The 118,603-nt window shown below is 38.9% G+C and overlaps 6 protein-coding genes and 1 long non-coding RNA gene across 7 annotated transcripts; all 7 read left to right on the top strand.

Annotated features, from left to right (window-relative positions):
* The first annotated feature begins 429 nt into the window (after nucleotides 1–429).
* LOC141599190 (anthocyanidin 3-O-glucosyltransferase 2-like) lies at nucleotides 430–2,139 on the top strand. The gene has a single exon (XM_074419130.1). The coding sequence runs from the start codon at nucleotides 532–534 to the stop codon at nucleotides 1,951–1,953; it is 1,422 nt and encodes a 473-aa protein (XP_074275231.1). The 5' UTR covers nucleotides 430–531; the 3' UTR covers nucleotides 1,954–2,139.
* Nucleotides 2,140–7,762: 5,623 nt separating this feature from the next.
* On the top strand, nucleotides 7,763–16,093 carry LOC141599189 (anthocyanidin 3-O-glucosyltransferase 2-like). The gene is made up of 2 exons (XM_074419129.1): nucleotides 7,763–8,902; nucleotides 15,340–16,093. Exons 1-2 carry the CDS (start codon nucleotides 8,065–8,067, stop codon nucleotides 15,948–15,950), a joined length of 1,449 nt encoding a protein of 482 aa, XP_074275230.1. The 5' UTR covers nucleotides 7,763–8,064; the 3' UTR covers nucleotides 15,951–16,093.
* Nucleotides 16,094–21,441: 5,348 nt separating this feature from the next.
* LOC141599188 (anthocyanidin 3-O-glucosyltransferase 2-like) lies at nucleotides 21,442–23,498 on the top strand. The gene has a single exon (XM_074419128.1). The coding sequence runs from the start codon at nucleotides 21,837–21,839 to the stop codon at nucleotides 23,277–23,279; it is 1,443 nt and encodes a 480-aa protein (XP_074275229.1). The 5' UTR covers nucleotides 21,442–21,836; the 3' UTR covers nucleotides 23,280–23,498.
* A 2,215-nt stretch (nucleotides 23,499–25,713) lies between these two features.
* On the top strand, nucleotides 25,714–27,234 carry LOC141602445 (anthocyanidin 3-O-glucosyltransferase 2-like). Its single transcript, XM_074422727.1, has one exon. It carries the CDS (start codon nucleotides 25,757–25,759, stop codon nucleotides 27,212–27,214), a length of 1,458 nt encoding a protein of 485 aa, XP_074278828.1. The 5' UTR covers nucleotides 25,714–25,756; the 3' UTR covers nucleotides 27,215–27,234.
* A 21,582-nt stretch (nucleotides 27,235–48,816) lies between these two features.
* Nucleotides 48,817–51,311, top strand: LOC141599187 (putative UDP-glucose flavonoid 3-O-glucosyltransferase 3). The gene has a single exon (XM_074419127.1). The coding sequence runs from the start codon at nucleotides 48,996–48,998 to the stop codon at nucleotides 50,448–50,450; it is 1,455 nt and encodes a 484-aa protein (XP_074275228.1). The 5' UTR covers nucleotides 48,817–48,995; the 3' UTR covers nucleotides 50,451–51,311.
* Nucleotides 51,312–63,458: 12,147 nt separating this feature from the next.
* On the top strand, nucleotides 63,459–65,008 carry LOC141602444 (uncharacterized). Its single transcript, XR_012524447.1, has 3 exons — nucleotides 63,459–63,611; nucleotides 64,571–64,656; nucleotides 64,739–65,008. It is a non-coding gene; the product is annotated as an uncharacterized LOC141602444 (long non-coding RNA).
* Nucleotides 65,009–101,345: 36,337 nt separating this feature from the next.
* On the top strand, nucleotides 101,346–103,091 carry LOC141599186 (anthocyanidin 3-O-glucosyltransferase 2-like). Its single transcript, XM_074419125.1, has one exon. It carries the CDS (start codon nucleotides 101,464–101,466, stop codon nucleotides 102,910–102,912), a length of 1,449 nt encoding a protein of 482 aa, XP_074275226.1. The 5' UTR covers nucleotides 101,346–101,463; the 3' UTR covers nucleotides 102,913–103,091.
* Nucleotides 103,092–118,603: the final 15,512 nt, after the last annotated feature.

The following is a 118,603-nucleotide window of genomic DNA, read 5'->3' as shown; positions in this document are numbered from 1 at the left end:
CGGGTAACACCCAATTTGGGCGCCACCCTCTCACATGGGGTAAATGAAAACCTCTTCAATTAAGAATGGTTGTGAGAGGGTGACACCAAATTTGGGCGTCACTATCCTAAAAAATATTGTTTCATTCCAGCAAGTCTCGTCATAGATGGGGAATATCCGTCTATAATAAGAGACGGGTCGAATCCATCTCCCAAAGAGGCAAGTGAGAAGCCAAATGGTAACTCACTTGGTTTTCTACTTGCCCTCCCACTTGCCTTTTTGTGAGAGGGATCCGACCCGTCTCTTATTATAGATGGATATACAAGTCTATAATGAGAATTTGTGATTTCATTGTTAGTTGGGGCAATCACCCCTGCTAAGTGCTAACCCCACGTGACTCAGAGTCTCAGACAATAAAGAGTTGGGGACATCTACCCTCTGTTTATACCCACGCAACTAACTTATTAATACCATCTTGCATCACACATTCACTGATTCACACACTATATAATCAGCAAATTATTAACCTTACTAATCCCAGCAAATAAAACCATGAGCAACACAGCGGAATTAATATTCGCTCCAAAACCGGATATGGGTCACATGTTATCAACCGTCCAACTCGCAAAACTCATCCTCCAAACAAACCAAATCATATCCATTTCCATCTATATTCTCAATCTCCCTCACACCAATGGCGGTAACGTTAACTCCTATGTCGAATCCCAGTTACGCGACAACCCGTACCCGACTCGTTTAACCTTCATAACCTTCCCACCCCTACCCAACCCGCCAGACCCGTCTTCCAACAATTTCCCAACGGTTCTCGAGCTTCATAAGCCAATTGTGAAGAAGGCGGTCGAGGATCGGGTTAGGGACGGGTTTTCTAAACCGGCCGGGTTTGTCCTAGACATGTTCTGCTCTTCTATGGTGGATGTTGCTAATGAATTAGATGTGCCTTCCTATGTTTTCTTTACTTCAGGGGCTAACTTACTAAACCTTAAATTATATATTCAGTCATTGGCTGATGACCATGGGGTTGACGTTGCGACCGAGTTTAGTGACCCGGGGTTTAGGGCGGTTGTGCCCGGGTTCAAGAACCCGGTCACTAGCAAGGTTATTCCATCGGTGATGCAAGTTAAGAATCATTTTTCTGAGATGCTTTTGGAAGTCACGAGGAGGATAAGAAAAATGAAGGGTATTTTGGTAAATACATATGTTGAGCTAGAGTCATTGCCTATTCAAGCTTTGTTGAATTGTGACGATCACAAAATTCCACCTGTTTATCCTGTGGGTCCCATTGTGGAGTTAGACAGTAAGGGTAATGTTGAATCGGTGATAGAGTGGCTTGATCAACAACCCGAGTCATCTGTTGTGTTTCTCTGCTTCGGAAGTATGGGAATCTTTGATGAGGAACAAGTTAAGGAGATAGCCAACGGTCTTGAACATTCAGGACATCGATTTCTATGGTCCTTACGAAAGCCACGGCCAAGCGACGGTGATGCCTTCTTAGAGGCCCTTCCTGAGGGATTCATTGATCGGACGAGTGATAGAGGTAAAATTATAGGGTGGGCACCACAAGTCACGATATTGGCCCACCCTACTATAGGTGGATTTGTGTCTCATTGTGGGTGGAACTCGATATTAGAGAGTTTATGGTTTGGGGTCCCAATGGCTACGTGGCCAATGTATGCTGAACAACAGTTGAACGCGTTTGAGTTAGTGAAAGAGTTGGAATTGGCAGTGGAAATAAGGATTGATTATAAAATGGATGTTCATACTCGAAAGGGAAATTCTTTAGTTACGGCAGTTGAAATCGAAAATGCAGTTAAGAATTTGATGAGTATGGATGAAACGATGAGGGAAAGGGTTAAGAAGAAGAGTGATGAAGGTAAAAAAGCATTAGAAGAAGGAGGATCGTCTTATAATTCGTTGGGATGTTTTATTGAAGATGTCTTGTGCAACATTGCTTAAACTATGGTACTATTGTTAAAGAGAAGTGCAATTGTTGTATCCATTACTTATGGAAAACTAGCATTAACCCTATTTTGTTCGCTCTAATCATTTAAAAAATAATTGAAATTGATAACTACAATAATAGTAGCAATTTATCATGCTTTTACATTTTATTTGAGCCGATTTTGTGTGCTCTAATCGATACATTGCTTATTGGATAGTTTGATAATTATTTAGTAATTTCTTTTTGAGGGGGATTATTATTTAGTAATTGCGTTATAATGGTTGAGAATAACAATCATTTTTCGGTAATTTAGTGCGCCTTATTATTTTATTTGAAGGTGCTAGCTAGGTCGTTACGGAATTACGCAAAATAATGTGGAATCGTTAGATAGAAACAAACACAAATTCAATCGCGCCAATTTTAGTATTTAAGCCTAAGGAGATGAGAACATAAGTTACAATCACAAATTGTCAATAAGAAGGTCTCATATTATAGGATCAGTCCAATTAATAAAAAAACCAAGACAAATGTAACTCAATCAAACTTGCAAATAACCGACATTTGAGTCTTCCATCTCCACCTCAAAATATTTAAGTCTTATTTCATAGGAAAATGAGATAGCCACATCCGGTGTTCTCAATTTGGGTAACATCAATGGCATAATTGTAATTAAACAATCGATGTCAACATAAGTGTATGATTATCTTTCACTCTTTCATACACTTTAGTTCCGCATATAACACTTCTCTTCCATTTTAATTTTATCTAACAGATTACAAATCAAATTGCTTAGTCAAAGTGTTGAAGTATGATGTAAGGATATCAATTTGACATTTTAATAGTGTTATGAGCGAAGTAATTTTATCTAACAAGTTACAAATCTAACCGATACTCATTCTTCAATTCGTGCTCCAATTTCCAATGTTTTCAACCCCTTAAGTAATTTTTCGTTTTACATCAAATATATTATCTTGTAATCACAACACTCATTGTGTAAATTTTTTTTAAATGATTTGTGTATACTTTCTTTTCTCATTAATTAGGAAATCTAATAGTTCTTACGAAGTATAATAGTATCATTTTTATTATAATTTGTGATTAATCAAGAGGAAACATCTATATTTGGAATTGTAAATGTAAATCTCTATTTTATTGCGTGATTCCATAAAACGTGTAGTTTGTTTTGCCCATTTTCTACTACTAATCATAATTACTATCGTACACCAAAAAAAAAAAAAAAAAAAAAAAAAAAAATCATAATTACTAGAGTTTCCTTCTAAAATTTTTGCTGCTTATAATAACATCTTACTTTTCTCTCAAGTCTAATCTTATATGTATCACCGATTATATTATAAGAACATAAAAGGTGACATTTTAAAAACATGTATCCTATTTTTGCAATTTATCGAAATAGTTGCTAAAATTGTTCACATAAAATTTCACCAATAACAAAAGATATATAATTATATTTAATTTCTTCGCTATAATGCGTATTGTATCTAAAATTTTTATTTTCATAAATCAAATGTCCTTAATTAGTCCGTGCATTGCACGGATACAAAAACTAGTCTCATTAAAAAGTCACTCCCTTAATCTCAAGTATTTATTTACCTTTTTTTAGTCAAAGATAAATAATGATTGAAATTATAGTAAACACAATTTTCATTATCACAAATTCTAGAATAAGACGGTCTCATACAATGAGACGATCCTTTTCAATAAAATTCATTCATTTATTCGGTTATTGTTATAAAAAAACACAACAATTTTTACAAATTGTACCGTATAACAATATAAAACCGTCTCACACGATAAATACCGTTTGATTATTAGTTGGGGCAATCAGTCAATCACCCCTATAACCCCACGTGACTCATTTTCCCCTCTGTTTATACCCACGCAACTAACTTACCAACACCATCCTGCATCACAATTCACACGTTCTTATAATTCCTTGGGATGTTTTATTGAAGATGTCTTGAGCAACATTGCTTAAACTAAGGTACTATTGTTATAGAGAAGCGCAATTGTTATGTCCTCCTCTTTTGAGGGCAAGGAAAACGTTCTTTTGAAGGTTACAAATATTTTCCTACGGAATTATGCTAAATAATGTGGAATTGTTAGATGGAGCAAACTCAATTTCAGTCGAGCCAATTTTAGTATTTAAGCCCACTGAGATGAGAACATAATTTACAATTTTACACTTGGGCTATTATTCTCATTTAGAGGACGCCATGTTTGGTTTTCATCGTCACTTTCACGTGCCATTATAGGGCATTTTACTCCTTTGGGTTTTGGCGAGTAGGAGGTAGGGCTTGGCAAAATCCGATTATTCGAACCAATTCGATATTGTTCCGAATTTGTTCGAAATTTTGGATATCCGATTTGATAAAATTAAGTTTGGATTAAGTATTCGATTTAATTTTTTGTTTGCCTAGATTGGATGTGGATATTTGGTTTATAACATTTGGATATTTGATCCTATCCGAAAATATATTTCTCTATATTTATTAATTAATTAGTCTTGTATTTAATTATTATTTTTTTTCATTTATGAGCGTATTTTAGATGGTGATTTTCGATTTTTCGTAGTATGATCTCTCTTTTGTTTTGAAAATGTTCCATTTTTACATATTCTTGAACACAAATTCTTGTTTAATTAAGACGGATTCGTCCGTCTTAAATAGACCTGTCAAACGGGTTAAACAGGAGGGTTACGGCTTCGGTCATTTCAGGTTCGGGTAAAATACGGGTCGGGCATATTTCAGGTTTGAAAAATACGGGTTTCGGGTCGGGTTTAGGGTCAGAACGGGTCAGATTAACGCCTTTTTAAAAAATTACATTTTCTTTAATTCTACTTATAAACACATAATTAGTCTTAAATTTTTATTATTATCTAGTTTAATATATGATATTAATAAAATTAAACATTTTTTGCTTAATATTTTCAATATCAAACCGTTATACGAACAGATCGATACCGGTTTCGGGTCGGGTTCGAGTAAAAAAACGGGTCGATCAACATCTTTTTATGTCATCTTTTAAAACTTCTTTTATATCGTAATTTCACCCATTTATACGTTTTTCTCCTCTTGCACGTCTTATTCAACTTAATTAACACCATTCTCGCCATCACCACCTCGTCATCATCATCATTACCCTCGCTAAGTACGACAGTGAGACTCAAATAAGATGACAATGATGACGTGACACGTGATTCGAGGTGATGAGGTGGCAGTGCTGACATGGAGTGTGGTTCCACGTAATACGATGCAAGTGACGGTGTGGCACACACTTCGAAGTGATGACGTGACATGTGATCGAGGTGATGACGTGGCAGTGCCGACATGGAATGTGGTTCGATGTAACATGGTGAAAATAATGGCGTGACACACACTTCAAGGTGATGACGTGATCGACATGTCGTCTGAAATGATCATGACATGGCAGTGCTGACGTAGAATATGAATCGACGTAATATGGTGAAAGTGACGGCGTGGCACACACTTTGATGTGATGACGTGACATATGGTTTGAGGTGATAATGTGGCATTCCGTATATATACATATCTTTCCTTAATATTTTATAAGTCAATACCTATTTTACATTATCAATTTTAAGGAAGATATATTGCCTTGACCCAATGGTCAACCCATTACGGGTCGGGTTTCGACCCGCTATTTACAAGTCAAAATGGGTCCAGGTTGAAAAAACCGGGTTATTTGCGGGATATTTACGGGTCGGGGTACGGTCGGTTTTCGGGTCGGGTCAGGTTTTGACAGGTCTAGTCTTAAACCTTAATTTAGGGCAAATACATACTAAATCACATAACAAGTTGCCTAGAAAATACAAAAAAAAATTGTCCTTTCAACACCTTATAGCAATATTTAGATCTATTTTAGAAATGAAAAGAACTTCGATTTTAAGTAAGACTTCCTCATTTTTGAATCTTTGACCACTTTTTTAAGAATCTTTCACAGCTTTTTTATGACGAAACTTATATTCTTCAAACTTAATCATCGTATGACGAAGCTTATATTTTTCAAACTTATATTGTTCAAACTTAATCATTCAATAATTAAATTAAGAATATGAATGTCCGCATCCGATTCGATTATTATTGGATATTGAAATCCGAAATATTTAGATCGAACATGGAAAAAAAATATATGGAAAAAAAAAGACACTATTACTAGTGAGAGAAGGGGGGCATCATTCTAATTGGAACAAAGTGCAGTAGATAGAGCCATAGAGGTGGCCAAATGAACAGGTTGGCCAGACTAGGCCCACCTATCGACCAGCCAGGTCCGCCCCCATACACAGGCCGGGTTCGGGCTCTTTATTTCCAGCCCAACCCGCCATTTTAGTAAAAAATATACATAGGCCCGCCAGCATGGCCCACCCATGGGCCGGGTCCAGTTAACGCCATCCTCAGCCCGACCTAGCCCTCCTATACCCATGGGCCGGTTTAGGGCCTAGCCTGGCGAGCCCGACCCGCCCCAGGTCAGCCCCAACCCGACCCGAGTACACCATTAGCAGTAGATAGGCATATCATTAGGGAGGGGTGAGTGTAGAGGAAGGATATCTCGTATTCGCATTCACGAACTAAAATACATACTCACAAAGTCACAAGTCACACCCGCCTCAAACTCCTATGGATAGAACTTTTTAAACTCCCACCTGTCCCGAGGGTACCATTGACCCACCCCACCAAATTATCTTTCTTCTCAAAAAATTAATATAAAATTATATTTCTCGAATCTAAAACATATTCCGTACAACTGATATAAATACATCTTCACAAAAAAAACGTCTAATAATTTTAACATTCAATTAACTACTACATCATCTTTTCGAACAATGAGATGATAGGAAAAATCACTTCCCAATCTGAGTTACACATTTTCAATCAATCTCGCCTTTAGAATTTAAATAATAAGGTGTATCTTTACTAACAAAAATATGCTTAAAAAATAGGCCAATTATAACAACACAAATTCTCACTTAGACGAATATTATCCATCTAAAGCTGTAGACGGATAATGTTCCACTCACAAAATGAGAGTGGATAGTGCAAGTGGGTGGGAAATGGATACCCTCACTTGTCTCCCACTTACATTTTATAAGAGGGACACTATCCATCTATAGCTTTAGACGGATAGTGTTCGTCTAAAGTGAGACGGATTGTTATAACAAAGAGTCAAAAAAAAAAAAAAAAAATATGGCAACTCTATTAGCACCACATGATTGTACGATACGTAGTTCTTTGTCATCTGCGTTTGTCTACAATGTTAGCATGGACTAGCACTAAGCCAACAGCCTCACAAGTCACAAACTTACCTACATTGAACTCCTTATCATCCACCTCATCCTTTTTAATGGTGTATCCGCATCATCTATCTTACTCCGTATTTCCTTTTCTTGTGTTTGTCTATTCCTTGCTACGGAGTAAGCAATATCTAGTCTGATTAAAATATATTTTACAAATAATAAAAGTAGATACTAATGAAAGACTTATTATTGATTAAAAAAACCTTTTTATACAGAATAGCATTGAATAAATTATTGAAAGGTACGCAGTGGTAGTGTCAGAATTTCACAAAGGCAAGAAATGCTAAGGATGAACTACTAATACAATAGAGTAAACTAAGAAAAAATCGAAAATTTTAACTAAAAGTTCCAATTTCTCATTATTAGTTAGGCATAGCCAGAAAGACATAATAATTTCTCATTATTAAAAATCTTTCCATGTGTTTTTGGCTTTTTACTTTTCACTAAAGGTTTTCGAACTTTATATACCCACACAACTAACACCATCTTGTAGTGGTCTGGATTCTCTCCATTACTCTCTTCTCTCTATTACCTTTTATTACCCCTCAATGATCTGGATTTTATTACGAAACGATCCAACGGTCAAGTATTTTGATGAGGTGAAAAAGAGAGTAATAATTTTGTAATGATGTATTAGGAGTAATGAACCATCCATTTCTTTTGAGGTAATGGAGAGAATCCTTGCTCATCTTGCAGCACACAGCCACATTCACATCCACACACTATATAGAACACATCTTTTCATATCATTTGCAGAATAATCAGCAAATTAACCTTAAATCTCATCAAAACCATGAGCAACACAGCGGAGTTAGTGTTCGTTCCGGTACCGAGTATGGGTCACATGCTATCAACCCTCCAACTCGCAAAACTCATCCTCCAAACAAACCAAACCATATCCATTTCCATCTATATTGTCAAACTCCCTAACGCTACTGCCAGCGTTGACACCTATGTTGAGTCCCAGTCACGTGACAACCCGTACCCGACTCGTTTGACCTTTGTCACCTTCCCACCCCTGCCCAACCCGCCTGACAAGTCTGCCACTAGTTTCTCTACGGTTCTTGATCTTTATAAACCAATTGTGAAGAAGGCGATTGAGGACCGGATTAGGGACGGGTTTCCCAAACCGGTCGGGTTTGTCCTAGACATGTTTTGCACTACCATGTTGGATGTTGCTAATGAGTTGGGTATTCCTTCTTATGTTTTCTTTACTTCAGGGGCTAACTTCCTGAACCTCAACCTGCATGCACAGTCATTGATTGATGACCACGGAGTTGACGTTGTGACCGAGTTTAGTGACCCGGGTTTTACAGTTGTTGTGCCCGGGTTCAAGAACCCGGTCCCTAGCAAGGTTATTCCCTCGTCGATGCAACTCAAAAGCCCATTTTGTGAGCTGATTTTTGAATTCACGAGGAGGTTTCGAAAAATGAAGGGTATTTTGGTAAACACATACGCAGAGCTAGAATCATTGCCTATCCAAGCTTTGCTTAATAGTGACATCCACAAAATTCCACCTGTTTATCCTGTGGGTCCCCTTGTGGAGTTAGACAGCAAGGGTAATGCTGAGTCAGTGATAGAGTGGCTTGATTGTCAACCTGAGTCGTCTGTCGTGTTCCTCTGCTTCGGAAGTGATACGTGCATTTTATATAGTCTTTTTAGCCTATTTTATGCGCGTATTTCTATGCTTTTATCGTGGTTTTATGCTACGAAATGCCCCGAATATGCTACTTTGGTGTATTTTGTCCTTTTTGTAGGAATAATCGCGGAAGTAGCGAAACCATGCTCTATTCCGTCCATTTTGCATGCATTTGGAGGAAGAGATAATTTGGAGCGGGAAATATTGCTATCTTGGGATGCGTGAAGGTGTTTCGGGAGCTAAAAGGACAAGTCAAAGTTAAATTAACGAGAATTGTAGCTGCTGAAGTTATTTATCACTCGATCGAGGACATTCTTAGTCGATCGAGTGGTTTTAGGATGAATAAACAGTCGATCGAGCAGTTATATGGTCGATCGACCAGTTCTCTATATGCCCTTACTCGATCGAGAACTATTCTAGGTCGATCGAGCTGTTCCTAAGTGAAGTTCACTCGATCGAGTGATTTAAGTGGTCGATCGAGTGGATATTACTGACGGGCTGGGCTTTTTAGTTATATTCCGTCATTAGGTTTAACTTTACTCCTAATTTCTTATAAATAGGAGTAAAGGTTGTCATTTGTAATCATCCAGTAATCCAATAATTCTGGGATCACGTTACTTTCCCTATCATTGCTACTGTTACTTTTGCTCTCATTTTCCGGATCCTTAATTTCAGTAATTTCTTCCCTCTTTTCTCTCTTTTCTCTCTTTTTATTTTAATGTTTATTATTCCCTCTCCCTATTTATTTATTGTACTTATTTATTCCATGTCTAGCTAAATCCCCCTGGTATGTTAGGATTAGGGAAGCCGTGGTAGCGATGCCTTAACTGTATTAAATAGATTAGTCTTGCGATAGGAATTGTATTGGGCAATTTAATTGTTATCCGGTCGAATGAATGCATGCAGGAGACCATAAATTTAGTTAACCCCGACCTAGATCGAAAGATTGGAAGGGAAGGCTTGCTTAATTACAATAGGGTATTGCAGTGAGGGCGAAAGTTAAGCTGTTTACACTCTAGGGCGGTTTAAGGACCGAAAGGTGACGACCATAGCTCTTCCTATCAATAGTCTAATCGCCTTAATATTCCTGATATAATAGATCCGATAGCTGCCACGGTGGACCGACTCTTAGCATACTACCCTTCTCTTTTTGTTAATTTCTCTTTTTTATTTCTCTTGCTTAGTCTTTAGTTTAGTTAACACAAACCTTTCAACCCCCAATTGTGACATCGACGGATAGAATAGACAAATAGATAGTACACCGCCTCCCCCGTGGAGATCGACCTCTACTTACCGACTTCATTAGTAGTACTTAGGTATTTTATTTTTGGTACGAAACGACAAAGATCAAATTTTGGCGCCGTTGCCAGGGAGGCAATCTATTTATTTATTTGTTTAATTTTATCTGTTTTTAGCCTCAGGGGATTTTTCCTTTGAGGCCGTTTTAATCTTTTGTTTAGTCTTTGTTTTGATAGGCCTTACAGGTACTACCTAGACAGTTCTAGGTGAAAGACAATCAAAGGGAAGGCTTGAGTACCTTTGACCCATCACCGATGTCCCATTATATGGAGCGGCCCGGTGATCTACTTCGGAGATGTGGTCCCGCCGAGCACAATGCAAAAACGTAGTTGTGCCGCCACATCCACCCTATCAATGGCCGCCGCAACAAGATCCTCCCGATATACAAGAAGAAGAGATTGCGAGCTGAAATCCTTATCGCAGACACTTGCATCTCTCTTGCAAGATCGTGACCGAGATAGGCAAGATCATGATAGACGCACTTCTTCGCAACTTGAAAAGCTCGAAACTGACATTGCTCAGTTAGCAGCTGAGATACAAGAAGAAGAGGTTGCAGAACTGAGGTCTTTAATGGAGATTCTTGCATCTCAAATACAGAATTATGATCGAGCGAGGCAAGAGAGTGATAGACGTGCGGATGCTCAAATCATTGAGCTGGAGTCTAAAATTGCTCAGTTAATAGCTGAGTCGGGTAATTGGCAACCAGAAGAGGTATACCTTGCTGAGAACGGTTTTTCCCATGAAAAAACCGTGTTGCCCAATGCTGAGGATGACTTTTATGACTCGGACGACGAGTTTCTATCACACTTCATTGCCCCACACGAGGATTTCAGCGCTGTACAGGAGGAATCACTCGATCGAGTGACAATTATTGGTCGATCGAGTGATTTTCCAGAAGAACTTGCTCGATCGAGTGATATCACTGCTCGATCGAGTGAAATTCAGGAGGAAGTTGGTCGATCGAGTTCGCCCGGTCGATCGAGTGAATTGCGGGAAGAAATTGGTCGATCGAGTAATAATTCGCTCGATCGATCGAAATGGCCATTGGGAGCTTTGGTTCGTCATTTTGGTTTGATATGGATGACGATTCTGACAATGATGAAGGTTACGGTGAACCTCCCCTATTCAAAGCCGAGTCGGATACACTTGAAGCTGCGATCTACGGGATGGATTCCACTGAGGAGGTTGATGAAGAAGCTGAGACGGTAATTACTCCTAGCACGGAAGAGGTAATGAATTCTTTTATCTATGATTCCGACATTAAGAGTGATCAACCTGAGGTAGTAAACGGTAATTTCATTATTATTTGTAAATTACCTCGTCTTATTCATGCTTCCTTTTTCAAAGCTATACCCCCTCATATGTGGTCGATTAATTTAAAGAATTTTCACCGTCCTCATCATTTCAAAATCGTTAATCCGAATCGGGAACCTTATATATCGACAGTTGCTCCCGCTCCCTTTATTATGTGGATAAATTTAGGAGCTCACATAGGAAATTTGTTAGACTTAAATGCTTACATGTTTTTATTTCCTATTTCGTATTCCACTTTGGTGCTACTTATGTCTTTGTTGTGTAGCACATGCGCAGCTATTTGACAAAGTTGTTGCTTTGCGCGCTTTGAGCTGTTTTGATTGTGATTAATTAGAGAGGCTCAAGAAAAAAGAAGGTCGAGCCGACTGATCAAGCTAGCGCTACCCGGGAGGCAACCCGGCGATTTTATTTTTGTTTTTATTTCATTTCATTGTAATAAATGGTTTTTGAACCATAGACTTTATCGATTGCTTGTCTAGTTAGTTTACGGGCTGTTTTTCATTGTGTTTTGCAGGTACACGCCGAGATCCACTCGATCGAGTAGTTTCTCTACTCGATCGAGTACCTTTTGATGAATCCGATCGATCGAGTGAAGATGTTACTCGATCGACCGCTGCAGAATCGAAACCACTCGATCGACCCTGCAGAAGGAAACTACTTGATCGATCGGTGCACCATTCGATCGAGCGACTTTGAATGCCCATTTCACTCGATCGACTACTTTGTTCAACAGACATCGAGTGTTTTTGACTTGGATTAGCTTCCTGAGACGGTTTTCCGGGCCTTTAGCAACCTCCCATTTCATGGTCGGTTTGGGGAGGTCCCCTTATTCGCGTTATCTTGTAAGTTTTTCCGCATTTACTCTTTTTCTCCTTCAGTTTGCATTTCCTTTCCATGTTTTGGTACAATGGGGGCATTGTACGGTTTGGTTTGGGGAGGTGATGCATCCATATCTGTGTCTGCATACTGTTTTTATTTGCATTTCTGTATCACGTTTAATTTTCTGTTTGCATTGTTGTTTATTTCATAAAAAATTAAAAAAATTCAATAAAAATTTGAAAAATTGTTGAAAATTTCAAAAATTTCACGTTTATTTTAGCATATAGGTTGAGTCGGAACGGTAGATTTCCATGATGATATTGCTCTATAACTGTCTTTTTGCTTAAGCCTTGCATTAAACTGATTGCCTTTTAGCTTTGTCCTATTGCATAATCTACGAGTTAATGTTAAAATTTAGCTGAACATATAGACTTGACCTGAAATTTTGGCAACCTACTTATAATTTCTAAGATTTAGAGCCTTATAAACTGGTGTCATTTGTGACCGGTTTCATGTAGGATTGTGAGTAGTTACTCCTTGCATAACATGTATCATCAATTTGCACGTATATGAAATTCAATTGCTTTTTGCCGTCATACATTCGGGTTAGTGGTTGGTGTCACATGCAGGGAGGTGCTTACATTTCCCTTTTCTTTCATTTTTACCCATTTAACTCCACATTAGCCAAATTTGCCAGTTGACCCTTTAGCTACATCCAAATTTAGCCTGCCTTGTCAAGCTAGTCTAGATTGTTGTTTTGCGGTATATATTTCATTGTATCAAGTTTGGCTTGTATCTATTGTTTTGGAGTTGGTATTTATGAAGAAAAGGAGTTGAAAAACGTGAAAAACGTGAAAAAAAGAGGAAAAAAAAAGAATCGGAAAAAAAAAAAGAGAATTCAGAAAAGAAAAGAAGAAACCAAGAAAAATGAAAAAAAAAGGAAGAAAAAGAAGAAACCGAAAAAAAATTGAGAAAATTCGAAAAAAAAAGAAATGTTGTTTGGTTGACGGTTTCTGCTCCTATGTTCTATCTTACATCATTTGAGGAGTATTTCTGGTTCGGTTTGGTGAGTTTTATGCCAAGTGAAGGGCATGTGCTTATTCCATAATTGAGTTGGAAATGGATGCTTTCATATGGTTTTGTTTAGGTACTAGCTTGATCACCTATACCTCCACATTCCCATAAATGTTTTGCCTTTTCTTACCCATTGCCTCACTTTACCATATTTTTGTAAGCCCTCGGCTGTGACAGGACCTCGTTTGGTTGGAATGTGTGTACGGTAGTTAGAATTGTCTATCATATTAGTTGCATGCATGTTTATGTAGGTCGTAGTTTAGGTGAGCGACTATCTTTCTTTCTCTCTTATACATATATATGCTTACCCTTTGCTTCATGAGAGAAAGAGTGACCCGTGAGAGTCCATCATTAAAGGTCTTGCAAGGTCGACGGTTCAGCTTTATTTATAAACATCTTACAACTCGTTTGCATTTGACTGTTTAGCTATAAGTTTTAGTTTGCTTGCATTAAATTGGCTTAAGCGGGCATTTGTAGCTAGCTCTGAGTTATCATTTCCGTTCCATTAGCATATAGTTTTGAGTTTACTCGAGGACGAGTAAAGGTTTGGTTTGGGGAGATTTGATACGTGCATTTTATATAGTCTTTTTAGCCTATTTTATGCGCGTATTTCTATGCTTTTATCGTGGTTTTATGCTACGAAATGCCCCGAATATGCTACTTTGGTGTATTTTGTCCTTTTTGTAGGAATAATCGCGGAAGTAGCGAAACCATGCTCTATTCCGTCCATTTTGCATGCATTTGGAGGAAGAGATAATTTGGAGCGGGAAATATTGCTATCTTGGGATGCGTGAAGGTGTTTCGGGAGCTAAAAGGACAAGTCAAAGTTAAATTAACGAGAATTGTAGCTGCTGAAGTTATTTATCACTCGATCGAGGACATTCTTAGTCGATCGAGTGGTTTTAGGATGAATAAACAATGATCGATCGAAAGCGATTATATGGTCGATCGACCGATTCTCTATATGCCCTTACTCGATCGAGAACTATTCTAGGTCGATCGAGTGTTCTAAGTGAAGTTCACTCGATCGAGTGATTTAAGTGGTCGATCGAGTGGATATTACCGACGGTGGGCTTTTTAGTTATATTCCGTCATTAGGTTTAACTTTACTCCTAATTTCTTATAAATAGGAGTAAAGGTTGTCATTTGTAATCATCCAAGAATCCAATAATTCGGGATCACGTTACTTTCCCTATCATTGCTACTCATTACTTTTGCTCTCATTTTCCGGATCCTTAATTTCAGTAATTTCTTCCCTCTTTTCTCTCTTTTCTCTCTTTTTATTTTAATGTTTATTATTCCCTCTCCCTATTTATTTATTGTACTTATTTATTCCATGTCTAGCTAAATCCCCCTGGTATGTTAGGATTAGGGAAGCCGTGGTAGCGATGCCTTAACTGTATTAAATAGATTAGTCTTGCGATAGGAATTGTATTGGGCAATTTAATTGTTATCCGGTCGAATGAATGCATGCAGGAGACCATAAATTTAGTTAACCCCGACCTAGATCGAAAGATTGGAAGGGAAGGCTTGCTTAATTACAATAGGGTATTGCAGTGAGGGCGAAAGTTAAGCTGTTTACACTCTAGGGCGGTTTAAGGACCGAAAGGTGACGACCATAGCTCTTCCTATCAATAGTCTAATCGCCTTAATATTCCTGATATAATAGATCCGATAGCTGCCACGGTGGACCGACTCTTAGCATACTACCCTTCTCTTTTTGTTAATTTCTCTTTTTTATTTCTCTTGCTTAGTCTTTAGTTTAGTTAACACAAACCTTTCAACCCCCAATTGTGACATCAGACGGATAGAATAGACAAATAGATAGTACACCGCCTCCCTGTGGAGATCGACCCTACTTACCGCTGACTTCTGTTAGTAGTACTTAGGTATTTTATTTTTGGTACGAAACGACAGTATCAGGAAGTATGGGAATCTTTGATGAGGAACAAGTTAAGGAGATAGCAAACGGTCTAGAGAAATCGGGGCATCGATTTCTATGGTCCTTACGAAAGCCACCACCTCCGGAAGGAAGTACAGAGGCGCCAAGTAACAATAATGACGTCTTCTTAGAGGCCCTTCCGGAAGGGTTCATTGATCGAACCAGTCATATAGGAAAAATCATAGGGTGGGCACCACAAGTCGCGATATTAGCCCACCCTGCTATAGGTGGATTTGTGTCTCATTGTGGATGGAACTCGACATTAGAGTGTTTATGGTTTGGGGTCCCTATGGCTACATGGCCGTTGTATGCTGAACAACAATTGAATGCATTCGAGTTAGTGAAGGAGTTGGAATTGGCCGTGGAAATAAGGATTGATTATAAAATGGATGTTTATACTCGCAAGGGAAATTTCTTAGTTACGGCTGCAGAAATCGAAAATGGAGTTAAAAATTTGATGAGTATGGATGATGAGATGAGGGAAAAAGTTAAGAAGAAGAGTGATGAAGGTAAAAAAGCATTACAAGGCGGCGGATCGTCTTATAATTCGTTGGGGTGTTTTATTGAAGATGTCTTAAGCAACATTGCTTAAACTATGGATGGTTAAACGGAAGTGCAATTGTTAAATCCATGTTAGTGCATTATTTCTTCAGTTCTTCCCTAAAGCTTTTGATTGTGGAAAATATTCGAGTACCGGCATTTTATTTAGATCATGTTATTTTCGTGTTTTGTGTCTCATCGGTTTGAACAACGAGTTAAGCTTTTAATCAATCTAGAGCTGATCATGGACAAGGCCTGACCTTTGAAAACAAGCCATTAATACGGGTGCACGGGGTCGACCGTAGTTTATGGGCCTAAGTAATTAGCCCAAGTGCGGTGTTTTTGGGCTTAATAATTTTTTTAACTAAGATTCTAAGAACAATCAGTTTATCAATACAATGACGAGCTAAAAACGGGCCTGAAGCTCGGCTATACATGGCCCTAAAATGTACATCAGGCCATTAACAGGCCGTACCATGGGCTTTTTTGGGCCATATCACAAGCCCAAACCCAGAAAAAATCGGGTCGCGATGAACTTGGTTGTCGAGTGTTTAGTTATTTGATCGGCTAAACCAATCATAATCCATTATCTTATTGAACAAAATCAATTCATTAACACTCTCCCATCCAACTGCATAGAGAGGTTCAACTCAAACCCTACCTAATTTGTGTACTAAAAAATCAAGAAAAATTACCTACTCGTACATAACTTGAACTAAATTTAAAATTGGATCACCTAAATGAAATCAATCCAACATTCCAACTAATAATGAGTGAACAAATAAAACTATGTCCGGTGATATTGAACTTCAGTACCACCCTTTCAAATGGAGATCTCAAACCCCCAGAAAAAAGGGCAGAAGAAATGTACAACTGTACAAGTGTGTAAAGTATTGGATGTAGGTAATATTTGCATTGATAAAATATATGGTTACAATATGGGAGTATTTATTCAAATGAGACGACTTGATGAACAAGCTAATAAACCTAGAAATACCATAATTACAAAGATACGGTAAATAAGAAAGATATACAAAAGATTACGTAATATCTTTAACAACCTCTCGCAAGATGGACGAGCTGAAAGCGAGACCAATCTTGGAGAGCAGAAAACGATGCCGATAACGTAGTAAGGGCTTGGTAAGAATATCAGCTAATTGATCATCACCGGAAATGTGTTGTACGCGAAGAGTGCCTTGGTGAACACGCTCACGAACAAAATGAAAAGCTAAGGCTACATGTTTCATTCTCGAGTGAAAAACCGGATTCGCAGCATAATGGGTGGCACTCAAGTTGTCACAATAAATGACAGGAGTACCTGTAGGAAGCATACGGAGCTCCTTAAGGAGAGATTGCAGCCATGTGAGTTCGGAGGTTGTTTCAGCGACCGCCCGAAACTCCGCTTCAGTTGAAGATAGGCCAAAGCGCGTTGCTTCTTGGAGGACCAGGAAACGGCATTTCGACCAAGATACGTAATGTAACCTGAGGTGGAAGTGTAGACATCCTTGTCACCTCCCCAATCAGCATCACAAAAAGCATGTAAACATGGAGGAGAGGACCGAAACAATTGTAAGCCAACATTGCAAGTGCCATTTAAATAACGCAGTACTCGTTTAAGGGCCGACCAATGAAGATCAGATGGGTCTTACATGAACTGAGACAATCTGTTTACACTAAAAGCAATGTCGGGACGTGTAAAGGACAGGTATTGGAGGGAGCCAATAATGGCACGATACTCGGTGGAATCGCCAGACTTGGAGCCACCAGATCGTGTAAGGGAGGGTGACGGCACCATGGGAGTGGGATAAGGCTTAGCATCCACCATTTTAAATTTTTCAAGTATATTGTATATGTATTTCGACTGAGTAAGCAATAACCCGGAGGCATTGGGAGTCACCTCGACACCCAAAAAATAGGATAAGTTACCCAAATCTTTAAGTGAGAACTTACTGGACAACGATTGGATGAAGGCATTCACATGAGTAACATCCGAACCAGTTACGACAATGTCATCAACATAGACTAAAAGAAATATGGTATGGGATGTGGAATGAAAATAAAACAGTGAGGGGTCAAACAGAGAGCCACGAAAACCCGAGGTTAGGAGAAAATTTTTGAGAGTAGTGTACCATGCTCTAGGAGCTTGCTTTAGACCATAAATAGCTTTTGTTAACTTACAAACATAGGTGGGTGTGTCGGGATGAAGAAAACCCGGTGGTTGCGTCATATATACGACATCAGTGAGATTGCCTTGAAGAAAGGCATTGTTTATATCGAGTTGGCGAAGGCACCAACCATTAGTGAGAGCGATCGATAAAAGAAGACGTACCGTGGTAGGCTTAACAACCGGACTGAATGTGTCCGAATAGTCAATGCCAGGTCATTGTAGAAATCCTTTGGCTACAAGACGAGCCTTGTATTTGTCAATGCTGTTATCTGCTTTGTATTTGATGCGGAATATCCACTTACATCCAATCACATTCATGGTGGGTTGATGGGGGACAAGAGTCCAAGTTTGGTTACGAATAAGAGCATCGTATTCCAGCTGCATAGCTTCACGCCAGAGCGGGTCAATTAAGGCTTGTTTCACGGTTTTGGGAAGACGAGAGGGAGATGAGATGGTGGCTAGTTTGGCGTATTTGGGATTGGGTTTGGTGATGTTGTGGGAGAGGCGGGTACCATGACCATGACTTGGGGTGGCGGGGGTGGTGGTGGAGGTGGGGGTGGAGGTGGTGAGGTACTGAGTGTGGAAGGAGTGGAGTTGTTGTTGTTGTTGTTGTTGGGGGCAGCCGTGGAGGGAGTAGGGGATGGGGTAGCTGGTTGGTCAGAGTTGGACGAGGAGGAAGCAGGCTGTGGTGAGGAGGGAGGGGCCTGATCAGGGGTGGGGGTTTGAGTGGTTGTCGGGTTGGGAAGGAGAGTGACCATCCAGTCCGTGATAGCGTGTGGACGGGGTAATGGGGGAGTGGAGGTGAGACGTGGGAAAGAAAAGGAAGTTTCCACAAACTTGACATGACGCGATACATAAACTTTGGATGTAATGGGATCAAAGCAGTAGTACGCACTTTGCGTGGGTGAGTAATCGACAAAGATACATGGCGTGGAACGAGGTTCAAGCTTGTGATGTGTGTATGGACGGAGCCAGGGGTAACAAAGACAACCAAAACAACGAAGTTTGGTGTAGTTGGGTGCAAACCCGAATAGACAGGAAATGGGAGAGGAGTGTTTTAATGTCGGCGTTGGTAAACGATTTATGAGGTACGTGGCAGTGGCAAACGCGTGAGGCCAATACGCAATGGGCATAGAGGCGTGCGTGAGTAAGGCTAAACCAGTTTCCACAATATGTCGGTGCCGACGTTCGGAGTAACCATTGAGCTCCGGGTGTATGTGGTGGTGTTGTGAGATGACCAATGCCATGAGTAGCTAAAGTGTGTGACATCTTGACATACTCACCACCATTATCATAATATAGTTGAAGTATGGGACGATTGAAATATTTTTCAACCAAGGTGCGGAAGCGAATGAATATGTTAGTTGAATCGGATTTGAGTTTCATCGGGTAAAACCAAATAAATTTCGTAAAATGATCGACAAAGATGATATAGTATTTGAATCCGTCATGGGACAATATAGGCAGGACCAAACATCCGAGAATATTAAATCTAAAGGAGCAGTAGAACGAATTGTATTTTGATGAAAGGCTAGCTTATGACTCTTGTGAATGTCACACGAGTTACACTTATTATTAAATGAAGACGGAATATTTAAATTAAAACGAGTGCGTAAAAACTTCAAAATTGGGATAGACGGGTGGCCCAGCTTGTGATGCCAATCCGGTGTGGAGGAGACTTGACAGACGTGAAGAGTAGGAGCAGAAAGATGGCATTCGTAGACGCCGTCTTTAAGATGTCCGTGAAGAAGAGTGCGGCTCGAGATTTTGTCCTTTATGAAACAAGAAACGGAGGTGAATTCACAAATTGTGTTATTGTCATGACAAAGTTTTGATATGGAAATAATGTTGCGAGAAAGACGAGGCACACACAAAACATCATTGAATTTTAAAGGGGAAGACTCGGATGAAGGAAAAACGAACGAACCTATGTGAGTGACGGGTAAGGAAGAGCCATCAGCAATAACAATTTCATCACCACCATCGTAGGGTGAATGAAGAGCAAGAGTATCAAGGTCCTTTGTGAGATGATGAGACACACCACTGTCGAGAAGATAGCCTGAGGCCGTGGAGGAACCAATGGCGGTGTGAGCCTGTGGTGAGGGGCGTGGTTGTCTGTTTAAGGTGCGAGATGGAAAAATCGCATTGGGATAATCCCGCTTAAATGGGAAGCAAAAAAACAGAACGTGCCCTTTTGCACCACAGTACTGACAGGAGCCTTTGAAAGGAGGGTCTTGTTTGGGGTGATTGGCATTGGACAGGGGTTGAGCGGCTGGTGTTGGAGACCGATGATATTGAGTGTGGGAGCGAGAGGAGGACGTAGCATGTACCGAGGCAGGGAAGGGAGATGGGGTGTTGTTGTGACTGGTAGTGAGTTCAAAGTTAAGGAGTTTTTCGTCGAGTGACTCAAAAGATATGGGTTCGTCACGAGCCTGAACGGCATCAATGATAGAGTGATAAATTGAATAATCGAGACCTCGAATAATTTTAGCAACAAGGTCTTCATGGTCCATGGGTTTTCCGAGAACGGCTAATTTATCGGTACAAGATTTAATTGAATGCATGTACTCGGTGATGCTTTGGTTGGTTTTGCGAATAGAATTGAGACGATCTTTGATTTGAAGAATGTGAGCACGAGACGGGTTCGCATAGGTGGTTGCGAGTGTGGTCCAAACGTCACGTGTGGTGGGGGCTCGCATAACGAGAGAATGAATGGTGGGGTCAAGAGTGCCGAGAAGAGCACCTTTGAGAAGATGGTCTTGGCGTTTCCAAGTCATGTGGGCTGGGTTAGAGATAGTTTTGGCTTTGGTGGCATCACTGGGGTCGGGTATGGTGGCCGGAGGACATGGGTGAGTTCCATCAAGGAACTTGAGTAGGTCGTATCCGAATAAGAGGGACTCGATTTGATCGTGCCATGACATATAGGTTAAAGGCGTGAGTTTGTCGACAATGCAAAGGTTGACAAGAAGAAGGAGAACCAATGGCTCGTGGGTGTTGGGTAGGGTGGCAGCAGAGGTGGCCATAGGGTAGAGGCAGGCGGAAAAATTAGGGTTTTAGGCTGTTGGATCGTAGTATTCTGATACCATGTAAAGTATTGGATGTAGGTAATATTTGCATTGATAAAATATATGGTTACAATATGGGAGTATTTATACAAATGAGACGACTTGATGAACAAGCTAATAAACCTAGAAATACCATAATTACAAAGATACGGTAAATAAGAAAGATATACAAAAGATTACGTAATATCTTTAACAAAGTGCACGTCATATAGGTGAGAGGGTTACTGAAACTCAATAATACCAAACAATAATACGAGTTTTTATCTTTTTTTTTTTTTTTTTTATAAAGGGAGACCCGTAACCGCTATCTTTAATACGCACTTTAAACTCCGAATATACAAGTCTTACCTTACATATACTACATACGGAGTACAAAGAATCACTTAATCATACTCCTTAGTCCTTATAGCATTACATCTAAAAAACGGATCGATCCTAATCTCTTTATAACAACAATAGGTCTTGGTATAGATGGGTGGGGCGAACAGACGGGTAAAGACCTCTAATAAATGGATAGGGGGGACAAGGTGGGGCACCTCCCATGTGCTTCCCAATTTATGGCAAATGGGTATTTTGTGAGGAAAAATGGTATCCGTCTATACGTATAGACGGATAGTGTCCGTCTATAATGAAAATTTGTGTTATAACAAACCTTCAAAATTAGTCAATCCTCATTACCTCCCATATTTCTCAATCACACCCAAAAATGTCGAGCAACACAGGAGAGCTAGTAATGATTCCAACACCAGGTATAAGTCACTTACAACCAACCCTTCAACTCTCCAAACTAATCCTTCAAACAACTCAAAACATTTCCATCTCCATTTACGTCATCTACTTTCCTCATCAAGCTACAAAAGTCAACGGTTTCCTAGACTCCCAGTCACTCGACAACCCGTACCCAACTCGTTTGACCTTTGTCCCCTTTTCGATCCAGACCACCCTGCCTGACCCGACACCGCTTTCTTTTGTTACGGCTATGGAGGCCAACAAGTCTATTGTCAAGCAGGCGGTCGAGGATCGGGTCAGGGCCGGGTTGGGTAAACCGGTCGGGTTTGTCTTAGACATATTTTGTGCTGGATTTGTGGATGTTGCAAATGAGTTGAATATCCCGTCGTATATTTTTAGTACTACAGGGGTTAGTTTTTTGAATATTATGTTCTATGCACAGTCAATGGTTGATGACCATGGAGTCGATGTTGCGAAGGAGTTTAATGATCCCGGGTTTTCAGGGCTCGTGTCCGGGTTTAAGAACCCGGTCACGAGTGACGTTATTCCTAAGGCGTTCCTAGCTAATGGCCCCTTGTTGGATATGCTTTTGAATCTCACTAGGAAGATTAGAGAAACGAAGGGTATTTTGGTAAATACATATATGGAGCTACAATCATTTGGGATCGGAACATTGGTGAATAGTGTGGTCAAAAAGATGCCAATTATTTATCCCGTGGGTCCCATTTTGAAGCTAGATGACAAGATCGGTGGTGGGTCCGACAATGAGGAGAAAAAGTCAATAATGGAGTGGCTCGATGGTCAACCAAAGTCGTCGGTGGTGTTCCTTTGTTTTGGAAGTATGGGATGCTTTGATGCGGAACAAGTTAAAGAGATAGCCAACGGGTTAGAGAGATCGGGGCATCGATTTCTGTGGGCCCTACGAAAACCGCCTCCAAGTAATAACGAGATATACTTAGAGGCGCTTCCGAAGGGGTTTGTTGATCGTACTAGTGATAGAGGTAAAATTATAGGGTTTGCCCCGCAAGTTGCGGTCTTGGCTCATCCTGCAATAGGTGGATTTGTGTCTCATTGTGGGTGGAACTCCACATTGGAGAGTTTATGGTTTGGTGTCCCTATGGGTACATGGCCAATGTTTGCTGAGCAACAATTAAACGCGTTTGAGCTAGTGAAGGAGTTAGAACTGGCGGTCGAGATAAGATTAGATTATAAATTTGACAATAAGGTTAGAAAGGGAAATTTCTTAATTAGTGCTGAGGAGGTAGAAAAGGCACTTAACAATCTTATGAATATAGATGAGAAGATGACGGGGAGAGTTAAGAATATTAGTGATGAAGCTAAACAAGCTTTAGACGAAAATGGGTCGTCTAATAAGAGCTTGAGACATTTTATTCAAGATGTGTTAAATAGCTCCCTTTAAAAAAGAAGTGTTTTGAATGCTAATAATTCATTAGTCTTATGTTAAACTTCTTTTTCTTTAACAATACGTACTTGTATTTGCTATCATAAAAAATACTCCCTCCTATTCCCGATAACCTTCCCTATTCATTGGTGACACGGGAATTAAGGGTGTTTGAATTAAATAAGTTAAAGTATTGTGGTGGGGTGAGATAATTGGAAAGAAAGAAGGTATTGTGGGGTATTATTGTGGGGTGAGATGATTAAAATAAGTATTGTTGTGGGGTAAGGTGATTAAAATAAGATAAAATATGGGTATTGTGGGGTATTGTTGTGAGGTAAGGTGATTAAAATAAGTATAAAACTTTACTAAATAAGGAAAGAGGGAAGGTATTGTGAATAGATGAAAAAGGAAAGAGGAAAGGTTATGTAGAATAGGAGGGAGTATGTCTTGTACGGCTCAAATATATGTCAACTTTTTTTTTTTGTTAAATAAGCGCGAGATTAGTACAATATATGAGGATGTTTTCATTATCTTTTCCACAAATCCTTCCTCAAAGCACAGGGAAAAAACAACTACGTACCAGTGTGTGCTCCTTGAGTATTGATCACTACTTGGCTATATGTCATATCATGTATGCCTGTATGGGTTAATGCCAAAAGAAAAACACTAGAAAAAAGATTTCGGTTTGACAAGCACTTTGCCTTTTTTTTAATAGACCGCGCTTTTCAATGCCACATGGGCTTAAGTAAACCTTGTAAATGGGTTCTTCAATTTGGTTATGGTTGAAGTCCGGATATTTTGGACCGGGTCACTTTTGAATTATTTATCAAGTTGTTTTCGAGTCCCGTCACTCCGGATTGTGTCATTTCCGGCCGGATCGTCGTTTTAGGTTGCTTTGGGTCATTTTGGATCAAGATGTTGCCTTAACTAAGTCATTTTGGTCTATATAGGCTCATTTTGGGTCACTTTAAGTCTGGTCACTTCAGTTTTAGCGGCAAGTCCGGTCATTTCCGAGTTTCTAGTAAGCCTTATCGCGTCGGTTAACTTTGTAGGTCTAGGCACATGGCATGCTTTGTTGGCGTTTAACTCCTTTCTGTTTTCTAAAATTAAAAAGTGAGTGGGTTAAAGTTGGTCATGAGAAGCTAGATATCACTAATACAGTTATGGATAGAGCTGGTAAACGGCTCAATCGGGTTGGGTTTAGGTCGGTTAAATTTGGGTCTCTAATTGATTTCGTGTTAATTCGGGTCGGGACGGGTCATGTTGGGTTTCGGGTTTGTTGGTAGGGTCTGTTTTGGGTCAAGCGGGTTGGTTTGTTTCGGGTCAGGTCATTTTCGGGTCAATGAATAAGAGAGAAAAAGTCATTTCAAGATTTTCGGTTCAGTTAGAGTTGCATTTTGCCTGGTCATTTTCGGGTTTGGTGGTTACGGATCGGGTCATTTTCGGGCCAGGTCGGGTAGACTCGGGTTTTCAGGTCAAATTCAGGTGATGTGGTTTGGATCAGCTTTTTCGGGTTGGGCCGGGTTGCTTTTGCCAAGTCTAGTTATGGATATATGGATGATGGATTAAAACTTGGACGTCCTTAAAATAAAAACTGTTCAAGTCTCAAGAGTTATGGGACTTAATTGGTGGAGGTCGGTTATACCGAACCGGCACCGACTGTGCCGGATCAGGAGCTGAGGGAGAATCACAAATGTGATGCAAAGGCGTTGTTCCTCTTCCCATTTGCCCTTGATGAAGAGCTTTTTCTGCGAATTTCAGCAGTAATTCAAGCACGTCTCACGAAGCGCGGGAGATACTCAAATAAAAGTTATGGGTGACGAGAGAGTAATTAAGGTACATTTACAAACTCTACGTAGTGACTTTGCTGAATTGACAATGAAGAATACCAAGTTTGTGCAATCTTCTTTGTCAAACTTGACTCAAATCGTCAGTCAAATGAAGTCATTTGACGAAAAAAATGAAGACTAATTTTGATCATATCGACACCTATAATGACTCCACTTGTTTATACCATCACTGGAACAGCCAATTCGTCTTATTGTAGATGCACTCTCTGTCTAAAATTATAGATGGATAGTGACCCTCTTACAAAATGCAAGTGGGAGGGCAAATGGGGGTATCTATTTTCCACCCACTTGCACTATCCACTCTCATTTTGTGAGAGAGACCCTATCCATCTACAACTTTAGACGGATATTGCTATCCATCTAAAGTGAGAATTTGTGCTAGAAACTCTGAATTAATTCTCAAACATATATCACATCGGTGCTGACATTTAGGTACAAATTGAACATCTGTTAAGGATTTTCTGCACTCTTTAACAAGTCGCTCTCATGCACAGAGAATCGTACAAGTGTTGTTACTTCTTAACCCAACTTAGTTCTTATATACCGTATATACATACAATGATACATCGCATGCATGCATTACAATTTAGCTCTAACACAAATACAACTTATACAACTACGTGTTCTTCTTAATCCACAAAAATCATGAGCAAAACATCTGAATTAGTGTTCGTTCCAGCACCGGGTATGGGTCACATGCCACCCGCCGTCAAACTCGCTAAACTCATCCTACAACGAAACCAACACATCTCCATCTCCATCCATGTCATCAACGTCACTTGTGACGCTTCGAAAACGAACGCCTACGTTGAATCCCAGTTACGTGACAACCTGTATCCGAACCGTCTCACCTTCGTCACCTTCCCACCCCTCTCAAACCTGCCCGACTTGTCTGTGCCGCTCTCCTTCGTTACTGTCATTGACCGTCACAAGCCACTCATCATGCAGGCGGTTGAGGACCGGGTCCAAGCTGGGTTTCCAAAACCCGTTGGATTCGTCGTCGACATGTTTTGCTGCGGAATAATGTTGGATATTGGCAATGTCATGGATGTGCCATGCTATATTTTCCTTACTAGTATGGCCGCCTCTTTGAGCTTCATGTTCTATGCTCAGTCAATGGTTGATGACCGTGGCATTGATGTCGCCACGGAGTTTAGCGACCCGGGTTTATCGTTGATAGTACCCGGATTCAAAAACCCGGTCCCGAGCAAGGTTATTCCTTCTGCGTATCTTGATAAGAAGTTCGGGTGTGAGATGCTTATAAACCTGGGGAGGCAGTTCAGGAAAATGAAGGGTATTTTGGTAAATACGTATGCCGAGTTAGAAACGTTTGCTATACATGCTTTGCATAATAGTGACGAGAAAAACATCCCCATGGTTTACCCTGTGGGTCCCATTTTCGAGCTAGAAGGCGAACGACGTGGTGGGTCCGGTAACGAGGAAAAGGAGTCGGTTATCCGGTGGCTCGATGTTCAACCAAAGTCTTCCGTAGTGTTCCTCTGCTTCGGAAGTTGTGAATGCTTTGAGGAGGAGCAGGTTAAAGAGATAGCCAAGGGTTTAGAGAAATCGAGGAATCGATTTCTTTGGACCCTACCAAAGCCGTCTCTAGCGGGAAAGCCTGGTTACAATGGGACGTTCTTAGAGGCCCTTCCAGTAGGGTTCGTAGATCGTACGCGTGACATAGGAAAAATCATAGGGTGGGCCCCACAAGTCATGGTCTTGGCCCACCCTGCTATAGGTGGATTTGTGTCGCATTGTGGATGGCACTCAGTTTTAGAGAGTTTGTGGTTCGGAGTACCCATGGCTTCATGGCCTATAACAGCGGAGCACCAATTGATCGCGTTCGAGCTAGTGAAGGAGTTAGAATTAGCGGTTGAAATACGAATGGATTATGTGAAGGATTTGAAGGCCGGAAAGGGAACGTTGTTAGTAACGGCCGAGGAGATTGAGGAAGGGGTTAAGAATTTAATGAATATGGATGATAAAATGAAAGCGAGAGTCAAGAAGATGAGTGATGAATGCAAGAAAGCTTTAGAGAATGGAGGATCGTCCTACAAGTGGCTTGGATGTTTTATCAAAGATGTCTTGAGCAACGCAATTTGAATAACGAAAATGAAATGGTGTCATCGGGTGGTCGCCCAATAATTTCTTCTTACATGTTTAAACGGAAAAAGGGATTAATCGAGCTAAGATTAAAGCATCTACCTTATTCTACCATTATGCTTCCATTTTTCAAGATCAAAGAGCATTGTGATCTCTTTTTTACTTTCTTTTGTTGATCTGATCATGTTTTAATCACTATCATAAAATATTCCGCTCAAATAAATGGGGTAAATTTTAATTGGGTGATAATTACTGGGAAAGTTAATTACTTGGATAATGAGTTCATTGAAGATAAGTTTGGCATATAGGAGTAATGATTATTAAGTAGAGGTTTTACTTCCTTAATCATTACCCAGGGGGAGGGTGGGTAATGTATTACCCGTTCATGAGGGTAATAGATTCGGAAGGCGAATAATTACTTTCAAATCAAACATGAAAAACACACCCTACATATCAATCTCCTATTCATTTCCCCCGTTTTACTCTCAATTCAATTAAGCCCTAATACTGAGGAGATATTTTACTCCTTTAGTCATTACCCAGGGGGAGGGTGGATAATGTATTACTCCTTCATAAGGGTAATAAATTCGAAAGGTGGATGTTTACTCTCATACGAAACATAGAAAACGCACCTTACATATTATCACTCCAAGGTGAAAGGAGGAGTAATAATTAGAGGCCAGGCTTAGAGCTCTCGTAAATAAGTGTTAATTCAATTCTAGCCTACAATACACACAGAATCATTAATAGGTGTTAATTCAATTCACCTCGTGAACTATACAAACTCTGATTTGTGAAAACAATTGGATTATCATTAAGAGGTGAGCATCGGTCGAAAACCGAATCAGACTGAACCGGGCCGAACTGGACTATACAAATTCTAACATTAATTAGCTAATTATTACACCTATAAAAACCCCCCAAATATTAGAGTTTGAATTAAGATGAAAAAAAGGTGGAAACTTTGACTTACAAAATAGAGATCGGTCAATAGAGGTGAGAAGAAGTGCAAGATCTTCAATTCCATGCTCAAACGGCATGGAAGGAGGCTAGGGAAGCTTAAAGAGATGTGGAAGAGGTTTTAGGGTTTTAGAAAAAAAGAAGAAATGAAAGGTTGGCTGCAATCTAATCCCGACTCCTTGTTTATAATGTCTACTGAACCGCTCCACTCGGTCTAGTGCATCGCTACACTCGGTCGAGTGCGCCTCACTCGATCGAGTATACCCATACTCGGCCGAGTGCCACCTACTCGGTTGAGTATCTGTAATACCTCAGGTGTTCTGATCTTTGAGTACTCTATCGAGTAAGTTGTATTCAGATTCTGTAGTACATTCTGCTCAGGGTGTACTCGATCGAGTAGGCGCTACTCGATCGAGTACGTTAGTTACTCGATCGAGTGCCAGTGTTTTTACGGGTTTTTCGTCTGGTTTGATAATAAAGGAAGGAGATGTATTTATAAGCTTGAGTCGTCAGTTCTTTTTATTTTACTTTTCATTTCCATAGGTTTTTCAAAGAAAAACATTTACAGCGTTCGATTCTCTCCTCTCTTTGCTATCAAATCAACGGCTAGAGTTCTTAACTTTTGGGGATTTTCATACCGTTGCGTCCGTCATCAATTGGGTAAGATTTCTATGTTGTTTTTTTATGTCAGTTTGTTAATATTGGTTAAACCCTAATTTGGGTATAGGAGTTTTTGGTGTAATTGTTGTTGTGGATCGTAATTGTATGCATTATTGTTATAGGAAGTGATTTCGTAGAAGAGGTTTTTTCATTTGCTGCTGTTGTTGTTGGTGATTCCATTTCAGGTAGGGTTTTCCCTACTCAGTTATTATATAATTGATTTAAGTGCTATGGTGGTTGAATCATATGATTATTTCTATGGTTAATTGTATTTCTTGGTATTGGCATGATTATCAGTATTGTGATTTTTGTTTGTAATTGTATGTGGTTCGCGAGGTGCGCCCTCGGCTGAGTGGAGTCATTTTCGGGAATGGCTTTACGCCCTTGATTCGCCCATTGTGGTTCCCGTCACAAGGGGGATGTGCACATTAATGGTCATTGGGTTATTCGCTCTACGGTTTTGAGCGGAGCTTAGGTGGTAAGACTGCGGTCCCCACTGGCGTTGTGGATTATCTGTTGCGACGGGTAATCTGGCATGACTACATATTTAGTGTGTAGTCAGGCGATTGCTGGTGAACTGGAGTTTGGGGATTATGTTATGTAATTGGATGTTGTTGTTTTACTTATATTATTTATTCAGTAACTGATCCCGGTTAAATGTTTTGAAAACTGTGGTGATCCATTCAGGATGGTGAGCAGTTGATTAGCAGGTATTCCTTTGGATAGCTCGCGGGATCTGGCTGGGATGGAGTCATCACCTTCTTTTGAGTTTTAGTCATCCGCTGATAGTTATGATGGCTCTAGTTTTCAGTTGGTTTTGGTTTGAGTCAGTTGTATTTCTTTTTGGTTTGGTTTATCAGTTGTACGCACATTTAACTTTTGAACTTAAAGTATCTTTCTTTATGGTCACTTTTGATATACTGTACCTCGGGCAACCGAGATGGTAACATCTCCATATGTTAAGGTGATCTTGATAAGGCACCTTGGTGTATGGGGGAGTTACAATATCACTCATACTCAGTTGAGTGCTCTGTACTCGATCTAATACCATTATTACTCTACTCACGAGTAACACACTCTCAACAAGCCCAAGGGTCCTTTCACCATTGCCAAAGGGTCCTTTATTACTCTCCGTAAAACCGGGTATTACAATAGTCATGTGATTCATTTGCGTATGCTCGACTCATTTAAGTGATGAGCATGACCCATGTATTGAGTTTGACCCATTTATCGGGCTTTGTCACTTTAGAGTAGCGGGACCGATTAAAATAATCTCGTCCAAATTAATTATATTATCTTGTATTTTCTTTGACGGGTCAACATTTTGACTTTGACTTCTGACGTGGTGGATATTTTGACTTTTGACTCCCGACTTGGCATTTACATAAATTTTCCATGCCAACAAATTTCCCCCTTGAGACTTGGTCATGTACACGATTTGGGAGTGTTTATGCATGATCGGGTCTCGATCTACCAAATTACGGGTCCTTAGAAACCTTTTTGACCCATAAATCTACGGAAATTTCCCTTGGTACCCCCGAATTTTGGCAGATTACACATGATACCCCTCATTTTAAGTTTGTACATATGGTACCCCTGTGTTTACTTTTTTCATTCCCATAATACCCTTTGACAAACTTCCGTCATAACGATGTTACTCATATGACTTGTGACGCCGTCTTTTGTTATCTAATACACTAACACTGCATCATCTAATACCTAAATCCTTATTTAATCTAATAACCTAACATTTAATACGTAAATAATAAAATGCAAATAACATAACATACTCAATTACTTATCAAATTACGCATAGGACTATAGGAGTAACAGCTTTATATGCCGGAAGTTTATCAAAGGGTATTTTGGGAAAGAAAAAGGTAAAGATAAGGTTACCATATTTAGAAACTTAAAATAAGGGATACTATGTATAATCTGCCAAAATTCGGAGGTATTATGGAAAATTTCCGATAAATCTATTGAATTTGACTTCTTGTCTTTGAGCCAATTGCATGCGCCATTTGTTGTAAATATGCATGGGTGAAATCCTATACAGTAGCAAAGAAAGAACTTTACTTATAATCTTTGGCCATGCAAAACTAAATTGGCCCAATTTCTTACACCAAAACTCAATCCTTTGGATTTTGGAAAGAAAAAATCATCAGTAGCAACTTCCAAAAGCTCACTCTTATTTTATTATTCCTTTTGCATTGTGTTTGGGAAACATTCCTCTTTCATAAGATCTTCTTTCTCCCCGTAATTTATTTCCTTAGCTTGGGATTTCCATACTATTGCTCACGTGGTATCTTGTAATACGAAGTAATATTCGAATATTACGGTAATATTGATAGTTAAGGATAAAATATTAGTATGATTGTATTTCCGAAAATTTGAGCTTTAAGTTGTACTATATATTGAGACTTTGATATTGAATCTATCACAATTGAAAGCTTCTCCCAAACCATTCTATTATATCGTTCTTAACATCTTGTTTCCATAATTGTACTCTTCTGATCATATATAAAAGGAGGGTAACTCGGTAAGATGGTGTATATTACTACTACAAGCCACCGTTCCATCGTTTGCGGATCGTAATTCACCACTCATCCCTCTTTATATAACTTATGACACAAAATCATCAGTCATGGCATCCTTTGTTAATTGTCGTCTTTCAAGTCTATGCACCTTTTTTTTTGCTTGAAGACCAGATTCGTGGTGGTGCCTATTTTAAAGCAAGACATAGTCGTTCAAGTTTCAACGTCGCGTCAAGCCGTAGTGTGTTGGTAAAGGAGAGAGTATAATATAAAGAGATAACTGTTTATTTATTTTTTGATGCATATTACAAGTAAATTAGAGGCTTTTATATAGCCTTACAATATTATATTTTAACGTAGAAACTAAATATATAAAATAAATACTTCTACGTTTCTATCATAAACTAATAACTTATTCTCAACATTAACACACTAACTCATAATATCAATAACTCACCTTTATACTAACGCATTATTATTGTAATAACTTATTTGAAGCATTATTCAACACACCCCCTTGCTTCAAAGCTTGCAAACACCCATCTGTGATCGGAAATCGTCAACTTTTTCTATTGAAAGTGACTTCGTTAGGATATCTTCTACTTGTTGATTTGTTCCACAAAACTTGAGCTCGATCATTCCTTTTGCAACCATGTCACGAATGAAATGATGACGAATATCAATGTGCTTAGTCCTGCTGTGAAAAACGGCATTCTTCGTCAGTGATATCGCCGCTTTATTGCTGTCACAGTAAATAGTTGTAGGAGACTTTTGCTCATGGAGGAGATCTTTTAGCAACCGCCAAAGCCAAATAGCTTGACATTTAGCTGATGAAATTGCCGCATACTCTGCTTCAGATGAGGATAAAGCTACCGTCTCTTGCTTCTTTGAACTCCATGAAATAGCTCCTGAACCAAGAGTAAAAACATAACCCGAAGTGCTTTTTCGATCATCAAGACAATCGGCGCAATCACTATCTGTGTATCCGACTAACTTGAAGTCTAATACTTTTGAATAGAAAATTTCATATTCGGTAGTGTCGGCTATATACTTCAAAATTCTTCTAACTGCTCCAAGATGTTGTTTTGACGGATTATGCATAAACCTGGAAACCACACTCACTGAATATGCAATATCAGGCCTAGTGTGACTTAAGTAGTTTAAGCCACCTACCATTTGTCGAGAGTATCTGACATTAACATCACCAGTGTCATCATTTGATGACAATTTCTCATTTATATTCATTGGAGTGCTTGATGTTTTGCAATCCAACAAATTAAACCTTTTAACCAAATCTACTGCATATTTCTCTTGAGATATAAAAATGCCATTTTCAACTTGCTTCACTTCCAAACTAAGAAAATAATGTAACAATCCCAAATCCGACATCTCAAATTTATTCATCATAGAAGATTTGAACTCGGCAACAATTGAGTCCGACGATCCCATGTAGATCATGTCATCAACATATAGACATACCACCAAAAATTCTTTACCACATTTTTTTCAAATAAAGAGTCGGCTCATTTTTCCTCCTTATAAATCCAGACTCATGAAAATAAGAGTCGATTTTATTATACCATGCGCGCGGAGCTTGTTTAAGACCATACAAAGCCTTTCTCAACTTGTAGACTTTGTCTTCTTCTCCATTTTTCATAAAACCTTCTAGTTGGTACATGTATACTTTCTCATTCAAGTCTCCATTTAAAAAAGCTGACTTCACCTCAAATTGAAAAACAAGCCAATTAAGTTGTGTAGCTAAGGCCAAGAAAGTTCTCACCGTTTCAAAGCGAGCCACGGGTGAGAATGTTTCATCAAAGTCAACTCCATATTGTTGTGCATATCCTTTAACAACTAACCGTGCTTTGTGCTTTTGTACACTTACATCTGCATTATACTTTGTTCTAAACACCCATTTCAACCCTATAACATTTTTCCCTTCGGGTGGATTTACCAACTCCCAAGTAGCATTTTTCTCAATGGATTTCATCTCCTCATACATTGCATCCTGCCATTTTTTAGTTTCTGCAGCATCATCATAAGTAAGAGGATCTGAGGCATATAAAGCAAAATTACAATTTGTGTACACATCTCGAAGTGATCTAAAACGCCTAGGAGGTGTCTCTTAGGACGAGCTTGAAGATGAACTCGTAGGAGATGAATTATTTAATGGTGAGCTGGGCGGTGTTTGAATTGTGCTAGTAGAAGGAATTGAAATTGGTGAATTATGGCTAGAGCCACCACCATTTTTCAGTGAAGAAGTTGAATTCTCAGGCTCCTTAATTGTTGTTTTTGGCATTTCATCATCTTCGGGAAATAGAACCGATCTATCATCAGTACTATTCTATGGCCAGCTAGCATCTTCATTAAACACCACATCTCTACTTATAATAATCTTGCCACTGACAGGATCATATAACCTATATGCTTTAGATTTCATACTATAACCAATAAACACACATTTCTCGGATTTTTCATAAAGCTTGTGGCGATAGGATTTTATTAAAGCGTAGGCTACACAACCAAAAACCCTTAAATGACTTACCCGAGGTTTAGAACCTCGCCATGCTTCATAAGGTGTTTTGTTAAGAACTGCTTTTGTGGGTGATAAATTTAGAAGATAAATCGCATTTGCAAATCGTTTCCTTAACTTATTTGGAAGTTGTTTTGCCTTTAACATACTTCTGGCCATTTCAACAACAGTACGATTTTTCCGTTCAGCAATGCCATTTTGTTGCGGAGTACGTGGTGCAGTAAGCTCCCTACGAATACCATGCTCTTCACAAAACTTATCAAACTCTTGCGAGCAAAACTCACCTCCCCTGTTTGTACGGAGTATCTTCATGACCTTTCCCGACTGTTTTTCTACTAGCACTTTGAACTTTTTGAATACTTCAAAAGAATCATATTTTAAGATTAAGAAATATACCCAACTCATTCGGCTGTAGTCATCAGTAAACATAAAGAAATAATAACTTTCATTCATAGATGAAGTTTTCATTGGTCCACATAAATCTGCGTGCACTAGTTCAAGGCATTTAGACGCTCTCCACGATTGCCCAACAGGAAATGAACTTCTGCTATGCTTCCCAAGGACACACCCTTCGCAAAATTCTAGGTCAGCAACCTATGGCAACCCTAAGACCATGTCTTTCCTTTTTAGGAGTTTTAATCCATTTTCATGCAAGTGACCATATCGTAAGTGCCATAAATCAGACTCACATAACTTCTTAGCCCTAAAAACCTTCTTTTCAGAACAATCTATGTCTAAAGGAAACATCTTATTTTGGGTCATACTAATAGTGACTACAGTTTGCCTGGATTTCTTATCTAATATTGTGCAGCTATCATCATCAAATAAAACCCTATAGCCACTAGACATCAACTGTCCCATACTCAATAAATTATGAGCTAAACTAGGCACAAACAACACGTTATGAATTAATTTCTTCTTGCCAAAGCTAGTGGCCGGAAAGAGTAATTGTACCTTTACCTTCGACTTATACTACCTTATCATCACCAAGGCGTACTTCTGATTTTTTTGAGGTGTCTAAATCCATGAACAAAGACTCTGAACCAGACATATGGTTTGATCAACTACTATCAACAAACCAGACATCACCCAAGACTGCATTGTCATGAAAGTGTGCCATAAAAAGAATTTTCGCCTCTTCTTTTTCTGCAAAATTTGCTTGATTTTGATTTTGATTTTGTGCCTTTATCCAACAATTCGCTTCTTTGTGACCGAATTTATTAGAATGATGACATTGAATGGACGACTTTTGTCCATGTTGTCGCTGCCCAAAATGTTGGCCACGACCTCTGCCACCGCCACGGCTTCGGCCGCGGAAACCACCTCTACCATTTCCACGTCCACCAAAATTATTATTGTCATTTTCTTTTGAAGACTCTCCCTTCACCTGAAATGCCTTTTCTTCATTCTTTTCTTTTGAACGATTTAATCGTTCTTCATGAGCTTGCAAAGAACTCATTAATTCATCAAAAGAATAAGTTGACATATCATGAGCTTCTTCAATCGCAGCGACAATAGAATCAAATCTAGAATGAAGACTTCTCAAAAATTTTGGAACCACTGTTTTATTTGAAATATCTTCCCCATAAGACTTCATTTTATTCACAATTGTACTAGCTCTAGATAGGTAATCCTGCATGGACTCATTATTTTGCATATTTAAAGTTTCAAAATTGCGGCGTAGCGTTTGAAGCTTAACAACGATTACCTTATCCGAGCCTTTGAATTCAGTTTTTAAAATTTGCCACGCCAGCCTCCTTCGAAGTTGCTGCTGATGCAATTCTGGAGAAAATATTTTCATGAACAGATGATTGAAGAAATAGGAGCGCTTTTGCATCTTTTTTTCTATTTTCTTTCAATCTTTGTTGTTCGACATCCGAGTCGTCAAAACCATCTTCAACTAAATCCCATAGCTCTTGAGATTTAAACAAAGTTCTCATTTTAATAGACCAAAACTCATATTTATCCCCATCGAAACTGGGAATTAATGGTTGAGAACTGGTGGAAACTTCATTAGTGGTCATGACACTCTAAAATTTATTTTATGGGAAAACTCCGTATATTTCACTCACTAATTTTTTATTTGATCTTGCCCGATTTAGACAGAGAGGAGCTGCGTTGCTCTTAAAATTTCTCTCTTGCCTATAGTGCTCTGATACCAAACTTGTTGGTAAAGGAGAGAGTATAATATAAAGAGATAATTGTTTATTTATTTTTGGATGCAAATTACAAGTAAATTAGAGGCCTTTATATAGCCTTACAATATGATATTTTAACGTAGAAACTAAATATATAAAATAAATACTTCTACGTTTCTATCATAAACTAATAACTTATTCTCAACATTAACACACTAACTCATAATATCAATAACTCACCTTTATAGTTTATACTAACGCATTATTATTGTAATAACTTATTTGAAGCATTATTCAACATAGTGACCACGCAGTTATACATCCAAAGTCTTGAAGAAACCATGAAGTCAATAGTAGTCCATGCCGAAACGAGAGTCCAACTATCCTGGCGATAACATTATACGGGAAATTTTGAAGATAGGCAAATTCTTTAACCTGACATTCTTTTTCTTTATTTCTTTTTTCTTGCAGGTACTCAGTCTAAACTCTAAATCCATGGAGCCGTCATCTGATTCGGGGAGAAGTCACCATGTCATTTGAGGAGAAGCCAGCACACATCGCCCAAGTCAATTTCTGGAGCAACATTGCCTTAAGACTATAATGGAGCCCTCTAGATGCAACAAAGAACGTCGGTTTTACGGAGCATATACAGACTTCCTTCACAACAAAAACTTAGCCACTAACCTTCACTCTTTATTTTTCTTTTCCTCCTTTCATTTGGGTAAAGAAAGTCAGCCGTAAAATGAAGAGAAAAGGTGTGTTAGGTGCATGTGCGGCTTGGATTTCTATTAAAGCGGGAAATTCGATTTTTTTTCTCTGGGTTTGTAATCTTGACAATTTCATGGTGCTTGGAAGTTTTATACAACTTATTACATAGTCTATGTCCTGAGAAGCCTTGCTAGAGACTTGACGATTTTTGATTTGATAATGTTAACGAAAAATGGTGCTTGTGACTTGTGAGCTTTCTCCAACGAAAAATGGCGGGCACCAAAAAACTCTGTCAAGGTTAAGGCTAAAAGAGCAGCAGCCCAGGTGTGGGTTTGGTACAACACAAGTCAAGCCATAGATTATGGGGTAAGGGCGGATGGTAACAAAAAAGGCGCTCATTGTGCCTAGTCCAAAGGTTCCCCAGAATGAAGGAGAAAAGGTTGGGCCAAAAGACGCCAGGGGATTTAAGGTTGGTGCTAAGCCAATAACTGAGGTTGGAAACGAAAAAGTCATGGGGAGTTGGCAAGGAGTTCCAGATGACACGCGAAAAGGAGAAATCGTGAAGGATGTGAAGTGAATTTCAATCTCAAGGGAGCAAGTATCACACACAAGAGAATGAAAAATGGATCGACAAAATAGAGTATAACAGTGGGGGAGCTTATCCCACCAAGCCAGCCACAGAAAACCTCTAATCTTAGGTTAAGAAGGGATCTTCCAAATCCAACTCGAGGCGAAAGAAGGGGAAGAGGGACGACGAATGTCAGGGGAATTATCACCAAAAATGCTATTATAAGCAAGATGGAGGGAAAAATAGTTATTGATGTTCAAGGTAGATGTTGCTAGATCAGGTCTAGGCAAGGAGGGAAGAGGGATAGAGAGAATGGTTGTAACAAGGAGGGGAGAGGGATAGAGAGAATTGTTGTAACTATCTTACATGGGAAGGAGTCAACCATTTTTCGTTATCAAATGAAGACTTAGTGCACGTCAACGGTTGATGTCTCCAAGCACATAGACTACGTGATAAGTTAACCTTATCAAATCAAAGAAGGGTCATCCTTTTCTAATGTTAACGTGGTTGTTGGAGGGAAGAAATGTTGCTTGTGAGCTTTCTCCAATGAAACATGGCAGGCACCAGGAATCAAATCAAAGATTGATGTTTGAACCATTACCAACTGCCCAAGTTAATGATTTGGCAAAGAAGGACCATCTTTCCCCGGTATTCTTCCAGATGTGAGAGCCTTTAGTGTAAACGGAGGGGGATTATATCTCCTAGAAACATATTTGCTATGGAGAGCAAGGCTCGCAAGGTTAGATTGGAAAAAACAGGTTCTCCAGCATAAACGAGCAGCATAGGCAAGGTTAAGGCTAAAAGAGCAACAAATACCTAGACCCCCGCAGCTTTTTGGTTGGATAACAGATAGAATTCTAATTGACAAGGTGATGTTTTTAACACCAAAAGAATCCTCAAACAATTTTATCAATACTTCGAAGAGAATGGGAAGGGAGAGCAATGCATTGCTTACGATGGGCAGGGATAACATTGAGAGTGGACTGAATGAGGTAGATCCTACCAGCACGAGAGAGAAACTTCCTTTTCCAACTAGCAGGTTTGGCTTGGATTTTATCAAGAGTAGGATGGACGTCGGCTCTAGAGGGTTTCCTAGTAGTAAGGGGGAATCCAAGATAAGTACGAAGAGAAGCGGAATGTTTCATGTTTAGGGCATTTTCGAACAAAAGACGGGAATCATCGGGGGTGGAAGGAGAGAAATGAAGCTTGCTTTTGTTGAATTTGATTTTCTACCTAGATGATAAACAAAAGTCAAAGAGAGTATTTTCGGAGTGCACACAGATTCCCTTCAGTACTATCGAAGAGAAAAATGTCGTTAGCATACAGAAGGTGCGAGAAAGTGGCACCACCTCTCCTCAAAAGGAACGGGGTTCAGTTAAGATCAAGGCAAGATTGGTGGATAAGGGATGAAAGGGCATTCATACAGATTATGAACAAGTAAGGGGAGAGGAGATCGCCTTGGTGAATGCTTGCTATTTATAACTGGCATGGAATGCTTGCTATTTATAACAAACGCTTTCTTGGGCATTTAGGCACAAGCTTTTGCATATTATACGTGAATCAAATACTTAGCCATGAAGGATAGTATCGTGAAAAGACATGTGGCCTCTAATTGATGAGCATGAAACATTTTTCATGTTTATCGATTGACACGGCCCTGAGCACAGTACCAGGCTTGGTAAAATTGACCCGACCCAAACCCGAATATTTATTGTTACAAACTGATTATTATGCACAAATAATTTGATAATAGTTGAGCCGAAAATGACCGGACCTGACCCAAAGCCTGTAGACCCGAAATGCCCCGACCCGAAATTGACCCAACCCGAAACCGACCCTATTAACCCGATTGCCAAGTCTAAGCACACGTAGGATAATTATCTCGCGTGGTCTCTCATACAAGCGTCTTTCCGATATTAACTATTTCCGTGTTTGTGGACAATATAAAAAAATGTCATATAAATTATTTAATAAAATAATACTCCCTCCAATTCCATATTTTCTTACCTTTGTTAGTGAGCACGAATATCAAGGAAATGAATAAAATAAGAGTAAAAGAGTTGGGTGGGGTTTAGTGATAGGAGAAAGGGATGAATAATTAGGAGTTAAATAAACAATTGTGGGGCCAAAACATTAAGAAAAATAATAAAATATGGGTAAAAAGTTGAGTGGGGTTTGGTGATAGGAGAGATGAATGATTAAAATAATAGTAAAAGTTTCCAAAATAAGAAAGGAGAAGAAAACCTGAATAATCCGTTTTAGTAAATAAGGAAAAAAATATAGAATAAGAAGGAGTATATATTTTTTTTTTCCCAGAATATTACAATAAATAAATAGTTTGTATATTAAATTATGTGTCATTGGGAACAAACCAATCGATGAGAGGACGTTTGTCTATTTTTATCTTAATAGGTCTTGGTATAGATGGGTGGAGCGAACAGATGGGTAAAGACCTCTAATAAAATGGGTAGGGGGACAAGGTGGGGCACCCCCATGTACTTCCCACTTTATGGCAAACGGGTATTTTGTGAGGGGAAATGTTATCCGTCTATACGTATAGACGGATAGTGTCCGTCTATAATGAGAATTTGTGTTTTTATCCTAACAACTACTCCCTCTATTTCGATTACTCCCTCCTATTTTCTTATATCTTCCCTTTCGTTTGGGCACAAAAATTAAGAAAGGGGAAGAAAGAAGGAATAAAGTAGAATAAAGTATTGTAAGTTGTGAAATTTACAGGTGAGAGAAAATAATAAAGAATGAATGATTAATAAAGAATAGATAAAGTAATAAGAGTTGTTGATTTTTTAGGAGAAAAAAATTAATAAAAAATGAATGAAACTTACCAAAAAAGGAAAGAGAGAAGATAATCAAACTTGTGTGAAAAATGAAGGGGGAAGATAATAAAAAATTGGAGGGAGTATTTATTTTCATTTGATTTTGACATAAAACCAAAGAAAGAGGAGAAGACCAACTATTAAATGACATGTGGATCAAGTTGAGTGTGAATGACCAAATTGTTTATCAAATGTATTCCTAAAATAGAAAGGACAACAAATTAACTAAGACACTCCAAAATAAAATAGAACAACAAATATTCGGGACGGATGTAGTACATTTTTTTGTCAAAAAAGAATCAATGATGCACGGACATCCTTAATGGATACCCTTACTTGCCCTTCCACTTTCATTTTGTGAAAGGACCACTATTTATTTATAGCTATAGATAAATAGTGACAGTGTTATAATGAGACCGACTGTAAAGTTAATACCAAAATAAGAAAAAACGAGTGTCATAGGAAGTAGGCAATAATTGGCAAATGCCAAAATCAAGTGGTAGGTACAATAACCAGTGGACGTGGTTACATCAGGGCCAACCCCATCATTTTCATGTTAATTGTACAGCTATTCAATCTTTTGCGTCTCTTTGAAAATATTGTTGGCACTTGGCATATGCCCATATTGGTTTACGTGGTCAATGCTACTCCTTGCCTTGGCGTATCATTGAGGCCCGGTGAGGTGGTCCGCCACAAGAAAATAAGGCCATAATTATTATTCCGCGTGTAATTCCGGAGCAGGATTTGTGACCACGTAAGCTTGATAAATGATGTCTTTTTGCTTGTCTCTTCCTTTCGGTCTCTCCTGTAAAGATAAACAAACTGAGGGCTCGGCTTGGTAGCGTCTTTCTCAAACCGACGCTCAAGTCGAAACTTAAAGGGATTAAGTTGTGTGTTCTTGTGAAAGTATATTGTAGAGATAAGGGAGTTTATACCAGATTAATAGTGAGTTTTGGGATAGTTTTCGGATCCTCTTCTCAATGAGAGAGGTGGAGTATTTATAGACTTTCGCCTTTTGTCACGTAGTGGCCAAGTGACTAGCAGGTGGAAAGACTGTTCTACCCTCGGCCGAGGGACCCATGGCAGGCCAGGTGGCTGGTTGACTCCATGCTTGAGGGACTTGGATGTGAGTACGCGGATATGCCTCCCGTAGGCTAGTTGCCTAGCCGAGACCCAGTGACAGAGAAATGTCTTTGCGTCGGTTAGGTTGTCTAATACGTTGACTTGCTGTCTTTTGGCTTTGACCTTGCTCAATATGTTGACTCGGTCAGCGGGTGCAGAATATGCCCCATCAATTTGCCCCCAGCGTAGTCTATGCCGTGGTATGGACCTTCGATGAGTGTTGAGCGTATTCTGCGCAAGTTGAACATCTTCCCCGGCCTCTTCTTCCTCGGCTTGGGTCTGTTCAGGCCGTACCATATCCCCCCTCCACATGGTTGTGTAATGGACATCCGATATGGAAAAGAAAATGGCGCTGGCCGAGATCAAGGTTGAGAGTGCCGTGTGCTTTTGATTGCCTCCGGCCGGTGCTGTCTTTGCTTGGTTGATCAGCTGGCCGTTAGCAAGTGGATACCATGGAGCGTGTCGAAGAAGTTTTGTCACTGTGTGTCGATTGACATTCCGTGGCTGCATGCTCGACACGTGGCCTGGTGCTGATTGGTGGACGCTTCATGAGCTTTGCTCTGATTGGTCCGCTGAATGGGCTTTGCTCTATAAATAGAGCAGTTACCCCCTCATTTTGGCCATCAAACTTCATTTTCTCAAAAAAATTTCCTCTCTCTTAGCTTTTTCGAAGAAATTTCTCTCTAGTCTCCGAAGCGTTACTCGGCGTAATACTTTTTCCAAGGTAAACAAACAAATTTCTCCAACTTTTATTTGTTAAGTATTTATTGTTACCATGTCTTCTGGTGATGCTCAACCCAGTACCTCTGCGCCGGGGGGCGAACCGTCTCGTCCTGATGAAGAGGAGCCACTGGTTGTCACCCCGATAGGGTTTGGGGGTCCCAAGTCGCCTTCTCCTGAAATTGATGAGCAATTTTTGGAGGGTTTTGATGATGACGATGATGAGGCGACCCCTTCTGTCGTAAAGAGGCCGCATTTCTCGTGGCACGGCGACGCCTGTTCGATCAATCCTGATCGTGCTTGGACGAACAAGTTCGCTAGTTGTTCCGGTTCTGACCTTTTTGAAGATCATTACTCCTTCGGCAGGGGGTATAGAATAATTGTTCCTGAGGGTGATCAGGCCGTCTGTTGCCCTCTCAAGGGTTGTATCGGCGTGTACATCAGACACCTGGAGTATGGGCTCCGGTTTCCTCTTAATGAATACGTTGCTGCCATAATTAAAGCCATGAATATCGTCGTGCATCAACTGCATCCGTTGACCATCAGGACGATTGTTGGCTTTGTATGGTTATGTCTTTTTAAAGGGGAGGCCCCAACGGTGAACCTCTTCCGCCGGCTCCACCATCTTCGGCAGACTACCCTAGGTGGCACGGGGTGGTACAAAGATACTGAGACCGAGGCGGGTTATGTTACCGTTTCCAAGTTGACATCTTGCAAGGACTGGAAGGGGCGGTGGGTATACGTCGAGGTTCCGGAGGACTATCCGCTGCCCCGGTCCTTTCAAAGCCGCGTCAATTTGCGGTGTGAGAATCAAGGGGAGCATGACAAATATGTCTCGCGGAATAAGCTTAAGATGGACGCCTTGAAGGTCTATCTTAATGAGGACGAAACGCGGGCAATGAGGCTGTTTGAGGATGAGAAGGATGGCACGCCGAAGGGATGGATGCCCCCGACGCAGATCGTTCTTCAGGATGAGCTGCTTTGCCACGTCGGCCTCATACCGGCCCTCAGCCAGGGTGAGTGGGGTCGGTATGAGGCCCATCTTTGCTTTTTTATGTTTCTGTATTTGAGCCTTGGTTTATTTCTTTTGCAGACCGATTTGGCCGGGAACTGCCTGTCTCCGTCCTCAAGAGGTTGGGACTTGACGAGAACGGGAGAGTTGTTGAGCTGCATCCTAAGGCCGCGCCACGTGATCGCAGACCGGCCCCTCACGAACTTATGGAGCAGCAGTTGAAGGCAATGTATGTGGCGGCGGCTCAAGCGCAGATTGCCGATAACGTGCCGCGCCGGAGACCAAAAACAACGTTTACGGTGGCAACGGCGTCAGCTCCAGCTCAATCTTCAATCCCCGTTGTCCAAAAGGAGCAGGTGGTCGTCGATGTTGAAGAGGAGGTCACCGTTGTGGAGGGTCATCCTCCTTCAAATAAGAGGAAGGAAAAGGCAATGCCTGCCGCAGCTGCTGTTACCGAGGCCGGGAAAGAAAAGGGGCCAGCCGGCTCTCTGCCCAAGAAGGCTAAGACTGGTACGGTTCTAACCCACGGCTCGGATTTAGCAGGTTCATTGGGCATTCCTGATGACAGGCTCTCTGACATGTCAATGAATGTTGACATGGATGCTTTGTCTGGGATTTTTGTAGATCGGCCCGTCGCCATTTGTCGTTCTCACTGAACGGCAGTTGGAGAAGCAGCCTGTGCAGACGGGCGGTAAGAATGTCACCGTTGACTCCTCATCCCAGAAGGTTTCCCCCGCTCAGCTTACGGCGGAAGGCATAAGGTTGTCCAAGAGGCTGGTGAAGTGGGCTGAGCTAGCCGGCGCTCATATTATGGAGCAAGAAAAGGTCATGGCTCGAGCTTCCCCTGCGCTTGAACGACTTAGTCTCGAGCTTGCCGCCGCTAAGAAGGAGGCCGAGAGGTCGAAGGAGGACTTCCAGGCCGTCAAAAATGATTTCCTCGCTGAGCGAAAGCTTAGGGAAGACGCTGAGAAGGCGGTCCTAGCCGAGAGGGCCAAGGTTTAGGCTGCATTGGCTGATGCCGCTAAGCTGCGGGAGGAGCGGGACAAATTTGAGGGCGGCTATAACGCCGTGGTTGGGCAGAAGGAGAGATGGAAGACCTTGCATTCGGCTGAGGCGAAGGAGCATAAGAACACCAAGGCTATCCTTGCTCTGAGGGAGAAGGATATTGAGACGCTGAAGACCGTCATCATCCCTGACATGTGTGCCCAGTACCGGGACCAAGCTGAAGATGCTACCAGGGATGTGATCAAAGAGCTCCTTCCAGAAGGCAACTTCCCGTGACAAGAGTTTGACCGTCTTCTGGATGAGAAGGCCGCTGCTGCGGAGGCCAAGGCTGCGGATGAGGCGAAGGCGGCGAAGGCTGCTCAGGAAGCCGAGTAGAAGGCGGCCCGGGATGCTAAGGTGAAGGAGGCCAGAGAGGAGGCTGAGAGGGCAAAGGCCAGTGAAGCTGCCAAGCTCTCCTCTGCGCCGTCCACCGTTGGTGATCTTTGCTCGCTATCTTTGCTGCGGTGGCGGCGAAAGAACAAGCATAGGGAGACGGGCGGTCGTCACCAAATTCACCCGGCCCTTCTGACAGCTTCAGCTGTTCGGGGGCCAACTATTAAGCCTTTCCTCCCTGCCATCCTTTTGGCGCTTCAAGTCTTATGTTTGTAACCTTTTGTTGTACTTTCTCTTTTTTTGATAAACTTTGGTAGGTTGTGTTTAGGCTATCCCTATGGGGACGGCCGTCGACTTTGTTTTGCCTTGTAAACATTTTTCAATAAAGTTTGTTTATTTGCCTCCGGCTTGGCCGAGGCTTTGATCTTATTTTCCATTGAGTTGTCTTCTTACGTTTTTAACATATTGAGCGCTTTTTCGTTTTTACCTTCGGCCTGGCCGAGGCAGTTAGATTGCGTATCTCAACTGTACTTAAACGTTTTTAAACATGTTGGCATGTCGGTCGCTTCCTCCTCCACTCCCGGTCTTAGCCGAGGCGGTCATATTTGCGTTTCCCAACCGCTGTTGTAAACATGTCTTCAAACATGCTGGCATGTCGGTCGCTTCCTCCTCCACTCCCGGTCTTAGCCGAGGCGGTCAGATTTGCGCTTCCCAACTGCCGTTGTGAACATGTTAGCGTATCGATCGTTGTTTCCCCGTCACTCCCGGCTTTGGCCGAGGCAATCGGGGTTACGGCTCGACAGCGTTCGTATCTGTAGACATATTGATCGCTTCCTCTGCCACTCCCGGATTGGCCGAGGCGGTCAGATTTGCGTTTCTCAACTGTACTTATACGTTCCTAAGCATGTTGGTCGCTTTCGCGAGTTTCAACTGCATTTGTAGTGACTGCCCGGCTGGCGTCTACTAAGCATGTTGGTCGCTTTCGCGAGTATCAACTGCCATTGCGGTGGCTGCCCGGCTTTAGCCGTGGCGTCTACCTTGGTACGACTATGGAGGGGACTCTTCATTTTGATGGAAAACTTGGACCACTCATTAGATATAATCACGCGTTGGGGTGCCCACAACGGTCTCGGACACCTCCGCCGCTATATGAAGTATTTTCTAAGGTTGTCTGTGTTCCAGTGGCTCATTAGAGGCACTCCCTCCATGTCTGTCAGCCGGTATGTCCCCAGCCTCATTTCTTCAACCACTTTGTAGCTAGGATCCTTCCCAATTGGTCGTCATTTTACCATGGATGTTTCCTTTGTTTGTTGCGGCCGACTTTCTTAAGACTAGATCTCCTACTCTTAAGTCCCTTTTGTGGACCCTACGGTTGTATGCTCTTCTCATTCGGTTTTGATATACTGCCAAGTTGAGCCGTGCCGTATCTCGACTTTCTTCGACCAGGTCTAGGGAGGCTCTCAGGCCTTCCTCATTTTCGACTGGGTCAAAGGTTTGCGTTCTAAATGTCAGCACCGCTGCTTGTATCGCCCCGGACAAGTTGTTCGGGGTTACTTTATGGGCCCTGGTCACCTGTGGGTGCGCTGCCGTCACCGTCGTTGCGGCGGGGGTGATCGGCGTACTACCCATCAGGTCCAGGAATAACTTTAGTTTGGCTGCATCGACCACATGTCCCATGACAGTGACTTGGCCCGGTCGGCAACGGTGTTTCTCTGGCTCTCTTGGAATCCCGTACGCCGGTTCTATGACTCGGCCGGTGGGGGACTGCCCGATTTCAGAATTAGGGAACGTGTCATCCTGGTAGAATGCAGTTTCGTCACTCACAATTATTTCTTTTTGTTTTGACATTTTCTTAGCTCTTTGAATGGTTTTGTTTGTTTTTTTTTTTGTAAGGGAGGTGACTAGCTTTTAGTATCTATCCCCACAGACGGCGCCAATTGTTCCGGGTGTAATTCCGGAGTAGGATTTGTGACCACGTAAGCTTGATGAATGACGTCTTTTTGCTTGTCTCTTCCTTTCGGTCTCTCCTGTAAAGATGAACAAACTGAGGGCTCGGCTTGGTACCGAGCGTACTCACTCCGACGCTCAAGTCAGTAAACTTAAAGGGATTAAGTTGTGTGTTACTTGGCAAAGTATATTGTAGAGAGATAAGGGAGTTTATACCAGATTAATAGTGAGTTTTGGGATAGTTTTCGGATCCTCTTCTCAATGAGAGTGGTGGAGTATTTATAGACTTTCGCCTTTTGTCACGTAGTGGCCAAGTGGCCAAGTGGCTAGCAGGTGGAAAGACTGTTCTACCCTCGGCCGAGGGACCCATGGCAGGCCGGATGGCCTAGTTGACTCCATGCCGAGGGGACTTGGATGTGAGTACGCGGATATGCCTCCCGGCCGGCTAGTTGCCTAGCCGAGACCCCAGTGACAGGCCGACAGGCTGCGTCGGTTAGGCTGTCTAATACGTTGACTTGCTGTCTTTTGGCTTTGACCTTGCTTAATATGTTGACTCGGTTAGCGGGTGCAGAATATGCCCCATCAATTATGAATGTAAAACTCTACTATATTTTAAGATTTGTATTGAATTTTATCAATAAATCTTGCTTGTAAATTTGGTGACGAAAACCAAAGGCCTGTTTCACCGCCCGTGATTGCCAGGGTCTTAGATGCCTCTGTCTCTTACGATTGGTCTTGTCCCTAAGCCGTCCATCTTGGAGCATGTTAAAGATATCCAATCTTCTTCATAATCTGTGTATACATTTGTTTTTTTTTTTTTTTTTTTTTTTTTTTTTCAAATGAACGCACTATATCGCGGGTGAAAATCCCCAATTTTATGGCTGAAATAAGAGCTAGCTCTTACTACTTTGAGCTAACTCTTATTCTCATCTTTGTGTATACTCCGTATTTGTTATCTTGTGATTTTGTAGATGAGACCAAATGAGGATGGTGAGGGACTAACGAAAGATTTATATTATATATGCAAATGAGAACATATTTGACCTGTTTTCAGGGGTGTATGGTAAACGACATGTTGGTAGGAAATAAGGAAGGTATTGTAAATCGTCGAAAAATGAAATATGGAAGATTATTTTGAATAGGATAGAGTAGCCGAGTAGGTAAAACTTTGAATTAATTCTCAAACAAATATGTCATCGCTGCTCACATGTAGGCATAGAGGATTGTTATCTACCTTCTCTCAACCAGTCCTCTCACAATCGATTAAGATAATATATATTGTGTGGGGACGGATGACAAGTCGATGAAGCCAAATATGCTACTCCCTCAGATTCTACATAACTGTCCCGGTTTTCATTTCCGTCTATTTACGATAATGTCCCATTGTACATTTTTGGTTAACTTTTATAATTATTTTAATAACTTTAACCCACAACAATACCCAGCTCACCCCACCACAATGCTTATTTTATTCACTTCACCCACAATAATATCCCATAATATCTTCCCTCTCTCCAATTACCTCACTCCATCACAATACTTTACATTATTTAATTCACTCACTTTCTTAATTCTTGTGCCATTTCAATAATGAGACAGTTATCAGGAATAAGAGAGAGTTAGGCCCTGTTCTTTTGGACTGAAACTTATAGGATCTGAACTAAACTGAACTTATAAGATCTGAATCGAATCGAATCGAACTTAAAGGATCGAATCGAACTTATAGGATCTCGAACTTAATCGAACTTATATGATCTCGAACTTAATCAACTTATAGGATCTCGAATCGAACTTATAAGATCTCGAATCAATCAATCGAACTTATAGGATCTCGAATCGAACTTAAATTAAGTGACGTACGGGATCTCGAATCAACTTATAGGATCCGAATCGAATCGAATCGAACTTATAGGATCTGAACTGAACTTATAGGATCTGATCTGAACTGAACTAAACTTATGGGATCTGAAGTGGACTTAAATTAAGTGACTTTAAGTCCAAAAGAACAGGGCCTTAGAAAAGAACGTAGAAAAAAAAGGTGAATAGCAATTCTCTTAGACCATCCCCAAGCAAGGTCACGAGGGAGGTCGCGACCTTGTTGGGTCGCCTTAACCAACAATTAAGCATGAGATTAGCGTGACCTTTTGGTTGCTCTTGACCTTATAAGGTCAATTTGTGACCTCTTTGGTTGCTCTTGACCTTATTAGGTCAATTGGTGACCCAATAGGTGTCAAATTATCATTGGTTGTAAACAAAATAAAAAGGGTTGGAAGGCGAAAAATGATTGGGATGATGACCTAGGTCGCGACCTTGTGCTTGGAAAGTGAAAATGGGTCAAGGTTAATAAGGTGGGATTAAGAGTAAAATCGGGTCGCGACCTAATTAGCGCGGCCACTGCTTGGGGATGGTCTTATGCAGAAATAATTGAACATCTGTTGAGTATTTACTGCGGTCTTAAACAAGTTGCTCATTTAGTGCACTCTTAAACAAGTTGCTCTCATGCACCAACAATCATACAAGTGTCGTTACTACTTAACCCAACTTAGTTCATTTTCCTATATATATGCCCTAGATACATATTACAATGATAACTAGCATTACAGTTTAGCTGATCTCCAACAAATATAAATACAAGTCTTGTATTACTTGTTAACCCACAAAAATCATGACCAAAACATCCGAGTTAGTGTTCGTTCCGGCACCGGGTCTGAATCACATAACTCCCGCCGTCGAACTAGCAAAACTCATCCTTCAACGAAGCCAGCGTATCTCCATCTCCATCCATATCATCAACGTCCCTCGTGATGCCCCCAAAACCAACGCCTACGTTGAATCCCAGTCACGTGACAACCCGTACCCGGACCGTTTCAACTTCGTCACCCTCCCGCCCCTCACCAACCCGCCCGACCCATCTTTTACGTTCTTCTTCATTACTGTCATTGAGCGTAACATGCCTCTCATCAGACAGGCGGTTGAGGACCGGGTCCAAGCCGGGTTTCCAAAACCCGCTGGGTTTGTCGTCGACATGTTTTGCGGTGGTATGGTGGATATTGCCAATGCAATGCAGCTGCCTTGCTATACTTTCTTTACTAGTGGGGCCGGCCCTTTGAGCTTCATATTCTATGCTCAGTCACTGGTTGATGACCAAGGCATCGATGTTGACACCGAGTTTAGAAACCCGGGTTTTTCCGCCAAAGTACCCGGGTTCAAAAACCCGGTCCCGAGCAAGGTTCTTCCTTCTGGATATCTTGATAAGAACTTCGGGTGTGAGATGCTTCTAAACATGGGGAGAAAGTATAGGGAAATGAAGGGTTTTTTAGTAAATACATATGCCGAGTTTGAACCGTTTTCTATCCATGCTTTGCATAATAGTGACGAGAAAAACATCCCACCGTTTTATCCTGTGGGTCCCATTTTGAAGCTAGAAGGCGAGCGACGTGGCGGGTCCACTAAAGAGGAAAACGAGTCGATTATCCGTTGGCTCGATGGTCAACCAAAGTCTTCCGTAGTGTTCCTCTGCTTCGGAAGTTGTGAATGCTTTGAGGAGGAGCAGGTTAAAGAGATAGCCAAGGGTTTAGAGAAATCGGGGAATCGATTTCTTTGGACCCTACCGAAGCCGTCTCCAGGGGGAAAGCCTGGTGACAATGGGGCGTTCTTAGAGGCCCTTCCAGTGGGGTTCCTCGATCGTACAAGTCACCTTGGAAAAATCATAAGGTGGGCCCCACAAGTCGAGGTATTGGCTCACCCTGCTGTAGGTGGATTTGTGTCGCATTGTGGATGGAACTCGGTTTTAGAAAGTTTGTGGTTCGGAGTACCCATGGCTACGTGGCCTTTAGCCGCGGAGCACCAATTGATCGCGTTCATGCTAGTGAAGGAGTCGGAAATAGCAGTTGAGATACGAATGGATTATGTGAAGGATTTGATGGCCGGAAAGGGAACGTTCTTAGTAACGGCCGAGGAGATAGAGAAAGGGGTGAATAATTTAATGAATATGGATGAGAAAATGAAAGGGAGAGTCAAGAAGATGAGTGATGAATGCAAAAAAGCTTTACAGGAAGGAGGATCGTCCTATAAGTGGCTTGGATGTTTTATCGAAGAGGTCTTAAGCAACGACATTTGAATAACGAAAATGAAATAGTGTCATCGGGTGGTCGTCCAATAATTTCTAAGGATTTAGTCTAGCTAAGATTTAGAATTTTTTTCTTAAATGGGGTTTAAATCCAAAATATTTACAAAAATGGGGCTCCTTTCAAACTATTTACAAGAAATGGGTCCACGTCATCACAATGGACGGATTTTTCATTTTTTGATAAAACTGAACATCTCGCTGTGTGAGACAGCGAGTAGTAATCAAGGACTTCGCTCCCTAACATGCTTGCTTCATGCTTCTCATTCTCCTTGCTCCGTCCACCAATTCACGAACTACCACCACCATTCTCTTCCTCTAAGTCCCCTTATCAAATACACCCATTTGTTTGAGTTATTAGCCTCTTAGTTTGCAAATTAAATAACTAGCAACATTGCCACTCGCAAAAGTATTTCTGCGTTTTCGGTTTCGAGGCTAGGTATATTATGTTAACCATCAGTGGCCCCAACAGCTGCAATGCTTCTTCTAAGTGGTCACCTTACCAACTCCAAACTCCAAACCCCATCATCAACTTACACATTCCGCTCTCGGGTTACTGATAAATTTGCTGATTTGATCCGCCGCTTCAGTGGCCGCAATGCCGAGCATCACCAGCCTCAGCCCATATAATCAACGTGATTCGAGACCCGAAATCTCAACGTGATATGGGTTATGGAGGAGAGGTTTATTGAGGCTTTTGAAATGAGTTATTGGTCACTTGAAATGAATGATGATCGGTTGTGTTTACTTTAATTTCGTATTCTAGGTTAGAATTTGTGTAAATTACAGTGGCTTGTAAATGCTCTTTGAATTGTTAAGTATATGATTAACAACTTTGTTGCATGGCTTGTACAAGGCTCTATGATTTTTTAGGATAAGATTAAATCCGCAAAATCATAGATCGATCATAATGGTTTTACATGACTAAACGAATCAAAGTTGAACAGCTTTTACTTTGTTTATTAACGTAACATACCCAGCCTCGAAACCGAAAACGCAGAAATAGTTTTGCGAGCGGCAATGTTGCGGGTTATTTAATTTGCAAACTACGAAGCTAATAACTCAAAAAAAGGTGTGTATTTGATAAGGGGAGTGAGAGGAAGATAATGGTGGTGGTAGTTCGTGAATTGGTGGAAGGAGCAAGGAGAATGAAGAGGATGAAGGAAGCATGTTAGGAAGCGAAGTCATTGATCACTACTCGCTGTGTGAGACAGCGAGATGTTGAGTTTTATTAAAAAAAATTAAAAGTCCGTCCTTTGTGATGACGTGGACCCATTCCTTGTAAATAGTTTGAAAGGAACCCCATTTTTGTAAATATTTTGGATTTAAACCCCATTTAAGAAAAAAGTTCTAAGATTTAACCATCTACCTTATTATGCTTCCATTTTGCAAGATCAAAGAGCATTGCTATCTCTTTTTACTTTCTTTTGTTCTGATCATGTTTTACTCATTATAATAAAATGTTCTGTCAAATAAATTTGTTTTCTGACTAAAGGTGAAAGGAGGAGTAATAATTAGAGAAATTAGTAGCCTACAATACACGTAGAATCATGCTTAGAATTTTTTTTTTGGTAAAAGGTTAGAAACTCTCATTAAGTTCATACAAGGTATTATAAACTATTCAAAGTTTGATACATTGCGATGTAAATCATACATACTATGTATGCAAATAAGGACTTGATCCACCTTTCCATATTTCGGTTCTTCCTGCTTTTCTTCACTTCTTGCAACCAAAACATCCTACGCATTTTGTGATTACAAGTAATTTCTGTGATAATCAAGTTAGGACGAGCTATTGACAGGTCCAGCCTGGCCTAATTTCTTTGATACCATAGAGCATAGTAATAAGCTTGAATCCAAGCATTCACTACCTTTTTCCTCACCACAGACCAAGGTTTAGCCTGTACCCATTGAAGTGTTCTAGTACATGGTAAACTCATGCTCAGTTTCTCCTGCAAGTGTTTTAGTACCAGTTTAATGTATTTGCATTGTTGGAACACATGCTGATGAGTCTCAGGAGCAGCACCACACAACAAGCAAACATTATCTGCACATATGCCCAGCCCAAATAATGAGTATCAAGGTCCAGTCGATGGATGAATGTTGAGTATCAACATTCAACCATGGTGAAACGTTGGTACTCATCAACCATCCATATTGTACTGGATGATAAACTTCAACGTTTCACCAAGGATGAATGTTGATACTCAACATTCTATCCATGGACTGGACATTGATACTCGTCAACCATCCATGGACTATATGATGAACATCAACGTTTCACCATGGACTGCACATTCCTATTGAAGGCTTGTTTGAAAAGTGTATATCTAACACTTGATACCATGTGGTCCTGTATCCGGTCCACGCTCGAAGGTCAACACTCCGAAGTTAGAAAAGAACTTGAAGATTCAAGGAGTAGACCTCGGATAATAGCTTGTACTTTCTCCTTGTTGCAAGGAATCGTGTCCACTAAGCCGATAGAGATAATGGTGGAAGAACCTGAGAAAGGGCTTGGTTTGGGTATCGGGTTGGAGAAAGGGCTTGGTTTGTGGACACGTGCTACAGAAGACTTGTGAATTACCTTGTGCATGTAAGTTAGTTTGTTTGAAGAGTAGAAGTAGGAGGGTTCATGTTGAGGATGGTTATGTCTTCTGAAAGACATTGGTGTATGACAGTGCTGAAAAAATGTTGAAAACTATTATTGATGTGTTTGAAGAATTGGTTGAGGAAGCGAGAAAGAGTGACTCTGCCTATCGGGGCATTTTTAGAGAAGTTGCGTTACGTTAAACACCCGGAGTACGAAGATGTTTTACCACCCCCATTAATGATCACCCAAAAGGCCGGCCCACAAGTTCTACAACTCGGAGCAAGTCGGGTTTCGAGCATATAGCCGAAACAAGTAGGCCAAATAATCAGCACCTCAAGCGTACTCACCAACCCGATCAAGATCATCAAGAAAGGGCAGCACTGAGCGATCAACCTGTCACCAGACTTGTCCATGAACAAAGTATGTCCCAATAACATTAACAGGTACGCCCGGAACGAATCATGCTAGTTCCAATCCTGAACAACCCCCATCAATGTCGACGTCAAAAAACCACCGTTTTTATAGAACCATGGTGCCACATCCTCAACAACTCCTCCAAACATGCTAGCCACTTTCACCTTCAAACCCATACCCCCCCCCCTCTCTCTCTCTCTCTCTCATATAACCCTCCTCCACCTCAGTCATATCGTCCACAAACACCTTATCACCACTAACCCGTATCCCAAGAATCCAATGCTCATCGTGGAGCACGATACTAATCTCCAAGCACTTCAAGCAAGCAAACTAGAAGAGCTCCTCAGTGAAGTCTCCTCCTACACATATTATAACTAACTATCATAATCACACTACTACTAATACTAATACTAATACTAATACTAATACTAATACTAATACTAATACTAATACTAATACTAATACTAATACTAATACTAATACTAATACTAATACTAATACTAATACTAATACTAAATAACCCACTTGATTAGTCAAAACCCCAATTAAAATCTCATAAGATAACCTACTAATTAAACATGGGTTTACTAATTAAGAATGGAAGGAAAGAGCAAGAGTGTACTTACAAGTGTAAAGAAATGAACAAGAACAAGAATTAGGAAGGAAATTTTCACAAGTATGGTAGAAATCTTTTTTTTTTGATGGAAAGTATGGTGGAAATCTTGAGGATAAGATTTGGGAGTATTTAGTGGGATTTTTTTGAAGGTTTAAGGATAAGGTTTGGTGAGAAAATGAGGGGGAAAATCTAAAAAAGAGTTTAAAAAAGATAAGGTTCACCTAACATGCTTTCATGTGAAATAAGGGACATCGACATGTCACTCGTTCGAGTGAGATTTCACTCGGTCGAGTACTCGGTGTACTCGGCCGAGTGCAGCCTTAGGAATTATGGGATATTACATCCAAATTAAGTTGTGCCACTGATCAACTTTATCCCCCTTATTCCTGATAAATTCATATCCTTTAGGAATCGTGTATTCATGCCCAATTTGTGTGCTCCACTGTTGTTATTGGTATGCAAAGTCAAAAATGTCCTTCACCTGGCAAATCTTTCTCCAGTACCAGCTAGAGGTACTGAATGGTGTATAAGTTTGTCAGTCCCTACCCTTTATGTAGGTATGATTAACCCATTTGACCCAAAGATGGTCAAGCCTGCATGATATCCACCACACCAGTTTTCCAATAGCCGCCTTGTTCCATGATAAGCGGGTACAGGCCGTCGTGCCCAATCAAACAAATTCTCAACTAGTAAGGGTAGTCGAGGTCGAACCACAAGGAGATCAAGTTTGAGTACTAGTTTTGTCTTAAATTATGAGTTAACTACGTGAATCATGAAATTGATTAATATTAAACTAATTGCTAAACTAAAAATAAATTAAACTATGACTACTAAACTAAGTAAACAAGTAATGAAAAGTGATTTAAACAATAAAGGAAAGCCTAGGGTCCGATCTCACCTCCGACATGTGTTTGGGCTAAAAATAGCACAATGAAGAAGGCCCACTTAATAAAGTAAAGGCTATGAAAGAAGTAATGAGGAGGAAGGAAGCCCGCGGATTGGGGAAAAGGGAAACGGGCTAAAGGAAGATTAGGAGCCCATCATAGGAGGCGTCCGCATTAAGGAAAGAAGCGTCAGGGAGAAGTTAGGGAGATCAGGGAGAATTGGCAAGGGAATCCGGGTTTGGAAAGAGTCCTTATGAAAATTATATTCCCTTTCCATATTTGAGGTAGGACATATCTAGGGTTCTTACCCTATAAATAGTCAAGGAAGCGAATCAAGAAGGACATTCAACACACTATATTCAAGACATCCGCACTTACACATTCACATCAAATTCCACGGCGTATTATCCTCAAATATACGCTCACCTGAGATCTTGCAGGTCTGATACCTAGCACCAACGAGATTAGCATAACGTTACTATTGTAATCATCCTCCTATTCATATAGTGCAATACTTGGCAAGGTACCGTCCCTCCCGCGGTTGTTCCCACGTTGGGTTTTCCGCGTCACCAAATCTCTCGTGTCAATTTACATTACGCACTTTATTTTCCTATTTACTTATTGACATACGAACCATTATACAATCGACCAACGAATATAGACTACATTGACCCTAATTAATCGACTTGGGTAAAAATACCTAAACAGTTTGGCGCCCACCGTGGGGCATTGTGGTCGGCAATCGTTGATATTCTAGATATACAATGGAGAAGCAAGCATCTGAAGCCATGTCAGGAAGCAGGCATCCGTCGCCACCACCACCGTCTACCCAAAATCCAACATCAACAGTGGCCACGCAGGCTCCCGGACATACCTCAAGAATCATACTGACAACAAAAACCTCTTTACCTCCCAAGACTCCTGTTGTCGCAGCTCAGACCAGATCAGACAAAGGAACGTCAAGCTCAGGCATCATTCCGCCACCTAGTCCCACACAAATCTTGCTTGCTGGCGTGGAAAATCTTCAGAAAGCTATGGAAAACATGAGAGAAGACCAAAGGAGAGCATATGCTGAGGTAAGAAGGAGAGACAGAGAGCTCTGGGCACAGATTGATATCCTGAAGCAACAGTCTGTCACCCCAGTAAGTGGGACAGGTGAAGGAAGATCTTCTTTGATAGAACTGACACGGGGAACATCAGGCAGCAGGCAGATACCAGCTGAACTAATAACAAGGTAAGATTTGGCTATAGTACCGTCAGATGGAAGAATAACCCCACGGGGGTTAGGATACCTCACACCAGATAGCTGGCAGCCGGCTAACTGCAGAGGGACACAAACAGATGGCCTCTCCGTCAGCAGCCCCGCAGCAATCGGGCAGAAACCCGTAGCAGGATCCGAGTCAAACCAGCAAGTGGAATGGCAGCAAGGGACAATCGTTACCACAACCCCCTGAATGCCGGAGCTTATCAAAATCTTCAAAAACCCGGATCAGGAGGAAATACGCAGATAGGCGACGACGACGGACCCCGTTCGGCCAAGATAACTAATCGTATGATTGGAACTAAAAGAGATGTTGAGTAGGGTCCCAGGGCTACCACCCCCACTCGAGAAAGCAGCTTTAAACAGTTATGCCGACTCACCAATCGTGGACACCATATCCATCACAGCCATGCCAAAGGGATTCACGAATCCAAATATGCCTCTCTTCGACGGCACAGCAGACCCCTTTGATCATATCAGCCAGTATAAGCAAAAAATGATGACGGTAGCGGCTATAGGACAAGTTAAGGAGGCTGCATGTGCAAAGGATTCGGTCCACCCTAACAGACCAAAGACTTCGATGGTTTGTGAGCACATGCCCAATGTCGATATCTACATTTGCTTGAATTGGTGAACGCATTTACCCAACAGTTCGCTAGCGCAGAAAGCCACGAAGCACGCAGGAGACCCGTATGCGAGAATCGTCCGGGGGCGGAGAGAGCATTGGAGAATACAATACTAGGTTCAACAATGAGAAGGTAGCGATGCGAGAGTGTGATGTCTCAACAAAGAAGTAGAAGCCTTGAAAGAGGCCTCCACCACGACTCCGACCTATACAAGCGATTAACCATGCATCCATGCCATAGTTTCGAAGACGATGAGGGAGAAAGCGGTGCCGCAATCGGGTTGGAGGAAGATGTCTTAGCCGAGCTAGCTTGCTAAGCACGCCTAGTATCTCCAAAGACCTCGGCCGTTGAGAAATCGGGAAGAACGCAAACCACCAAAGAAGAAGGACGAGAGGTACAGACCATACGGGAGGGGAGTCAACAGAATCGAAGAAAATCGGCTACTCCCCACTCGGCGAGAATACGGGTTCACCACGAATCGGCGGAATCTTAAAGGCACTCGGGAGATGGGAGATGGAGTCGGTGGCCCAACCCACCGATGGGAGATCGGGCATGGAGGAAAGACAAAGAAGAAGAAGTGTGAGTTCCACCGGGATATTGGGCACAACACCGAGGATTGCTATACATTACGAAGAGAGATCAAGCGCTGTACGAACAAGGAAAGGAGCCGAGCCACCTATTACCACGTGGGGGCAAGCGGAAGATAAGGTAAGCTCCGCCAAACCGGACCCCACCCACATGCACCAAAATTATAAACGTGATAACAAAGGCGGCTCAAACTTGAGCGGATCGACATATTCAAAGCAGCCAAGAGACACGCTACGAGACCAAAGGAGATAAGCCACCAATTTGTGCGAGAATTTCTTACGTGACTGACCAAAGAATGATCGGCTTTGATGAAGGAGATGCATACGATGAGCGAGAACATCATGACGCACTTATTATCACCTTGTCAATGGCCAATTGCACAGTTAGAAAGGTCTTGGTGGATACAGGAAGCTCGGTCAACTTGATCATGCTGAAAACTATAGAAAATATGGGATTCAGCGAGAAGGATTTGCAGAAGAAGACTATTCCGCTAGTAGGCTTCAGTGGAGAAATAGCCAGCTCGCTAGGTGAGATAGTCATCCCCTCCTATGTGGGAGGAGTCAACAAGCAAGTCAGATACCTGGTTATAGATGGCCCCTCTACTTACAACGTCATCTTGGGAAGACCATGGTTGCACCAAATGAAGGCAGTCCCCTCAACATACCACCAGTGCATAAAGTTTCCCACACCATGGGGAGTAGAAACAGTAAGAGGAGACCAGGAGGAAGTTAGAGACTGCTATAAGAAGGCACTCAAGTGCACTGTCATCCCCCCCGCATAGCAATTACAGAAGCAGCCTCTCCAGGACGAATACATCGAACCGCCAGCAGAAGAGCTGGATCAAATCAACCTGGACAAGCTGCACCCAGAACGAACCGTGCTCATTGGAGCAGGATCTACAGGAGGCTTAAGACAGCAACTAGTCAAGTTCTTACAAGATAACATGGATTGTTTTGCATGGTCACACAATGACATGGTAGGAATAGATCCGTCCATCATAACACATAAGCTTAGTGTGGACCCAAAGTGTAAGCCCGTCCAACAGAGAAGAAGGAAATTTGCAGCGGAGAGAAATAAGGTAATCAACCAGGAAGTAGATAGCCTGCTGGCAGCAAAGAAGATAAGAGAAGTAAAATATCCAGAATGGCTGTCTAACGTAGTGGTAGTGCCTAAGAAGAATGGGAAGTGGAGAGTATGTGTGGACTTCACCGATCTCAACAAAGCATGCCCGAAGGACCCATTCCCGCTGCCTCATATTGATGCAATGGTAGATGCGACAGCCGGACACGAGATGTTAACATTCCTGGACGCATGGAGTGGGTACAATCAGATCAAGATGGATCCTGCAGATCAAGAGAAGACAGCATTTATGTCTGAAAGAGGAATATATTACTACAACGTCATGCCATTCGGCCTAAAGAACGCAGGCTCCACATATCAAAGGAGGAGACGACTCTAATTCGCCAAGCACCCCCTCTCGGCTTCGCACTTAGACACTAGCTATCCCTACCAACCCCCCTCTCGGGTTCAAATCGGTATCCTTAATTTAACACCCGACTACCCCAAAAACATGCATATTCCCAAGGTGGCGTAACATTAACTAAGGTCATTAGGCCCACATCAATTTCCAGGTCATCCCACTCCTTCTCTCAAAGGTCGATTTCAAACCCAAGACTAGAGGTGCCCTCCTTTGGCTCTCCCTCTCGGTCTCAACCAAAGTTGACAATTAGGCTTAAACAAGGTAACCAAATCCCCAACCTAATTGGTTCTCACCAATGGATAAGGGTTAAGAATTAACATTACCCACAAATAAACCATCAAAAATAGTCAATCCCCTAGTCAACCCTTACATATTTCCCCAACAACTAATTAAAATATGATTTAATAAAGTAACTTACACACGTCGTCGTTAAATCGAATTCTAGTTAAAATACTACTCACTAATCATTACTAATCTAACACTAAACACATTTATAATTACTCTAATCATGAAATTAAACAAAATAAAGTAACAAAGATTGAAATATTAACTAATCTAATGACTAAACATGAATAAATTAACACTAAACATGTTAAGGGTAATAAAGACTAAAACTTTGACTAATTAAAGAGACTAAACTAAGTAAAACATGACAATAATTAAATAACAATAAGAGAAAGGGAGAGGGAGAGAAGAAATAATACCCAACTTATAATTAAATGGAATGAAATGAGAAATCTTCATACGAATATTATAATTTGAGATAATAAACTAAATCTAAACTAAAAATAAGGAAGAACAATGGAATTTTTGTTTGATTTTACTGTAGAACAAATCCTAACTACACTACTAGAGGTGGCAATCGGGTCAGTCGGGTCAGGTTTGGGTCGGGTCACGTCGGGTCGGCTCATATCGGGTTTGGGTCATATCGGGTCAGCATACCTTTTCGGGTCGAGTCGGGTCGGGTTCGGGTCGTTATCGGGTCGGGTCATTTCGGGTCAAATGATATATCGGGTCGGGTCGGGTTTGGGTCGGGTCAATATCGGGTCCGGTAACTTAATCGCATTACTATAATTTTTTACCATTAAATTTAGTTTTTAACCTATTATTTGGTTTAATTAATTCATTACTAAGTCAAACATATCAATCTAAACACAAAATCACTTTCATTTTGATCAAAATTAAGCTTAATAATTGTCGGGTCATCAATTTAATCGGGTCAGTATCGGGTCGGGTCAATATCGGGTCGGGTCTGGGCCGGGTTCAGGTCACTGATAATCGGGTCGTGTCGGGTTACGGGTCGTCATCGGGTCAGGTCGGGTCGGTTTCGGGTCACGATATTTTCGGGTTCGGGTCGGGTCGGGTCAGACTTGGCAGCTCTATACACTACTCTATTCTTCTCGTCTTCTGTTTCGTTCTCTTCTACTGCCCAGAACAAAGACAATATGACGGCTCCCCCTTTTCACTCTTCCGTCCCAACAACAAAATGAAGATGCTGTGTCCTCTGTTAATCCCAAATCCAAGGGACTAAGAGCCCATCAGAATGGTACATAAAAGTCCAAAAATGTGGGTGGTGGAAAAAAGCATTGATATTTTGTCCACCAATTTGTCCATAAATCAAACATTATTAAAATGGCCAGCTTAGAAATGAAAGGCCCACATATGAAGTCCATCATTGGTGGCAAAATAACCCGTTGTAAATATCGTCGACGTTTTCATTCCAAAAGACGATAATGCCCTTTGTATAATTACACTATTTTCTCTCTCTAAACAATTTTCTCTCAAATTCTACTAAAAATCAATTACATTTTGATCTCTCATTGCATTAAACCAATTAAAAGATGTTAGAAATTAACGCACATCGACTAGAAAATTTAAATAAATTTAAAAAATCGGCAAATAAACGTATTAAATACGGTTTTTTTTTAAAAAAATGAACAAGTTCATAGACTAAATGTTGACATTCAACAATTGGCCATGGACCAAACGTTGAAAACCAACGTTTGTCATGGACCAAACGTTTGGAAACCAACGTTGGCCGTGGTCCAAACGTGGGAAACCAACATTGGTCGTGGTCCAAACGTTGGAATCCCAGGTTTGGCCAGGAGAATTTTTTTTTTCTTTTTTAAAAAAAAAATTCTCCTGGCCAAACGTGGGATTCCAACGTTTGGACCACGGCCAACGTTGGTTTCTAATGTTTGGTCCATGACTGAACGTTAGATCTCAAAGTTTGGTCCATGGTTCAACCTTGGGGGTACAAATTTCAGATTTACGCAGAAAAATTGCAATGTTTATTATCACTAAGTCAATACGTGACGTAAATCAATTATCGAATAGATTTAGCGATGCGGAAAAAAAAATTAACCAAATAATGAAGCGATTAAGTTGTTTAAGTACCGGTGATTCGAGATTCGTCGTGTTGATAATTATTTTTGTTTTTTTTAATTTAGTTGAAGTTGAGAGGAAATGTTTTAGAGAGAGAAAGTGTTGGATGAGTGGAAGAGCAGTTATCGTCTTTTTTTGAAAAACGTCGTCGATATTTACTAAAACGCCGTCGATATAAATCAGTCCCTCAAAATAAGGGGACGCAATAGCTGAGCACAATGTGCTCAGTCCGTTTCGGCTCGTTTCGTCATATCGCTCCTCTATTCCGCATTTTATTTTCGAAGCGGTGCCTACAAAGATTAAATTAACAAAAGCACTACCAAAATCCGAAGAAATAACATGAAATAATTTTATTTTAAATCAATCGGCCAATGTACGATATAAGACTAAAATGGGTCGATAAAACTAAAACGAGTAATTAATTAGATAGAATAAGGGACAAAATGAGGGATAAAAATCGGTAAATTACGGTGTTGTCACTCCACAATATGTCATCTTTAAGGCCAAGTCCTCCTCCTTGCTTGGGCTTACAAATTTTATCCCAAGAGACAATAGGGAATCTTTTGTAGTCAACACCCCTATCCCATAGAAAATTTCTGCATATGAATTTAATTTTGGAAATGTCCCCATTGGATAAGATGAATATAATTGCCCAATAATTGTGTAGAATACTATATATTGACCGAGATGGAGGGAGTAGAATATATTTTAATTCGATTTGTTTAATATTGTTTAAAATCATAGTTGACATTTGATACAATTCAAGTACCTTACTTATTTCTTGTAGATTCAATATTTAGTTACCGGGTATTTATGAGAGTTAATTAATTATTAGGAATATATAAATAAGGCAAATAGTAACGCCATTAGAAATCTATAAAATATAATTAAAAGGCTATTCTAAAATGACAAATAAAGGCCACCTAGACAAAGCCACGTAGGATCCAAAAAGCCACCTAGATTAAAATTTAATGTGACGTGGCATATTTAAATGTGATGTTGCATATTTTTAATGTGACATGGATTATCAATTTATTATTACATGACATTAATTTAAATCATTTATCTATAAATTAATTTAATTCACTTATATCTATAATATGAAAGGATATTATAATTATTCTTAAATTAATCTATAAAATACTATTAAAAGCCTAGACTAAAATGACTGATAAAGTCCACATAGACAAAGCCACATAGGCTTATGAAATGCCACGTTTGATTAAAGAATGACACCTGCGCATAAAAATTGCCAGCACGGGCTATTTGAAAATTCTACGTGGAAACATTGATAAACACTTTACAATTAGTCGGCAAAACTAATAAAAAAGAGAAAAAATTTACCATTCATCTTCCCCACCCAAGAAGCGTTTCTTCCCAAATTCAATAACAAATCTTAATTCAATGACACAAACCAATGCTTATGAGTTAATTACGATATCACAAATAAATGTTCATGAATGATTCAATTACTATATCAATTATCAATTGGCTCATGGTCTTTATACGTTTCTCACCGAAGCAATCAATGTTTGTGAATGAGTGCTTTGTTACAATTTACGCATTTAACTTCGACTGCTATTTAACTCTGATTGTTGAATCACTGATCTACGTTGCCGGTAACTTCATCTTCGACCTTCAAACATTCGTTTCCATTTGATTTTTTTGTTGCTATTGGCGTTGCCGGAATGCATGTACACGTTTTAAATCAGGTAGTTTGTTTGTGTTCCGGTGAAGCTAATACTTATTCAATTTGTTTCTGTATATACCGCGCCATGATTTAATCCGACTTCTGCAGGTTTCGGTTCGATTGATTAAATACTTCGCTTCGCGGTCTACGAATTGTCCATTTATAATCATGGTAAGTGCCCAAACCTACAATTTTCTCTACTAAAACTTACCGCTTTCCGCAAATAAGTGTAAGCAGAATATTAGCTACTGTTATGGTTCATGTTGTTGTTGTTGTTGTTGCTGCTGTTACGGGCAATTTCATCTTGCTACCCAACAACTAGGGTAATCAGGTATAACAATACTCTCCGTCTCAAATATTTGTTTTTATTTTAATCAAATGTAAAAAAAAGTGATTTTTATAAAGAAAGTACAATTTATTTTGATGTGCTCTTATTTTTATTATGATCTTAGTAACTAACCGTTCAATTGTCTTTTCTCCTAAAATTTCGAATAAATTCATCGTAGAATACCAAGTTGGGGTACTCACGAGTGAAGACATTGATCAATGAATCAGCTGCGCTATGAGACATAATTGGCGAAGTTCTTATGTTGTGATGTATAAAGCCAATGGATACCCCAGGTATTTTTCGATTTAATGATCCACAATATACAAAGTTAACATATATACAAAGGTTATTGTTTAAAATAATTTATCTCTGAGTTACGGTCACAGTTGGATCTTCGTAGCATCATCTTCGTGCAATTTGGTGTGATATGCCATTTTCTTATCTTTTAATTTACAGTAGCTCTGTAAATTGAGACTTTGGCTATTTACTGTTAGGGGTGGGTTAATCAATTCATCTATTAAAGGATGTAATTACTGAGTTTGACTTTAGTTTTATTTATAGTTGTATGGTTATAGAATGGTTTAATGAGTATGTTTGGATAGGCTACTTCGAAGCCAGTTCAATGCAGATTGATCAGTATGACGACCCTTAGAATCGTCCCCTTAAAAGGGAGTGTTTTTTTTGTACTCTTTGGTATGGAGTTTAAGGTTAACTATGGGATGAGATAAGGGGAGATGAAGGGTTAAGCAGTGCAATACAAGGTAAATTCCTTCCAGATTTCCTAATCTAATTAAAAAACGCGGTGAAGGCAATGAGTATAGGATCGTTTATAGAATTCTTTACCATGATAATGTGTACCAATAGTATGGTTAAATCCTTTTTGCGATTTATTAATCACGATAGTCTGTGCTGTTGCATTTGTTTTTATTTAATTTTGGTTTATAAAGCTTTCAATTGGATAAGACTATCTTTGTGAACTAATTGATATGTGATAAATTAATCTCTCGAACGATCAATTTGTCAGCTGATATCTCTAACATCCATTTGTTTCGATTCCCCTTTTTGTGAATAAACAGTTTACTAGCCCTATTATTGTGTGGTGTAGATAAGTTACGCTTTTGACTGACTTCTAAATCATCGAGTACAATCAAACTCCCTCGTGTGGGGCGTTCAGTAGGAATTACAGTGTAAAATTGTTATCGCTTGACAGATTTATGTAATGGGTTCCTTCAACAATTTCCTTTCATTGTAGTTGTTAACCCAAATGGACCAGGGCAAATATTTCTTTCTATAATGTGGACCTAAGACAAGATCACAAGAGGGAGAACAATACTCAAGGTATGAAATTCTAGACCATTTTTTGTTACCTTACCTATCTCATGGGTTGATATTTATTTAGGACATTTTAATGCTTTTCTAGGTGGTACTTGCAATTGCAATAGTTCATCTCCCACTTTGGCCACAATACTCCAACTGATGGTGTGCTCAATAAAAAGAACATGTGGAGCACCGAACGAGCCAACGTGAATTTGATCCAAATGTTGTTATGTACAATCCGGTCCACCTTTATCAAGTCTTAAACTAAGCAAACAATGTTGTCGGTATTACTATTGAGACAATATACTGATTTGTTCAATAATAACTTTTATATGTTGCCAGTAAAGACATGAAAATTGGTTAACAATGTACAAGAGGCTGGTTTCTGTATAACGGATAATTGTGATTTGAGACAATAGTTACATACAGTGGCGGAGCCAGGAATTTAAGTCAACGGGGGCGAAACGGTAGTATTATAAGGGAGTCGGAAAAAAAATTCGATAATTTTAACTAAAAATTTCGAAATTTTAAAACGTCAACGGGGGCGACCGCCCCTGCTAGCCCCTCCCTGGCTCCACCACTGGTTACATATAATCCTACTTCACAAGGAATTAAGTGATTATTTTTATGAGCCATAACATTTAGATTATATGGAAATGAAGCTGCCTAATTATAATTAGTTTATCACAAGAACGAACTCAATTATGAAGAAACTTAATTACTCATTTTTTAACTTGCACTTTCTCTATTATCTGTCGACTGTCCTAAATCTTTTTCCAAAGATTTTAAATATACGATCTAACACTTTGCTTCCAACTATTTTGCATTGTCGTTGAACCTACGGTCAAACAAAAACGTTCCGTAAATTTCACGGGCAAAAAAACTAGTTTTGTATATTAAATATATTGTCTTTCAAAATTTATATAACCCTTATAAATTTACATCAAATTTCATAATTTATAATTAATATTGACATTTTAATTGAAATTTTGGTAATAAAACATGTTAATAAATTTCATAATTTATAATTATAAATGAAATTTTAATTGAAATTTTTGTAATAAAACATGTAAAGGAATTATTTAGACCTCTTCATATTACTAAACACTCACCATTATTAACATTTTCCTATTTAATTCATTGTTTTTAAATTTTTTGTAATAAAACCTGTTAATAAATTAATTAAACCTCTTCATATAACTAAACACTCACCATTATTAACAATTTCCTATTTAATTTTTTTTTAATTAAACATGGTAATAAATTGATTAAAACTCTTCATAATACTTAACACAAACCAAATTAATTAAAAGTTTTTCCTATTTAATTAATTTTTGTAATATACGAAGTAATATGTTAATAATTTTATTAAAACTCCTTATATTACTCAACATCCATAATTTTCGTTAACATTTTGTCCTATTTAATTCATCTCTTGAAGTCCTGGGCAATCAGTAATCTAATTTAATAATAACACAAAATAAATTATAAATTAAATTAAAATATGGGAATTTATGGTTGTGTAATGACTATAAAACCTACAATACTTATAATAGTTTCTATTCACAATATTTATTTAAAATATGTCCATTTGTCATGAGTTTCTAAGTTGTGGATTGTATTTTATGGTTTAATTTATTTATTTGATTATATTGAGTATTATTGTCGAGTATTGTTGTTGTTGTTGGTTGTTGTTGTTGTTGTTGTTGTTGTTGTTGTTGTTGTTGTTGTTGTTGTTGTTGTTGTTGCTGTTGTTCCTATGTCCAATAAAGTATATTTTAATTTGTTATGTTGTTGGTTTTATGAATCGTTTGCTTTGTATTTGAATTCATGTTTTCCAGTTGGTTTAATTTAAGTGACTTACATGTGACAATGTTTTGATTCGTTTGTCAAGTTTTTGTCAGGTTGATGTTTCATCTTTTGGTCAATGTATTTTTTATATAACTTTAAAGCACCATGAAGCGTATGTGAATGCAGATAAGGCAAACCATCACGTGGGTAATCTGAAGAGGGAAGAAATACAAAAGCCACGAAACTGAGGTAAAATAAAAGGTAAAAAAACGTAAGGTAGAAACTGATAATAAGTAATGGATGATTGTTGATCTCAAAATAGAAGTCTTATAATATTTCTTTTACTTTTTTATTAAACGTATATTGTGGTGTAATTTTTCTATTATACTTTCCCGATCAACCTACTTGAATTTGTATTTTTGTATTCACGAGTATGATCATCTCTAACATATATTTTTCTTTTTCTTTTTCATTTTATATGAAATATTATCAAGGCATGTAATAAAAGTAAGTGAAAGTGAACCTTCGGGTAAATGTTAAATAATATGATTTCTAAATTCTACTTCGTATGTTTTTAAGTTCATGTGTTTTTTTGTCAAAATAGGAATAATACATAAACTTACTCTCATAATTTTCTAAAAAAAAAAATAACCTACTCTCATAATTAATGGTAAATAAATAAGTACAAATAATTGAATGAAAAATCTTTTAAATTTCACAATTTACTTTTTGAACCATATGACAATAATTAATCATTTTAATTATGTCATTTCCTCTTCCAATTTAATTTTTCTCCAACTCCTACCTCTTCATTGTTTTTCTATAACTCTACTTTACTTTTTTAAGTGGTTTATGCTTTTTTAACCATTATAAGATGATCCTTGATCTCAAAATGGAGATCTTATAATATTTCTTTAAATTTGTTATTAAACATATATTTTTGTGTAATTTTACTATTATGTTTTCCCGATCAACCTATTTGAATTTGTATTTTTGTATTCATGAGTATAATCATCTCTAACATATATTTTTCTTTTTCATTTCATATGAATTATTATCAAGACATGTACTAAAAGGAAGCGTACTAAGAGGAAGCGAAAGTGAACCTTCAGATAAATATTAAATAGTATAGTTTCTAAATTCTAATCCGTATATTTTTAGGTTTATGTGTTTTTTTTTCAAAACCGGAAGAGATTATTTTATAGTCTTTAATACTGTTTTTATTTTTATATAGGATTGTGGACATAAGTATAACAAGAAATGGATCAAATTCTTGAAATAGTAATAAGGAACTTAAAAAAATTTATGAACCTTTTAGAATTCGGATTTAGGGAATATAGTTTTTTAGATTATTGAGCAATTGAAATGAAAATTTAATTCGTAATACATGGAGTAGATAGTAGATATCGACCATACCGTTGAATCTTATCTAATATTTTTCTATCAATATACTAATCATTTTTCGGATGTAAGTAATATTTGAAGCATGCACGTGGTGATAAGACTTCAAGATATTTCTATGGGAGGATTGATGGAGAGGTCTGGAAATAATATGGAGATGACTATATTGAGGTATTGAGTTTCCAAGCTTATAAGGCGTCATTGAAGATTTTTCCATACGGAATTTAATATATACGGATGGTTTCAAACTTTAATATTTAAAAAACTCACTTTATTATATTGCGGAGTAAAACACACTTATATATAATGAGTCGTCTTTGTCATTGCTCCGTTGTCAAGTTTCTCAAAATTAGTAGCTACCACATTGTCACTTGCAGGATTCGATTTAAAAAAATAAACCAAAGTTGTCAAACAAATAAGGTATTAACTAACTAATTTCTATGTATTTCAAGACTGTATATTTTTAAATGAATCAACAACTAATTGCTCAAACAATTATTAACAATACGATAAAAATATCAAAGTTAAAACAGATAAACCCGTGAATTTCACGGGTCACAAACCTAGTTTAATAGTTAAAAGAATAAGAAGTCGGATCAAATTATTGTTATACTATTAGATACGTAATTGGTACTATAAGTAGGATGTTTTGTATTCATTTTAGAGAATATTATATAAACTCTCCAAGCCACACCCTAATAGTTATTCATATCATAACAATCTAACTCTGAAATATGTACATATCAATAAAATATCTCTCCCTTCTGTCGTGGACGTAGCTATTACATCAATAGTGAACCATGTAAATTCGTTTGTTAGTTTTCTTGTTTGTTCTTTACATTTTATTTATCTTTCTCGCGTCAGCTGTCCTAACAAGTGGAACAGTACATCAACATAAATCAATCGGTCCCGTTAAGAAGAAGAAGAAGAAGAAGAAGAGAATTATTTCCAATAAGTTATTCCTAGCCGTTACGCATATGACAATCTAACTCTGAAATCAATACATATCAATAAAATATCTCTCCTTTTTGCCGCTAAACGTAACTATCACATCGATAGTAAACCACGTAAAATCAATTTGTCGGTTTTCTTATTTGTTCTTTATGTTTTATTTATCTTTCTCGCATCTGTTACAATAGAATTCATAACAAGTGGACCGGTACAATAACATAAATCAATCGGTCCCCTGAATAGCTAGCTAGAAAGAAGAGGAGAATATAATTTCAGTGCTACTCAAGTACTCATTTGTTTCACTTTTAAATTACTCCATTCGTTCCGATCAATTAGAGCATCCACATTGAAGAGGATTGACCATCCTCTTAGATGAGAGAGGGTACTAAGAGGATGTCCTCTTCAATGTGGAACCAATATTGTACATCCTCTTTAAAGAAGGAAGAAGAAGACTTCCTCTATTTTTAGAGGAAGTACAACTCTAGGCCCTTGTGCCAACTTTCTCCACTAACCTATAAAAATATTGTATGTGGACATTATTTTATTTGATTTTGAATATAAAAAATAATTAAAATATAAAAGAGGAAATGGAGATGATCCTCTTTGATGTGGGAGGAAAAATAGAAGAAGAGAAGGAGGAGGATGTAGATAGTGGAAAATGAGTTGGAAGAAAGAGAAGGTGATGTGTCAAAAAGATAGAAGGAGATGAAAAAAATAAGAGGATGATAACATACTCTTCAATGTGCATGCTCTTATTATCATTTGGTTTTGACACAAAGAGAAGAAAAGAGGAGAGAACCAATTATAAAATTAGAAGTGAATCAAATTGTGTGGTTATTATCAAATACAAATCAAGTATAATCCTAAAATAGAAAGGACAACATCAGACACACAAAATAAAGGAAAAATTACAAATAACCACCACGTATTTGCGTTTTTTTTTACAAATAACCACCACGTATTTGCATTTTTACAAATAACCCCCAAGGTTCATTGTATATTCCCCAATCACCACCGTATTTTTATCCCGAGTATTGTTTTTCTTATTTTCCGTCTCGTTAAATGACGACTTAAGTAAAATACCAAGATTACCCTCCTATTCTTATTACAACCCACTGATTAATCCCAAACCTTTCATTTTTATTTCCCCTAACCCTAAATCCCCAAATTCTTAATCTCTTCCCCAATTCAATCAGTTAAAGGATTTACAATTTCAGAAAAGGTTATACTCTTATATTCCATCAATACTTCAATTTTATTATGTGATTAGAGATGGTGAATTGGATGGATGGATCGATTGCGGATCAATTCACAAATCTCCAAATCTCTCCTCAATTAACCTAACACCAAATCACCAATACCCAAATTAACTCACCTCAAGAATCAATTGATACTAACTTCCCTCTATTAACACTACTAAATGAACCACCATAAACATCACCATCTCCCTGAGATGAAGAGATGCAAAGGGTGTTATGTCAATGAGTGATGAGTGATGGGGAAAGGCGATGATGGTCAACGACGAGGATAACGTGAGAACGTGAGATTTATTTCGACATAAAGAACAAATTGAATATGTGGGCATAAATATTGTGCTTTTTTTTGTGATTTACCCATATTAATTTATGGTGAGTAAGACTTTTGGTAAATAAAGAAGGCACATAAAGGTTTGTATCTTTGGGAAAGATGGGTAGGATGAGAAGTGAGAGATTGTTTTTGGGATGTTTTAATGGTGAAAACTGGATTTGGGAAAGAAAGGGGTGTGTTGTAACTTGTAAAATAGTGGACGAACATACTGGGAAGTGGAAAGAGAAGAAGATGATGATATTATTATTGCACTGGTAATCAGTGGGTTGTAATAAAAATAGAAGGGTAATTTGGGTAATTTACTTAGGTCGTCACTTAATGAGACGGAAAATAAGAAAAACAATGCTCGGGGCAAAAATACGGTGGTGATTGGGGAATATACAATGAACCTTGGGGGTTATTTGTAAAAATGCAAATACATGGTGGTTATTTGTAAAAAGATGTAAATACGTGGTGGTTATTTGTAATTTTTCCCAAAATAAAATAAGAAAACAAATGAAAATTTGTTGGGCAACCGTACATAGTACAACCGTACAAAAGCATTCAATGCTAATCTAGTAGTCATTTGTTGCACTACTCCAACTACGCACTTGCTCTCAGCCTCTCATGTATTAGTAATAGGGTCGGCATATTGCCACAACCAAATATGTTAATGCCACTCATTTTATTTCTGCATAAACAGTGGAGAATCTTTAACCCTTCGTGGAAATATCAGCTCCCTATTAAGTCGAGTGGTGTTCGTTAATTATAAACCTAGCTCATTTCCATTCTTTTTTTTTTTTTTTTTTTTTTTTTTTTTTTGATAAGGTAAGAAAACTAGGTTGATCCTCTGGAGTAGGACCAACCTATCTCATCCTTTCGAATGAGGGAGGTAAGTTGAAGCCACCGGCTATCAAACCACCTCGAAAGAGTTGGACATGAATGTCCAATAGAAGCCATGAAGTCAGCAACCTTGTTGGCTTCACGAAAGCAATGTTTAATTATCACTTCATCGAAAAAATGAAGGTCTAATTTCACATCCTTAATAATACTAGAAATTTCCCAAGGGATTTGCCAGGTACCTCTAATCGAGTTAATCACACATAAATTATCACCCTCCACAATTAACTTTGAGATTCCTAAATATTTAGCTGCTAAAATGCCTTCTTTTAAAGCGAGAGCTTCCGCAACAAGAATACTATTGGAACCGCACTTTTTTGCTCCTAACAAAACGACTTTACCATTGTGATCTCTTATTGAATATCCTAAGGCAGCTTTACTACTATCTATTCTCGATCCGTCAAAATTTAGCTTTAGAAAACCGTTTCTAGGTTTTTCCCACCAAATTTCTTCCTTCCTAGGATTGTTTCTAGCTGACTCTTCTATCTCGGGATTGTTGAGATCCTTAAATCTCGTCACATTCCAGGTCTTAATGCTATTATTACATAAAGTAATAAGTTTGCTGATATTTAAGTTAACATTATTAAAGATAATATCATTTCTATGAAACCATGCATTCCACCAAATAAAGATAATCTTAGTAAAATCATCTCTTGAAATTAAATCTTTGAGAAAATTAAGTTTCGTTAGAAAACTTTGACTTGTAATATTATCATATTTTGACACAAACTCATTGAAACTAATAATGTTCAGGTCTTGGATGACAGATCTAATCAAGGGACATTCGTAAAAGAAATGATCTTTGCTTTCAATAGGATTGTTGCACAGAACACAATGAGATGGGACATCAATATGACTCTTAAGAAGTCTACTTTTCGTTGGGAGACCGTCAACACGGGTTTTCCAAAGAAAAATTTCAATTTAGGAGGAATATTCAATTTCCAAATCCACCGAAATTCACATTTGTCAAGAGCTTGATCGAACAAACCTTGCGCTAGCCAAGTTCTTTGTCTTGGTAGAGAAAGTTAAGTCATGCGGACAACCCCAAATGAGGGTATCGGAATATCATTATGTGGTAGCGGAATGTTAGTAATCGATTAACTATATCGTCATTCACTAAATCGGATAATTTACAAACATCCCATTGTTTGTCTGAGGTTATGAAATATTTAACCAAAAGGTTAGGGTCACGGTTACTATCATCATCAATCATAATGCTTGTAAGTGGGTGTGAAAAAACCCAATTATCAGACCAAAACTTAATGTTGCTACCATCACCTACTTGCCATCTTAGTCCTTTTCTAAACAGATTTCGAAGACTCATAAGCTTACGCCATTGCCAAGAGGATACTGAGTTTGGCTTATGGTCAAAAAGTGAACAATTTCTCAAGTATTTTTTAGTTATCACTTTGACCCATATATTTTCCTTGTCCATAAGAATTTTCCATAAGAGTTTCATTTGGAGAGCTTTGTTAGCTGCTTCAGACGATTTAATTCCTAGTCCACCCGAAGATTTCGGTAAACAGACTTTTTGCCATCCAATCAAATTAGGAGATCGTTGAGAGGGATTCTTGTTCCAGAGAAAATCTCTATTAATCTTGTCCAATCTTTTATGGATTGATGAGGGAAGCAAGAAGCTTTGCATTTGAAACGTTCCTTTCGAGGCTAAATTTGCATTAATTAGGACTAGTCTACCCCTTGTGATAAAAAAATTCGCTTTCCATTTTGATAGTTGATTATGAGAAGACACAATAATACTGTCGAAAGTATTTTTAGTAACTCTACTATCAATTATGGGACAACCTAAGTACTTACCTAGGTGAGCTTCCTCGTTCATATGAAGAATACCTCTAAAGGATTCTCGAAGAGGCCGGTCAATATTTCTAGTGCATTGAAAGGTGGATTTGTCAAAATTGATAAATTGTCCTGATATCGTGCAAAAGTTATTTAAAATAGATTTAATGGTTCTACAACTCTGATTAGATGCTTTAGCGAAAATGATAGTATCATCCGCAAAAGTGAGAAAAGGGATTTTCTCCACCCCAGATCCAATTCTAATGCCAATATCACTAGAACTAAGATCACTATTTTTTTGTAGAGATCTTGCTAGAATCTCGGCGCACATAATGAATATATATGGCGAGAGTGGGTCTCCCTGTCTAATGCCTCTAGTGGGTGTAAAAACATCACCCGGTGTCCCATTTACTAACATAGAGAACGAGACAGTTTTTATACATTCCATGATCCATGAAATCCAAATATCATTGAAACCCATTTGTCTAAAAGTTTCCTCAATAAAGTTCCATTCTAGTCGGTCATATGCTTTCTCCATATCAAGTTTAATAGCAATCCAGCCACCTTTACCTTTTTTACGCTTAAAGGAGTTGAAAATTTCGTGGGCAAGAAGGATATTATCTTGAATAAAACGATTGGGTGTAAAAGCACCTTGAAAAGGGTGGATAATCTTATGCAAGACACTACGAAGACGAGTGGCCAAGATTTTCGCAATAATTTTATAAATTGTTGAGCAAAGACTAATAGGGCGAAAATGGTTTGCTGTTTGAGGATTATCAATTTTAGGAATTAATGCTATGAAAGTATGATTTATTTCTTTTAATAATTTACCCGAATGGAAAAAAGCTAGAATTGCTTTAGTTACCGAATTTCCTACAATATCCCAATATTTTTGAAAGAATTCTATAGGGAAACCATCCGGACCAGGACATTTATTTGCGGCTAAGTTAAAAACTGTTTGTTTAACCTCTTCCATACTAACATTACTTGTAAGAAATGCATTATCTTCTTCTGTAATTAATCCACTAATCGACTTAAAGTCCTCATTTTTGTCAAAAAGACAAAGTTCATTTTTTGTGAACCTAACTTTAAACTCGTCAGATATTTCTTGTTTAATGAGCTCTCGGTCGGTAATACAAGCACCGTCCCTATTTATGAACTGCTTAATTCCATTCCTACTACGTCTAATAGTGGCGTGGTTTTGAAAATACTTGGTGTTATTATCTCCAAACTTAGCTTTATCTATACGAGTTTTCTGTTGCCAATAAATGCGTTTATAGTCAAGTAGGGCATCTCGTTTTTTCACCATTTCAATCGCTACTTCTAAAACCGTTACATGGGATGAACCAAGTTGGTTTTGAATATTCTCCAACTTTTTTTCAGCAATTGAAAGTTGTCTAAAAATATTTCCAAAGGTAGATTGATTCCATTTCTTAGCCTTTTGCTTTAGTAATTTGCATTTTTGAGAGAGACAAAACATATAAGATCCACGAAATTGGTATTGCCAACTACTTTTAACCATCTTAGTGAAGTCATTTCGAAGGGTCCACATGAGTTCAAATCGAAAAGGCGGTGCTTTTTTATGAGCTTGGTCATGAAATTTCACGGAGATAGGACAATGGTCGGAGCTAGTGAAAGCATGGTGCACAAATTGTAAGTTTGGATAACTACTAATCCAATTTGGAGAGGCTAAGGCTCTATCTAGAATTTCAAAAACATTTTCTGAGCCATATTTCTTTTTTCTCCAAGTAAAGAAATTACCGGAAAAGGGGAGGTCTACACAATTTGTATTGTTTAGGAACTTATTTAGTCTCATACAACGCGCATTGGTAACTTTTGCACCACCTTCTTTTTCACTAGGACTTTTAATCTCGTTGAGATCTCCTAGTAATAAGAAAGGCAACTCAAGATTTAGGACAAAATTTTCCAACTCACTCCAAAAATCCGCCTTTTCAGACGGTTGAGCCGGAGCATAAACGAAGATAAGACAAAAAACCAAGTTATTCTGTAAGTCACAAACTTCACAAGCAATGAATCTAATTGACTTGAAAAGGACATTTATCGAAAAAGTCATGGAAATAGACTCTTTCCAAAATAACCAAATACCACCCGATAACCCAATACTCGGAATAAAATCGCAGTTATTAAAGCCAAAACTGGCAGTCGTGTAAGGTTCGGGCATTGATGTTGATTTCGTATCACAAATAGCTAATATTTTAATACCATTCGATGAGCTAAAGAATTTCAGTTCCTCGGCAAAGTTTTTTCTTTTCGTACCCCTAACATTCCAAAAGGCAATATTCATTTAAATTGAAGAAAAAACAGTAGACAAAGAATTCAAAAAGTGCACACTTAAGCACACAATTCTTGCAAGCTTGTAGGCTGTCGAAATGAAGTGGCCAAACGTAGCTAATCGAAAAATCGAAACAGACGCATAAGAAATTTCTAATTAAACAAATTTGACCATACCATTTAGCAAACATTGGAGTGTAACACTTTGCTAAAGTCAATATACTTATAAGCAACCAGAACAGATAAAGTTCATCAGCTAGAAAATAATGACGATAGAAACTCAGAGCACACCTATACACTCTGAATCCATGATTGATTCTATAAGAGGTAAAATGGCTCCAAATAAGCTTAAATAAACCAAAGAAAAGGTTAGAAATACTAATCAAATTCTGAAGACAAAATCTACAGAAATAATCAAAACATATTTGATGGTCACGGAAGTCATCAAAGATGATAAAGCACACTAGGCTAGGCCAACAATAATACATTAAACTGTCAACAAGATGATTGTCATCAACCTCAGCAAAAGAAAAGATTCTTTCCTGAAAACTTAAAACATAGCAAGACGAGTAAATTCTAACAGTTGTTAGTGACAACATGATTTCTGTAGCTAAAAAAGACCAGTTCAGCGAGATTCTACTTAAAACACCATTGTCCCAAAGTCTAATACAACCAATAAACTTATCAGTTGTACGAAACAAGAATTCAAGACAAAAAATTGGAACAAGAGAAAAGAGTCCGCAAAGTATAGAAACATCATTAAAGATGGTAAACATTACGTTGGATCCAAAGAGCACTTGACTGCCAGCAATGTAAAATACAATACCATCAAATGGAGAGAGATAATAATGCTTAAAAACAAGGTAAATGCAACCAAGAACAGATCTGCAAAAATCACTTATCAAAACAAGGTACTCAAATATAAGGTCCCCTTCTGAATACTTCACTAAGCAAACAAAGTAATGATACCAACTGAGATTAAGGGTACAAAAAGCAGACTGGTCCGAGTGGGACTTGACTAGAGAGATTTTAGCTTGGGGGAAACCTAGATCCAAAATTGCTTTAAAGCAGACAATAAGCTGATAAACGCTCTCCAGTTCTAAAGCGGAGAGCAAATCAATGTCTACGAATAAAGCAATTGGCGGACTAGGCAGACAGAAAGAAACAAAAGAGAGTAAAGTCACAACCTCCGACAAACCGAGAGAGTAAGGACTACTTACTTCAGAAAAATTCAAAGGAATAGATGAATAGGAGGCCACCGAGTCTCGGAAACCACCGACCGTCACAAAAGGGGGAAAGAAGATCCCTAAAAAAGGAGACCTCATAGATCCATGGGCTAAATCGTCTTCCTCCCAAACCGAGAAGAACACAGATAAGTTTGTCTTCTCGGAATGGTACCTCGCCGATGCGAAGGATCCCGAGGCAAAACTGATAAAGGCATTAACAACCAGCACCCCGCCATCGCCGCCTACTATCAGAAATACTTTGTGGACATAGCCGACTACTCTTAAAGGATAGTGCAGAATAACCCCTTGTGTTCTCTCAAAAACAAGGCTATCGCCATCAAGATCGGAGAGAACCAGATAAGGTGTTGGCTTTTTTTTCCTTTCTGGGTAGATTTCTTTATAATTTTGCATTTATTATTTTTCTTAGAGAGAAGGCAGAGGTTTTTTTCTAGAGAGATGTTTCATTTTTAATTCATATACTCATTTTAGCTCATTTCCATTCTTGATTCTTCTAACAAAAATAATAAAGAACCATATTTATTATAAAAAAAGGAGCAAACATCATATCCCTAAAGAATTTTACTGTGACTCGTTAACAACAGGCTTTATTAGTTATTACTTATGACTTTACGAGTATAGCATACAACGTAAAGTTATGACAAATTACCAATGCCAATTTTTTTTCTCTTGGACTCACCTGGACCTTGTTAATTATAACATATAAGCATATAGCATAAAGTTGTTTAATTAACAGAAAACATAATAATTCACTTATTTGATTAGTCGTTTTGGAGTTTGTAAATTTAGAATTTTTTTTTTAAATCAAATCTGATTACATTTTTTTTTATCAAATTGGGCTAGGTTTAGAATGGGTCAAGTCGGGTCGGGTTGTAAATCGGGTTACGGGTCGGGTTGGGTCGGGTCATGCCGTGTTATGGGACAAATCGGGTTACGGGTCGGGTCGATTCGAATCGGGTCATGTCGGGTTATGGGATGAATCGGGTTACAGGTCGGGTCGGGTCGGGTCACAGTTCTGTTCGATTCATACAATTTCGGGTTGTATCGGGTTTCAGTTTAACCTCGGGTCGGGTCGAGTCGGTTTCGGTTCACCCAACTTTCGGGTTCTATCAGGTCGGGTTTTGGGCGGTTCGGGTCGGGTCACCTTTTGCCAGCTCTATGTAGCGGCGGCATCGATGAGGGAAGTGGAGGTTTGTGGTGACTGGTGAGTATGGCGTTATTTTTGTTGGGAAAGAGGATGATGTGTTGGTTAATGGAATTAGAAATAGTCAAATAGGTGGTAATAGGTTATTAGTAGGGGTAAAATGGTCAGTTTTAGAGATTTGGTATTAAGTATATAAAAAATAAAGATCTTTGGTATAAGTTTTGAAGAAAAATTATTCTAGGTATAAAATTTGAAAAAGTGTGTTATAGAAGGTATAAGTTATCAATTTACCCTTATACATTTTATGTTCTGGATGAGCGACATTCAATAAAAGAGTATAGTAAGATATTTTTTGTCTAATGAAGCGTACACTTAGTCACATTACAAAAGAGAGGATGAGGGATTTGAATATGGGATTTACCTAGACCTCGCAAAACCCGATCCGACTCGATAAAACTGATCTGACTCGCCCGATATTGAACCCGTCGGGCACCCGGAAATACAAAATAATCATAACACTCGAAACCGACCCAGTCCGATCTGATATAACCCGATTCTTAATAACATCCGATAATCGATATAATCCGGACCTCATGACAACGAAACCGACTAAACCCGACAAGGAAAAAACCCGACCCGAGTAAAACTCGGCTAACCGATACAAACCCGAATTTGTGTATGATGCTTATTAGAGATTTTTTGTTTTCGATTTGCTAATTCTTGAATTGGAGTTATTGGAATGTTGTACGGTGAAGAGTGAAAACTAAAAGCCATGACTAATTAATTTGCAACTTCCTAATTTCTATAGTCTTCTAAAATGTCTTTGTGGATTAGCCAGTTAGCCACAACTCTTAAGTCACTTACCCATTATGCATAAATAGAAAATTGCCTAAGTGGGTGTCTTAATTAATACTATTTCTTATATATCCCACGTTTTAGTAAGAATATTGGGCGATCGGCTATCACAGAGATTTGATTAAGACAGTTTTATACAAATTTATTTAATATTGGTATATATTAAAGTTTATTTGACTAAGGTCTTACTCTATTAGACTGAAACGCATCCGAGCTGAGCTAAACTTAACTGAACTTAATAGAGCAAAACTGAACTGAATCCCCTATATACTAAAAGATTAATCCATTTGTCGGTTTTCTTATTTGTTCTTTATGTTTTATTTATCTTTCTCGCATCTGTTACAACAGAATTCATAACAAGTGGACCAGTACAATAACGTAAATCAATCGGTACCGTGAATAGCTAGCTAGAAAGAAGAGGAGAATATAATTTCAGTGCTACTCAAGTACTCATTTGTCTCACTTTTAAATTACTTCATTCATTCCGGTCAATTGTTGTGAAGAGTTAAGAACGATTAACACCTAAGAGGGGGATGGGGTGAATTAGGTGTGCCTTTTAAAATTTATATTCTTAGCTTGGTTAATTAATTAACTTAAGATGAGAATATTGAAGTACAAGGCTTGAGAACCTTAATTGAATGAAGTTCACGAGAAGGTACAGCAGTTCTATGTCCAATATAGGTGACTGTGACACAGAACTTGATTAGATACATGCGAGAAATAGCAAAGTGGAGGAACGTAAAAGTAAATGAACAAACAAACGACATTTTAAAAATTGGTTCAGCCTCTACTCCGAGGCCTACGTCCAACCGTTATTTTATTGCTTGTTTAGAAATTTACTCAAACTTACTAAACCCCTTACAATGAAAATAACTCACCAACCTACTCCGGTTGCACTCAAACTTAAAGCTACTCCGCTTCAAGAGTTTATGGGTTCTATATCAAGGTGTTACAGAATCTCAAATCTCAAAAGTTCACTAAATGAACATGGAGATTACAATGAAGATCTAACACGAGAATCATGGAACAAACTCATTATGTCACAGTACAGCGAACTGATACTTGGAGGTTTTACAGCTTTTTCGAAAAACAATTTGAAGACTTTAAAATCAGAAAAACGTTTTGCAAACACTTGAAAAACAAAGCTTTAAATGCACAAATGATTTGCAAGGTTTTTACAATAAATGTTTTGGAAGTCTTGAGAAATAAATGTGACTAAGACACTCTATTTATAGTGGATTTAGTTTTAGGTAAGTACAACTTAGAAAGATTAAATCCACTATTAAAATGATAGCTTTGAGTGATGGTAAGTGTTATACTATAGGCTTGGGGCTTAAGAAATCAGAAAACTTAAGCTACTACACTCAACATGTGACATTTTACCAAAATGACAAAAAGCTTTTCTTACTTTAGAAGTTTGACAAGTCTTCTTTGCCATTTTAGTAAAAGGTGTTTGCACAAATCTAGAGGCTTTGTCAAGTGGGCTTGTAACTCCAAAATTTCAGATTATTTTCAAGCTTTTGAAAATTCAAATGTTTAAGGTTTAAAGTTTGCAAAGTTTTGACACTTAAAACATTTTGATCGAAATTCCTCCTCCGTATAATAGTACCAGAAACCACAGTACAGCGTACTGTTGCATGGTTTTGCCATTACTTGACTTAAATGAGAATGTTGCACTTACTCTTATATTTTCGACTAAGGCTTAGAAAATATCATTGTCTTGACTTTCTTGATTAGCTTGATCATCTTGAATCATTGTTGAAAGTCCATTTGATTGCTTCAATCACTAATCATTTCAACTAAGAACAAACAATCAAATAGCAAAGGGACTTGGCATCATCAACACAATGTGTTCTTGTAATACCCTGTATTTTATATAATTATATAAATTTCCTTGGAGTTTAATTTGTTATGCACTACCTCGGGAAACCGAGATGGTAACAGTCCGGTTTATTAGGGAATGTCTTGACGAAGGCTTCTTTTATAAACCGGGGTGTTACAAAGTGGTATCAGAGCGAACGATCCTCAGGCCTAAACCAATGAGCCCAATGAACCTAGGATGTGTCTAATTAAAATGAACCCCGGGATAGAACTGTTAGGGGCACACTAAGGTAAGGTATGAGTTAGGGGCCCCCTCACACCGAACCAGCGGCCCTCTCAGTTTGACCCGAAAACTCTGAGTGTATATGAGAGAAAGGGTAGAAAAGTTGCTTGAGGTTGAACATGAAATTCATATATCGTTGCCTAAGTGTTAACTGATTGATACATTGATTATTGCATAAAAGAGTTGATTATACCTTGAGACCCATATATTCTAACCATTCTGCAGGACAACGCTACGGTAAGTATTTTGTATGAATGATGGCGTGATCATGTGATGTTAGGGAGATGAGAAATAAAATTTCGAGTTCAGGTTAATAATCAATGAAGTGTTGTGCTAGTCGTGAGCATGAAAATAATTGCGAGTCAATGATAGTTACCTAGGTGGATGTTGAATGATGTGCTGATAGTACTATTATGTCTAGTAATATGCGGTTATGTGATCCCAAAGCCATGCTAGTATAGTCTTGTGATAGTAATTAGAAACACTGTTAAATTGCATGTTTATAGTCATAGCAATCGTGATTTAGATGTACGGAGTAGATCGAGATGCGAAGGGATTCTATGGGATAGATGTTTACGTAAGTACAGTGTGAGATTTAAGTTAGGATGAGTTAGTATCGATAGTATGGTTGTAAGAGTTTGAAACATAGAAAATGAACACTTAGTGCTGAAACGCGTTTTGTTTGATTTTACTCTTTAATTGACCTTACCGCCATCTCTTTTCTGTTTATTGCCTATGGATGGAAATTTTATGAGAAATAGCCTTGGGAGTTAGTGTTCATTTGGTGTTGGTTTCATGCTTATAGGATATACGGATTAGGAGTAATAAATATTTTAGTGGGCTGTGGTCAGGAAGTTTCTGTGCAGTGATGTTTTGACCAACGATTTTGTAAAAATCCACATTTAGATTGTATTAATAATTTCGCATAATTCCAACTCCATCGATCATAAAATTCGCATATGTTTTCAAATTGATAAGCCACGAAAAATCTTGATGTCTCTATATTAAATAATAAATTTTGCAAACTGACCCAAGTTTTGGACCAATTGCTGTCACATGTTTGTTTGGACCAACTGAGTTGTAAAATCCTTTAAAAATGGAACTCTTGTACTTTAGACCTAATTCTTTTTCCCCTGTGTTTTTTTTACTCTCCGTATTTTATAAAAGTAATATGAATCGAGTTTTAATCGAACGGTTATTTATTCGTGAATTTTGGAAGTTACAACGTGAATCAAAACATTTACAATGTGCGTTCTATGTTGAATTTTCATACGATTGTTTGGTTAATTCATGAGCTTTAGTAATGTGAATTTATAATGTCCTTATATGATGATAGTAGCACGCATGTTAGGTAGTTGTGTATCTTAACAAGTGATAAAATTAAAGTCTAGTTGATAACATTGTTGGCATGATAGTATGAGTGAAATTGAATAGCTTAAATTGATTCTTAATCAAGGGTGAAATATTTTATACGAGTCCAGTTGTTGCATATTTTATGTATGTTTGGCATGTTGTAATATCTCTAGTATGTTCATCATATTTGCATAGTGGTCGGATATATATAAAAATAAAACTATATTGTCATATCTTGGTAAAGTTGATGGCATTAAAAGTTAATTTGATTGTTCTAATATACTCGCATGAATAATTATGATAATTATGTCTAAATGTTTACACATGGATGATAGTAATGAGTATGTCTAAATGTTCCCACGTGTAGGATGCATCTAAGTTCTAATGTCTTTCATATGAGTTGTGTGCCAATAGTTATATTTATTACCTTCATCACATTAAATTATTTCAGTTGAACCTAAATCTATAACATGATAATAAACAGTGAGTTATTTCTTACTAGCTATGTTCGTTATTATATTGTCATAAAATGCTAAAGTGATTCTTGCAATCGTAACACGGCATCTGACATATCTATATTCTCGAGTCGTTACTATCAATTATATTCTAATAAAGATTGTTTATGATAACTATGTTGGCAATTATAATGGGATACCTCTTTTGATGATTCACATGATATGCATTGGTTTAAATGATAGTCATTATGGATACATTTAATTGAGCCACGAGTTGCCTAACTATTCAAATCGTGCAAATCAGGGAAGTTGTTCAAGTTGCTAATCTCTTATCATAGCTAGTGTTCTACAAAGTATACGATGGCAAATGTATATGTTTAAACTATTTATAAAATATCTTTTGTTTTGCTGAAAATGAATTATACTAAGTTGCTGGACACAATTGAATGATATGGTTGCTAAAATGTGAAACATAGGGTGATATGGAAGTAATGTTGTCGTTGTCATAGATCATATGTAATTACTTTTATTGGGAAACATGTTTTCAGAATTGATATCTGTAGACACCTCGTTTCTGCACCCCTCGCAAACCACCCGGTGATGATTGGGCCGCATGTTTGGTACGCGGAACGATTTGTGACAGTTCGTAAGATTATCGTCAAGTGATTGCTCAAATATTAATGTCGACCTCATAGTTGTCATTTACGTCCTGATACGGTCGTTTTGGCAGTAATTAGAGTACATTCGGAGTCCGGGTCAAAAACCGTCTCCATTTTCTGATAACTGTTAAATCCCGAGTCGGAATGTTCTGGAATGTTCCGGATATTTCTATTCCATATTTCACAAATTTTATCTTTTGGCAAATAATATCCCGCAATATTCATGATAAAAATTAAGGAAGATCGGATTATTTCCGTCCTACCATAACTCAAACACGGAAATCTTTCTTCAGCAGGAGGAAACCTCCACGGGAATAGACGCAAGTCTGCTTTGCGCCTCTTCCAAGAGACGCAGATGGGCTGCTGTGCCTCTTCCCAGGCCCTTCTCTGCATGATTTACGTATCTTTTTCATATCTTTCCGAGATTCACTTCCAAAGAGTCTCCGAAACCCTAAACCTTCACGTGATTAGTATAAATAGGAGCCTTCGCTCCTCATATTTCTCACGCGAGTGTCCGCCCTTCTCTTCTCCCTTTGCATTCTAGACTTCGTTCTTACTAATTGGCGCCTACGTGCTTGGACTTCCGACCACGTAAGCTCGGATCCTTCCGGGTACCAGCCTCTCCGTTGCATGACCGACCAATTTGACCAACTCCACATCAATCAACTTAATTAATCAATCGTTTTCCTCTTACGAGGGCACTCTCTTTGCATTCGCGTCGAGCATTCACTAGTCGATATCTTAATTCATCTCGTTCCGTCAACATGTAAGTCTGAGGGTGTATAATCCTCTTTTATTTATTGTATTTTAATTATTGTAATCATTATTGTAAGATTTATGTCGAAAGTACCATTAAAACCGATTTCTAAAACCCATCTTTAAAACCTCTTTTGCGGATTTCCAGTAGACAGACGTCGAGAAAAGACGCAAAGAATCGCTAACGCCTCTTCGAAGGAGCGCAGTTCCTGCTGCGCCTCTTCGTGAGGCTGCCGCAGTTCCTGCTTCCTTTCTTCTTCGTTCGTCCTCTGTTATTCGTCCCCAAAATCCTTTTTTGTTTCGTTTGTGTGTTAATTCTTCATCATAGCATGATAATCTCATATGTATATTATCCATCATTCATCCACATGTTTAATCCGTCTTTAAATCCGACTTAAATCCCAAGTAATCTCATATTTGCGGGTTTTCGTCATTAATACTCAATCCGGGTTTTAGAAATTCAATTTGTTCATATTGAGTTTCTGGAATTCACCTTTGATATATTTGCATCCATATTCATATGTTCATCATCATCCATCGTGTTTAGTCTAATCAATTTGTTTATAATTCATTAATCATTCGTTCATGTAAATTAATCCATCTTAATTCCGTCTTATTCATGTTTTACTGTTTTCATGACTCATTCACATGTAATTAACCTGTTAATCACTTTCATCCGAGTAAATATCATCAATTAATCCTTTAAATCACCAATCGACATTAACGGCTTGCAATTACGGCTTCACAGCCAGAACTGAGCCAGGGAACAGACGCAGCGTCTGCTGCGCCTATTCCAAAGGACGCAGCTCTGCTGCGCCTGTTCCTGGTTGAGTTCTGTCCCTGAACTTCATTTCTGCCTTGACCTAGTTTAATTAGTCCACGTATTAATCAACTATTATCCGTAATATCACGCTAATTCCTGTTCGTTAATTTTATTCCTTTCATTCTTTTATTCCTTTTTCTCAAATTATCCGTTTTAAAGGTATTTTCGACATAAATCGCCTAATCCATTGTAATTATTGTAATTTTCATTATTGTAATTTTCTTTTATTGTATTTCTTTTATTGCTTGTATGTTTTCACATGTAATTGAGCATTAAATTCTGACTTCGACATCAATTGTATGCCTAACTAATTGTCTCACTGACTTAGCCTAATTCTCACATGTTAGGATTAATTTATGGATGTTGCATTGCATGCATATAGCCGACGATATATCAAGTACGAATAACTTCCCTAATCATTAGTAGAGGCCGCTATTGAGGCGGGCGGGATTAGGTGTTCGATCAAAAGAGCTTCCTAATACGTACCCTCACCCCTTACTCCAGATCTCCGTGAGCACCCGTGTTCATTGGCATCCACGAGAGTCATTCTAGACATAGAATGCTAAGGGTAACGATTGCTTAGTGTTCATGTCATTACTTTGTGTCTTGACATGACACGAGGTATTCGAACGGTTCCAATTTCCCATAAAAATTGGTGGCGACTCCATACAAAATGCAAACGCTTGTGTTTCGACCTTCACCAAGCGCCCCCGTGGGCGGCCCGCTGTCCACAGTTTGGCGACTCTGCTGGGGATAATACACTTACGTGTAGCAAGAGTGAAACTTGAACAAGGTTAGGGAATAGTTTGTACAAGACAATTGTCGGTTTTCATAACTCGGTCTTCCTAGATCGTTTCATTCGGCCTTCCTAGGCCCAACCCAACCCATTCGACCAATCGTCCCGTCTAAACGGTCCTAATTCTTATTTGGGCCTAAGGATGGATAACGATTGACGTCATCCATACCATGGTACTTACTCCTGTTTGTATCAAGGGCTTTCACTACTTGAGGAAATGGACTAGGAATCGGCTTTACTCTTGTTTGGCACGAGCCTCTCCACAGACTTCGGGTTTGATGGTTCGGTATGGCAACCCACCCTTTAAACCAAAACCCTTTTAAATGCACTCAGCATCCCGTTATAATGCTTGTATAAATGTGTAAACCTTACGTGATCACCATTTCTAAACGAAACCATGACGATTTTGCAAAAATCAAAACCTTTTCTTTTAATAAATATTTTCGAAATAGGCCTTGATTAGCGCAAAACCCAGTCAAAACTCTGTCTGTTTGTCGAGTCAAATTTCGGGCCTAAGACCCATTTCAAAACTAAAAACAACAAAAACAAAAAAAACAAAAAAAAAAAAAACAAAAAGAAAAACAAAAAAAAAAACAAAAAAAAAACGAAAAAAGAAAAACAAAAAAAAAGTTTTGTTCAAAATATTTTCAAAACATGTAAATGTAAGTATGTAAATTCAATTGGGCTAAGTTAGAGTCGAAGTTCAAACCGACTACGTCCTAGTCGGAACTCTCTCGAGTCATAAACCCGTCTTCCTTTACATTTTGGGTCTTTTTCAAAATTCAAGTCAAGTCCTAAGGCGTCACGCCGTCATTTTGGACCCCCTACCCCAATTCAGTTAGGATCTAAACACTCGAGTCACACGTTTCGAGGCTTAACACACGAGTCTCAATGGGCCTCATATTTGAGTCTAAACTACAACAGTCTTCTTAAACACCTATAACCAGACCTCGAGTCCAGAATCAACACATGTCATCAATCCCGTCAATAAGGTCAATAACATAAACATCACTCCATCAAAGTCAACACTCGAGTCTAAATTAAAGTCAAGCACCGTGAATCCAAACACGAGAAGTCGCTCACGACATTTCACGAATTCACAAGTCAAGTCTAGATGTGTCATTTTGTCCCTTCCTTTGTTGTTTGCCTTGGTATGCGTGATCCCATGTCAAATCAAGTTATAATGCGCGTCATTTCTGTCGAGTAGGAATCCAACAAGTTCCGTCAATCAGCAAGGTCACGAAGCGGTTCAAGCCACAATCACCATGTCTCTCCAGGACGTTTATGCCATGATCCTACGAGTTCAAGCTACAGTGGAAAATTTGAGCATTCACGTCCTCACCCTTGAAAACGGAATGGCGGAAAAGAACATCCCACCTAGAGAAACCTCTAGTCTAGGTCGTCCAAAGCTTTCCTCTTGCAATAACCATCGTCTTAGAAAGCCAAAAATAGCTGAAAGGAAGCCTGGGAGGCATCAAAGGGTGCTTACTGATTTAGGCATGTCTTATGCCGATGCTTTGAAGAGACTTTTTGCCCAAGGTAAGCTACATCCAATAGGTCCGACTCCGGATCCACCTTTAGAGAAACAAGTGAACCTCTGGAAGGGAAACAAATACTGCTTATATCACCAAGGTAGAGGCCATGGTATTGAAGAGTGTTTTCTCTTGAAACACACCATTCAGGATATGATCGAGGATGGCAAGCTTCCAATGCCACCATTTGTGGAGCAATTCGATGGGACCGACCCTCCTGGGTCTAATAGCACTAAATACGATGAAGGATCGTTCCTAGACATTTCTCATCTTCTCAATCCTCGTGATGACAAAGAAATCAAAGCACCAAAGCAGGACGATGTCCAAAGTGGAATGCTCATGCTTTCCAAGATAGAGGGAGCCATTGATACTCTAAACTCTCGGCTTTCTCACATGGGGAATCAATTTACTGAAATGGATAGGAAGCTTGAGACCCAATCTTTCAAGATGAAGAATGTCCAGACAAACCCTCAACCTCATGGTCTCGAGGAGAAAGCAATAAGTGAGCGACCTGTTCCTGGTTCTTCTCATCCAAGAATCGGAATCTACAAAGGCAACCTCATGGAGCCTTCATCAAAGAAACCTAACAACTCTTCAAGGTCATTCACAAAGGCTTCCGAAAATAAGGGCACACCTCCTAGGAAGTTTACCAACATTGGTATTACATACACCGACGCCCTTCAGAGACTCATGGAGCGACGAATGTTAAAGCCTATAGGACCTACTCCCGAACCCGAAAGGAAGTCCAAATTCTGGGATGAGAATTCGTACTGTGAATACCATAGAGGCAAAGGGCATGATACAGAGAAATGTTACAAATTAAAACATGTCATTCAGGATATGATCGAAAGCGAGAGGTTGTCCCTCTCAACCTTTAACCCACAAGGTAGCTTGGACAATCCTCATGGATATGCCACTTATCAAGAAACTCTTCTTGACTGTTATCCTTCCAATGTTCCCAATGATGAGGACGAGGTGCTCAAATGGGTGAATGCTCAAAGCCGGATGTCGAAGCCCGTTGCTGGAAGAGAAAATGTTCAAGCGTGGGCCGATGATTACGAGTCTAGTTCTAGGATCGAGTCAAAGTCCGAGTCCGAGTCCGAGTCCGAGTTTTAGGCTTTCTATCTCATATTTGTTCTAGTAACTTTCTTTGTGTCCATTTCCGTTTCTAGTGACAACCTGGGGGCTGTCCCACGAGTCACATATCTTCTCGAGTCTATATACATTTATTATTCATTTCAATAAGAGAACACTTTTCAATCCACATATTCTATCCTATCTCTTCCTTTACCCTTTTCCTGTGACAACAAGAATTGGTTTGAGACATTTTTTTAAATGAACAACAACAACGCATGCCCAGTCAATGTGAGGGCACTTAGATGATGTTCCGTTCTATGTTGTAGAGGACCCGAAACTCCGTGTTCTTTTCTTTACCTATTCCATGTCTGGCAATAGAAACCACAATATAACCCCAATTTAGGACGAGACTATCTCAAGAGATTCTAAGACGAATCCAGACCGTCTCCCTTATTAACGGTCCATGATGGAAGGCAAGCCCATTCCCTACAATAAACAACCCGTGTTACTAAAGACCAACCCGTTTCACACTAAAGGTGCTAGTGTGATCCAAATCCATGGTAACAAGCAAATCCAAGACGATACGAGCCATGATCAAAGACAAAGGCTCAATCAAGAGAAACTGAGGCCAATATCCAAGGCCACAATTATGCCCATAATCCAACACAAAAAGAGTCAAAAGAAAAAAGCTCGATCAAACAAGTCAAATATCCAAAGTCAAAGTTATCTTCAAAAAACCCGAATCAAGGATCTGAGCAAAAGCCGAGATATATTCTAGACCAAGAATTTGAGTCTGAATCAAGAACAATGCTGAACGAAATACTGCTGAAGTCTATATAGAATCAAGACACCAATCGAGATGGTCATTAGCACCCTCACTTAGCCTTTCACACATCATACACCCTAAGTCCTTCTCGAGACCGTTACGGGGAGATAGTTAGGAATTTTGAGAATCCTCTCAAGCTCGTCAAGTATACCCATCCTTTAGGGCCAAGACATGGAAATTTGAACCCACGTTATTTTAACCTACCTTTATGTGCTCAGGCTACATCAAGCCAAGAGACTCCATTTCGAACCCACATTACAAGCCATAACCTCATCAAGCCTTAACTCCACAAAATCAAGTTCCAGAGATTTGTTCGTCAAAGCCTCTTATTTCCGAGCTCCACATTCCAAATATCCAATCCAGTTTCACCTTGACCCATACACGGAGTCTTCGAATACTTTGCTACCCAGAACGGGACATACCCATATTCATCCTTAGGGTCCACTTTTAGGTGTGCTCACATGACAAGGAAATTTTTTACAAACTTAATTATACCTCTTTGGTCTATGATCAGAGGGAGTTATCTCAAATCGATTCTTCGAGTCACCAAAGGAAATTTACCTTTGTGACCCCTGCACTTTAAGGTCCTAACAGCATAGCTTAGGCACACACTTGAACTACGATCTGGTTTGATTTCACCTCTTCAGGTGGATACGTAGGCAGTCCTTTCTTACACAAGAAGGATACAACCGCAACACCCAAACAAAATTAACCAAACCTCAGAACTACGATCTGGTTTGATTTCACTTTACGTGAATACGTAGGCAGTCCTCAAGGACACAACCATCCCCACTTCCAACTTTCAACCTCAATCATCAACCATCTCAATTAACAACTTTCAACCACCTCAATTATCAAACTTCCAACCTCAATTAACATCCCTTCCGCAACCAACACCTCTATACTGGGGGCTCCTTATTGTCGCCCAACCTCTTTTCTACCAAAGTCCAGAGTCATCTTCTCATCCTGGGGGCTTCTCTTCCAAGATGCCACCCTTCTTTTATTCCTCTAAGTCTAGCTAGTACTCGGTCCGGACAATGATAAAGATCTTAGAACGATTCTCGAAGTTATCATGCCTCAGAGAGGGGTCTCTTTTACAGCGAGCGGCAGCAAAAGATGTTCAAGTAAACAGATGATCCATGGCTCATGCCTTGCTTTTATATGTCCCCATCTTTCTTGCAATTCTTATACCTTTGGAACTGATACGCATTGTCACCCATACTTGGCTAGGGGTTGCGCATGCTTAAACAAAGTCTGTCAAAATCATCCTTGTGTCGCGTCAATTCTAAGTTAGTGTCGCGTCGGTCAAACCTAAGTCTACATTTCGCGTCGCGTCCGTATAAGGTCTACGTCGCGTCAGTCACGTGTCTAAAGCCCATTGAATATGCATAACGCATTACAAACGACAATTTCTTTGAACAAGTTTTAAACGACCTTTAAAAAAAAGAAGCGACTTTTGCAAAGCCTATGTGTTTCCTCATTCGAGGTCCATGTAATAATTGCTTACGTGCATATATTAGATTGCATTCTTGTGTGGCTACTAACCATGCAGGTAAATATCAGAAGCAGTACTTTATCAAGACTTCGCTTGCAACAACGAGCGGATTTTATCTGACGATGTTTCGACACACCCCTAATCATTTTCCCCTATCGCAGCAGTATTTTGCAGTATTGCTCAAATTGTTATGTCCAGCGCAACGGTATTTTGTAGTATTGCTCAAATTGTTATGTCCAGCGCAGCAGTATTTTGCAGTATTGCTCACCCAAGGCTTCTTCGACGATCAAGATGTTCCTAATCGTCATTTCTCTCCAGCGCAGCGGTATTTTGCAGTATTGCTCACCCAACGAGAGTTTGCTTGAGGACAGAGACAGGCAGATTCCCCAAAGTCATCATTTCATTCCCCAGTGAGAGTTTGCTTGAGGACAGAGACAGGCAGATTCCCCAAAGTCATCATTTCATTCCCCAGTGAGAGTTTGCTTGAGGACAGAGACAGGCAGATTCCCCAAAGTCATCGCTTCATTCCCCAGTGAGAGTTTGCTTGAGGACAGAGACAGGCAGATTCTCCAAAATCATCGTTTTATTCCCCAGTGAGAGTTTGCTTGAGGACAGAGACAGGCAGATTCCCCAAAGTCATCGCTTTATTCCCCAGTGAGAGTTTGCTTGAGGACAGAGACAAGCAGATTCCCCAAAATCATCGTTTTATTCCCTAGTGAGAGTTTGCTTGAGGACGGAGACAGGCAGATTCCCCCAGTTTAAGTCCCCTTTTAATCCTTTAGAGAGAAGTATCCTTCAGCCTTCCCTTTAGAGAGGATTATCCTTCAGCCTTCCCTTTAGAGGGAGATAGCCTTCAGAGTTTAGCCTTCAGAAGTGTTAAGAAGTTTCTTCAGAATCCCTGTGACCCACTAATGCCTTCAGACACCAAGTTATCTTCAGACCAAAGAGTTTTGCCGAAGCGTCTTCATTCCCGTTTCACCCAGGGGTATCTCGGGTATGGTTTCTTCTTATGGTCAAGAGCTTCCTTACGTAGTCTAATGGACTTTAAACGACCCTCCCCGATAGTCGACAGACTCTAAAATGTTCCCGATGACAGGTCCTTTGTTCAGACCCCTTGAACCGCCTCGCGTCGCCATAGTCGTCAGGTTGTAATCTTCGATTGACCTGATGGCTATACTTTGACTTTCGCCTTGTCCAAGCCTCAGTCAAAGTGGGGGCTCTGTAGACACCTCGTTTCTGCACCCCTCGCAAACCACCCGGTGATGATTGGGCCGCATGTTTGGTACGCGGAACGATTTGTGACAGTTCGTAAGATTATCGTCAAGTGATTGCTCAAATATTAATGTCGACCTCATAGTTGTCATTTACGTCCTGATACGATCGTTTTGGCAGTAATTAGAGTACATTCGGAGTCCGGGTCAAAAACCATCTCCATTTTCTGATAACTGTTAAATCCCGAGTCGGAATGTTCTGGAATGTTCCGGATATTTCTATTCCATATTTCACAAATTTTATCTTTTGGCAAATAATATCCCGCAATATTCATGATAAAAATTAAGGAAGATCGGATTATTTCCGTCCTACCATAACTCAAACACGAAATCTTTCTTCAAATAGAGGAAACCTCCCGGGAATAGACGCAACAGTGTCTTTGCGCCTCTTCCAAGAGACGCAGTGGCTGCTGCGCCTCTTCCCAGGCCCTTCTCTGCATGATTTACGTATCTTTTTCATATCTTTCCGAGATTCACTTCCAAAGAGTCTCCGAAACCCTAAACCTTCACGTGATTAGTATAAATAGGAGCCTTCGCTCCTCATATTTCTCACGCGAGTGTCCGCCCTTCTCTTCTCCCTTTGCATTCTAGACTTCGTTCTTACTAATTGGCGCCTACGTGCTTGGACTTCCGACCACGTAAGCTCGGATCCTTCCGGGTACCAGCCTCTCCGTTGCATGACCGACCAATTTGACCAACTCCACATCAATCAACTTAATTAATCAATCGTTTTCCTCTTACGAGGGCACTCTCTTTGCATTCGCGTCGAACATTCACTAGTCGATATCTTAGTTCATCTCGTTCCGTCAACATGTAAGTCTGAGGGTGTATAATCCTCTTTTATTTATTGTATTTTAATTATTGTAATCATTATTGTAAGATTTATGTCGAAAGTACCATTAAAACCGATTTCTAAAACCCATCTTTAAAACCTCTTTTGCGGATTTCCAGTAGACAGACGTCGAGAAAAGACGCAGCAACTGCTGCGCCTCTTCGAAGGAGCGCATTTCCTGCTGCGCCTCTTCGTGAGGCTGCCGCAGTTCCTGCTTCCTTTCTTCTTCGTTCGTCCTCTGTTATTCGTCCCCAAAATCCTTTTTTGTTTCGTTTGTGTGTTAATTCTTCATCATAGCATGATAATCTCATATGTATATTATCCATCATTCATCCACATGTTTAATCCGTCTTTAAATCCGACTTAAATCCCAAGTAATCTCATATTTGCGGGTTTTCGTCATTAATACTCAATCCGGGTTTTAGAAATTCAATTTGTTCATATTGAGTTTCTGGAATTCACCTTTGATATATTTGCATCCATATTCATATGTTCATCAACATCCATCGTGTTTAGTCTAATCAATTTGTTTATAATTCATTAATCATTCGTTCATGTAAATTAATCCATCTTAATTCCGTCTTATTCATGTTTTACTGTTTTCATGACTCATTCACATGTAATTAACCTGTTAATCACTTTCATCCGAGTAAATATCATCAATTAATCCTTTAAATCACCAATCGACATTAACGGCTTGCAATTACGGCTTCACAGCCAGAACTGAGCCAGGGAACAGACGCAGCGTCTGCTGCGCCTATTCCAAAGGACGCAGCTCTGCTGCGCCTATTCCTGGTTGAGTTCTGTCCCTGAACTTCATTTCTGCCTTGACCTAGTTTAATTAGTCCACGTATTAATCAACTATTATCCGTAATATCACGCTAATTCCTGTTCGTTAATTTTATTCCTTTCATTCTTTTATTCCTTTTTCTCAAATTATCCGTTTTAAAGGTATTTTCGACATAAATCGCCTAATCCATTGTAATTATTGTAATTTTCATTATTGTAATTTTCTTTTATTGTATTTCTTTTATTGCTTGTATGTTTTCACATGTAATTGACCATTAAATTCTGACTTCGACATCAATTGTATGCCTAACTAATTGTCTCACTGACTTAGCCTAATTCTCACATGTTAGGATTAATTTATGGATTTGCATTGCATGCATATAGCCGACGGTATATCAAGTACGAATAACTTCCCTAATCATTAGTAGAGGCCGCTATCGAGGTGGGCGGGATTAGGTGTTCGATCAAAAGAGCTTCCTAATACGTACCCTCACCCCTTACTCCAGATCTCCGTGAGCACCCGTGTTCATTGGCATCCACGAGAGTCATTCTAGACATAGAATGCTAAGGGTAACGATTGCTTAGTGTTCATGTCATTACTTTGTGTCTTGACATGACACGAGGTATTCGAACGGTTCCAATTTCCCATAAAAATTGGTGGCGACTCCATACAAAATGCAAACGCTTGTGTTTCGACCTTCACCAAGCGCCCCCGTGGGCGGCCCGCTGTCCACAATATCGTGCAAACAATTTTTATAATTTAAAATATGAATTATGAGTATGTTGGTAATTGCTTAAATTCATCGACCTAATTCGTGACCTAAACCAGTGAGTGAGTAAATGGTTGTATGGACATGTCAATAAGACCCTGTGATTGTGATAGATAGTAGTGGTAAATCTATTTCTGTGATATGTTTACAAATGTGAGAAGTTCTTAAATTGTTTTGTTGATTTTGCTCTCGCTCGTTCATAGTCTATAATTGATCATCAAATTTGTTTAGTTGTGAAACCGTGTAAACCTTGGTTCCTTTCTTGTTGATCTTTTAGTTTGATGTTGTGTTTTTAAGTTAAGCATGAGCTAGTAATAAATGTTACTTGTTGACAATCAGTTAATTCCTTAATTAAACCTTGTTTCGACCTTAATGTTGATGCGCAATCTCTTATCGTGTATTCTTTCCTGTCACATGTGATTGATAATGATTTTTTTTTTGCATAGGTATATGAAAATTGAAAAGAGGTTACGAGGACGTAACCATGTTTCTAGTCGGGTAGGATTGTAAAATCTTAATGTTTATATTGTACTTGTTTGTAGATGGCGGTTTTGATCAAGTAGATGTTTCGTTGTGGGGTACCTATGCAAATGAGTTCTATATGTTTTATTCATACTTCTGTTAGTTGGTTGAGGTGTAAAAGGAGAGTATAAGTTAAACTACTGGTATTGAGTTATGAGTTGTGGGGCCTTTGTGCCGAGTTACATTTGCGGTCCAGTGAGACCATGGTTATGGAGTTACTTGAGTTGAGATCGGAATTTAGATGGAAGATGACGGTGTTCTCAAGTGATTATTTAGTTGTTATACATTTGTGTTCTCAGGTAATCATTAGTCGTAGTTAGTTGGGTTAAGTGAAGACGAGTTAAACTTCGGGACGAAGTTTATTTTTAGGAGGGCAGAATGTAACATTTCGTATTTGTTATGTTTAATTGATGTGTCAAAAGTGTGTGTTAACCGTGTTAGAAATGCGTGACGTCCGTAAGTACGATATGCAATACCCTTCTGAGGTTTGGGTACGGGATCGAACTTCGGGACGAAGTTCGTTTTAAGGGGGGAAGACTGTAATACCCCGTATTTTATATAATCGATTAAACGGATATTATTATATATTAATTATTATGTATTTTATATTACTAATTATGTCGGGATAATAGTTGAGTCGATAATTACATTAAGCTATCGTAAGTTATTTGAGACGGGTTTATGTGGAATTCGAAATGTGAGCTGACCCATTTGAGTTGGCCCATTAACATGTTCAGCCCATTTAACCCTAAACCCTAAACCTAATAGTATACCCTAACCCTAATAGTTCTCTCCCTCAACCCGCCTCCCTCACGCCTCCCTCCTTCATCAACACCAAACCTCAGCTTTTCACACACAGAGAGAGAGAGAGTGAGCTTGGTTGTCGTCAGTGCTGCAAGGAAGAGCTAGGGGCGGTTGTCGACGTTCATAGGCGGCTAGGGTGGCGGTGGTGGTGACGGAAAGGTAAGGATTCAACCTCTCCCCTCTGTTTTCGCATTTATGTCGGGTTTTGTGGGTGGTTGCGTGTCTGATAGGGCATTTCTGGTGGTTGTTGACGGGGTATATGGGTAGGGTGGTTAGTGACGAGTGTAGTGGTGGTGGTTAGGGTGGTTATAGGTGGTGTTAGTGGTTGTGCAAGGCGGCATCGACAGGGGCGTAGTAAACGTGTTTAAGCAGGGGTTTTCAGGCGGTTTAGATGGTTAGGTTGGGGTGGCACCACCGTGGACTCGGGGGAGGTTGAAATGGTGGTGCCACGGTGTCTGGGTTCGTGGGCTGACGGCGAGCAGGACTGTGGTGGTGTGGCAGGTTATAGGTGTTGGCTGCGGTGGTAGTAAGGAGAGAACAGAGGGTGTTTGGTGAGGCTTGGCGGTGAACCAGGCCAAATGGCGACCCAGTTCGACTCTCGCCGGGCGATCGACCAGTGCGGTGGTGGTTGTTGGTGGTTGTCGTGGTGGTGTAGGTGGCGCGTGAATGGTGGGGGTGAGAGTGAAGGCGTGGGTTGTGTTTAATCGGGTTATTCAAATTGTTTTGAGTTTTGAAACGGGTTTGTCGGAGATTTAATCGTTATATTTCGTAATGGGTCGTATTCTTAATTAATTAATTAATTTAATTCCGAGTTATTTAAGTAATTAAAGACGGGTTTAAGTCGGGTCGTTGAGTTGTTCAATATTTGATTCGGGTTTTCTTAAGCGTATAATTCGTTTAATCTTTATTTATCATATTAGTTATTTAACTTAAATTCCCGAGTCTTTTAAAATAATTCAAGTCGGGTTTTGAGTCGGGTTTGTTAAAAGAGAAAAGTTACTATATCAGGAAAGTTTCCATTTTAAGAAATTCTACTTTAGTAACCTTCTATTTTGGGAAGTTGGGTCAAATACTAATCGGGTTATTTAGTTATCATTTGGGCATAAGTTTGGTGTCGGGATTGTATTTCGGGAAAGCTTCTATTTTGGGAGATTTCTATATTTAGTAGTTAGTAATTATAAATATTATAATTGTTTTAGGTGACGGATTCGTGAAGGATCGATAATCGATTCGTTGCTTTATTTTCTCGGATCGCTTGAACTACTTAATTGGATTTGTTGGCACTTTGAGGTAGGGAAATACACTTGACCTATTATCGTTGTTGTTGAATTGTGTTGATTTGATGCGTGGTTGTTGATTTACGTTATGATTCATATACGGGAAGGTGATTGACTGAATTGATCGTGTTGAGTTTGTTATCACAACATTCGGTAGCTGGCATGATTTCATTCATTAATATATATATATATATATATATATATATATATATATATATATATATATATATATATATATATATATATATATATATATATATATATATATATATATATATATATATTGTGTTGCATTAATTTCATTGAGCATTTCATATGCATTGGAGTTGGAGGATGGTGTAGGAGTGACGATGTTGAGATACGATGTGAGTTGTGATAAGGCCCGGGCGGGTTCTCGGGACTTGCCCTGGTGTCCTCAACAAGCGAGTCGATCGGCTACGGTCGATATATATAGTCTACCGGGATCGGTATGGTCAGTTGTCCGGGGTATGAGATATGAGATATGAGTTGAGATGGAGATGGAGGTGACGGAGGAGCATGCATATCATATTTTGTTGTTTTATTGTTTTCCCTACTCAACCTCGTGGTTGACCCTGTGTATTCGTGAACACCTGTGATGACCCAAATAATGGCGAGCAGACTTGACAGGTTAAGAGATAGAACGGGAGCTGGATGGGCGTGAGACACTGGATCAGACGACTTAATAGCTAGATCATCATCTAGAAGACTTTCACTTTTATTTATGTTAGTTCTTGTAATTTGACGTAAAGAGGTTTTGTAATAATTCAGTTAAAAATAATTATATAAATTGCCTTGGAGTTTAATTTGTTATGCACTACCTCGGGAAACCGAGATGGTAACAGTCCGGTTTATTAGGGAATGTCTTGACGAAGGCTTCTTTTACAAACCGGGGTGTTACAGTTCTAACATGTTGTCTTTTGGTTTTGACACAAAGACAAGGAAAGAGGAGGGAACCAATCAATACATATATATAAAGCAGAAACTTTTCGAGCGATATTAGAGAGTCCAACTTTTTAAGAATTCCTAATGAGTGTAGATCTAGCTTTTTTCTCTTAATAATTTATTAGAAAATTCTCCTAATCAAAGTAGATCTAATAATTTATGACAAAGTAATCCTAATAGAAGTAAATCTAATATTTTATAAGAAAAAAAAAAGAAGTGGATCTAATAATTTATCGATTATTCTTTACTAACATAAAAATAGAAAAATAATGTTATAAAGAATATTTATTTTAAAAATATTTATAAAGCAAAAAACAAGTCATATAATAAACGTACAAAAATGTTAAAATTATATATTTTATAAACATAAATTATAAAATACACTTAATTTCTTACAAACATAAATATTGTTAAAAATCTAAGTTGTTCGATTTTAACTACTTGGTGAAATTCGTTTAGTAATAAAGATAATTTTATTCAGAAACTTTTTTGAATGTTTAAAATATTTACAAAAGATTCAAGTTGGTAATTATTGCCAACTCTGTAATTGTCTTACAAAAACCTTAGGAAAAAGCTGAACTTTATTTAAAAAAATAAATACTTCATGAAAAAGTAACATGTCATAATAGGAAAAGGAGGTAAAGAATGACATTTACTTAGCATTTTGACAGAGAAAAATTTCTACAATGATAATATTAGAAATAAACAACTTCAACGATGGCATGAAATCGTTTTAACTATGACTTTCTATAACGTATCAAATGTGTATGATTAGATTACCAATAATATTCACATAAGATTAAAAAAATTGAGCTACCATTTAAAAATATTAAATAAGTCTCATATCGATTTTGTCAAATGAGCCAAAAAAATTAAATACAAATGAACAAAGTCATGAATTTCGATTTTATGCGGACTAATAATTATTCAAGAACCAGCTAACTATGAATAAATCAGTGTAAATATATATACAAATTGTTAGAACTATATATAATATACTATTATATCACCGATTTTTTTTTCAAACTGGTTTCAAATTCATATCAAATCCATAATAGTAGTTAAAAATGTATTGAACTGCCAAATATACAAAGTTATGCGGTTAGATCAATTTTTACTTTCTAAATTCCAATTCTCCTATGTGTTTTTATTCACTTAACTATTTACCGCGGTTTGCATTTGGCTGGTTATTACTTTGCCATGTATTGATTGTATATTTAAAAGTGCAATAGTTTTTACGGTAGCTTTCAAAGGTGTTTTTTATTTTGGGAAAATTTACATTTTGTTTTTTGAGGTTTGGCTTAATTCCACTTTAGTGCCATGGGGTTTGTATAATTCCACTTTAGTGTCCTAAGGTTTCGACTACTTCCACTTTGTTAACCGGAGTTTTGAATAAAATTTCATTTTGGTGGCCTAAAATCTTTAATAGTCAACTTTTATCTGAAGTAATTATATTTTCAGTAAAATAAAGTGCAAAATTGGATATTAAACTACATACAAAATAGTAATATTGCAAAAAAATGCCAGATTTGTTATGTTCAAAATATTTTTTTAGTATCCCTCCATTATCTTTTATCTTCTCATTTCAATAAAATTCTCTCACATATATTAGAGAAGTGGTCGAGGAGATAAAAGATGATGGAGGGAGTATGAAATATTAAGAATGTTATGTATATATAGGTCGCTTAAGTGGGAAGTAGACCTCAAGGCACCATAGTGAAATTATGCAAACCCCAGGGCACTAAAGTGAAATTAGGCTAAACCTTAGGGCACCAAAGTGGAAATAATCATGTTTTTTTTAATGGTTAACTATGGGGTATCCCATAAGGGTTTAGTTGAATATAAAGTACTCCTTAGTGTAATAAATTAGGTCAAACTTAAGAGTTTGAACTTAAGATAAAAATCCTAATTGCATATATATTGGTTAAGAAGTGAAACGATTGTACGTATATATTTAGTAATTTGAAGCAATTTTTTTTAAAATTGAAACTCTTTCTGAAAATTTGTTCATTTTGTTATTATAAATAAAGTGTAGAATAACAATGTAAGATAATGAGACTTGATTTTGTGAATACATAACATTTCAAATAAACATAAATGAATTATAGTAATTTTAATAGAATTAATATAAAACTAATCGACTTTAAGAGTAGTATCATAATATCCTACTCCCTCGAATCCACACAAAACCCCTGATTTGTTTTTTACAGGTCAAACTTTGAAAAATTTGACCGTTAATTCACTTAAAAATATATCTCACATCTAAAAAATTAAATTTCGTATTATATATTTTACATGAAGTTCATAGGGAACAACCAGTCTTAATGGTCAATAGTCAAAAACAAATTTTTATTGTTTAGAGATCTAACAAAAATCCTCCAAACAGGCTACATATATAATTGAGGTACATGTTGTTTTTCGTACCACCATTCAACATTTACACGGTCGTATGCTTACAAAATGGAATATTCGTAAATGTTGTAAGTTAATCTAATTTGTGAATCTTATAAAATCGGCCTCCGTTATCATGTGTTCATTCTATGGAATTAAACCACATTTTTAGGAATGACGTTTTAAATTAACTAAAATCGGTGGTGCATACAACTATAAAAATAGGTAATTACATTATACAACTGTGTCTTCGGATTCTATACAACTGATATAATTAATACCAAAAGGAGTAGCTTTAATTTAAGTTAAAGGGACTGATGATCCATCAATAATCAACCCAAAAGTTTTTTGTGTTCCTATTTTCAAGATTGTTGGACTTGTTTTTATCAACTTAATTGACTTCTACTATCAAAGCATGACAATGTAAACCAATGTTTGCAATTTGTTGTTCAACAAATTCTTAGAACATTCAATATACATATTTTTAAAGATAATCCTAATGGGAGTCTCATACATTCTATGTAACAGAATCACATATATTTTTGTACTATTGTTTAGAGACTACTAATTTTATTGGAATTTAGTATGGATTTGATTTTACGAGAAGGTATATAAAGAGCAAAACACTCTCTTAATTAATTGTAGATAATCGAGGAAAACTTTTGCTATAGAAGATCTAACATTGCTCTAAACACACTAAACATAGATAATTATGATACTTGTTGTGTTACGTAAAACCATTGAGTTTTACGTAGTTGTTATAGGTTAAAATAATTTGCAAAATTCATAAAGATCTGTCTCAGTTATTAAGGGCGATTCATTTGGTGAGCTATACTATATTTATGGAGATAATGTTTTGTATTTACTTAAAATCAGTGATACCTATAACAATAATGGAAAAACTAATTACATACGCTTACCATGTTACTTGATGTTTTACAACTGAATTAATAACTACTAAATGACAAAACTCCTATGCAAAAGCACTAAAAGTTCATTGATCAACTATACCAACCACGAACTTTTGTTTATCAATGATTTAAACATAATTGAACTTTTTTTATCAACTATAGAATATATTTAAACAGATGACCCTAATGAGAGCCCCGTGCATCGCACGGGCTTTTCGACTAGTTATAAAATTATAAGTGAACCAAATTAAACGGTTGTACTACAATTTTCTTATCAAATTAAAATCAAATATGAAATAGGAAAACAAATGAAAATTTGTTGGGTAACAGTAGATAGTATAGCATTCAATGCTAATCTAGTACTCATTTGTTGCAGTACTCCAACTACCCACTTGCTCTCATTTTCCTTATTAATAAGTCGAGTGGTGTTCGTTAATTGTAAACGTGGCTCATTTCCATTCTTGATTCTTCTATAACAAAAATCATGAGCAACACAGCTACTGAGTTAGTGGTCGTTCCGGCACCGGGCATGACACACATGCTATCGACTGTCGAACTCGCTAAACTCATCCTCAAAACAAACCAATTAATTACAATATCCATCCACATTATCAATCTCCCTGGTAGTGGTGACGCTCCTAAAGTTAACACTTATTTAGAATCCCAATTACGCGACAACCCGTACCCAACCCGTCTTATCTTCATAACCTTCCCACCCCTCTCTGACCCTACTGTCTCGTCTGTCGGTTTCTCCTTCATAACCGTCATTGAACACCACAAGCCACTCATCAAGCAGGCGATTGAGGACCGGATCAAGATCGGGTTTCCAAAACCGGCTGCGTTTGTTGCCGACATGTTTTGCTGCGGAATAATGTTGGATATTGGAAATTCCATGCTTGTACAATGCTATCTTTTCAATACTGGTGGAGCTGCCTCTTTGATTTTCATATTACATGCCCAGTCTTTGGTTGATGACCATGGCATCGATGTTGCCACGGAGTTTGGAAAATCGGGTTTTCTAGAAGACGTGCCCGGGTTCAAACACCGGGTCCCGAACAAGGTAATTCCTTCAGGGTATCTGAATAAGAGCTTCGCGTGTGACATGCTTCTCAACCTCGGGAGAAAGTTTAGGGAATTGAAGGGTATTTTGGTAAATACCTACGTCGAGTTAGAACCATTTGCTAACAATGACGACAAAAACTTCCCACCAATCTATCCTGTGGGCCCCATTTTGGAGCTAGACCACCAGAGACGCAGAAAGTCCGGTAATGAAGAAAAGGAGTCCGTCCTACGGTGGCTCGATGGTCAACCTAAGTCTTCCGTGGTCTTCCTCTGTTTCGGAAGTGCCGGATGCTTTGCTGAGGAGCAGGTTAAAGAGATAGCCAAGGGTTTAGAGAAATCGGAATATCGATTTCTTTGGACCCTAAGAAACCCGCCTCCGGTTGGAATGCCATGGACCGCCGGTGACAACGGGACCTTCTTAGAGGCCCTTCCTGAGGGATTCCTTGATCGAACGAAGCACATTGGAAAAGTCATAGGATGGGCCCCACAAGTCGAGGTATTAGCCCATCCTGCTGTAGGAGGATTTGTGTCGCATTGTGGATGGAACTCGATTTTAGAGAGTTTTTGGTTTGGAGTTCCGATTGCTACGTGGCCGTTGGCCTTAGAGCAACAATTGAATGCATTCGAATTAGTGACAGAGTTAGAATTAGCCGTAGAAATTAAAATGGATTATAATAAGGAAACGAATAATTTCCTAGTAACGGCCGAGGAGATCGAGCAAGGGGTTAAGAATCTAATGAATATGGATGAAAACATGAAAGGGAGAGTTAAGAAGATGAGTGATGAAAGTAAACATGTTTTGGAGGAAGGAGGGTCGTCTTATAAGTCACTAAGACGTTTTATTGACGAGGTCTTGAACGATGTCGTTTAAACAATGATTTAATGCAGGTGACATTGTTGAACGAGCTATGCGTACACCTTCTACGAGTAGTCAAGTATGGAAGAGCACCATCTGTTATGTTTTAATTTAATTATTGTCTTAATATAAGTGTTTGATCATGTGAAAGTATTCTCTTTACTTCAATAAAAGATTCTTAAGTTCAATCAAAACTTCGAATGTCAATTTTTTACCCGACCTGATTCGACCCGTTTTCCAAGGTTAAAACCCGAAAAAATTCAACCTGACGACCCGTTTAACCCGAAGCCGAAATGACCTATTATTTTATAGTAGTAAGATGTTTTTTGTTCCTGATGAATCGCGCAGTAGTCACATTACAAAAGAGAGGATTTGGGATTTGAATATGGGATTTACCATAAGATATTGAGAAGTTTTGTATTTATTGACTTGAATAATTACAACTATTTATACTACTACGAGTCGAGTTTTCTAATCAAATTTAAAGCAGAAATGTGAATTTTGTATATAACCCCCTTTTATGTACCGTAATCCTGTTACCGTAAAGCAGAAATGTGAGTTTTCTAATCAAATTTAAAGCCGAAAATCTACTTCTTTCCACCCGGTTTTTGCCGTCAACAACATCAAAAATCATGTTACCGTAATCCTTGGTATGGACAATGATTAATACCGTCTTTGGCTGGCTCTTTTCACAAATCACGCGAAATCTAATCCCGTATTACATCATATCATCGATCCTAAGGGAAAGGCTACTTGTGGTTTAGAGCTTAGGTCACCTAAATATCATTTAGGATCATTTTACGTTTAAATATATATCATTTAGGATCATTTTACGTTAAGGATTAACTAAATTCAATAAAAGAGTAGTAAGATGTTCTTTTTTTCTAATGAAGCGCGTACTTAGTCACATTACAAAAGAGATGACGAGGGATTTGAATGTGGGATTAACCATAAGATATTGAGGAGTTTTGTGTTTATTGACTTGAATAATTACAACTATTCATACTATTACGAGTGGTAGTTTCCTAATCTAATTTAAGGAAATAAAATAATCACATGTGTTTTAGTTTCTTAATGCAATACAATTATTCAACAACTAGTTTAGACCTCGTGTAATAAATGCACGGTATATAGAGTTTTTTTTATTTTTAATAAATTTATTGTATAATAGTGATATTTCATTGATTGTTTATATTTCTCGTCATTATATTTTGTTTTGAGAAGAAAATTGTAATTGACAATTAATCAAGAGAATTGGATAAAGTGGTGAATTATATTTTAAACAAAATACTTTGTATACCACAAAGCTAATGATTTCAATTTTTATTCTCTCTTAATTTTTTTTTGTCACGAAAGTAATAATAGCGATTTACAGTTTTATTTTATACGTAGTATTAGTCAAATCATTTTCAAATAATAGCATTAATTAATAATAAAAGATTTAGGAATTAATAGTTTTATATAAATTTTATTTATATTTTAAATAATAGATTATAGTTTAGAATTTAGTGAAATAATATAATTTGATAAAAAAAGATTAATTTTAATGAAAAGATAATAATTTAATGAAATAGAATATAATTTTTTTTTTTTTGAAGGAAAATAGAATATAATTAGTAGTTCCTTATTTAGTGAATGTAATAAATTTTAATTTGTTTCCTTATTTAATAAGATGCTTTTTGGAGGAAAAAATTGAGAATACACCTATTCATTTAGTAAATAGGGGATATGGAAATTAAGACATCTGGGAAGTCTAGCAAACGAAAACCCGGCTTGGTTTAGAAATTATTTCCAATAAGCTACTCCTAGCCGTTATGCATATGACAATCTAACTCTGAAATCTATACATATCAATAAAATATCTCTCTTTTCTGCCGCTAAACGTAACTATTACATCGATAGTAAACCACGTAAAATCCATTTGTCGAATTTCTTATTTGTTCTTTATATTTTATTTATCTTTCTCGTATCTTTTACAACAAGAGTCATAACAAGTGGAACAGTACAATAACATAAATCAATCGACCACGTGAATAGCTAGAAGAAGAGGAGGAGAATTGAATTTCAATGCTACTCAAGTACTCATTTGTTTCACTTTTAAATGACTCCCTTCGTTTAGGTCAATTGTTGTCCTTTGGTTTTGATAAAAGACCAAAGAAAGAGGAGGAAGTCAATTATAAGATTACAAGTGGAACAAATTGAGTATGAATAATCAAATTGCTCATTAAATACAATTCTAAAATACAACAATTAACTTAGACACTCAAAATAGAATAAGATAACAAATAACCGAAACGGTGGAGTAATTTGTTGTGGAAGAGTACAATAACATAAATCAATGGGTCATGTGAATAGCTAGAAAAATAGTACAATAGTACAGTAGCATTGAATGCTACTCTATTAGTCATTTGAACTTAACTCAAGATTGTCACGTATCGTGATATTATTGGTTGTGTATGGAATTTCCATATAAAATGTGTATCCGTAGCCTTTATTATAAAAGAGGGGATGGAGATTTGAACCTGGGATCTACCATAAGATATTGAGAAGTCTTATGTTTATTGACTTGAATAATTACAACGATACAAGCAACGTATTTATACTATTACGAGTCGTAGTTTCCTAATCTAATTTAAGGAAATAAAATAATCACATGTAGCAATACAATTATTCAACAATATGGAATTTAAGACATATGGATCGAAAAGTCTAGCAAACGAGAAAACCCGGCTTGGTTTAGAAATTATTTCCAATAAGCTACTCCTAGCCGTTATTCATATGACTAATCTAACTCTGAAATCTATACATATCAACAAAATATCTCTCCTTTTTGCCGTTGAACTATCACATCGATAGTAAACCACGTAAAATCCATTTGTCGGTTTTCTTATTTGTTTTTTATGTTTTATTTATCTTTCTCGCATCTGTTACAACAGGAGTCATAACAAGTGAAACATTACAATAACATAAATCAATCGGCCCGGTGAATAGCTACCTAGAAGAAGAGGAGGAGAATTGAATTTCAATGCTACTTAGAAAGTACTCATTTGTTTCACTTTTAAATTACTCCATTAATTCCGGTCAATTGTTGTCCTTTAGTTTTGACACAAAGACAAAGAAAAAGAGGAAGAAGCCAATTATAAAATTATAAAGGCAAATTTAACAAAAATAACCCAACCTTTAATACGTCTTTCAGAAATAACCTAACCTTTTAACTTAAACAATAATAATCCAAACTTTGTATTTTTGTCACAAAAATATCCCAAAATCTCACCTAAACTAATTTCTACCTAATATTGAGGAATGATATTTTGTAAAATAGTTTCATAAATCTTTATATAAAGTTTATTTTGCGATATCATACTTAAAAAAAATCATAACCAAAAAATTTGAAAAATTATAATTTCCTTAGTTATAAATGGAAAATTAATTAATATAACAAATATATCATTTTTAAAAAAAAAATAGTTTGGAAAAGATTGCAAGTTTCAAACTTTTTTAATGTTAGCGAAAATTTGTAGAGTTGATAGCCTTGTTTGTGATTTCTCAATAAATAAAAAGTTTGGTGAAGATGAAAGTTTGGATCTTTTTAATTTTCTACTTGATTATTTGATTGTATGTAGTGTTAATAAACTTTATATAAAGATTTATAAAATTATTTTACAAAATATCATTTCTAAATATTAGGTAGAAATTAATTTAGGTAAGATTTTGGGATATTTTTGTGACAAAAATTCATCGGGGTTACTCTTTCACATACGACTTTTACTCTTTCACATACATTTTTTCATAATGTTTCCAATCATTGTCCTCTCCTCATGTAAAAAACTTTTATCTTTTCTATTTCTCCTAAACCTAATTAAATTTCACTCAAATTATTCAATTATGTATCTTAATTCTCATATCAAACTAGTAGTTACTTCAATTTATCAAAAAAGCTGTATTAATTTGCTTTGTAATACACAAAATTGCTTTGTACAACTAAATTGTTTTATGTGTTAATTTATAAAATCCGAATTAAAAAACGGGACTATATGCTTAAGCCTTCATCCTCGTACGTGCGTGCCCAGAATCCAAGCCCCTAATTCCTTAAATTTGTGAAAGTTGTAGTGCGGTATTCTTAGACAATAGAAAAACAATGACATTGTTCCTATACAATCATCGAATTGTGCGACATATTTCAATCCAATTGCCATTCAAGACTTAATTGTTTTGTTTTTTTTTTAATTAATGAGTTAATTAATTCTATATACATGGAAGAACAATGAAGATGGTGGTGTGCGGGGATTGCATCGGATGTGATCGGCGCTGCGTGAAGGTTGGTTCGTTGTTGGAGTCGCGGTTGTGGTTGTCGGTTGGGGAAATGGTTGGTATCTCTGGTGGGTCGCCGATGGGTGGGATCGTTGGTGATAGGGGGTGGTTGGTGGTGAGGTAAGGGACTGGAGGTGTTGGCAGTGGTAGTTAAGGGAGTGCGTAGGATGAGAGAGGAATAGATGATTGAAAAATGGAAGGGGTAAAAAACGTAATTTAAGTATGTGAAATAGTAAAATCCGTATGTGAAAAAGCACGACCCAAATTTAAAGGTTGGATTATTATTGTTGAAGTTAAAAGGTTGGGTTATTTCTGGAATACATATCAAAGGTTGGGTTATTTTTGTTAAATTTGTCAATTATAAATGGCCCAAATTGAGTGTGAATGATCAAATTACTAATCAAATACAATTATAAAATAGAAAGGACAACACTTGATTAAGACGCCAAAATATAGGATAATAAATGACCCGGATGGCAGAGTAATTGCTCTAATGTATTACTGGAGCATTATTAATTTTTTTTTTTTTTTTTTTTTTGACGAGGGGTTGAATCCCCCGGATCCATGCATTCTCGCACCACCACATGGACCATGTAAGCCACCCCCTTTGGGGGCTGCAGTGGCCAAGTGATCATCGCCCCAGCTGGTAGTCGAACCCGGGACCTCTCAACTCCTGCACTTCTACAAGCTTCAAGGTTTAACCCGGCTACCACTGGACTAACACCACTTGATTAGCATTGTTAATTCTAAACCTCACTGTCATTCTTGATTCTATAACAAAAATCATGAGCGACGCGGTTGAGTTAGTGTTCGTTCCGGCACCGGGCATGGGTCACATGTTGCCGACTATCGTACTCGCGAAACTTATTCTCAAAACAAACCAACTTATTACAATATCCATCCACATTATCAACCTCCCTGGTGACTCTACTCAAATGAAAACCTACTTGGACTCGGAGACACGCGACAACGCGTACCCAACATGTCTTACTTTCGTCACCTTCCCATCCCTTTCCGACCCTCCTGACATGTCTATGCCTTTCGCCTTCATCACGGTTATTGATCGCCACAAGCCTCTCATCAAGCAGGCGATTGAGGACTGTATTAGGACGGGTTTCCTAAACCGGCTGCCTTTGTCATGGACATGTTTTGCTGCGGAATCATGTTGGATATTGGCAATGCCATAGATGTGCCATGCTATCTTTTTAATTGTGGTGGGGCCGCCGCTTTGATGTTCATATTCCATGCTCAGTCCTTGGCTGATGACCATGGCATCGATGTTGCCTCAGAGTTCGACAACCCGGGTTTTTCTAGGGATATCCCCGGGTTCAATAACCGGATACCGAGCAAGGTCATTCCTTCGGGGTATCTAGACAAGAATTTTGCATGTGAGATGCTTCTTAACGTAGGCAGGAAGTTCAGGGAAATGAAGGGTGTTTTGGTAAATACCTACGTCGAGTTGGAACTATTAGAGAGAATATTATGATTATATTGTTAGAGTAATATTAGGAAAGGATAGATTACGAAATATTATGAGTATCATAATATCTCGGAATATTCTAATATTATAAATATGGTGACATATTCATTAATAAGATCATCTCAATATATCGTATTATACCGTCTTATATGGTATCAATGTAACACCTCATACTCCAAGTGCCTTACCAGGACCACTCAGGTATAAGGATGCTACCATCTCGGTTACCCGAGGTAATGATAATCAAATAGACAATAACGAAACAACATTTAAATAGTAATACTTTAGCGAAAGGTTACAATCCAAAACCAAAACCAAAATACGAATACAAGTTCTCAAACCAACTGTCTAGCAACTAACTGAAATGTTTATTAAACTACTAAGCTACAAATGGAAGACTTCTATCATCGACGGTGGCACATCCCAGCTATCCCAAAGAACTCGACTCATACCGCTTAATAACTACTCACCATCCCCGAATGGATCACCACGATTTTAAAACATTAAACGGGTCGGACTAATCACACAATTTATATAAACCAACAACACAAAAAACAAACAGCTCAATCATCACGGATATTCTCCGAACTCCAAACCCAACTCCACAATCCCGACAACACACTAAAGTGTGTAGCCCCGCCGAGGGTCCATCGCAACAGGTCACTCCTCGCCGCCAGTGAGGGACCGCAGCCGTTTCCACCTAAGCCCCGCTCATCTCCATCGAGCGATAAACCCAAATTCATTAATGTGCACATCCCTTCTGTGGTGGGTTCCACAGAAGGCGAATCATGGGCGTGAAGCCACTCCCGCAAGTGACTCCACTCGGCGCAGGACGCACCCAAGAACACAGACAGATACAATCAATCACAGCTACAACCAACAATCAAAGCCAACAACCGTCACAATACGAGTATGATAATATTCAACAATCACAAACGCCAATCAACACATCATGGGACTAATACTGAGTAGGGAAGCCCTACCTGGAAAGCACAACACAATCAGACGATCTCACAGCTGATATCAAAACGCTTCCTCTACGAATCCTCCTCCTAACATACAAACATATAATCACTAACAATCACAAAATACAACAAAACCCCAATTCCCAATATTAGGGTTTAACCAACTTTAACGAAATGCTATAAAAACGGTACATAGATCTTACCCTCGACGCAAGGATTACAACGGTATAAAGAAAGGTAAAATCCGACCTTCCAAGCTCCGGGATTTGCCAACAATGCGATTGATGCGAAGAACGTAGTTTGATTTCTCTTTTTGAAAGTAATTCAGTTTTAAAAGTGTTTAAAGAAAAGTGACGGAAGTTATTATATACTTAATCGCATTATTAACAAAACCCGACAAATAAACCCCAGAAAGCTACTCGATCGATCGAGTAGCTGAGGTACTCGATCGAGTGCCCCCTTACTCGATCGAGTATCTATGTTACTCGATCGAGTACCCAACAGGTCAGAAACTATTTATAAGACTGTAGATACCCGTATCCGTCGATATTGGAATTTATAGAGAACCCGACAAACACCCGATGATGATAGGACACATGTATTCTTTAGTTGTCATTGTCATTATTTGGAGCTCGTTTTACGAGGTAGAATGGGCGTCGTCGTTGAAGTATTTTATTAATTTAAATGATATTTAAATTAATGTTTTTTAAGTGAGTTCATTTTATTAATTTAAATGATATTTAAATTATGGTTTTTTAGGTAAATTCAATTTATTTTATTTTATTTTGAATTTATTTTCCCAAGTTTATTTTATTGAAAATAAAATAAATATTTGATTTGAAAAATCATTTTATGAATATATTTGATTTGAAAAGTCATTTATTTTAATGGGTTAATTGATTTGAAAAATCGATTTTAAAAGCGAAGAAAACTCGTTTCAACCGTGTGTTTTGAGCTCGATTTTAGCTCGGTTTTTGAGCCCGTTTCTTTTGCGAATTGGCACGAATCTCGAGTACACTAACCCACCTAAGCCAATACCCATCCACCCTTGTTCGAACCCCCCAACCACGGCCCAAATTCTCGTCCAAAACAAGCCCCAAACAGCCCGCACCAAACCAAAGCAGCCCCCTGTTTTGGCAGCTCAAATCCCGAGCCCAAACCCGCTCCAAACACTACCAAGACCCGTACCCATTAACCCTAACCCATACCCTAGTATCCTACCCATATTATCCTAGCTTAATCACCAAGAAAACCCCCCTCAAACCCTCACAAAAACCGATGGACAGCAGCCATACGGGATTGAGCCCGACTGCCTCCTCCTCTCTTTTAACCTATTTTAAACCCTTATAAATACCACCCCTTCACCATACATTCATTCCTCTAAGTTCTACATACATCCAACCATCACCTACAAGCTTTAAACCTCAGAAACAAACCCTAATTGCCTCCCAAAAACCCTAAACAAAACCGATACACAAACTGAAACTGTTTGTGTGTCCTCCTCGAAAAGCAACTCGTTCCTCCATCAAACCTCCATCAAAACTCGATTTTCTTGTTCCTAATTAACCACATAACATCCATCTACACATTAGACAAAGATTTACGAGCCAAATTGCCCTTGAGAGTACACGAAATCCCTCGAAAAACAGAGTGTTATACACTCTGTTTTCGCGGTTTATTCTTGTCTGTCCAGTTCTGTTTGTGCTCGTTTTTCGTGCCCAATAACCCAAAACGAGCAGGGGTTGCTTTAAGATCCCTGTTCTCCTCTATTTCTAGTTTTCAAAACATCTTTTAAATCGAATTTTCGTCGTGAAACGAGGGAGATATCATCGTTTGAAAGTTGCTGTCCAGATTTGTCAAAAAACGCGTGTTGCTTTGTTTCTTCGTCGACGACGGCCTCTCGAGATAAAATCTACCATCGATTACGACCCAAGACGGTGTCAACGATACATGTAGGTTGAGGGTGCATCAAATCCTCCTCTTTTCCCTTTTGTTTCGTTTGTTTTATGTTTTTTTATTGTCTTGTTTTTGTTTGTTTTTTTCGTTTTTGCTTATCGTTTGTTTAATTAATTATGAAACTAGTTAGTCCGAGTATGAGTTAAAGTACCACCATGAACACCCGCGTTGACTTGAGATGGGAAAAGAAACCGCTACATCAGTCGGTCGTACACCCCCGTCTCAGTTACATATCCTCGTGTTCAAGGTAGGGTATAAACAAAACAATTTTCTAACTTTGCTCATCGCTTTTGACCCCTTTGTTATTTCGGCCAATTCGACATACCCTAGGACCCGTTGTATGTTAGTTTAACCTCTGATTGTTAACCTATGACGTATTTAGATGACATTAAATTAATTGAATAACCTAATTAGACACATTAGGGTACATCGACATAGCTTTGAAAATCAACTAGCAACTCTGTAAATAATTGAACGCATCTTTCTTATCACTTGATTTCTCGCTAGCATAGGAGTGCGTGATTAGCACCTCCCTATTAACACTCGACGAGTAAGCATTAATCTTATGATATCTGACCTAATTGGACTCCTTAGGCCATGTAGAATAACACACCCGCGCGTTTCTTCTCAATCGATCAACTTGTTTTCTAACTCGTTTTCTAATCCGTTTCGCAATCATTCGATCTAACTAATGAACCTAACTTAGGGACTAGGTTGGCCTTGTCTTGGCCGTGAGGGTGGCCGTTGGTTTGGGCCGTGAGGTGGCCGTTTTCTTTACCTTTCTCGTTTTGTTTTTATACCGTTTGTTTTCTCGTTGTTTCATTGTTTGTAATTTATCGTTTGTTTATCGAGTTGTAATTTTCGAGTTGGTTTTCTTTTATTGAGTCAAAACCTTTCCAAAAAAACCTTAGTCTTGTTTGGTTAGACGGTTGTTCCCCAATGCTTGTAGGAGCGTAGTAAACCGCACATTGTCTAAAGCAACATGGCCCGGTTTATGCTAATGCATGCTTTGGTGCATAGCCCTATGTCTAATTCGATGAGATTAAGTGAAAGCACGCATTACGAGGAGTGACCCAAGGCCGTGTGTCATGTAGGCCGTGAGTCACCCCCCTTGTGCACGGTTTTCTAGGCCAAGTGGCCGTGTTTTGTGTCGTTTATAGTTACGTATGTAGCAATTGTATTTAGATCGAGTTGTATCTTTAATTTGTTGTTGTGTCGGCATGAAATGCCTGGTTTGTAATAGGTAGATCCCAACGGCTCCCCCATTCCCCCTTTAAGCCTTGTTTGTTTGTTTTGTATGTTGTTAGATCAATCAACCCACATGCTAAATTACAACTTTGACAAAGTTAGTTTAGTTGCATCTAAAACGACATAGAAATTGTTGTCACATGATAGGGTTAAAACAACGTTTGCATATCATACATCGTAGTAGCTATGACCTTGTTTGAAATTCGGCACTTGACTTAGTAGAGGCCGTTATTGACGGGCGGGGTTGGGTGTCCTTATGGGCTTCCCAACACGTACCCTCACCCCTTACTCAAGATCTATGGTTTGTGGATCCGTCTAAATACCATTGGATTACGAGAGTCATTCAAATCGAGTGATATAGGGTACAAGTCTTTATCTTTAATTACTCGTAGTCGATTGGCTTTATGCTTTTCGATGAAAGGTGTAAAGTTGACTTGAACGGTTCCAAGTTCCCAAAAAAACTTGGTGGCGACTCTAATTGGTCTTAATTCGATTCGAAAGAACCTCGAGTCGATTATGCCTAGTGTGGATCCCGCAGACGCAGTTCCCGAGGGCCTTGTCCACAGTTTGGCGACTCCGCTGGGGAAAAGAGGACTAGTTACACTGTGTTTCTAGGGTCTTTTCCTCCGAGGTGAAACTTGAAAAGAAAGTGTTGGAAAGTAAAACATTATTCATAGTGCTACGATTCATGCATAAACCCTTAAGGACTTGCCCGGGCCGTCCCAGCGTTTCTTCGTGATGCGTGGGGGGCGACGTCCCACTATGCCAGGAAGCTGCACATTGCTCGCTTCCACTTCGCCTCGCGTGGTTCTTGGGAGTGGGGACGATCTTCTAGGTACTTTACCTTAAGACACCTTGCTCTATAAGACCGCAAAAGGATGGAGGACATAGACCTTCTTGTAGAAGACTTGCCGACACTTAGAGATGTGTAGGAGCATACATCCTTATAACATGAGAATGACAATGTGCAATATGTTTTCCCGAGTCTTTATTTTCGAAAATTCCCATGTCCTTTTCAAAACCGAACTTTTGAACAAACATATTTTCGAAATAAGCATGGTTTTAAAAACGCGGAATGCTGCCCAAATAGGACTAGAATTTTCGGCCCAAAATGAGCTTTTATAGCCGGCATGCTGCCCATTTCAAATCTCATTTTCAAATCTATCCTTCATTTTCCAAAATCAATCCAAATGTTTCTCGAACCTCAACCAAGCATGAAATGCGTCGAGTCGTGTCCGGGTCATGGCCGTGTTAGGCCGGGTTTGATTCATTCTAAGAGTCTAGAACACGACCTTGTTGGGTCACCCAAGCTCACCTCTTGGGCTTCGAGTCATGTTGGTCGAACTTTTGGTCTAGGATAGTCCACAAAAAACGTCCGAGCTAGGCCCTTTAGGACGTTTTCACTCGAACCCATGGGCTATGTTAGCCCAATCACGGGTTTAGTCACACCAAGTCCAGTTTAGAATCGAGTTATGACAGTTTGAGTCATGTCGTTTTGTCGAGTCTAAAATGAACCGATGTCTAAATCAAACCGTGAGTCGAATCCTTGTTAATCAATCTCAAGTCGAGTCTTTGTTCGAGTCAAGTTGGGGTCGAGTCCTTAAGTGTGCAGGGGCTCTTACTTTAAATATTGACTCGATCACGGGGTTTTCTTGTAGAAAGGCCGCCAAAAACCCGACGTCAAGCAATGGAAGATGCCGTTAACAAGCTTACTGAGGCCGTGAACCTCATGATGACTAGAATGGATGCAATCGAATCTAAGCTGAGTGAAGATTCACCTCCACCCCCTCCACCACTGACTGATCTGGAGAAACGGTTCAAGTTCATCGAAGACCGTTTGAAGCTCTCCCAGGGGAAGAACATTCACTATGAGAATGCTAGGGCCTATGCCCCAGTTCAGGATAAGTTGTCCACGAACATGGTACTCACTGACATCCCAAAGTTCAAGGGCACTGAAGATTCAGTCCACCATGTTAAGGCCTATAAAGGGTACTTAGCACTGAAGGGAGTACCTGCTGATATGCTCTCTGAAATTTTCGCCCAATCTCTGGGTGAACACCCAAAGGCGTGGTTCTATAATCTGGACCTCAAGAACTTCCCCACTTTCGAAGATATTACGGTGGAGTTACTCGTAAGCACTATCTTGACAATGTTGAGATTCAAACCAACATAAGAACTTTGGAGGTTATGACACAAAAGGAGAAAGAGGGCTTTACTTGAATTCCTCGCAAGATGGCGCAAAAAGCGTAAAGTTAGCTAAGAAGCCTGATGAAGTTGAAATGGTAGATAAGTTCGTGAAGAATTTACGACCTGTTTACCGTAATGCTCTTAAATACCAGAATTTTGGTTCTTTCAAAGAATTGATAAGGATCGGGATAAAGGTAGAGGACGATGTCCGAATTGCTGAAGCTGAGAAGCCAAAGGGATACCAAGGGGCTTCGTCATCTAAAGCAAAAGCGCCCGCAGCGGCCCACTTTGTTGAAACTGTCAATCTCTTAGATGGACAGTCAAAAAGGCCTCCGCGCCAAGCTCCGAGGGTATTCACCGATATCGGGTGCACTTACGCCTATGCTCTCCAAAGGCTCATGGCCCAAGGAAAGTTGAAGCCCATTGGTCCAACTCCGGATCCACCTGCTGAACAACAAGGCAAATGGTACAAACCGAATGCCTACTGTGCCTTTCATCAAGGGAAGGGACACGATACTGAAAGGTGCTTTAGACTAAAGCACGAAATTCAAGATATGATTGAGAACGGAACGCTCCCAATCCCGGCCATAAAGCCCAACAACGTCACCAATCCGTTTGGCGACCACACTAACTTCGTCTCTACCGAAGATAGTGTCGATTACTCTCACTTGATTCGCCCATGCCGTCTAAAAGGGGTTTTCGTCGGAAGAATATTCGTGGATTGCTCCGAATTCCTACCAAGCTCGAGAAACGAGATTACATTCGGGGATTTTGTTGTCGATTGTACTCCTTACATACTCCGAAGCGGCAATGAAATCAATGGCGTTTGGGCTGATGATGAGGATGATGTTTACCTCGTCAAAGGCGCGATAATCCCTCACACCCAAGAAGAAATCTTAAAGGTGAGGCAAGATGCCCTAGAGTCAAACCATTTGACTAGATCCGGACGCCCGTATCGTGTGGAGAAAGCTAAGGATACCCCGAACAAGACGCCTCAAAAAGAGCCGGCAGTGGTCGAAGTTCTTGGTGAAGGGTCGACCTCCGAGGCTTCCCTCATCAAGCAACTCCAAAAGACTAAGGCCGACGTATCTATCTGGCAACTTATCTTGAGCTCTTTCGAACATCGTCAAGCTTTGTTACAAGCTTTGATGAACATGACCGTGTCGTCAAATACTACTCCTGCGGACATGGTCACTCACATCGCCCAGAATCGGCCTCAGATTACCAACGCTGTGACATTTTCCGACGAAGATCTGCCACCGTTCGGGCCTCGACATAACCTGGCCCTCTATATCGCTACTGTGTGCCTTAACAAGCATATCCCTATGACCTTGGTTGACGACGGATCAGCCGTCAACGTACTCCCTCTGAAAACGGCGCATATTCTGGGCTTGGAGAAGAATGATTTCATCCCCACCACACAGACAGTCCGGGCATTCGATGGCACTGTGCGTCGAGTGACTGGACTTGTCGACCTGGTAGTACAGACTGGGCAAGTGGAAAAGAAAATAAATTGCCAAGTAATTGACATTTGCTCATCTTTCAACTTATTGCTGGGAAGGCCCTGGATCCATGCTGCAAGGGCCGTAACATCAACGCTGCATCGAAAAATCAAGGTTCCACTCAATGGCAAAACCGTCACCATTGACGCCACGCCAATTACTGTGGCAGGAGGAGACATTACTTCTGAAGTAAGGGTCGAAACTGCCAATGACGCATGTGGTTTCGAGATTGTCAACATGATCGAGCTGAACTCCGGCGTAAAATATGGATCTATATACGGAAGTCATGTCTCATGCGGGTGATTCTCAAAACTGGGAAGTACTTCGGTTTCTCTTTATATCCTAGAAGGGAGGAGGCTTTCAAGTTGAAACCACCCGTAGCCAAGGGAGTAACCTTCGGGCTTGGATATGAGCCCACTGAGAAAGATCTACGGGAAAAGAGGGGAAGAACGATCGAAGATCGAGATATTAAAATGGGACCGTATCACCTAACTCTAAACGGTCACTTCGTGAAAGCTGGGGAAGAGCTCCCTTGCATGGACTTCCCCGAACCTATCTTTGACCCAAAGAAGAACATCATGGTCCCAGGAATCGAAGTATTCCAAGATTGCTACTACATCCCCAAGACATTCTAACCGTGATGCCAATAGAAACCAAACCGGATCCATAAATGACGAGAAAGCTATGGGTCTCCTTTTCGGTGAAGAGAAGAAATCACCAATACCAAACGAAGATTTGGTAAGCATGATCCTGAGGAGCGAGCGATTTGACCCATCTACCCTCATCACCGATGTGGATCCTCTTAGGACCAACACGGGATGGCGGAAAACAATCAAGTGGACTGACAACAAAGGACTTCTTTTCAAGTTGACAACGGGAGAAGGAGAGATGTTCAAGCCAGATGATGTTACCGATTCTGAGTCTGAGTCGGAGTCTGAGTCTGAGTCTGAGTTGGGTCCTAAGATTGAGTCTAAGGAGTCAGGTGTTGAAAATACCCCTCCCCTAGCTTTCCCTTCCTATGCACCTTTTCCTAATGGTGGTATTCCGGGGCCTGTCCCGAATACCCCTATCTCGCCACTGAGCTCTGACCAGTTGGCTCAAATGTTAGCGCATTTCGCGCAATTTCAAATCAATAATAATATGAACCAGTTTGCTTACGACTTGTCTTGCTTACATTGCAATTCAAACTTTGAAAATGATTGTTTTAATAATGACATTGAGACTGAGGTCGAGGATGAGAAGTTGGTCGAAGAAGAAGAAGAAGAAGAAGAAGAAATGGAACCGCCTCTACAGTTGATAAAAGGGTTGGAAGAGTACGAACAGAAAACTTCGATCATCGAAGATACCGAAACTATCAATGTAGGTACAACCTTAGAACCACAGGAGCTTAAAATAGGAACTACTTTAAATCCCACCGAAAGACAAGGGTTCATCGATTTGTTGCATGAGTTCAAAGATGTTTTTGCATGGTCCTACAAAGACATGCCGGGCATTGATAGGGAAATTGCAGAGCACAGGATCCCAATCAAGCCGGGATATAAGCCGGTCAAACAGAAACTGCGCAAAATGCATACAGATTGGTCTCTGAAAGTCAAAGAAGAAATCGACAAGCAACTCAAAGCTGGGTTCATCAAGGTGTCAGAATACTCGGACTGGGTGGCTAACGTCGTTCCAGTGCCCAAGAAAGATGGTAAAGTTCGGGTTTGTGTTGACTTCCGGGATTTAAACAAGGCAAGTCCGAAGGACGATTTCCCATTACCTCACATCGACATCCTGGTTGACAACACGGCAAAGCACGCGTTACTATCCTTTATGGATGGGTACGCAGGTTATAATCAGATCAAGATGGCGAAAGAAGATATGCATAAGACTGCGTTCAGAACGCAATGGGGAACCTATTGCTACACAGTAATGCCTTTTGGGTTGATAAACGCAGGGGCTACATACCAGAGGACCGCGACAACATTGTTACATGATTTGATGCACAAGGAGGTCGAGGTTTATGTCGACGACATGATTGTCAAGTCAAAGGAGCGTGATGGCCACCTTGGTACACT

The sequence above is a fragment of the Silene latifolia genome, chromosome 9, assembly GCF_048544455.1.
Source record: "Silene latifolia isolate original U9 population chromosome 9, ASM4854445v1, whole genome shotgun sequence".
Lineage (NCBI taxonomy): Eukaryota > Viridiplantae > Streptophyta > Magnoliopsida > Caryophyllales > Caryophyllaceae > Silene > Silene latifolia.
This window is presented reverse-complemented; position numbering and strand designations above follow the sequence as displayed.

Coding starts and splice junctions, on each gene's coding strand:
- LOC141599190 (XM_074419130.1), top strand. CDS start 532: ATGAGCAACACAGCGGAATTAATATTCGCTCCAAAACCGGATATGGGT.
- LOC141599187 (XM_074419127.1), top strand. CDS start 48,996: ATGACCAAAACATCCGAGTTAGTGTTCGTTCCGGCACCGGGTCTGAAT.
- LOC141602445 (XM_074422727.1), top strand. CDS start 25,757: ATGAGCAAAACATCTGAATTAGTGTTCGTTCCAGCACCGGGTATGGGT.
- LOC141599189 (XM_074419129.1), top strand. CDS start 8,065: ATGAGCAACACAGCGGAGTTAGTGTTCGTTCCGGTACCGAGTATGGGT. Junction 8,903..15,339: donor CGTGTTCCTCTGCTTCGGAA/GTGATACGTGCA, acceptor CGACAGTATCAG/GAAGTATGGGAATCTTTGAT.
- LOC141599188 (XM_074419128.1), top strand. CDS start 21,837: ATGTCGAGCAACACAGGAGAGCTAGTAATGATTCCAACACCAGGTATA.
- LOC141599186 (XM_074419125.1), top strand. CDS start 101,464: ATGAGCAACACAGCTACTGAGTTAGTGGTCGTTCCGGCACCGGGCATG.